The 144179-nt window shown below is 39.4% G+C and overlaps 2 protein-coding genes across 7 annotated transcripts; one reads left to right on the top strand and one right to left on the bottom strand.

Annotated features, from left to right (window-relative positions):
* Positions 1 to 51528: 51528 nt before the first annotated feature.
* On the bottom strand, positions 51529 to 99752 carry CDCA2 (cell division cycle associated 2). Of its 5 annotated transcripts, none has more exons than XM_047717381.1 (16): positions 99520 to 99752; positions 98769 to 98856; positions 98500 to 98673; positions 97224 to 97378; positions 89212 to 89362; positions 87400 to 87599; positions 85696 to 85780; positions 80556 to 80642; positions 80034 to 80242; positions 77721 to 77802; positions 77011 to 77264; positions 72914 to 72992; positions 71575 to 71663; positions 70244 to 70381; positions 59352 to 59523; positions 51529 to 56229 (listed from the first exon to the last, which is right to left on the bottom strand). In XM_047717381.1, the coding sequence occupies exons 2-16, from the start codon at positions 98854 to 98856 to the stop codon at positions 55001 to 55003; spliced, it is 3192 nt and encodes a 1063-aa protein (XP_047573337.1). In that variant the 5' UTR covers positions 99520 to 99752; the 3' UTR covers positions 51529 to 55000. The 5 variants fall into 5 exon arrangements, with proteins under 5 accessions (XP_047573337.1, XP_047573336.1, XP_047573338.1 ...); XM_047717380.1 differs by having other exon boundaries at positions 99341 to 99527; XM_047717382.1 differs by lacking the exon at positions 80556 to 80642 and having other exon boundaries at positions 99341 to 99524.
* Positions 99753 to 100337: 585 nt separating this feature from the next.
* Positions 100338 to 142958, top strand: KCTD9 (potassium channel tetramerization domain containing 9). Of its 2 annotated transcripts, none has more exons than XM_047717390.1 (12): positions 100338 to 100379; positions 109542 to 109663; positions 112109 to 112152; positions 115684 to 115780; positions 116401 to 116459; positions 116664 to 116792; positions 128583 to 128650; positions 128738 to 128833; positions 129964 to 130113; positions 139613 to 139718; positions 140456 to 140589; positions 142712 to 142958. In XM_047717390.1, exons 5-12 carry the CDS (start codon positions 116432 to 116434, stop codon positions 142826 to 142828), a joined length of 828 nt encoding a protein of 275 aa, XP_047573346.1. In that variant the 5' UTR covers positions 100338 to 100379; positions 109542 to 109663; positions 112109 to 112152; positions 115684 to 115780; positions 116401 to 116431; the 3' UTR covers positions 142829 to 142958. The 2 variants fall into 2 exon arrangements, with proteins under 2 accessions (XP_047573346.1, XP_047573345.1); XM_047717389.1 differs by lacking the exon at positions 100338 to 100379 and adding an exon at positions 100408 to 100561.
* The last annotated feature ends 1221 nt before the right edge of the window (positions 142959 to 144179 follow it).

Below are 144179 nucleotides of genomic sequence, written 5' to 3'. Positions count from 1 at the left end.
TCAAACACACCGTGGTTCTCCAGGATGCGTCCAGAGATCAGAACACGGCCGTTCCCACTTTTCACGTTTGATATCCCCGCAGGTCTGACAACGAAGAGCCACAGTGTGGACAGAGAACACCCAGGGCCTGAATCATCAAAGACAGAGTCAGCTGGTGGCTCCAGACTTTAGAGGGACATATAACAAGCACTAAAATAAGAAGGGTTTACTATGCAACATTCACTTAACTACTTGACTCGAAGAACTAAAATGCTCACCTTGAAGTCCCGGGTTAATTAGGACTTTGCCATCCGGAACGCTCTGCACCGTCTCTGAGAACCTGAAGAGGGCTAACCAGGACACAAAGATAAAGAACGCAGCCTCACACCCAGAAACAGAGGCATGATTTAGAGACTTTTCCCTTTAGTGGAGAAAAAAAAATTAGACTACACAGATTTGCAGTGGGGAACAGCAAAAGGAATTCCTTCCAATTCCTTTAAAATTTTAAATTAACATTTTAAATTTCTTTAGAAGTTTACTGTCACCATACTTGTGACCAGTGTTAACGGAGGGGTGACAGGAGAGTCAGAAGTTTTGTTGAGCGATTCACACTCTGCCCCCATTTTGCTGGGTTACGTTAAACCAAGCGCTTGCCTTATCTGTTCTTTATTTTCTCCAGGAGTTCAGTTGTTGAAATCAATTTGAGCTTCGTGGAAGACAAATGTGTCATGATTATTACCTATCTCCAAAGGGAGAGCTTAAATTTGTTAATATGAAATGGGCTGACTTTCTTTTTGGTTAAACTAAGTAATGAAGCATGGGCCATAAGTGTTTTTAAGCTCCTTAGATATAGAGGTTATATAAATATAAAGCAATATTATTGAAATGAAACTTCTTCAGGGCGTTTGCCAGGGGACCCGGCGTTAGGAATATCTTACAGGAGAAGATTAAATGAGGGTTAGTCTAATGAAGTCTTGTTTCGAGAAGTTACATTAGGGCCAGTTCTAAATCCCACTGGATATCTGGGTGATTTAGAACAAGGAGAGCAACCAAAAGTGGCTAGCTCGAAGACACGTATTGAAACCATCTTGCCTCCTGCCGATGTAGATCTATGGCTTCAGAGATTTCCCAAACTCATTACATTGAAAATTATCAAGACATACTCCAAGAATTCTTCAGGATAATAACACCTGATGTGGATTCACTTTAAAAAGTATTCCCCCTTCTAATCATTGGGTAAAAACCTCTGACTTGGAACAATCAGATTCCTTTGGCTTAAACAGAAATTCTTTTCGTTTACTGTATAGTCACTTTACGACGCACAAAAGTCGTGTCTAAGAGAAACCAGACAATGGTCACAGTGGGAGGAAAGTGGTCAGTATTGGCCAGGACCACCTATACTGGGGGCTTGCTCCAGAAAGGAAGACGATAGAATCAGTCTACGGTTTTCCCACTGCTGACCTCATGACAATCTTTCTGCTGTCACATTTTCGGCTGTTATGTTATAGTAAGTATAGAAAGTTAATAACTACAAAGCTAAAAAGCAAAATAAACAAGACGTACGTCATAGAGCATCTTATGAACATAAATATAACATCTTGTAAAATATATAAAAATGAAAATGTCAGGCTAAAAGGTAAAATACAAGATTGGGAGACCTGACTTCTGCCCTACTCTTTCGAGCATCTTCCCGGAGACCACGCATCGGCTTCTTGATTGTTTCTGGGCTGAACACCTGTATCTAGTGAATTAGGACCACCAGTAGGGCCATTTTGTTTCTCACAGCTGCTGTATGGAGCAGAGCAGGGAGCGGGTACAACCAGGCTTCAAAACACATTAAGTCTTGAACAAATATATAGTATTTTTCCTGAGGATTGAGGCGAAGAAAAACAATTCAGTGATCAAGTCAGGAATATCAAATGGTCTGAGAAACATAGTTTCTGTCATCCCCTGACCTTGGTGCTGCTCATCACGAAAGGAAGAAACTTTGGGCACCAAAGCATTCAGAAAATCTAAAATGCTTCAAACACAATAAATGGGTTTCGTTGGCCTTGAAATAGAAAAATGATTTTCTACTTAATTCCAAAGCAAGACCAAATTCTTTCATCTCTCAAGAGTTCCCTCTTTAGGGGCGCCTGGGTGGCTCAGTGGGTTAAGCCGCTGCCTTCGGCTCAGGTCATGATCTCAGGGTCCTGGGATCGAGCCCCGCATCGGGCTCTCTGCTCAGCGGGGAGCCTACTTCCTCCTCTCTCTCTGCCTGCCTCTCTGCCTGCTTGTGATCTCTCTGTCAAATAAATAAATAAAATCTTTAAAAAAAAAAAAAAAAGAGTTCCCTCTTTAGTCTTTCAATATGCTCTTAGCCAAGAACACACTTTCGTTTTGTTCTATAAGGTTATATAAATACAAAGTAGTGTTATTTGATCCCAATATGAGATTATATTCAATTTGATTCAACCAAATGTCCCCAGAGAAGTCCCTGCCTTGAAAAATCTGGGCCTCTCCACTGAGGAGTTTCCTGAATATTTGTACCCCCGCATTCCCCTTTCTCACTCTCTCTTATTCACACGTGCCTCCTAGGCCAGCCGTCCTCCTGCTGGCGGGGACCCTTCCCTCAGCGCTCCAGGCTAAAAGGACCCTAGAGTGTCAGTAGCTGACACTCTACACAGTGGTCTCAGGATCCAAGGGTATTTGCACCATCCAGCTCAGTTCCCAGCTAAGCAGACGCTGCTTTGGGGCATTTTTGTCCGCCTGCTCAGAGCTCCAAGTGCACAGCCATCAGCCGTTTGGATTCCCCCAGCCAGACTGGCCACCTTGACCTCCCAGTGGTCAGAATCTGGCTCTTGGTGTGCCCCACAAACATTCTGGGCAGAGAGGCAGGTAGCAGAAGGCTCTGGGGGTTCCAGCCAGGTTTGTCTTCAAAGAATCAGCTGGCGCGCTACATCAGGAGGACGTTCCATCATTCTTCCACTCAGACGTTCTCCTTTTTTGTCTTCATTCCCTTCTTTCCCTTTTCCCTTCTCTCCTTTCTAAATGATAGGCAAGCCAGAGGCACCTCTACTTACCCATCACACACAGAACCGAAGGGCTTTCTATTTCAGATTTGCCATGTGGCCACAACACGAAGCCCCCTTTTTTCCTCTGTCCCCATTTTGTCGCAGCTCCCAATCAGCAATTTTTCTGGTTTTAGAACAAAATCATGAATTAAATCCCAGGATAGCATCAACACCCACAGGCCTTGGTATATACACTTTTTAACTCGAGCTTTCCCTTGCGTGAGCAGGAAGACATTTGAGCCTCCCCGCTCTTCTCCCACACCTCCCACAAAACCTGTGAGGAAACCACATTCCCAAGGAGGGAGCCCCTGATCCTAGAGTCTGACAGGGGTCAAATTGTTATCTGAGGGTAGGTGGCAAACAATTTTATACCCAACAAGGCTGGCTACTTAGCTCTTCTCAATTGGAAACAAACCACCAAAAAAAAAAAAAAAAAAAAAAAAAAGAATTTTCAAAGAACAACAAAAACTCTTGTGTAAAAGAGAAAGAGGAAAATGTTGCTTGGCCCTGTCTCCCAGAGGTGAAAACATGAGTGACCGTACATACCCAGTATAGTAATGAACAGAACAAATGTGGTTAAGGGGCAGAGGGTGGGAAGGGATGGTCTAAATGGCCAAGAATCAGACATTTCTTAAGCGAAATTCTTGATATTATGCCATTCGATAAACGGAGGAGATTTTCAACTTCAGCAAGGTAAAAGGTGAAGTTATTCCAGAACACGGCTCTCTGTTGCCATCCAGTGGATAAGAACTGTGTGGTAGAGAGGTTCGTCACCGAAATGATTCAGTCCATAAAATTCAGTTTACATGAAATCATGTTGTCTCCTCCAAAGAATTACTAAAGCTTCCAGAATGTCCTTTCCCCTTCACCCAGCACCCCTCCCCCCCAGAGCCCCACCTCATTAGCTGCTTTTGTTTGTCTTTGAGATAAAGGATCTTGACTGGCCTCTCCCTGTTGACTGAAAAACTCAATACTCAAAAAGGAACAACTTCTGTGGCACTTGAACAAAATCTGCCCTTCCCTTAATTGGCTTAAAAGACTGGAGAGAGGGGTGTGGGGAGGGGGAATAAATGGGAACCAGGGAGAGTGAGAGACTCTGGCTTCATCTGAGTGCCAAATGGTAAATAAGCCCTTTTTATGGACTCATTTGGTCTCAGCGCTACAAAGACTTCTCTAATTGAGGGAGGAAGCAGACAAAAAGGCAGTTTTAAGTGACATTCGATTCTTCCTGAGGAATGCTAAGGTTTGTGGTTGATCTGGAGAGCAGATAGTAGGGATTCTTGAGTCGCTCTTTAAATCCATGGGTTTGTTAACCCAGAATGGAGTGTTTAGTTCACGTTGTCGTGGAATTTTTCCTTCCAGCACTTACTCGGTGTTTCCCCAGTGGGTCTCCCATTCTGAATCCTGCTGATCAAAGCCCAGCAGCCTGGGTCTTGTCTATCAAAACCAAAACCGGAGCCAGCCGGTTACCAGTAGCCCTAGGGTGGGGGGGTGGGAGGTGGTCATGAAGTGCTTTAGGATATATGCAGATAGTTTCAAACTGTGTACTCCTGAAGTTGTACCGGGGTCCCACAAAAGTTTCATTCAGGATCTCTACTTACTTTTTTTAAAAATTTTTATTTATTCATTTGAAAGAGAGAGCACAAGCAGGGGGCAGAGAGAGAGGGAGAGGGAGAAGCAGACTCTTCACTGAGCAGGGAGCCGTACATGGGGCCGGATCCCAGGACCCCAGGATCATGACTCCAGCCGGAGGCAGACGCTTAACCCGCTGAACCACCCAGGTGCCCCAGTTTAAGTATCTTTAACAAATTACTTTTATCTTTAAAAAAAGGAAAATGCAGTCTCAAGTGTCTTCTATGTCAAATTTGAACACATCAGGACAGCAATAAGTAAACTCATGTGTCTGGACATTTTAAAAACCTAGGCCTACGCATGTCTCCTCGTGTAATATTGCACACTTATTTATGTTCTTTTAGTGTGCATTGGCTGTGCTCGGGTTCCAACGGTGCAGGCTCACCTGAGTCCGCTCAGACGATGTGTTCTCCCAGGACATCGTGAGTTGTACAGTAACAAGTAAAGAGATAAAAAGACTCGTGATAACGTCACATTAATAATAGTTTTAGCAATTTTTATGCTTTCTGGATGCTTTTTATTTAAATTCTCTCTCTGTGATAAATGATATTAACAGATGTTAAATATTGGTAGTAATTCAATTTAATTTTTGTTTTAAATCCAACTATTCCTCTTTTGGGCTTTGCATCAATTTATTCTAAGAGTATCTAGAGATTGCAATATGAGCCAATTTAAAACCGTTACCATTTGCAAATACTTATCTGTATGAATTAGAATTTTCCCAATACTGTTTTAAGCTAACAAAACAAATACTGCACTAATAAAGCCAGAATAATGTTTATCCGCCGATCTCATTAACAAATACGATAGACTTCTATTGTCTGAAAAAGTGTATACAAAACAGCATAAGCTTTGGAGTCTGTTATGGGCTGAATTACATCCCGCTCCCTATGAATTATGATTCAGATGTTGAAGGTCTAACACCCCCTGACTTAGGGTATAACCATATTTGGAGATAAAGTTTTTAAGGAGGTCATTAAGTTAAAATGAGGCCAGAAGCGTGGGTCCTAATCCACTCTCACTTGGATCCTTGTAAGAAGAGGGGGTTTGAACAAAGATACACAGAAGAGGAGACTCAGTGTGTCCCAGGGAGAAACCAGCCATCTGCAAGCCAAGGAGAGAGGCCATAGAAGAAACCAAACATGCCAACACCTGAAACTCAGACTGCTAACCTCCAGGACTGTGGAAAAAGAAATGTTTCTTGAAGCCAGCCAATCTGAGGCATTTTCTTATGGCAGCCTCAGCTGACTAACACAGAGCTAAAAACAATTAGGTCTGAAATTCTCATTCCACCACATACTACCTGTGTGGTCTTCTTCTTCTTCTTCTTTTTTTTTTTTTAGTATCTTACTGAAATGCAATTTATATATCATAGAATGTAGCTGGTGTTAAGTGTACAGTCCAATGATTTTTAGTGTATTTACAGAGTTGGGCAACAGTACCTTTGTAATCTTGAGAAAGATACTTAATCTCTCTGGGCCTTAGTTTCCTTATCTGTAAAATGGGACTAATACCTTCTACGTGAGTTTGTGTGAGAATTTAATGATGTAACATAAAGCATAGGGCTCACGTGTCTGTTTCCTTCCTTCCTCTCTCATTCTTGGTGTCTTTCTATTCTAACCCAATCAAGTCTCAAATCCTTGATACTTGTGGCTCCAACTTTCCTATCAAAGCTCCAGTCCTTTCAAAACTTGGCATTGTGATGCCTTTTACTCCCACTTACCACCTCCTACCCCAAGGGTGTAGTAGTTAGCTACGGGTCCCCAGAAATAGTCTTCTGCTGTGAGGTAGACAGCCACCAAGATGGCCACCAGTGATCTCTGACTCCTGAGATGTTCCTGCATAATTCCCAGCCCTTAAGTTTTAGATTGACCTAATGATTCACTCCTAATGAAAAAAAGACAGCAGAAATGATGGAATGTCACCTCTGAGATTAAGTGACAGAAAGCCTGTACTTTCCTCTTGCGTATCCTCTCTGGTTCTCTCGCTTACCCACTTGCTCATAGGGGACCCAGCTACCATGTTGTGAGCTGTCCTATGGAGAGCTCACAGAGCAAGGAACTTCAGCCTCTAACCAGCTGCCAGTAGGGACCTAAGCCCTGCCAAAAGTCAGGTTGATAAGCTTCGGTGATCCTTCCCCAGGCGTGCCTTGAGATGATCAGAGCTGTGATCCATGCCTCCCTTATAGCCTTAGGAGAGAACCTGAGCCAGAAGTCCCTTGCTAAGCTGCACCAGGATTCCTGACCCACAGAAACCAAGGGAATAAATGTTGGGTTTTTTAAGCTTTTTAAAGGAGTAATTTAAGGGGTAATTTGTAACACAACAATCAAGAACCAATATATCCACCTTTCAGTTCTGTAGAAGGAAAAGGGTCAAAAGCAGGCTGACCACTTTGGAAAAGTCCCTGCTCAGTGCCCAGCACACTGTCAGTGCTCAAACAAGGAACAAGTAAGGTCACCCTACACTTGCTCTATAACAATTTGCTAAAAAACTTCAGTTGTTTTTGGCTGCTACCTCTTCATGTGTCCCCATGTCTCCCAGGAGAGGCTTATTCCAACAGTGGAATTTAGTTTGGGATGCCTATCTAACAGGCTCAAAAGAAGTTGTGATTTTATTAAACATCCAGCTTTTTCTTATTATTAGGATAGAAGCAATGTTCTCAGTGGCTATCTACATCTTAGGTATAAGTGAAACCACAGATTGGGTTTGAATGTTGATCTCTCCCTTCTTTTCCTTCTGTCCCAGAAAGTCCACATGACCAAGAAGACGAGGAGGCCTGGATTGACTCTGAGTCTAAGATCCACAGCCAGCTGGCCCTACATATTCCATTTACCTGTAGAAGCAGATGTGCCTACTGACCTAGAGGCAAGAAAAGAGGGTTGGTGCCCTAGTAATGGGACTTAAAGACCATCAAGGCTGACCTTCATCTACTCCTTGAAATTCCCACCATTGAACTCAGGAATGAGTTTGATGACTAGTCTGTTGAAGGCAGGCCAACACAGGAAGAAAAAAAAAAAAAAAAACAGTAAATCTGGATGAAGGAGCTTTGGGGTTTTTTGTCAGTTATCCACCAATTGGGTAATTTGGCTTGGGCAATTCACTTCAATTAACTGTGAATTATTTTCCTCATCTATGAAAGAAGGGCCTAAATGATAGTCCTTATGACAATATAAAAATTAAATTCCAAATTTATCAAAAAGAGACTTCTTTTCTTCTCTGATTTGCGTCTATATTATTCTGGGTTCCTTCAAGATTCCACCATTTTGTTGAGCTCTAAGCAGATGAGACTGACCAGTTAAGTCTTTTTTTTTTTTTTTAAGATTTTATTTATTTATTTATTTATTTATTTGTGAGAGAGAGAGAGAGAGAGAACGCACACAAACAGGCAGAGCAGCTGGCAGAGGCAGAGAAAGAAGCAGGCTCTCCGACAAGCAAGGAGCCTGACGTGGGACTCGATCCCAGGACTCTGGGATCATGACCCAAGCCGAAGGCAGCAGCTTAACCCACTGAGCCACCCAGGTGTCCCCAGCCAGTTAGGTTTTAGGGAAGGTTAAGAACTGCAGTAACTATTTTTCTTAGATCTACACAGTTTATTTATTTATTTATTACATAGTTTCCCTGTTTCCCCCACCCCTCAACACGATACACACAAGCTCAAGGAACGGACATATGACCTAGAATCAGTCAATCTTAGTACTTTAACCCCTCAGCAAACAATGTTTGGTCTAAGAAATGCACATAGGAGAGCCCTTCCCTTGGATTACCTTAAAGATTCTGGCTGTGTAATCCTGGAGAATGTGCCTTTGGGGATGCTGGCTACCAAACAGAGGGAATCTTTCTCAGAAAGAAGCCAAGATGAGAAGAGGAGAAAGAAAGAAAGATGAGAAGGAAGGAAGGAAGGAAGGAAGGAAGGAAGGAAGGGGAAAGAGAGAGAGAGAGAAAGGGAGAAAGAAAGAGAGAGAAAGGCCTCTGGTTAGGGTTGTATCCCAGTTCCAATTTCTAAAACTGATCTGCACAGCTCTTCTTTAAATTCTGTGAACAAACCTGATATCCTTCCCAGGTGTGTGAGTTGATAAATAAAGATGGTTTGACTTGAATTTCAGTTACTTGCAACTCAAACAAGCCTGATAAATAGAGAGATTGAGAGGGTGTGGGGTTATTAAAGTTCAGGATGAAAGGCTTCTGATGGGATACATCAAGACAGAGGATCTAGGGGGCCCAGGCAAAACATCCAACTCGACTCCTTTCCAAATGTACATGGACACAAATTGCCAATGACTTCTTGGAAGGCAGAGAAAGAATGTAGGCTTGTTTTAGGCAACATCTCAAACTCTCAGGCAGCGTGGTGACCGGGGTATGGTTTCTTTCAAGCTTCATTTGTCTATGAGAAACCAGTTGGTACAGCAACCTGGAACCATCTAAGTGACTAGCAGTCGCGCAACCTGTGATATCTCTAATTTGGGCAGCCTCTGCTTTTCAAGAGCAATGTGGCTCTGGAGACAATATCATTTGATTAGATTGTCATGTTACAAAATCCCAACCGTAAGTGTATACAGAGCGGTGGCATTGTGTTAAGAGGGGAAAGCACGGGGGTTGGAAAAGCGTTCCAAGCGGACTCAGACTTCATACTCTCTCACCCAGTGCCCACTGTGTGCAAGGGTGAAGGGTGTCACCTCAGTTTCAGGGCCACGAGACACTAACGGCTCCTATGGGGATAGAACCAATAGCCTTGGCCTTGGTCTCATTAGTACCAAGCTCTAGCCAGCTGAATTAATCATACGAATGAACACTTGTCTATGTCAGACACATTGTCCCAGGGCACTTAAGCTCTGGGCTTAAAGGGAAGTTACATTAATACGTTGCAATCCATATCTTGCTGAGTTTTTACACCCTGCTTGCTCCAACAGAATATCCAACTTCCTAACAAGTTCCCCCAAATTCTGTCTTGGGACCTCTGCCGGGATTTTACAATACAGAAAACTGAACCCTGATAGCTTCAATATGGGATTCACCTCTGTATTCTTTTTTCCATCCTCTTTATCTGCCCCTTTAGAAGAACTGCCATTGTGTCCTTTTGGATGCCAACAATGTAACAACACCATACTCCACGGATATAAAGAAAAACCTCACTCTAATTCCCAATACCCACCTACAGGAACCATTAATGTACCCTGGGAGCGTGCGTGTCCATGCGCGCACGCGCACACACACATGCATAACACCCCATAGTGACAAGGTCTGTCAAAATGATCCCACATTAGTGCTGTGTTATATGTCAAATCTTAGAAGGATCCTTTATGCAGAGCACTCTTTTCCATTCCCCCGTGTAGTCCTTTTATTTCCCATGGATCCAGATGTAAATCCATGGTGCCAACCCGGAGCAGGTTCCAGAACAACTCCAACGTTACCCTCCAGCCCTGTGCCTCCCACCGCCTGAGCACTCACTTCACCTGCCAAACACTCCTCTCCCTCCTGTCATCCAAAACCTCCCAGGGGTTCTGGAATCTATCCACAGGTCACAAGCTTTGGGCTTCTCTTTGATGTTTTGGTTGCATATACACAATTTCTATTTTTGCATAGTGTGATAGATAATACAGAAATCGCGATGGAGGCCAAGAATGCTGGTAGAGGAAGACCCATTGCTTCAGCTCACCTTAAAGAAAGGGTCACAGTCCAGCATGCCTCACAGTATAGTGGAGAAGATGAATATGACAGAAATCATCTTAAAATGACAGGCTGGAGGACTGCTTGGGTAGCTCAGTCAGTGAAGCATCTGTCTTCAGCTCAGGTCATGATCCCAGAGTCCTGGGATGGAGACCCACACTGGGCTCCCTGCTCAGCAGGAAGATTGCTTCTCCCTCTGCCTTGTGCTCTTTCTCTCATAAATAAATTAAAAAAAAAAAAAAAAAAAAGATGGGCTGGAATTTTTTTTTTTTTTTTTTTTTTTGGTCTATTCCTTCCCTGATAGCTTATGGAGATATGTTTGAACCATTAAAATAGAAAGCAAAAGAAACAGAGTAATTCAACCCACGAACTAGGGAAGTCAGTCTTTAACAGAATACTGTAAATTCTTGGACTATGTGATAACTCTTTAGATTGAAATTCAAATCTTAAGTACCCCTAATCTTTCTAATCCTATGTTAGGAACTTTCTTATACATTATCCCATTTAGTTTCTACGATGAAATTGTGCCAGCAGTATATTGCTTTATCTTTTATTCTCCAAGTAACACATGTTCACTCTAAAACAAACAAACAAACAAAAAAACTGATAAAAGGAGACATTTTTAAATTATCTATTATTCCTATGCCCAGAGAAAAGTATTTTAATAATTTAATATTTATGATATGTATTAATCTACTATCTTTTCCTATGCATATGTAACATATAACTTTCTATTACTGAAATTTTAAAGCTACCTGTTCTTTGAACAAGATAATACTGAATATTTCTGAGCAAGATAATAGTGACATGCAATATATTTTTTTTCTACAACATGATAAGGTTACATGAAGTTCCAATGTGCACGATACATCATGGTACATTTAACTGATTCTCTATTGTCGGGGACTTTAGCTGTGTCCAATTTTTAGTTATTCTAAAGAGGCTTTGATCAACATTCCAAAAGCAAAATCTTTGTACATATCCATGATTTTTCCTTTCAGACTGATTCTCACTAGTAGAATTTCTGGGTCACAGCACAGTGAAATCGTAAGGCTTTTCTTCTGTATATTGCCAAATATCCCTTGAGAAAAGTTATAGCAATTTACATGGCCACAAGTGGTATAAAAACAAGCACTAATTTCCCTGCAACACTGCCAGCATTTTTATTTTTATCTTTGCCAATTTTTTGGAAGAAAAATTAACTTTCAGTTGTTTAAAATGTGCAATTCTTGACATTTGCCAAGGAAGTTAAATATATTTTCCATGGGTTCACTGGCCATTTATTCACATTTCTTCTTATGTAAAGTGATGTTCATTTCTTTTGCCTGCTTTGTATTAACTTGTTCCTTTTTTCTTGTTGATTTCTAAATGTTTTATTATTATATCTTCCACTGATAAATATCTTGTGATTAACTCTTTCATAGGACCAAAAATATTGTCTCCCCATTTGCTTTTTAATATTATTTAGTATTTGGTATACATAAGTTTTTATGACAAATGTTTATGAAGTCAAATTATCTTCTGTATTTTTCTTTATGATTTTTGTACTTTCTGGAACCCTTAGAAAGGCCTTCCAAGGTTATAAAATATTTATTTCATTATTTCTTAGAACTCTAAAGTTTTGTGGGGTTTTTTTTTCACATTTAAATCTTTATTTTGGGTGTGGCCTCGAGCAGAAACTTACCTTTATTTAATGGCTAGTCATTCTCAGGTAATCCATTCTCTTCCCACTGACGTGAAAGGCCAGCGTTATCACAAAAAATTCTGTTATATTTGGAGTCTCTTTCTATTCCATTTCATTGATTTCACACAGAGTGTCTCTCATCATTCTTCTGTCCTGCCTTTTCCATTTATCCTGCTCCACGACTGGGAAACGGATTCCTTTTCTGTACAAAATGAAGACAAGTCACCTGTTTTTAGAGCTCCTTGAAAAAGCAAAAGAGTGAAAATAATGATTAACCATGGATATTTTTAAATAGAGGAGTGTCATTTCAAAGGAAATCATTCCTAAGGAATGGGCTTTAATCCCCTTGTTTTTGTTACTATCAGCCATTAGCAACTGAAAGGAGGGAGCCGGGAGTCCTGCTAAAACACTTGTCTCTCTCTTTGTTAACCCTTGAGTTACAAGGAGATGCAATTGAAGGAACGGAGTTGGCCGGATTAGCAGGGCTCCACAAGCCACATCTATGAAGCAGAGCGCCATGACCTATCCATATGGTCATTTCCAACTGTGGCTGCTCCTTTAAGATGGCAGAGTTAAGAACCCACTTATGATATTGGGTAGTGTAAGTAGGTCTTTGACCCTGCACCGAAGACCTCTATCACTCACTGTTTCGAATCTGTTTCTGGTCAACTCCGGTTGGCCCAAATGCAGCTCTAATGAGACTGAGGTCATGGGTTCAATACCAGTGTGGTCTAATTACCAATAAGTCAACTGTTCCAGGGTCTCCGCTTGTATTTCTAAACCAAGCCAGCCATTTTGCATATGCCCAGCTTTGGTGACTCAGGGGACGAGGTGAGAGAGCACAGATAAATCAGAACAAATTTCCCACCATACTGGGACTTGCACTCAATGCCCTGCTGTTGGCAGGTCAGTAGCAGGGTTTGGGATCCAGGCAAGGAGAGCTCATTTTTATATTGGAACGACAGCCATCAGTAATTGGCATATACTCCACCCCATTCTGCAGAAAGATTGCCAAACGCCCATCTCAAGGGACTTACTGTTCTAATTTAGAGGATGGAGATTGGAGGGGATGGGAGGTGGAGGGGATGGGAGGTTGGGGTGGGGGGAATCCAGTGCTTTAACAGGAATGTTTTAGTAACCACCGATACATACGGGGAGATCAATGAAATGGAGATGCAACCCTTCTTGTTAATTTCATTATGAAGTAAATAAAACACGTGAAAACTTGGAAAACAAAAGAAGAAAAACATCCACTCTCACCCACACAATGCATGCACAATAACATTTTACAGGAGGAAGAAACATTTTTCAAGAAAATGGAAATCACCCACCATCTCTAACAAAGCTATTATTTTACATTTTTCCCGGAGATTTCCAGTGCTCACCCACAGAAGCACTGGGTCTGGGGGTAACTCCTCCTAAATGCAGAAGTCCTCCAAGGCGCTGACCCACCAACCCTACAAAAGGCCCATCATTAAAACCACCCAGGAAATCCAAGATGCCTGGTATTCTCAAGACTGCTTACACCTCACCTACTAAAGAAGTTTCTAATCATGAGTATTCAGCGCGATGTCATTTGGAAAACATCAAGAGGGGGGGGAAAGTGCTCCTGTCTAACGCGAAGGCAGCACAATTGGAACTCCCCTTTAGAACATACTGTAATTTCTCATGGAAACACTTTGTGAAAATCCAGTCATATATCGTAGCCCCTAAGTATGAAACCATGGGTCCCTCCAACCACACAAAACAGCTGTGCCCTCAGAGGAAAGGTCATCGGCTGTAGTCGTGTTTCTTTTTACTTTTAAAGAACTGTCAGACCATGTTTTATGCGGTCCTTATGACAGGGTGCTGTTTATTGTATGACCAAAGCTGCCATAACTTCAGGACGAGGAAACTGCCTTTATTTGGAGAGTATATATCTTCCTGACTTGCAGGAAAGATGAAAATTAAGAACGGCCCCTTTTCGAAGTGGGTCTAAGTATTCTTTGACAGTCTCCTACAATATTTCAAACATCTTCGTCAGACCCATAAAAACCTGATGCTGGCCTCGCTCAGCCCGGCTGAAGCTGGATTGGAGCAAGGACGTTCATCGCCGAGTGTGGTGTGAATGCTGCCACTTGGCAGATGTTTTTGGCCAAGGATTTTTAAACCGGCTTGCTTGGTGCCCCTGAGGACAATGCAGTGTAGATAAAGAAATCACCAGGTGTTAGGAGATCCTAGTGAGAGCTGACGTTTCTGTCATGTGCCAGGTTCTGGGCTAAGCGTGCTACATGCATTATCTCAATTCGTAATCCTGTGACACAGATAAGAAAGCCGAGCTGGAAAGAAATCAACCAGCTTGCCTCCAGGTCACGCTGCTGCAACGGCAGGGTGTGCCCGAACTCTGAGCCACCCATGTAATTAACATATGTTGGTCACGTGATGCTTCCCAGGTGCTGTGGCCCCACATGCTAATGACAGTCTCCACCGTCCTCCCATGTTCCTCTAGTCCTATCAAAATTGCATCGGAGAAAGCAAGTTCCCTCCGCAGTGTAACACAACCCCATGACAGCTTGCGTTTGAAACCAGCTCTGTATGACCTCCAGCTCCCTCCTCCAACACCCAAGTTCTTGACCCGGAGAGTCCTCTTCTCAAGATGAGGAGTAAAACGAATGTGAACCATTTTCAAAAACCTGCTCCAGGGCTTGATTGTCAAAGGATCAGTTGGGGAGGGAATGGGACAAATTCACTTGAGAGCTCTCAAAATCCTGGCCAAATTCTGTGTCAGTGTGTTTTTATATTCTAGTGCAGGTGAAACCTTAGGAACACTGAGCTGCTTCAGAAATCAGTTTGGATCTGGACCAAACTTAAGAGGGACCAGTGGTTACTAAATAAATACAACCTGGTCATGTAAGTTAGTCAAGCAATGCCTTGCCTGGGGTCATGCAGTCCACTGTGGCATAGTGAAGTCCAGGGAGTCTCCGGCCAACTAGAAGTCTCTGTCGGGATGGAGAAACCATGAAGGTCAGATCGAGTAGATGAAGCAACCATGGAACCTTTTTCTGCTTCGAATAAAGTCACAAGGGAGCCTGACAGCTGACAGACACCTTTACCTTTTCTCCTTCCCTTCAGGTCGCCCCTGACCCCACCTATTCCTCCTCCCTTGCCCGCACCCTCTCTCTTCTCACCCCTCCCTTAGCCACCCTGCGATGGTGGGAAATCACTGAATAGGTGGGCTGGCTTCTAGCCCTTGCTCTCACACTCACTAGCTTTGTAACTCTAGACAAGTCACTTAACCTATGTCTTTCGACCTCACTGCTTCATTTTTTTCAGCAGATTTGTATTAAACGCCAAATGAAATGCTCATGTTTCATGGGCGATGTGAGGACTTAGGCCAACTGGACTCTGCAGTCCTTTCAAGGTTTAAAATGCTGTGACTCTCTCCCTCTGCTGTGATACTCCTTTCCTTCTCCTTCTCATCTTCTTCCTTCCTTCTCTATACTTCCTCTGTAACCTCATTCCAGTCCGCCTCTGCGGCTCCCCTGGCACAGAAGGAGAGAGACAAAGATAGAGGAGAGAAATTCAAAGATGGTGGGATCTTCCTTCCTTCCTTTCTTCCTTCCTAATCCCAAGGTGCTTTTCTTGGGCTTTTCAGGGACTAAAGGAACCTCTCTTAATTCATTTGTTCCTTCAGGCAAACTTTCTGAGTGTCTGCAGGTGCCAGCATTTTGTTAGGCATGGTAAATGACAATGACCACCAATGGGATCTGCGGAATATTTGCTCACACTGATATGCCAACTGTGGTTCCTTGGGGGAACCCAAGAAGCTGATGCTCATTATAATCACTTAACACTAAAGGAATGTCCAAACCAAGCACATGGACTACCTTAAAAGTGACAATCTCAGGAGCCCACCGCAATAAAGCCTTCCCATAAATGTGATTCCGATAGCCTGTAAGGACTCTGGCAAGTGCCAGTTCTGTGTGTATCTAATGCACCCGCCTTTCCAGCTTGAAAATTCCGAAGGGCTCAAAGAACAGCTACAGCATTGCAGTCTAACAGAACCCTAGGATCACGGGAATGTTCTATATCTGTATTGTCTGATACTACACGAAGCTAGTGGCTACCAGTTGGGACAGCACAGATACAGAATATTAGAAGCTCATATGAAAGGACATAGGACTCCTAGACTGGATAGAGCAAATACATAAAATGGACATCAGGTGACATTATCTGATGATGGAAATGTTAAGGACAGTCAAATGCTGAATTGTGGGATTTTTAAGAGGAAAAATGCCAAAACAAGAAGGGAGGGATTTTAGTGTGAGAGAGTTTCAGGGGGCCCTGGCACACGGCTCTCTGAAACTTCACTGGATGGATGAATGGTTGCTACTGGTTCCGGTTAGGCTGGTTTGGTTATGATAAAGAACAGACACCCACCTACATCAGCTTGAGCAAATGATGGCAGGAGTTGTAGTAAAGCTGTATTTCTTCTACATAGGGGGTAGGATCTTTTGGACCTCCCAAATCAGCTGACAGCTGGGTCTAACAGTGATTGGGTGGCTGTGGAAGACATTTTCACAATTTTTTCAAAAACATGAAGTCAGACACCCTTAAAAACGGTATAAGCACTTTTCTGGGTTTTAGTGCTGATAAATGTCCATGATAAAAATGATAAAAACAGCTTTTAAAGGGTATGTCAAAGGTAAGAAGAATAAGGAGGTCTTCATGTTTGAGGCAGAGGTTCTTGTTAATTGATCATGGATAGAAATAAAACTACTTGGCTTCCGTTCATATTTTTCTTCCTATTTCATCCTAGGGAGATCAATCTTCATGTGATAAAAGAGAATGCGAACATTGTAAGAGATAAGCCGAAGTTTGTCACTACAACACATCTCATTGCCCTCTGTGAGTTTAAGTCTACACAAATTATGCCACCAGCATCGTGTAGAGACAATGAAAGCTGAAATGCTACCGATAGCTTCTGAACATCCATGGAGAATGAGAGACGTGTCAGTTGACTGGAGAGGACTCAACATATCCCCAGTTTTCCAGAAAACGTAGGAAAAACGCTTCATAAGCTGAAGACCAAAAGGCTTGATGACAGTCTCTAGAATAATTTCAAAGTGGGTTTTAAGGGAGATGGTATGTGGACACACTTTGAAAGGAAAGCAGTGATCACCAAAAGTCAGAATGGGCTCAATGAGAATAAATCATGCTAGTTTACCTTCCATTCTGCTTTTGGCACAGAGAATTGCAAAAACACGTACTAAACTGTAAGGTATTTGACGGGGTCTCTCATTAGCTCCTTGGGACAAGATTTAGAAATGTGAGCTAAATGCTGGTACCATTGGATAGATTAGTAAGCACTTGGATGGCTATTCTCAAAAATTTGTGATTAATAGATGGCTGTTAACCCAAAGGGAGGCTTCTAGATCGTGCCACAGAACTATTTGTCCTTGGCGTGCGTGCTCTGTTAAACATTTGCATGACTTAGATGAGGACAGTGGTGATATGTTTATTAAATCAACAGATGACGGGAAACTAGGAGGGAGAGATAACAGATTTCAGGCCCCAAATTTTCTCAGTCTGAGAAAATAGGCCAACTTTAATAAATTTTCAGTGTGAAAATCTGCCCTAATCCATGTTGACAAACAGCCCCTTTCATCTCCTTGAAAGACCAGGTAGGATAAAGCCAGGAAAACTTTGTCTGAGTGACTATTTTAATTATTCCTATTACCATCCTTATTTCCAGCTTCCACCATTTTCCATGATCAGACCACCCAAACCAATTTGCTTTCCAGTCTCTTAACTGCTTTGTTTTGCTGTCGGAATAACGTCACGACACTTTAAAGTCATCCCCTGGCTCTTGTTAAGAACTGACCTTCGGAATGCCTCCTCCGTCCCTTGTCTTCATGCCCTACTTACCAATAAAAAGTTTCTAAGACTCAACCTCTACTTAGAGCTCCTAGTACTTTACTCCCCTTCCTGGTAAGAAACTCACCAATTTTATAATTTGCCTTGTGATGAAATTGAAGAGGCCTCTGTCCTTAGTGACCAGCCTGGGCTCTCTGTGTGGAGTTACACTATCCTCTGTCCAGCTCTGTTGGCTCTCTGATGTCATCTAAAAGCCAGCCCTTCTTGGCTCCTTAACACTTTGGGACTATGACCCCTGTAACATACAATAGGTGATTAGAGTTGGTTGCATTCTAAAAACCAGTAAGACAAGCCCAGAGGCACCAGCAGCTTGTATTCAACTGATTATTAACCCCAAAACTGATGTGATCCTAAGATGTGATCTCAGAAGTGACCAATCTGTCATAAAGGAAGAGAACCTCTTCCTCTTCTCTGTGCTGAGTAGACCACGCGGGGTACTACCTGGAGAAACACTATCCAATCAAAACCTCCTTGGAGAAGAATGGCTAGCAGAGTTAAGAGGCTTGACACCAAGTGAATAAAACAAACATTGGAAACTTGGGGTGTTCAGCTCTGAAAAGACCATAAGAGCTGCCCACAGATTTTAGGTCTGGCATATAAAGGACTGGAGTTATTCTCCCAGACAAAGCAAGCATCAAGAGGTGAAAAGTCCAGAAAATCAGACTTCTTACAACAATCTCTGACACTGTCCTAGGCCGGCCCAGGCTACCTAAGGATGTTCTAAATTCCCTGCTGCTAGAAATGCTCAAAAAGAGACAGTCTATCATCTTTACTGTTAAATTTGAAATGCATGGGTTAGCATCTAGTTAATTAGAAAACCTTCAAGGCCCTTTACACCCAAGGTCTATGATTTTATAACTACATGTCTGATTTAACTTGGGCTATTTTGTCTTAATTCTCGTGGTCTACTATTCCAAGAATATATTCTAGAGAAGGTAGAATATACAGTCTCTCTCTTTAAGTGTGTAAGGCCAGGCAGAGGAACATTGGGGAAGACCAAGATTAATCCTTCTTTAAAGATACAGCTGGTAAATATCTGCTGGGGTCTACAAATTCTGCTCATCATTCATAACAATCTTTGCCCCCACCCGAGCTCCCTTGGGCCCTTTGAAATATGACTTCAATTCTGATCTCTTATCAGAATCTGGACAACAGGTCAGTTTTCCTCCCAAGCCTTCCTCTTCACAGATAGGAAGTTCTCCAGGACACTGTGGCCAAACTTGGCGGTGGGGGCCTTGCTTACTCAGCCACTGAAACCCACACAACCACCGATTGGCTCCTTTTTATCCCAGCATGAGAAGGGGAACAGAGAAAGGAGGGGGTCACTACACAGAAGAAGCTGACTAGGCCCATTCATCTTCCTGCATCAGCCCATGGCCATTCTGCTCCTGGGCTTCTTTCCATCACTGGGCCTGTCTCTCCACTAAAGAGCCTCAAAGTGACTCCCATCTTTCTCCCATGCCTCTGCGTCAGCCTTCTCAAATAAGCCTTCTGTCTACATCACTAGAAATCTCTGTCCAAAACCACACATCCTTTGCATTTTACACAGCTTTCAGACTATTGTCTCTGGGCAAGGAAGGTATGATTATTTTCATTATTTCTATTACCATCACCATTTCCTGAAAACTTATAATGTCAACCTTTTACCTTACTTTCTTTTTTTTTTTTTTTAAGATTTTATTTATTTATTGGACAGAGAGAGATCACAAGTAGGCAGAGAGGCAGGCAGAGAGAGAGGAGGAAGCAGGCTCCCCACCAAGGAAAGAGCCCGATGTGGGGCTCGATCCCAGGACCCTGGGATCATGACCTGAGCCGAAGGCAGAGGCTTTAACACTCTGAGCCACCCAGGCGCCCCTTACCTTACTTTCTTTAACATATGAGGAAACAAGCCATGATAAAGATTATTGAATAATAGACAAAGGTCAGAGCATGTTCTAGAGAGAACCTAAAATATGGATGGAAGGTGCAATCAGATTACAATAAAAGATCTTTTCAAATCTAAGGACACAGAAAAAGGAAGAAAGAGAGAAAGAAGAAGGAAAGAAGGAGGGAGGATGGGAGAGAGGGAAAGAAGCAAAAACACCCCAGAAAGTAGAATGGCTGTTGCCAAGCACTTGGGGGAAGGAGCCCATGGGAGTCATCGTTTAAGGGGACAGAGTTTGAGATTTAGAAAATGAAAGGAGTTATACAGACAGATGGTGGCCACAATGGCACAACAATGTGAATGTGGTTCCTACCACTGAATTATACACGTACAAATGGCTAAGATAGTGAATTTTATGTTAGGTGTATTTTACTACAATTTAAAAAATGGGGGAAAAAAGATTTTTTTTTTCATACCTAGATTTTGACTCTATGATTTTCAGTTAGAACTTCTAAGAACAGCACATAGTTAACACACAGGCCACAGGAATCTGAGACATGATGTGAAAGTAAGTGAGGAAGGAAGGAAGACATGCACCCCAGCAGAAAAGTCATAATTCTTATGGGTAAGAGAATTCCTCTACCCAATAATTACCAACACTCGACAGTCACCCATCCCAGTCTTGGTTTTCTGGATTCTCAGCCAACAATAAATTCAGAACAGCAGATCTGAAGAGAGTAGGACTGAGCAGGGAAAAGATGTTAGGCTAAGACCAGAGTCTAGAAAAGATATTGGATAATGCTTAAAAGCATATACAAAACTAATAAAAATCAGCAGGCCGAGACCATTTAGTGCTGGAGCAAACAGCTCTTCACAACTCAACGGGCCCTGAGGGCTTGGCACAATGACTGATGTACATAATCAAGTCATCAAAACATCATTGAAAAAGTTAAATAACACTCAAAGTTCTTAGTTGATGAAAGAAGAAAGTATCAAATGCTTTTTAGAAATATTCTCATAAGATGCCTTGAATTTCTGTCTAGGTTGTCATTTACAATGGAATATACAGTTGTCTGGAAGACTCACTGATGCAAAACCCCTCATTTTCCCATGATGTCTGATAAATAAGCAGACCAGAGAGTTCCAGAAAGCTTAGTAAGCTCCAAGAGGATTTTTTCCTCTCCTTGTGTTGTCTCACTCTTTCATGTGTGCTCCCAGTTAAGGAAACACACATGGGCCACAAGGAACCAGATTATCAATGCAAACAACAGGCCACCCATCTGCTCGGCTTGAGGAAGGCCAGCCACCTCTGAGGACTGGCGGGTAAACCCTGCTCAGTGAAAGTACTCTCAACTGAATGGTAACAACCTGATCCAAATACACACTCTCTTTTGGTAAGAACAAATGTTATGAAATAAAGAGAAGGTGAGCTAACTGAGTTCGGTTCCCTCTTCCAAAGCTATTATAGATACCGGATATGTCAGTCAGAATGCTTAACAAGATCACCGGCCATTTATAAGGAGACTTAAGCACCCATAGTCCTCAAGTGATGGCATGCGTTTCTTGAGCAAGGGATAGCCTTAATTGTACCAGAAATGGGCACCTGATCCAAGGTCGGCCGATCTGTAGATTGATCCCAACCAGTGAGGTGGTCGGGCATAAAACAATCTACCTACAAGGTAATAAGCAACCTTTCTCTCACATCAGAATTTGAAATGGAAAATATGGAGAGACTCAGCCAGTGTGCTTGGGATATATACCGAGTAAGATACATTCTCTGTCCTCATGGAGCTCATTTGTGGACAGGTAAATGCTATTACCATAATTGCCACCAAGTTGTGAGCCAAATGTAAATTGGTGCAACCATTATAGAAAATAGTGTGGAGGTTTCTCAAAAAATTAAAAATAGAAATACCAAAATTCTACTTCTGCATATTCATCTAAAGAAAACAACAACACTGAGTCAGAAAGATCTACACCGCCATGTTCACTGCAGCATTATTCACAACGGCCAAGACAGGAAAGTAACCTAAGTATCCTCCATGGGATGTACAGATAAAGAAAATGTGGTGTATAGGTAAAAATGGAATATCACTCAGCTATAAAAAAGAAGAAAGTCCTGCCATTTCTAACAACATGGCTGGAACTTCATGCTATTATGCTGAGTGAGATAAGTCAGAGAAAGACAAAATACTGTATGATCTCACTCATATATGGAATCTAAACAAACAAACTGAATTCGTAGATACAGAGAAGAGATTGGTGGCTGCCAGAAACAGGGCGTGGGGAGGAGGAGAGGGCAAAATGGATGAAGGGTGTCAAAAGGTACAAACCTCTAGTTATAAGATAAAGAAGTCATGAGATGCAAATGTACAGCATAATGACTGTGGTTAACAACACTCTGTTGCGTATCTGAAAGTTACTAAGAAAGTGTATCATAAAAGTTCCCATCACAAGAAAAAGAAATTATAATGCTGTGTGGTGATGGATGTGAACTAGACTTACTGTGGTGATGATCATTTCACAATATTTATAAATACTGGATTATGTTGTGTATCTGAAACTAACATAATAATATTAAATATCAACTACATTGCAATAAAAAAATTATACCAAAACCTTTCTATGACTCCCTAAGGCAACTAGAAAAAACATCCACACTTCCTTCTCTGGTCTACACGTGATTGGATTTCACATTTTTTCCCCATACTTCCCCATGTCATTCAGGCCTCAGCTCCAGGGCTGTCCAGAACCATACAGGAGTCTGAGACAAGAGGGGAAATATGCTCCCCTCTTGATGTTTTCATGTATTTTTTGACTGATTAATATTTTTCCAGAACATTAAAGTAGTTGAAAAAATATCAAAAACTTTAAAAGTATATTAAAACTCACATTATTTTAAGTTTAAACATTTTATTTATACCCAAACCAGAATTTATTGGCTTCAACAGAAGCAAACTCACCAAGAATATGTTCAAAATTTCTTCCTAGATGATCTCATTTTCAATTGAGAGAATTGCCATATTTGATAACATTTCCTGACCAAGTAATAATCTTAAACAATTTTTGATTAGCTTCACCTTACTGATCCTCTTTTATTTAAAGTTTTGATATCTTGTTCCTTATGTTTTACACATTAATTTTGCTTTTAAAAAATATTTCCTTAAAATAGTATTTATTTTGATTATTGAGATTTCGGTGCCCCCCTAAATTCTGTGCCCAAGTCTGTGCTTACCTGGCCTACGGGGTCACGGGCCTCTTCCACTCAAAGGCCAGCTCCTCAAAGAGGCCTTCTCTGACATTCTATTCAAAGTAGCCTTCCCACCCTACACTTTCCTAGTTACCTTGTCTACTGTTACCCTGATTTAGTTTTAAAAGTAATTCTATTATTCTAAATCACCCTACCATTTAATTTTTTTAAAAGATTTTATTCATTTATTTGAAAGAAACAGAGATAGTGAGAGAGCATGAGCAGGGAGGAGAGGGAGAGCAGACTCCTCGTAGAGCAGGAAGCCAGACATAGGACTCAATCCCAGGACCCCACGATCACAACCTGAGCTGAATGCAAATGCTTAACTAACTGAGCCACCCAAGTGCCCTGCTTTTAAATTTTTTCTTAAGTTCTGTCTTCCAACCCCACCCAGGTAGAAAATCCATGCAATGTGTCCATCTTCTTCACTGTTTTAGCAACAGCCCCTATAACAGCAGCTGGCACACATCTGATAAAATAATGCATTTGGGAATAATTGGATTAGAGATGGTCATTGAAGCCTGTGTGTTTCAAAGAATGTATGATATGAAAAGAAAAGCTAGTCTAGAACAAATCTCTGGGAGAGAACAACTTTTAGGAGCAGGAAAAAAGAAGACTCTAAAAAGGTAACTGAAGTATGAAATGTCAGTGAGAATGTAATGGCAACAGAGCTCTCATTCACTGCTAGCAGAAGTGCAAAATGGAATAGCTACTTCGGAAGACAGTTTAGAGGTTCCTTACAAAACTAAACATACTCTTATCAGCATATTCTTACTGTGAGCCAGCAGCAATTGTGCTCTTTGGTATATATCCAAAGCAGTTGAAAATTTATGTCCACAAAAGAACTTGTACGAAGATAAGTATAGCAGCTTTATTTGTGATTATCAACACTTAGAAGCAACCGAGATGTTCTTCAGTAGGTAGATGGACACGTAAACTGTGGTACATCCAGACAATGGAATAGTACTCAATGCTAAAATAATAATAATAATAATTATTATTATTATTATTATTAGAAGAAGAAGAAGAAAAGAGCTATCAAGCCATGGAAAAACATGGAGGAAACAATATTAAGAAGAAGCCAATCTGAAAGGGCTACATACACACTGTGTGATTCTAACTACACAGCACAAAATTAAAGAGCCAGAAAAAGATCCACGGTTGCCAGGAGTTGGGGGAGGAGGAAATGACTAGGCAGACCGCAGATGTTTAGGACAATGAAACTATTCTCTATGATACTACAATGGTGGATACATGCCATTACACATTTGTCCAAACTCATAGAAGGCACAATATCAGGAGTGAACTCCAATATAAATTATCTGGACTTTGGATGATAATGTGTCAATGTAGGGTCATGGATTGTAACAAATATGCCATGCTGGTGAGGGACATGGATAATGGGGGAAGGGCTAGCCATGTGTGGGGGTCGGGGGTAAAGAGGAACTCTCTGTCCCTTCCCCTTAATTTTGTTGTGAATCTAAAACTGCTCTAAAAAAAAAAGTCTATTAATAAAGGAGGGAAAAAAACAACTGCGAAAGTACAGAGAAGCAGAGAGCAAATCCAAAGAGTAGCTCTTGAAAACAGCAAAGGATGAGATTATTTCAAGAGGGCGTGGCAGTCATTGCCTAATGCTGCCAAGAGCTCATCTAAGATAAGGACTAAAGGGGGCGGGGGTCTCTTGAATTTAGAAAGAGGTCATCCTCTACTTTCGCAGAAGCAGATTCGTTGAAGGATAGTGGGTGAAAGCCAGATGGAGGGATGAGGAATGAATGGGTAGTATGACGATAGTAGAGCTTACAATAATGACAACTCTAAATATCTTGCAGTGAAGGAGCCACAGATAGAGGAAGGGGACAAAGGTCAAGAGACTACTGATGTTTCTAGATTGGGATAGACATGAACATGTTTAAATATTGATAGGGAAAAGCCAAGAAAAAGGAGAGGTAAAGAATGATAATGTAGGAAAGGGGATAACTTATATTGCATCTTCCTAAGTAGTTGGGAGTAGGTAGGAACCAGGACACTGGTGGAGGGATTTACCTTGAAAGGGAGGGGAAATTCCTATTCCGTTGTAAAAGGTAGAGAGGAGAGAAGACCATGAATAGTCATGATCAAAGAATGGTGCTTCCTCTGAAGCTTTCTATTTTTTCCTATGAAATTGGAAGTGAGATCTACTGAGGAGAAACTATGAAGCGATTGGATAGGAGGTTTTATTTATTCACTTCACAAATATTTATGTGGTACCTACTATGCCCAGGCACTGTCTTGGGTACTTGGAATACATTAATGAAAAAAGGGAAGACTCCTGTCATTGTGGAGTTTAAATTCTGGCATATGAAGATAGGTAATAAACAATAAACATAATCAATGAATTATCTAGTGTGTTAAGTTATAAATACTGTGAGAAAGTAGAGGGAAGAGGTGGAGAATGCCTAACAGGGAGGCAGAGAGCAGTTTGCAATGTCCAACAGAGAGGTGAAGGTGGGCTTCACTAAGAATAGGAAGTATGAGAAAATATTTGAATATGATGAAGGACTTTGATGGATATCTGGAGGAAGAGTCTTTGAAGAGGAACAAAGAGTGCAGAAGTTCTAAGGTTGGACCCTGTATTTCCCATTGCTGCTGTAACAAATTACCATGAACTTTATGGTTTAAAACAACACAAAATTGGGTCACCTAGGTGGCTCAGTCAGATAAGTGTCCAACTCTTGGTTTTGGTTCAGGTCATGATCTCATGGATTGTAAGACTGAGCCCCACACAGGGCTCCATGCTCAGTGGGGAGTCTGCTTGAGATTCCCTCTGTCTCTGTCACCCTCCCCCTCTGGACCTGCTCTAAAATAAATAAATAAATCTTTGGAAAAAAAAACCCACAAAATTTATTCTCTTAAATTCTGGAAGCAGATATCTAAGATCAGTTTTATAGGGTTAAAGTCAAGGTGTCAGCAGGGCTAGCTCTTTCTGGAGGCTTCAGGGGAAATCTGAACCTCTTCTAGTTTCTGCAGGCTGCCTGAGTTTCTTCTTTCTCTCATCGCTCCAACCTGTTGCTTCGGTCCTCACATCTCCTACTTTGTCTTCTGTAATCAAATCTTCCTCCTCTTCTAAGAACAACTGTGATTACATTTAGTGCCCACCAAGATAATCCAGGATAATTTCCCTATCTCAAGATCCTCAGTCACAACTACAAAATCCCTTTGTAAGGTAATATTCACAGGTTGAGCAATTAGAACCTGCATATAGTTGGAGGTCATTCTTCAACCTACCACAGTCCACACTGTGGCTCCCAGAGATCCACATGCATTCAATATGTAAAATACATGTAATCCAGGGTGCCTGGGTGGCTCAGTCAGTTAGGCATCTGGCTCTTGATTTTGGCATAGGTCATGAACTCAGGGTCATGAGATGGAGCCCCGTCTAGCATGGAACCACCATCGCAACATACCTAAAAGTCTCAATCCTATACAGCATCAATTCTAAGTCCACAATTTCATCTAGGTATCATCAACTCAAAAATCTCAAATATTATCTAAGTCAAATACAGATGGAACTCTGGATAGGATCGATTCTGATGCAAATTTCCTCTCCACCTACGGATTTGTAAAACTAGAAAACAAGTTATCTGTTCCTAAAATTCAATGGTGGGACCATCATAGGCTGCCAGGTAGAGACGTTCCCATTCAAAAAGGAAGGAAAAGGATGGAAAAAAGCATCACTAGTCCTAGACAATCTTGTAATCCAGCAGGGCAAACACCATTAGTTTTCAAGACCTATAAATAACATCCTGTGGCCTGAGACTCTATGCTTTGGACCCAAGGTTCTGCTTCCTGAGCCATCCTTCTTATTTCATGAAGGGTAGCATGTGTTTGCAGCTGAATAGTTTTACCTGCTTCCTGTCTATAGAATTTGGGGAGTTCTACAGCCCTCTTTCATTTTGTCTTCTTAGGTCAAGCTGGTGTGCTTCCACTGGTGTGACATTCTCAGAAACCTTGCGGGCCTCCTGCGTCCTATGTATGTCATGGGGATCCATTTGACTCCATTAGACCCTTCCACAGGCTTCTCCCAGTAATCTTTTCTCTGTTCCTGGCTTCTGTGGAGAAGGCTGAGTCACACACCTAATCTCTTCAAAGAGTCATCTGTATGACTGAATACTTTAAACGTGATCCTAGACCTAACTAAAGTTTGCCTAGTCACACCCTTGGCTTTCTCTCCAAAGCACAGCTTCCCTGAGAGTAAACCTCCTAGTTTTAACATTTTTTTGCTGTCTAGATAAGCTGAGAATTTCCCAAATCAAGTCCTCTTCGTTTTTCTTAAAAGTTCTTGCTTCACAGAAGGTTGGGCCTTCAACATCTTGCTTGGGAATCACAGGTAAATATCTGCATTCATTGTTTAACAATTCTGCTTTCCACAAAACTGTAGGACACAACTCTGCTGTTCCGGCTGCTTTATGCCAAAGATTCTTCTTTCTCCAGTTTCCAAAAATGTGTTCCTCATTTACTTCGGAGTCCACATTGGTAGCACCTTTAATATCCAAATTTCTACCAACAATTTGCTTATGGTGATTTGTGTATTCTCCAAGACAATATGGACTTTTCCACAATAGGGAAGGAGTCCTCACTTCCTCCTGAGCCCTCCCAGGCAGAGTTTTAACATCTATATTTCTACTGACAGTCTGCTGAAGACAATCTATCTAGGCTTTTTCTAACATACCCTTCAAAATTTTTCTGGCTTCTGCCCACTGCCCAATTCCAAAGCCACTTCCATATTTTTAGGTATTTATTAGAGCAGCACCCACTTTCAGGGCATAAAATCCATGCCAGGATTCAAGCAGAGAAATAAAACAAGTAGAATCAGATATATAGTAAGAGATTTATTGCAAGGAATTGGCTTACGTAATGCTGAAGATGTTGAAGTCACTACTTGGAAATGATATCGTGACCCTGTCAGGGGTGAAGGTCAATGGAAAGAAAAGACCAGCAGACAGACAGGAAATTGGCTAGGCAAGTGCTAAATCTGTAGGGCAGGCCATCAGGATGGTGAGCTAGAACTTACAGGAATGAGCTAAAGTTTCGAGAACTGAAGAACTGAAGAAAGCTTCAGTTCTGCTCTTAAGACCTTTCACTCATTGATTCAGGTCCACCCACAGTACCTAAGATAATCTCCCTTACTTAAAGTAAGCTTATTATGAGCTTTAATCTACAATCTACAAAATGCCTTCAAAGCAACACCTATATTGATGTTTCAATAACTAGGAATGATAACTTAGTCAAGTGGACACATAAACCCACCATCATAGTCATGTTCAAGATTTAGCAAGTGGCTAAATTTGATTGTGGCTGGACAGGTGTAGGCAAGAAAGCAGTAGGAGGTGAGAGCCTGAAATGCAGAGTGTTGTAGGGCCCTGAGTAGAATGAAAAAGTTTTGAAATAGTTAATTCAGAGAATCAGAAGGCTGAAAAACCTAAGTGAAGAATGCACCAGCCTCCATGATAATGCTATTTTCTTCAGCAGTGAATCAGTCCCCAGTTTAGGCAAGTTGAAGTCAGACACTCGAATGATCCAAGGGTTTTTAGAGTGGACATAACAGAAAAAGAAAAGGGGGCAAGGAATTTAATTGGCAAGGAAGATGTGTTAACAGTAAAGCATGAAGCCCAAACTGGGTGGGAAATAAAGTGAACGGTAGATAGGGGAAGACCTAGGCTTCAAGAGACTCAAGGAAGACTATAATAACAAGGCCATATGATCAAGGAAAATGTAAAATAGGAGTAATTATATGAGACAGGCATGAAATTAAGAGGTCCAGTCAACAGTGGAATGTCTACCCTTATTCTTTCTGGGATGGGACAGGTATGGGTCACGATAGGATATGTGATATGTTTTTGGAAAGGACAACTGATGAGGAGTACAGTAAAGCTCTCAGAGATGAGCCAGACTTAGAATGGAAGTTAGGAAGATGAGCCCCATCCACCAGTGTCTTCAATGAATGAGAGGTATATGTCCAGAGGACAGCTAGTGATACAACCAGAGGGGCTAGCCCTATGGCACAGGCTAGAAGAAAGCAGGTCTTCTCTTTCCTCTGTGGAAGCATGTGTGGAGTCAGAAAATGAGAATTATCCATTTGAGATAGCTACCAAGAGAAGTAGTATCCTTAGGAAAGAGGTTGGTTTTAATTAAGGAATGGATATAGAGGTAATCTTTAGTGAAAAGTTTGAAGATGCAGAGAATTTGCTTCTTAGGGGACCAAGGAAGTCTTGGAAAGGAGAGCAGTGGGGAGGGGAGTGGGGAATCAAAGCAGAGAGCTATAAAGATGAGAGGAAGTTACCTGGATGGTAACCAAGAATCACAGAGAGAGGAGGCATGATGGGTTTACTGATGGGGAGAGGGACACTCAGGCCTTGAGTCGCCCAGGGCCTGAATGGATGCCACTTGCAAGGGAGGCCTAGTTTGCGGGATGTTTAGGTTCTGGCTTCTCCGGAAGAAGACAGTAGTAGTAAAGACTGATGACAATGGGTTCTCCGTAGATGCCATTATACCATCCTGCAGTGGGATTTTTTTTTTTTTTTAAGGTTTTATTTGTCAGAGAGAGAAAGTATGTACAAGCAGGGAGAGCAGCAGGCAGAGGGAGAAGCAGGCTCCTGCTGAGCAAGGAGTTCAATACATGATTTGAATCCAGGACCCTGGGATCATGATCTGAGCCAAAGGCAGATGCTTAACTGACTGAGCCACCCAGGTGTCCCCTGCAGTGGGATGTAAGGAGATGTAGAACCCTATCTATACAGGTGGCTACTTAGAAATGATATTATGAGTCTCTCAAAGGTGAAGGTCAATGGAAATAAAAGTCCAACAAATAGTAAAAACATGGGACAAAGTCATAGTTCTAGATACACACATACAATTTTATATTTATTTTGAGTGCTATCAGTATTAGATACAAATGAAAGTTGAAGTCGTGGTTGTAGAGAAGGCCAAGTGCCATCTAAAGATACCATTAGAGGGACACCTGGGTTTAGTTGGTTAAGCGTCTGACTCTTGATTTCAGCTCAGGTCATGGTCTCAGGGTAATGAGATGGAATCCTGCATGGGGCTCCAGACTGGGTGTGAAATCTGCTTGGGTTTCTCTCTCTCTTTCCCACTCCCTTTGCCCCTCCCTTCCACCTCCTCTGTCTCCCTCAAAAAAATAAATAAAGATATTAGTAGTAGTAACAATAATAATAATGATAGCAAAACATATTGAGCACTTACTCCATAGAGTAGCTGGCAAGTCACTACTCTAGCACACAACCTGTACCCATTCAATATCCAAACAACCCTATGCATAGGTATTAATATTTTTCCTATTCTACAGATGACATCACAAAACTCATAATGATGGTACTAGTATTGAATCCAGAACCCATACTCTTAATCCCAATGCTAGTCTACCAAAAAAAGAGAAGTGAAGACATAAGCCTGCAGAACATCATTATTAGGAACATACTGCAGAGAAAATATAGAAACTATATGTTGCTGAGATATGGGTAATGGATCCTAAGTATGCTCTTTAAAGTTGATTTTAAGATAAGGTACTGACAGGGGTGCCTGGGTGGCATAGTCATTTGAGCATCCGACTCTTGATTCTGGCTCAGGGTCATGAGCTCGAGCCCTGTGTTGGGCATCATGCTCAACAGGGAGTCTGGCTGAGATTCTCTTTTTCCCTCTCCCTTTGCCCCTCCCCTGCTCTCTCTCTCCCCCTAAGATAAATAAATAAATCTTTTAATAAAAAAGATAAGTTGCTGATGGTATCTTGCTTTCTTGCCTTTCACTTTTTTCTTGAAAGTAGAATATGGGATAAAAATGAGTTCAATTTAGTTGGGTTTCAATTAATGAAAGTTTTGTGGTATCTGCTTAGTGGTTTAATAAAAGCAACTTAAGCACTGGGAAAATTTCCTCTAGTCTTTCTGCATTCCCACAAGAAATTTTTATTTAAAAAATAATAATCACCTTAATAATAATCATAATTTTTCTTATCTTCTAAAGTGGACTCCTTGGACTTCACTGGCTAAAGCAGTTACTGTGGAAGGATCAGGGGTTAATTTTAGTTCTCCTGGGTTGTGAACACTGACTTGGGACTAAAGGAAAACCTTCACCCAATTTTTTTCCAAATTAAATCAAGAGCATTGATAATTAGTTTCTATCAAAGACATCTAGTGGGAAATGAAAGAACTGAGAAAGCCATAAGCTGCCTTTACTTCTTCATTAATATTTGCTCCCAAATGCAGGTCAAATAAACTACACTCACAGTTTTAAATGAGTTGCTTTAAAGTTGATGAATTATTTTTCTCCTTGGATTTATACCACCCGTTGTGGCTAATTATTCCCACTACATTCTTCTCTCTTACTTGAGGTTTTAGTCAAACAAAGAAAACAAAGCTAAGCTCCATAGACACTGAACTCTGTTTTGCTTTAAAAATTTCTTTCACCACATATGCAATCCCACTTTGAATACTGAGAGGTTTGTTCTCACAATCAAAGCTCCTCCTGGCTCTAACTGATAGTAGATGAGGTCAGCTGATTTTATGACTTTCTGAATCCCCAGAACAGAAACACAGCTTAGAAGACAAGCCTGTAGGAGCTACAAGTGGAACTCCATTATAACCACATACTAATTTCCCCTTGTTGAAGCTTTCTTTCACTCCACCAGGCCTCATCTTGCTCATCTCCAAGATAAGGGCAAGAACACTGTGGTAGAGATGGTTAGTTAGTCATCCAAATTTGTGCCTCCCCTCCTAATGCAGAGTTGTTGCTGGGAAGTAATCATTCAGCCAGAAACTAGATTGCCCCACCCCTCTTCTATCCAAGTGGAGCCACAGGACTAGTTTTCACCCGCAGAAATTCAATGGAGTTCTGTGGGCTTGGGTTTTCAGATGGTGGGAGAGCACTCCTGTTTCTGGCTAAAATAGAACAGCAGGGACTAGATTTACCCTGATGTCTGAAACAATTAAAACATCAGACAGTAGATATGAAGCAATGGTTCTCAAGACATAGGACATCAGAAAACAAAGGGCAGTAGTCCTGGAGTGAGGAGAAAGAAATGAGGTGAGCCCACTGACTTCCCAAACTAAATGGCCTGGAGAAAGTTTTCAGGGTGCAGCATAGGGAGGGGAAATCCAGGCTGAGTCCACCCATCTCCCTGAATTGAGGATATAGAGTAGGAGTCTGGGGAAGCAGAAGCAGCTAGAGGCCACAGGCCAGAGTATGGGGGATGGGAGAGGGTGCTGCATGGAGAGACAAGTCTGGGGCTCCATAGACAGTCCCCATTGAGTACTCAGTTGAGTATTACTTAGCACATGTGTATAATAAACTACCCAAGGCCAAGAAAAGAACCACTCTAAAGGATTAGAGAGAACAATGCTCAGACCACACACAGGGCCAGGATCAGTACCTGTTCCAAATACCCAGAGTGGAAAACCTCACAGTACATGAAGCATCAGAGTACTAAAAAGAGCCTTGCCTCACAACTGAAGACAGATTAATCTTAAATAAACACTGCTCTGATCTCACCTAAAAAGGCTTACCCAAAAGGATCAAACTGGGGCACCTGGGTGGCTCAGTCAGTTAAAAGTCTGATTCTTGATTTCAGTTTAGGTCTTGATCTCAAGGTTGTGAGTTCAAGCCCTGCATTTGGCTCCACACCCAGCATAGAGCCTACTTAACAACAACAAAAAAAAAGATCAAACTGTTTTTAAACAATAGCATCCCAGAACAAAGCTCAAGGCTATTTGTTAGAATGCAAAAACATCCATTACCAAATAATACAAAATTCACAATGTCTAGCATCCAACAAAAATTGCCAGGCATACAAAGAAGAAATACACAATCCATAATGAAAAGAAAAAAAATCAATTGAAACTGACCCAGAAATGATACAGATGGTAGCGTCAATAGAAAAGGACAATAAAAAAGACAATAGAAATTTTATAACTGTATTCCATATATTCAAGATGCTAGAGGAAAGATAGAACAAGCTAAATAGAGACACAGAAGGTTTTTTTTTTCAAGATTTATTTTATTTATTTTAGAGAGAGAGCGAGAGTACAGTGGGGGAGAGGGAAAGAGAAACACAAGCAGACTGCGTGCTGAATGCAGAGCCTGATGCAAGATTTGACCTCACAACCCTGAGATCAGACCTGAGTGGAAACCAAGAGTCAGAAACTCAACCAAGTGTGCCACTTAGGTACCCTGAGACATAAAAGGTATTTTATTTTATTTATTTTTTTTTTTAAGATTTTATTTACTTATTTGACAGACAGAGATCACAAGTAGGCAGAGAGGCAGGCAGAGAGAGAGAGGAAGGGAAGCAGGCTCCCCGCTGAGCAAAGAGCCCGATGCGGGGCTCGATCCCAGGACCCTGGGATCATGACCTGAGCCGAAGGCAGTGGCTTTAACCCACTGAGCCACCCAGGCGCCCCATAAAAGGTATTTTAAAAGAACCAAAGTCAGAAAGATTAGAACAAATACAAGAAAACTACTAAAACTAATAAGTGAATTTGGCAAGGTTTCAGGATGAAAAATTAATATATAAAAATCAATTATATATATATAATGATATATATATGGTGTGTGTGTGTGTGTGTGTGTAGTAGCAAGCAACAATTGGAAAATGAAGTTTAAAACAATACCATTTATAATAACAAATAATATGAAATACACATAAATTTAACAAAAGATTTGTAGGACTTGCACATTCAAAGCAACCCTCAGAACATCCCTATGATGAACTCTGTCAACAGAAAGCACCTTGCCTGGGCAAACTCAATGGGTGCTTCCATTGCCCCCTAATCTAATTAGGTGTTTGATCCCCCCCCACTCTCCTACCTCTTGTCCACCGGCCTGAAACCTGTCCCAAGGTCCAACCTCCTTTTATGTCCTCTCTATCACTGGAGCTAGAAGGGCCTCTAGTATCCCTTCTTTCCATGAAAAGTCATGTCTTCAATGCCCCATCTTCTTTGTACCCCAACACCACCTCCATTTTCCTTCTCCACCCTGGATCTCTCCCCTTGCTGGGTGATTGACCATAGAGATTTTCACTCTTAGAGAAAACTCAGTCCCCTGACCTCAAGTAGCTCACCCCAAATCTCTCCCATCTGGTGGAGCCCAGGATTCCACCATCAGCAAGCTACTTAGAGCTGGATTATTTTGTTTGGAATAACATTCCCGTGGGCCCTTCACACAGAGTCTTAAGTACTTGGTTTGGTCTCAACTCAGGGTCCCTCTATCAGCCTTGTCTGGGGTTTGCTCCTGATCTTCCGGCTGAGGAATGCCTTTATCAGGAGCCAACAATCATTTTTAGTGAGAGGGCTATCAAAATCTGAATGGGGGGAGAAATTTTTTCCTAAAAAAGAAAATAATCTGTGGAGATACAATTTACCCACAAAGACAATTGTCTACATTATTCTGCAGAACAGCTTATGCTTCTTAGAGACTCTAATTGATTTGAAAACATCCTTTCCAAGAAGGAAAAGATCTTTAAGTTTGCAACACCAAGGTCCCACTAAGCTGGTTTTACTGCAACCAAGAAATATTTGTCCTAAAATTCTTCAAGATCCCGTCTTTTAAAACTATATTTTCCCAAAGTTTCCAAGATCCCAGGACTAATTCTTTGGCAGGGCTCAAATTCACAGTATCTGTTTTTGTCTTTCCCCTACAGACACCTCAGCAGTTCAGGCAAAAAGGAAATATTTCTAAACCCACAGCCTAAAATGGAAAGCTGGCCACCCACAGCAAACCCCAGGGGTTCCATCCTGTATCTTATTATAGGAAACACGCACACATACACACATATATAAGCTATACATATTATAGCTTATATCATATATATATATATATATATATATATATATACACATCTCACAATATCCATATATTATAGATAATATATAACACACTACATATTGGGTTTGCTGACTTATAACAGCCCAAGCCTATGAAGGGCTGCCTTTGCCAGTGTCCCCTGTACCCTCAAGTCTTCCCTCCAGAGTCTCTGTTCCTAACAGTGGGACAATGGTCCCTCTACCCTACATTTTTATTAGCCGATAAAATAAGAATTTAACAGACATGGGGAAGAGTAAACCTATACCATTTGAACTAAAGCATCTATAAATCTATCTGCACATTAATACTAGAGGACTGTAGTAATTATCTGCATCCAACAATGCAAAATAGATTCTGGAGGAAAATTCATTTTGTGTTCTAAGCAAGTAATTTTGAACACAATTCTTGGTGCCTTTATACATGCTTATAATGTCCTATATCCTGCAACATTACCAAAAAACATGTTTTCTCTCTACACTTTCTTGGGAGACAAATAGCAGACCAAGTGCTAGCTCCATCCTATTAATGGAAAATGTGGAGGCTAGGGAGAGGATAAAACAAATTCACCTTAGGTCCTGAGCAGATTCTCCTTCTTCTAAGCAGGACTGCTTGCCTGCCTGCATCAGTCTCCCCGATACATAGGTGAAGCGCTAGAAAAAGAGAAGGAGAGTGGACCTTGCCCAAAAGACAGCACTTTATCACCATGGTCCCACCCAGCAGATCTAGGGGCTTCAGTTATTCAAAGTCTTCTATGTGGGCCAATCGAAAACATTCAGCTATTGCACTATGATGGGGGGAATCAACACAAGACCCCAAGGGATATTTTGACTGTGCCAGGCTTCCATCAATCAACCCAGATCTTTCTGACTAGAAATGAAGTATCCAAAACTCTAAATTCTCCTTCCTGGTTCCCCAACCCTGCCGGTTCTAGGGAAACGCCACCATGTTCTCTGGACTTGTTCCCTCATGTGTTCTCTCACTGGGCAACATTTCATTAACACTCCAAAAGAAATCGTTACTTCCACTGGTTCCATGCCATTCCTTCATCATAACGCACCACAGGCTAGCATTTCCGTGGCTGTGCGGGGTATTTCCAGGCTCGGCTATTACCAGCAAATGCGGTGACATTAATATGAGTAAATGCAGGAAAAGGGATGAAATAAAACATATCCTATTGAAGGAAATGAGAGCTCCTTAAGAAAGGAAAACACACATAGGAAAAGACGTGGGCATATCAGAATACAAATAGGGCACTTGGGAGTAGTGGATTCCACAGGCATGATGTTATTGAAGTATTTGATACTAGAGTAAGCACCTGCAGATATGAATTACATCCTCGTGCAGACCACTAACATTAGAGTACTGACATCTCAGGAAGCGCTTATGTTATATTTCAAATCCCCCTGCCCACTGCGCAAATATCCAGTAAATCAATCAGTAATAAAGGACACCAACTAAAAGGCTTAAAATGCTGAACAAGCCACCTCTCCCTCCTCAGAAAGGCTGCCGTCCTTAATTTATTGGGGGTTCCCTAGTTGCTCACACCTCAGCCTGGAGACACAAGGAGGGTGAGATGGGCTATTAACGCCTTCAGTGCTGGATCAGGGGGAAAAGCAATAGGCCGACCATCTGGGGACATTTCCAACATAGGCATCAGCTTGGAGAAAGGGGATGGAATTCCCTGGAGTCTCTCAGGAATTCCCAATACCTCCCCTGTCCCCAACCTCTGCCTCCTTAACTTGGATGTCACTTCTCTCTCCTTTGGGTGAGACACAGGGTTGTGGGTCATGCTCATTTAATTTGGTTATAATGACAGTGTCATATATTCAAGGCAGGTTTTCGAAAATAATTGTTTTAGAAGTGCAAAACTAGAGGCATGGAAATTTTAGATACTTTTCTAAGTAAATAAGAAGAGACAACATGAACCCTGTAGTCAAATAGAACAAGTGATTAAAAAACTGATCCATGGCACACTAAACAAACCAAACAGAAAAGAGTGAAAAGAAACATGTGTAACATGTCAGATCTCTAATAATGGTTATCTTTGGGTGGTGGAATCTGGGCAGTTCTTTTCCTTCTGCATTTCCCAGTAATCTATTATACTAGTATGATGATAAATTTTATGTGTCCACTTGGCTTGGCCAGATATTTTGTCAAACATTATTTTGGGTGTGTCTGTGAGGATGGTTTAGGATGAGACTAATATCTGAATTATTAGACTGAGTAAAGAGATTGCTCTCCCCACTGTGGGTGGGCCTTACCCAATCAGTTGAAGACCTGAATAGAATAACAAGGTGGGGTAAGAGGGACCCCTCTGTCTGACTGTCTTTCAGCTGGGACATTGGTCTTCTGCTTCCTGAAACAGGCTCAGAGTGAAACTACAGTACTGGCACTCCTGGGTCTCTGCCTTGCCAACTGCAGATCTTGGGACTCTGTTTCCATAATTGCATGAGCCAATTTCTTATAATGAATCTCTTTATATATATCTATATATAAAATATATCCTATTAGTTCTGTTTCTCTGGAGAACTCTAAGTAATACAACTGGTTTTGCATTTATACTTTACTATCTTCTACAATATTATTTTATAATTAGAAAATAACTTTTAAAATTTATCTATGTAAATTTAAGAGCGATGTACTATGCACAGGGAGCCTCACAAAATTAATCCCACTGAGAGCACTAGTATTTCATTTCAGGTTTAATTTTGGTATTTATTCTTATCACATAAATCTTAAGGCACCTAGAGAATATTAACATCAATATTATTTACATAACATTACTCAAAGCCTTTACTGGTTTTGAAAGCATATTTTTTGTGTTTAAAGTTTTGCATTGGAAATGAAATGTTTTAATCATATACCAACAATACTCTTCTTCAGTGAATTTAAAATCAATAATACCAAGTCTTAGCTTTGTTCTTAAAACAGATGACATTCAACAAAAACTTACATAATTTGCCTAGTGGTAGGCTCTGTGGGCAATACAATGAATGATAATGAACCTCTTTTTTAAGTTTAGCAAGTGCTATATTAATTATTACCTTATTTAGTCCTCACAATAACCTTGTGTTTTTAAAGGGTGCATCAACCCCATTTTGTAGCAGAGGAAAGCACGGATGGTGGGGGTGTGGCGACTCACCCAAGGTCACACAGGCTGGTAGGTCACAGAGCTGGGACTTGAACCCAAGGCCCCTACTTCTAAACCTTATGTTCTTTCCTGTGGAGTGTGACACTGTCCCCCTGCTTGAAGAGCTGGCTGTCAAGACAAGATGGATACACAGGAAACGACATAAGAGTATACGATTAAGCATTAAATCTGAGTGGTATTTTCATCGACTTCCATCAATTATAGTAAGTCTCGCCTGGCTTGTTCCATTTTAAAAACTGAAGTTCAAAGTTGGAAAATAATTCACCCACATAGTTAGTGGCAGCTCCAGAAAGAGAATCCTGGAATGATGGCTTATGTTCCAAATGAGGCATAAACAGAGACATAGCTACAGCCCAAGAAGCTGTGTTTTGAGGCCCCAGCGAAGGCAGCCCTCCCCTCTGCCCAGATGTTCAGGAACAACAGAATATAATGATTCAGAGGGGAAAAAGCTTTTGTTTGATTGTTGACTTTTCATTAAGCTTTTACAAAATCAATGATTCTCTTTAGGGTCCTCAAAATCACTGATTTCTTCTACATAGAATGCCAAGAACTGGATGTTCTCTAATAATTAACGTCATCCAGAATGGGGCTGGGGTAGGGGAGAGGAACGGGGAGAGTGTGGGAAGGATAGGGAGAGAACAGGAAAGGAGAAAGCAGCAGCAGAGGAAGGAAAAGAATACAGAAAAAATTGGGGTTGACCCCACTCAAGTTTATTGCTTTTCTAACTAGCCACCATTTTGAGAATCTTTTAAGAGCTACCATCTATATACAAGGTGTTTTACTTACATTAAGTCTCACAAAATCACTTGAACGAAAAACACTGCCATTGTTATAGACCATGAATCTGAGATTACCTTGCTCCGGGTCACACAGCTAGGCAGTGGAGCTGAATCCCCAACCCAGATGAGTCTGGCTATGGAGCCTGAGTTGTCGACCTCCAGAGGGGACTGTTTCCCCGTTTCCAAGCTCTGCAAGCAGGGACCCCAAATATTCCCAGACACGGTCTCTTGTCTTGGCCAAACAATGGCTAACTTGTGGTTCCCAAGCAACCTGGAATTTTCTATTAAAGTGGCTGGTCTGTGAATCAATATTCTTTTCCCACTGAATTTGAATTTTTTAACGCGACTGAAAGCCAGGGCTGATGATTAAAGCACAGGATTTTACTTGAAGTAAATTAGTCCTGGTACCAAAAGGGTCGCCCCAGAATTCCTCAGTGAAAATCTCTAAAGGATATGTCACCCCAATGGATTGTGCTTGTTATTATTCTCCGTGTTTAGGCATGAGAACATTGAGTCAGACCAATCAGCTCCAGTTAGCTGAGAAAGAGAGCAAATCGACAGCTCTTGCTTGCTGCTCGAGTCTGGCCTGAGCTAAAGGCACGCCACCAGACCACATCTCCAGTTTCTCAAGTCCTAACCACCAAAATGTTAACAATATCGTCAGCACTCCCTGAGAAAATAAACCTTCATTTCAAAAAATAAACCTGACTAGAGGTATCTGAAGATAAAGTGTTGGTTTCCAGCCAGCAACAAAACTACACAAAAGGATTACAATTACTTTGAAATAGAGTTCTGGAGAGCTCATCAGAATTAGGAAGAACTGTGAAAACAAAGCCCCAATATCTCCAGCCACAGAAGCACGTGACAGGTTAGCCAAGATTAGCGCGCGGAGGATCTCAGGGCCCCAGTAGAGCTGCTCCTGGTTTTTCTTACTTTCTCCATTTTTATAATAGAATGTGGTCAGCAATCTAGAACAAAGAACACTGTTTTTGTTGAGTGTGGTTTAAGAAAGCACACAGGGCTTCGAGGACTCAGAAATGGGTTCAAATCCCTCGTCTTCCACTAATTGAGTTCCTGCTGGAAATTTACTAACTCCTTACATCTCTTTAGTTACTATGTTCTGCAAAATGTTGTTAATAATATCTGCTTCTTGATGCTCTTGAGAGAATCCGATGGAATATTTTCCAAAGCCTCCAGGACTATGGCTGGCACATAATACATGCTCATTAAAAGACAGTTGGCTCCTGATCTGAATCAGAGACAGAGAAACACTGCGGAACTGTGGAAGTATTCCCATCACTGTAATTAGAGCCCCTTAATAATAATCATCATGACATGCTATCCCGTGTTTTCAGGAGGTTTACACTGAGGAATTCAGGCATACAGAGGCATCATATCTGCAACCTTATTAAGTGGTTCAGAAAAAAAATATATTTACAGATAGACAAACATGGATATAGAGGTAGACAGTTATTACGGTCCCCAACTTAGAACCTTTCAACTCAGTGATTTGACTTTGCGATAATGCAAAAGTGATATGCATTCAATAGAATCCAGACTCCAAATTCGGGATTTGGATCTCTTCCTGAGCTATGACAAGGGGCACAATCCTGTCTCATAATGTAGGGCAGTGACAGTAGCTCCCAGTAAGCCACGCCATCATGAGGGTGAGCAATGCATCCGCTTAGCACCATACTGTACCCACACGACTATTCTCTTGTCATGTTCAGTACGGTATTTAATAACTACATGAGAGAGTCAACACATTATCATCAAACAAGCTTTGTGTCAGACGATTTTGCCCAGCTGTAGGCTAATGTCAGTGTTTTGACCACGTTTAAGGTCGGCTAGGCTGAGCTCTGTGATGGGTAGATTAGGCACCTTAAATGCATTTCGACTTAGGAGATTTCCAATCTAGGATAAGTTTATTGGGAGGTAACCCTTATAAGTCAAAGATCGGGATCTATATAGACATAGATCTATTTATCCGTCTATACAGATATGCCTTTCTTGAGAGAAAGCAGATGCAGTAAAATACTAATCTTTGGGGAATCTTAGTGAAGGTGATTTATAGTATTTCTGTTAACTTTTCTTTAAGCCTGAAATCTCTGTAAGTCTGAAATCACATTAGAAAAAGTGAAACTTAATGTTATCTTATTCAATCACATGCCAAGCACTGAACAGGGACCTTTACCCATAATCACTACATAATTCAACCCTCCCAGTTATTGCAAGAGAAAATATTATTTTTTACCCTCATTTTACAGATGTAGCAACTGAGAGGTCCCAAGAGCTAAGTAATTCAGCCAATAATACAGTAATTGGGGCACTGAGATTCAAACTCAGGTCTCACTCCAAATCCCTTGCTCTTGACCCACAGAGGTCTCACTGGCAACTGACATCAAGGTAAAGCTTACAAAATGATTAGAAAGCAGAGAGCATAAGAAGCTCGAGATCTGTGTGTCTCAGGGTCCAGCAGCTGCTACAAGCAGCGGGTCAACAGGGACACTGATCTTCAAATGGGACAAGATTGTTGTCACCCGTCTTTTAAATAAGTTCCCTGACTTGTTTAAAGTGGGCCACGCTTTGAGAAATACTGGAATGATTGCAGGAGGCTTAGCCAGCCTCCCGCTGCCCCTACTCAACATCTGTCCCAAGGGTGTAGAATGAATTTGGATTACATGCTTTTCCAACAGAAACAATAGTCTCAGCCCCTAAGCCAGGTGTATCATTACATAGCCTGGCCCCTCAGTCCCTCAACAAGCATCTATGACATCTGTTCTGTGACCAGCAGCGAGCCTGTTGCTGTGGTCGATACACAATACACAGAAAGCCCAGTTGGTGGTCCTTTCAAGAAGGCTAGGACATGGTTAGGTGACAGAATATCATATATCCCACAAAAGCAACATGCAGAGGGAAAAGACACACGCCCTGTAATCCACAGACCTTATCCTGGCAAGGAGTGAGCAAGTGGTTCCAAGTCCATGGCCATCAGTTTCCATACATACAAAGCGAGAAGTTTGGGAAAAAAAAAAAAAAAGTCCCTATTTTGTTCTTCATCTCTATCATTCTATAATTTTCTAAAGTTGTTTTACACATTTGCATATCTCAGGGCTTCCAAACTACAAGCACAAAAATACTAGATCTTGAAAGTTTCTAACTGACGTTTTATGGCATCAGTGTTTATGGCACATGGTACATACAGGTTAAATAGGACCATCATGCAGTAGAAAAGTTTTTAAAATATCTGTTCCCAGTGCCCCTTGCAGTAGCTATTGGGGAAACCAGGGTAGCATGCCCCAAACGTGGATACTAGCTGCTTTAGAAGGGAGCTCCCATTCTCACACTGAAATATCTTAGTACCACTGCCTGAACTAGAGCAATGAGTTGAAGAGACCCCTTCACTTTAACCAGCCTCTCAGCTAAAAGCTAGCATGCCAACTAAACTTATGCTCTACTCACTGGTAATTAGCGATCATTTGCCAAACATTTTTTTTTAGCATTTGCCTCCCCAAGCCCTCAACAAAGGACTTATGGCAGTCTTACCTCCTGGGTCTCTGGACAAAAATGGTAACAGCTTCCCAAAACTCAGATATATTTCTACACAGGGCTGAAGTGCCCAGAAGGATGGAGAAGTACCTATTTAACTTGAACCATTCCCAGAACTGGATTTAGGGTGGACAAGACTCCCTCATGGATACCCCGTTCTTCAGTCAGACTAGGAAGTCTAGTCTTCCTGTCAGTTCTAGGGAGAACATCTAGCAAGTTTCCTCCATCTTGACTGTTTGTTTTTGGCCAAAAAGCACATGTGACCACTTGCTGTGAAACCATAGTTGAATATATTTTGGGTTGATGAAAATGTTTGATTTCCACAGCTAGGAAAACCCTAGGGAAAGTTTTGAGTAAGATAATATAAAATTTTAACAAAAGTCAGGGCATTCAGTACAGGATTACATAACCACCAACCTTGCTCTTATGAATGTCTGCTCTAATCCCCATTTGATACAGAGATATCAGAACTAGGGAGTAAGGAGTGCAGCAGGTGGTTCAGTGGCTGAAGTTCAGGTACTAATGGGACTGATTTCCTTTTGAAGACAAGCAGGACGAGGCTAGTGGCTAAGAACATGAAAGCAAGACAAGCAGTGGAAAGATGCCACACACTCCCCCCCGGCCAAATGGAGCAAAGGGGGCCTTTGTGTCTGTAATCCTGAGGCAGAGGGTAACAGCCTTCCATCAGGGGCATTTCTAATAACATGAGCAAGTCTAGCACAGAGAAAATTCTCACCTTCACGTCCTTGACTATTTACAGCATTTTCCTCAAAGGAGAATGGACTTGAGAACACAACAAACTCCTAATTCCAGCTCTGTCACTTACTAGCTATGTGAGCTTGAGCAAGTCACATGACTTAAAGTCTCAGCTTCCTTATCTGTAATGTGGGCATAATAATGAGACCATGTAAAATGAGGGTCCATGGGAAAACCCTATAGCAACCACACTATGGACAGACACCCGAGAAAGGAAATGGGCTTCTGTCACGGAAAAGTGTAGAAGGATAATGAAAACAAGGGGCACCACATCTGTGTTAGATGATTTTTCTGGCAGCCACATAAAGGAGGTAGGTACCACTAACTTGCCCATTTTACAGACAAGGTAACTAGTGGGCATTTTTGTTCTTCTGTTCTAAGCACTTTTTTTTTTTTTAAACTTCTCACCGTTGACCCTTGAACAACGCAGGGGTCAGGGGCACCAACACTGCCCCCCTACTTGAAAATCCACTAACTTTGTTAACTAGCTTTTGACTCTCAAGAAACTCAACTACTAATAGCCTACTGTTGACCAGAAGCTTTACAGATACCATAAACCATGGACTGACACGTACTCTGTATGTTATATAGGTGATAGCTTGTATTCTCTTTTTTTTTTTTTTTAAGATTTTATTTATTTATTTGACAGACAGAGATCACAAGCAGGCAGAGAGGCAGGCAGAGAGAGAGGAGGAAGCAGGCTCCCTGCTGAGCAGAGAGCCCGATATGGGGCTCGATCCCAGGACTCTGAGATCATGACCTGAGCCGAAGGCAGTGGCTTAACCCACTGAGCCACCCAGGTGCCCCGATAGCTTGTATTCTCATAACACAGTAAACTCTAGAGAAAAAGAAAATGAGAAAATCCTAATATATTTATGGTACTGTATTTGTCAAAAATTGATGCCTAACTAGACTTACGCAGTTCAAAACCCTGTCGTTCAAGGGTTCACTGTAATTCTAGATTCACAGGAAGTTGCACAAAGTGTAGAGGTCCTATGTGCCAGTTACCTAGTCTCCCCCCTGACTGCGTCTCACCTAAACACGGAGGCTGTTCCTATTTCCTCAGGGGCACCTCCGAGAAGTGGAGCCCAGCCCTCTGAGGCCGACAGTCGGGAGCGTGGCTGGGCCCACTAAAGGGCTTTTATCGGGATTAAGGAATGAACGAATGGATGTCAGTGCTCTGGGGAGCTTGCACTAATCCCCCGATTAGAGATTTATACGACAAGGCAGTAACTGAGGTTCACCGACTGGGTACGGCTGCTCCTGCCTCGGAGCAGGAAACTGGCCCTACCAACCTGATCGTCAGCGATCCGGCCCGTGGAGGCTGCCAGCTCGCTCCGGTGTCCTCTAATCTGCTAACCAGGCTCTGGATGCTGACTGGCTTCCAGTCACCAGCTGGGCACGGGGTGATGAAAGGCTTGCTATTTTATTGCCGGTCCCTGCGGCTCATCTGCTCTTCCATGCACTCGGCTCACTGTTCCAACTTAGCCCCATCTGAAGCCAGCAAACGTATAGGGCCAACTGTACCCCGCCCCTTGTGCGCTCCAACTTTCGAACTTGGAAGGGAAAAGAGCTCCCACATTTCTTCCTGCGCTGTTTACTGGATGGGAGCGACTTCATCAATCATAAACATCCTTCTCCGAGAACTGGTTCCCAGGAAAAGAGGAAACTCGATCCTTTCCTTCAACACAGATACCGCTTGCCGGGCGGGCTATCCGCACGACCCAGGTGATGCCTCCCGAATGCTCCGCATGTGAGGCCATCTTTCCTGTGGGCCACGACGCCCGGGGGGCCAAAAATCCTTAAGGAAAATTAAAATCCGTCTAACAGCTCCCTGCTCCCCAGCTGCAACCCCTGGCCCCCCGCTGCCCACGGGGAGACAGGGGCTGGTGAAACTGGTTCGTGAAACTGACATAGCCCGGGTGATGGCAAAAACAAAGAATACTTGTATTCCTTAAAAAAAATAAAGGAGAAATGTTCTCTCTGACCCCCGCTAAAACAAAAACCTTTGCAGAAAAAAAGCACCCTGCTCAGCCGCGATAAGGTGAAAGGTTAAATGTGGACAGAGTAGTAATATATAAGCAGTTTCTTAGTTTTCTGGTGGGAATACTTAACAACCTAAGTATGTTTCCCCAGGAGGTAATCTATTATATTTTGTCCAATTTTTTCCTCCAAGAACTGAATCAATTCATGATGTAATGCTCAGGGGAGAAGAGTCTTCTGGAAACAGAGTATCTTTCTGGGGACAAGGTTGAGGAAAACATCTTAATATTGTTACAGCTTTGGCCTGGCGGTAACAGCTCCTAGCTTGTGGAGATGGCAGAGCCGCGGCCCTGGGAAGGCAGGGAAATGTCAAAAGGACACATGCCTCGGAAGTGTTCGGCCTATGACCAGAACTGTTCTCCCCTCCTGGAGAAATAGGGGATATAAATCCCCTCGGACGTTTACACGACAGCAGCAGGGCACTGGGCACATTTCAGCGATCCGGTTGAGAGTGCTGCTTTGTTGGAAGTGTTGGCATCTAAAAGCTGAGGCAGTCCTGGTTTCTGGTTTGAACACTATTTCTTCTGGCTTCTTTCCTGTTCCCAATCTCCTCTCCCACCCCACCCCCCCACCTCCCCCTCACCAAATATATTATAGAACAAGTGGCAAATCAACACTCATCATTCACTTACTTTTAGGAAGAGAGATGCAAATTTTGATTATTTGTGAGATCCTGGATGAGATTCAAAACCCCATAGCAGCTATTGATTTCAAGGGCTCCTCCAACTAAATTTTTTACAAGAACAGCCACCAAGTACCCAAATGGCCTGACCTCCTTAAGCACGCAGGTGGAAGACGAGGGAGGCAGCCGAAGCAAGTGAAAGCAATGGGCCCAGTTTCAGAAGGCCCCTGGTCTTTCCAGGCTTTATTATTGCTTCTTCTCTCTGTAGGCAGAGAAAACTTCCCTCTTGTTCATCTCATTCATGAGATGGGAGCATCGTATGTCTTGCTATGTACTTTGAGATAGGAGAATACCTCAGAAGGGCGTTTGTATGTTTTACTATAGCGTGGGTTGGAAAAAAAACCCCACAAAGTAGAAGAGTTAAAGCCTTGATTAAGGGTTATGAATAGAAGGCAGTTGGCTCAGGGTACATACCTAAAGAAAAGGTTTCTGAGGGGAAAGGAAGCCACAGTACACATTAAGAGATTCCAATTTGACTGAGAGATGTACATTTTTTTTTAAATCTAAAAATAAGTTTACTTATTTTTAGAAAAAAAAAACAACAAAACCACAAACCCTTCGGCTCCCGTGGGATTGAGAAAAACGATAGAACTTTGATAATTCGGTGTGTCCAATTATTCTTAGACAACCTAGTGAAAGAACCTATGCATCCACACTTAGGTCTGAATAGTTAAGTTGAAGAACTTAGAGCAACATTTAAAATAGAAAAAAGTTTTTTGTTTTTTTTTTTAACCAAGAAGTTTGCATTCCACCCCTCTCTCCCCCATCTTAAATCTTACATTCACCTTTGCTTCTCGACAGCCCGAGAGCCATGGACCTCGTGGACCCACTTACCCAACACAGGAGTCTTTCCATTTCCCACCATTCAGACACACCACACAACACTAAAAACCCACTCCTTCAAATGATTTATGTTGAGAACATGCCAGTCAGGCTGCTTGATGGGAATACAGTTGGACTTTGCAGGGCTTGGTAATTAGCTATCTTCACAGCAATGTGCAACTTTGCTAACTGAAATGCAAGATGCAGGCAGCGTTCTCTGTAGTGTTTATTGTATGAAAAGTTAACGACCAATGAAATTAACCGATGGCTTAAGTCCATTCGCACAGATGTCTGATATTGTTCAAACAAACATTTGATGAACGTTTGTATTTTCTATTTCAAAGGAAAGACCTAAAAGGTGGATTGAATGAAGTCTTTGCTACCACTTTTCGAAGCAGACTGCCCGGCTCAAAAATTTATGTTTCCAGTATTTCTTGGTTAAGGCACAAACCGTGGTCATGGGTGACCATAAATTTAAAGTTATTATTCTAATAAAAAATATATGTTGCCAGGGTCATGAAGCACAATGGTGCATTACAGAATGAATTATCTTGATTGTGCAGAGTACTTTCTCCCTACAGATCCAAAGGGTGGGAATACTTAACAACCTAAGTGGGGGTAGTTGGAGTCAGTAAACAATGTTGGAGGCATCATCATAAAGGAGTCATTGATACTCACTAGAGTGAATTCTGCGGGGGCCATAGAAGGCTACCATCAAGGGAGTTTTACTGCATATTTGCTGGGTCTGATATTCCTAGAATTCTCAGATTCTTAGTGGTCTTTCTAAATGTTTAAATACTTAAATTTAAACTTTTATCACTCTTCAGGGACTTCTGTAGAATTTATTTACATTTAGCGTTACTATTATCGGAGGGAAGTTCATTTAAAAAATATCAGCAAAAAAAAAAGTAGTCTATTCAAAAGTATCACCACAAATGCAATTACTTAAGACAAACGCCACACATTTGTAAGAAAAAAAAGTAAGAAAAAAAGAATGTAAGAAAAAAAAATGCCACCTGCAAGCTGTAAATATGTGTATTAATTTTTCCCCACAATATTTGCTTTGGCTGCAAACTATCCTAATATTCAGTTGAACAAGGGCTAAAAATTGTCAAACCAAATTCTTGTTTGAGAGCTGAGCTCTAACTACTGCCAGTTTGAGAGAAACACACATCCAGGTTTAGGGAATATGTTTTGTTTGTTTTGGCTATGACACAGGGCAGAACACTTTCCATCCCATTCGAATGCATTCAAGAGAGTTTGAAATATTGCACAATAAAAGTCATTCATTATATCTGTCTCCTTTCCCTTCCAAAAACAAAAATGGCTGCCCAGTTCCAAATCTACACAGGGGGCAGGAAGAAGGGAGTCACAGGGTCACTGGAAATCACCCAAGACTAACACCAGGTTTTTCAGGTTTGAGGGAATACTTCTGAAATCTTCATTCCCAAACCATACTTAAAGCAAGAAAAGACTGGTCAGTTTTGGATTATTGTTCTGTTATAAACAATTAGAAAACAAACACATTGTATTCAAATGTTAGGTATAAAATCACACACTTTACATCCATGTGCCTGACATCTGAACTAAACTTATTTGAACCAAGAAATCCTTTAGCGCTCTATGAAGTTTCAACTGTTTGACACCAATTTTATACTAAACAAAAATTATGTCACTCTTTGGGCCATATATGTGGAAGAACTAATTTTTGTAAACACCTGATGCTATTTAGCAGTTATCTGACATGCCTAAATAGACCAAAAAAAAAAAAAAAAAAAAAAAAAAAAAAAGGACACTTTGTGCTTACCAGATATCACAACCCTGGAAATGCAGTTTGTTTTTAAATAGCAAAAACATAAGTGTCACTAACAAATCACCACATTTAACATTAAAACCAAGTGGAAGAATTGGTTTTTTTTAAAGCAAATACTAAGTGGGTAAATAAAGCCATGAGAATAAAACAATTATTAGATAGAGCAAATAGAAGAGCTATCTTTACATTTCAGAGCTTAACAATTCACGAATACACTTAAGAAGTTGGGACTTCAACAAATATATATAATTGGAATTTTCTTTAAATTATATCTAAGACCAAAGTGCCAGCTGTTTGCAATCCCACGGGCCATTTTGAGCACCGAGAACATAAAGTAAACCATTTATCGGACACTGTGTATGCTGTGGACAGATGAGGAGAAGGCCGGAAGGAAAGCTGCTCTACAACTCTGCTCTACAACTGGAAATTTTGGAAACCCCAACCTATCCCGCAGAAAATGCAAACTTGTATTTTTCTTTAATGTGCATGCTCATTTATTTTCCCTTTTCATTTAACTGATATAATGCTTTAAGTATCTACAAATAGCAGCTCCAGAAGACGCTTCTCAATATCCTAAAAATTTCCAGAGTCCTAATAAATCTTAAAATTAAGGTCACCCCCCAGGCTAAGCAGGATTTTGGTGGAAGATGTGGGACAAAACTATGTATCAGGAGAATGGCAGTAATTACTCATCTTCTCACTAAAGCTATTATGTTACTTGTAGTCTGTATCATGATTTAATAAAAAACAGAGAAGCATCAAAGAAGGTACAAAAATGAACACATCAGTACAACAGTAGACAAATTTGTAATTGTTAGGCCATAGTACATTAGTAATTAGTCAATTCTAGAGCCAAGTTAAGATTATGAAATAATCTAAAAGAAAGAAAGAAAGAAAGAGAAAGAAAGAAAAGTAAAAGGAAATAATCTCCAAATAAATTTAAGGTAAAAAAAAAAAAAAACCAACACTGTTTTAATATATAATTATTTATTTATTGTGATTTAATTCGATCCCAATTCTGTTCACTTGATCATGGATTCCAAGCCCTGAGTCAACCCTCTGACACAGTACCAAGAAATGTGGTAATACAAAAGATAGGAATGCATTAGCATTCAAGAGGGGAAATTTCTTTAAAACTCGGTTATGTGCATTCACAATTGCTAGTCTAGTTTCGAATCCATGCTTTATCCAGATTTATTCATAGGTCAGAATTTAATGGGAAGTTAAGAAAAATACTGAAAACAAAAACACGTATGAGATGAAGCCAACTTACATTGCCTCCTCACAGCAAATAATTGCAAAAGTTACAAAATAATTACAATAATTATTTGGAATAATTATTCCAAATAATTTGAATTATTTGGAATATTCTATTCTATTTGGAATAGAATGTGTCTTTTGAATCCCCAATCCCCTAAAACTCCTGTTAGTGTATTTTGTTCAAGCATCACTTTTTCCAGAAAGAAACCAATCAAACTCACCTGATCTCTAGGTGATGCCACTTCAGGGTTGAGAGGACCAGGATCACCCCGGATTATAATTCTGCCCCTTATACAAAACTGAGTATCCTGAAGGCAGTGATCACATTGGAAATTAATCCCTGGCATGCATATTGATGAGTCTACAATCTGCCTACCTCAGGTGACCTGCTGTAGGAAAGTTTTCCCATGTTTAAAAAATCATCCTCAAATGCTAAGGCTACTTTATGAGTAAGCGTAGTGGCAGTTTTTATACAAAAACCAAACTATAGTAAAAACCTTATTTATGAGAAGAAATGAATCAGACTTATAATTTAATATTTTTGGCAAAGACTTTTGAACCTTATTTTAATTCAACTCACTTTATTTCCTTGCTGATTTAATGGTAGTGTTCAAAAAAAGAATTCTTTCTCAATGACTAAATCCTATAGTGGCTCAGGGTGACAATTTAGAATCATGAACTATAGCAAACCAGTCTCCAAGAGCACTGGGCTGAATGTGTATGGACTCAAGGAAGTTGGTTTCCTTCCTATATTTCTGATAGCTTATTATAAATTCTAAGCCCTAAATGGAAATGCAGGTCTGTATATAATTGTAGGCTGCAGAAAGAATTGGTTGGTCAATCTCGTGCTTCTATTGGCCTCTCACACACAAAAAAACTTTTAAACATAAACTGTGATAAAGAATCACGATAATGGGGAAAAAAATTAAAAAGCTTTCCATGGTAATCAAGATGGTGTGATGTTGGTTTGTAAAGAATAAAGCCCAGAAATAGACCTGTACATTTAAGGTCAATCAATTTCAACAAAAGTGCCACAGAAATTCAATGAGGAATGCATAATCTTTTCAACAAATGGTGAATAATTTCCATTAAAAAAACCCTGACTTTACACAATATACAAAAATTAATTCAAAGTGCATCTAGTACCTGAGAGCTAAAACTCTACAACTTCTACAAGAAAACAGAGGAGAAAATCCCTGTGCTTTTGAACTAGGTAGGCAAAGATTTCTTAGATAAAACACAAAAGCATGAGACATTAAAGAAAAAAAATTGATAAGTTAATAGATTACACTAAAAAGACACTGCTAAGAAAATAGAGAGACAAGCCACAGACCGGGGAAAAATATTTGCAAGACACAGCCAATAAAGAATCTGTATTCAAATAAACACAGAACTCTTTCACTCAACAGGAAAACAGTAAGTAAAGAAAATGTGGGCAAAAAATCTAATAGACACTTCACTAAAGAGGATACCAGAATGGCAAATAAGCGCAGGAAAAGACGTCTCCATCATTAGTCGTTAGGGAAACCTCCATCAAGACCGCAGTGAGATGCGGCAGCACAGCGACCAGAATCCTACAATGAAGGCGGCAGACGGTGCTGGGTGCTGATGAACATGCGCGGCAAACTGCACGCGTTGTGGGTGAGCATGCGAAATGGTGCAGCCACGAAGGAAAAGCCTGGAAGTTTCTCAGAAAGTTAAACATATCCCCACCTTACACCCCAGGAATCCCCACTCCTAGGTATTTACCCAAGAGAAATGAAAACATCTCTTAAAAAAAAATGTTAATGTTCATAGCAGCTTTATTTGTAATCGTCAAAATACAAACAATACAGATAGCCATCTATTGGTGAATGAGTGAAGAAACCTGGTACATCCATAAAACAATACTACTACTTAGTGATAAACAAGAATCAACTACTTATGACACGAAACGTGGATAAATCTCTAAAGCACTCTGCTAAATTTCAAAAAAAGACAGAAGGCTATTAATTCTTACATCCATTTATAGGACATTGCGGAAAAGGCAAAACTAGAAAGACAGAAATCTGCTAAGTAGTTGTGAGGGGCTGGGGTTGGGGGGAGAGGAGGCTGTCCACAAAAAGGGCAGAGGTCTTCCGGGGTGATGGAAATGTTCTTCTGCGGTAGTCATTATACGACTGGATGAATTTGCCAAAATTCACACTGTACTCTTAAAAAGATCAACTTCACTCAGTTTAATTACACTTTAATAAACCTGACTTCTGTAAAAACGAAATTCTTTCAATCTAAACCATGAATCGGGCATTAATAATCCTTTCCTCCTTGTTACACCAAGTCTAAGCCCCGAGTTGGATTCCACAGCTCAAGGGCCAGTTGAACTGGGGCAGCGAGAGAAAATGGAAGTCAAGTGGCATTCAAGCAGAGGGAGGACAACGTGGCAAGCAGAGGGAAAGGAGATGCATCCCAAAATCTTTATGAAAGACCTGGATCAGGTATGAACTGTGGAGGATAACTTGATATCCATTTAATTTTAATTTCAGGGAATTGATCTTACGGACATTTTCACACAAGCCAGGCGCAGCTTGGGTCTCCACAAGGAAGTGGAGACAACTAGCATTTTTGTTAGTAAGGAGATGTGCAGAGTGTACAACTCTATGCAGGGATTGGAAAGAATGAAGGAGCATGAGGCCTCCCCATAACAACACGGTAGTTTATTGAATAAAAAAACTGAGTTGCAGAATGGCACATTACATTGATCCTGTTCGAAAGCATGTTGACACAGGCGAAGGTCCGGAAGACGCAGGCCAGTTGTTACGTGCTTACACAGAAAGCTTTCGGAAGAGGCAGGTGTGGATACAGGATGCTCACATGGGGTGAAGAAGACAGTTTTCAATTGTGTACCGTTCTCTACTTGTTCCAATAGACATACAGGACCTTTGATGATATAAATGAGTGAAACTAAAAGTTAAAGAGAAGCACCCAAAGCAACAGTGACTAGCTGCCCAGGGTTTAAGGTAATGTAGCCAGATGTCATGCTGCCATCTTCTGGAACAAACAAGCATCTACAGGATCAACAAAAGATACACAGATTTCCTAAGGCAGAATGTCAAGGGTTACTGCAGTAAAAAAGATAAGGCAAGTACAAACTCTTCCGAAGCCCAGTTTCTGATTCAACCATTGATGAAAAGAAACAGCTAAAAAACAAGCAAGCATGATCAAATACAGAAATAATTAACTTTTCACAAATCTTAGGATACAAATGAGACAGTGGATAAAATTATGTCCAAATTGCTTTGATTTCTCAGACCTCTTCTTTTTTTTGAAAAACTGCCCATTTGTTATTTACAAATATCAACAAAACATTTATACCCACACACCCTAAAACAACAAAATGCATCAAGGGTTTACATTTTTAACTGGAGATGCCAGAAAACAATTTTACACTTGAAAACTCAAGCCAAAAAAAATTCCACAGATCAAATGTTTCCCTCATCCTCATTAGCACATTTTAAGAAATAAAATAAGCATGTGAAATTCTTAAAATTCAAATATAACTGAGATCATACATGATACAGCAAAAAGGGGGAGAAAAAAAACGATCAGTAGTTTTGGCCTTCACATTAAATGAGGAGAACAAAAAGCTTTGTAAAAAAAAAACTCTTAAACATCGCATGCTTCTGAAAGTTTTTAATCTTTTCTTTTTAAATTTACCAAAACCAAAATGCTTCGTTTTTGCAGGGGGTGGGGGGACGGGGGGGGGGGGTGTTGTGGGGGGGTTGACTGTTTTCAGTGTTAGAGATCTGCCAACCATACCAAACTATAAACGGGGAGGAAAAAGAGTCCATAAATAATTTACGTGTAAAGATAAAAGAATTTTTTAAACAATCCACCTTTTAGCAGAAGAAATTGGGGATCACTTTGAGTGTTAATGTAAAATACATTTAGTCTTTAGCAGCAGGGCTTCCAGACCTATTGGTGCCAAGAAGGTAACAAATAGTCTCTCTCTGAGGCCGGGGGAAATGGGCGCTCAGCAGGAGCTTTCTTCCCTGTTGTGTTATTTATAGAGAGCTCTATTTGTTAACATGTTTCTGCTATCAGGGAGAGGGAGAGTTTAATGATTTAAAGGATTTCAAAGACAATTGTTTAATGATACAATGATTTATGTGCATTCACAAATTCCAGATATATAGCAATTTAGATTTTCAAACTGCTGTCATCAAAACAGTGATAGAAGAGCACACTGCTGAAATGTAACTGGAAAATCTGAAACAAGTGATAGTACTTGCTGTTGTGAAATAGAACTGCTGGAAAAGACCATGTTAAAAAAGAAATCAGCCATCTACCACCACCTTCATGTTAAGTAAACGAATTTTCCAGTGCCCTTTCTTATGAGTTTCTGGATTAAAAAAAAAATTTTGTTTTAATGGAGAACCATGAATTAAATCCCAAATTACTAACTTGAGATTTCTTGGAATAAATCCTAAATGTGACTAAATAGAATGATCTGGAGGATGATTCAACTAAACTGCTCTGTTTTCACCAAAAACCAGTCCTGCACCTCCCACCTCACAAAGCATGTAAGAATCTTGTTTGAAGGACAAAATATTTTCACCCGTTATTTATAAACTATATATTCATTTTATAATGCTAGATTTATAATATTCTGATTATTGAAAAAATTTTCCAAAATGCCATGTTTAGGTTTTTATTTTAACCTATTAATATACAATTTTCACTTGAGACAAAGTAAATCATTAAAGCTTCTCAACTTTCAACCAACAAGTCTTATGATTTCTCTATTTCCTGTTAACATTTTTTAATCCTTTTTTGGGGGCAGCATTTTAAAACACGCCGTTACTCATTTTCTAACAGTGTTTAACCTTGTATTTATTACCTTCAATTTTTACATAATTACATTAATTCCATCATTTTGTTTTTTAAACTCTTCTCATGCAGACAGAATGAGTCACTTCTAAAAGACAGTTGTTTTTTACAACGGAGACGAGACTCTAAAGCTTCAGTGAACATGTACTACTGTGAAAGCTTTAGTAAATATGTACTATTTGGGGAGGGAAGAACATTTTTAATAGAATGTTTCCCTTTGGGATGAAGAAATCACTTATTTCTACTTACAAATAGGTTCAACTCAAATGATTTTATTTGAAACTTTTAAAACACCGAAGTTGAACAAAGGACGAGAAGCAGAATGAAAGGATCTTTTTAAGCACAGATGGTTACCTTCTCTGCAGCCACAGGTTCTGTAGGAAATGCCAGTCACTGCTTTAGTTCCCGGACATGTCCCACTCTTTCGAAGTCCTTTAGGGAGGTCTCTCCCTTTTGGCTGAGAGAGGTTCTTCGTTTGAAGCACTCTGACTGAGTCGTATCTTTCGAATTTGTGAGTATAGATGTACAGAGGCTCTTCCTCCTCTTTCCAGATGAGTTGGAAGCCCTGGCAGCAAAGCCCTCCCTGTTTTCTTTACCTGACACGGGGAGCGACAGATTCTGGTTCTGTCCAGACGATGCAGTTTCTTGAGAGAGGGACAAGCTTTCAAATCCTCTGCTGTCAACCGTACATATTGTTCTCCTTTTCATTCTTTGGGAAGTGCAGGATGTGGAAGGAAATGGAAGTGAAATCCATACAAGCCCTTCATCTTCCAGATCTTTCCGTAGCCTTGTGCTACGTCTTACCTTTGTTTCGCTATTTGTTCTCTGGAAGGTTTGCTCTATGGAGGCGGATAAATCTTTATACAGTTCAGAATTTTCTAAACCAATTTCTAGAGAGTTGCTCACCACGTAGGGAGGTTTGTGATTTCCAGTTTTTTCCAAATATAAACTCTGGCCGTCGGAATAACACGTAGAGCGCCTTCTGTGCTTCTTTTCTCCACCACTCACACCCGTGCCACTTTGACCTTCTATAGAGCTTCTTCCCAAAGCTGCATTCAGACTTTTACTGTCTTTTACATGGTCACTTAAGATCTCCTCATTTTTTAAGTCAGATGTTAAGGGCATGGTCTGCCGTTTTCCTTCAGTAGCTATTAAAAAGTCATCCTGTTTTTCATACTTTATGTTTACATTTTCTGAAATTTTAAAGATCTGAAAAAGGTTCTCCACATTCTGACCGGCAGCAGCCAATTCCCGGGGTGGCGGGACGTTACTGGATTCTGCATCGTCTGATGCCAGGGGCTCTGCGGTCACAGGAGCACAAGAAACATGACCACTTCCACTCTCGGAGCCGGCTCTCAGTCCGTTTTCGCCTTCCAACTTAATTTCTGCTTTTGGAATAGTTTTCTGTTCATTAATGGCTATGGCACTTTTATTTAAATCTTGCTCTAAAGTAGCGTTGATAAGCGACAAGGACCTTTTCATGAAAGGGCTGCACAATGCGGACAGATCATATTTATTAAAGCCTTGACTCATCTGCAAATCTTCCAGGTTCTGGGGCAAAAGATTCTCTCCTTTAGAAAGCTTTGTTTCTTCAAGTTCGCCATTGGAGTTGAAATCATCTAAGGGCATGTAAATAAGTTTAAATCTCACTAAAAAGTACCAATGGAAAGAAAGGTCAACAGATCAAACAGGTGTCATATCGTATTCTGTGTTTTAGGCTTTCAAAACTCACAAGACTTACAAATGCTATGTCGTACTTGCTCCCATCTGTCATCCTGCTCTTTCTTTTTTAGCTCTTCCTCAAGCCACAGGTTAAGAAAATAGGAATTTAATACATGAGTGAATAAAGTACATAACCTCAGACCATGAAAATGAGAAATGTATCTCAAATTGCTTCTTCTATTCTACTGTAGTTTCCACACTACAAGGTCAATTAGTATGAGGCAGCCCCATTTCCCATTTCCCGAAAAATGAATTACTGAAAATGGGTGCCGCCGTGCCTCGGTAACTTCTCTAGCTATGTTTCCCCTGAAATAGAGAAAAGAAAACTTGGAATTTTGGGGGATCTGAGGATTTAGCTGAAAGGGTACTTCTCAAGACGCTTAGGTCTTATGTTTTGTGTTAAAAATTTTAATGTGATTTAGGGTGCCTGGGTGGCTCAGTGAGTTAAGCCGCTGCCTTCGGCTCAGGTCATGATCTCAGGGTCCTGGGATCGAGTCCCGCATCGGGCTCTCTGCTCGGCAGGGAGCCTGCTTCCCTCTCTCTCTCTCTGCCTGCCTCTCTGTCTACTTGTGATCTCTCTCTGTCAAATCAATAAATAAAATCTTTTAAAAAAATTTTAATGTGATTTAAACTGCACTGTATTCTCAAATAGAACTGTTTGTTTCAATATTCTAAAAATCTTCCCCTTCCACTTTAACTGGAAGATACTGCATGTGGAGGCTGTCCTGTTTTTGACACACTCTGTCACATCACACAGGTGAACAAAACATTATCAACGTTTTAAAGCTATGTAGCACAGCCTTAAATAAATACATCTTAAAATAATTTTTTTTTTTTTTAAATGGGGTGCCTGGGTGGGCTCAATTAAGTCTCCAGCTCTTGATTTCAGCCTAGGTCATGAGCTCAGGGTTGTAAGACAGAGCCCCAGGTTGGGCTCTGAGCTCAGGAGGGAGTCTGCTGGAGGTTCTCTTCCTCTCCCTCTGCCCGCCTCCCCAGCTCCCATGTACATACGTGCACACGTGCATGCTCTCTCTCAAATAAATAAATCTTTAAAAAAAAAAATTAGGCTATGTAACACAACTTAAACAAATTCAGGCTTTCAGCGTTCTAAACCTCAGTACTATTGGATGCCATCTCTCTTGCTATCTCAGAGAGTAAGGTTTTTAACTGGCCCAGTCAAATAAGTATAAAAAATGTTTTAAGCAAAATCAAAACTGTAAGATATACAAAACATCAGCTGAGCCACAAATCTAAAAACCAGTATTTCATGATTTGATTACTTCAAGTCAGGTCATGTAAGGCAGAGATTTACATAGGGTCCATCAGTGGCAACCAACTAATATGTCAGTTGGGCTCTTTATACAACTTTAAAAACTGATGTTTAATGTATTTTTCATGAAAGTGGCATGCTAAAGAAGAAAGGTAGGGGACAGGGATGGAGGGAGGAAGAGAGGCAGAAAGGGACAGGGAAAAATGGAAAAGGAGGAAGGGAAGATTTTGCTTTAAACCCTTATAAGGGATGATACCCTTTTATATATAGATATATAGATATACATATATTTTTATATATATAAAAAAATACTTCAGGTATTTTTAAAAAAGAAATTCTCTAATAAGATGCAAGATGGAAAACATATACTAACAGTCATTGCTTAAACATCTTTGGAAAAACTCCAGTCAGGAACTGGGGATATAATGAGATCACTTAGTTTTCAGTCTCAAGAGGACTGCAATTTGCAGGGAAGGGAGATAGAGGGAACATTACAAACTTCATGGTAAATAAAGGTATAATGCGAACAAAGACTTCTCCTGGAAAGGCGGCCAGCAGAGCTAAATCTTCAAGGATAAGCAGCATTAGGCCAAGATTAAAAAGAGGTGCGCTGGCCAGCTCCCTGTCCCAAGACAAGCACATAAATGGGCTGGGGCAGGAGCAAGGTGTTTGTGGTGATGGGCTAGCTGTGTTTGTTTAAACTCTGTGCTTTCCGGAAGTTGAGAAGTAGGCAGAAGCCAATAGTCTAGGGCGGCATGTGCCTATTCATCCTTGGTTCTATTATAAATTCTACAGATATGTTGCAAATGGAATGCGGGTTCTACACACGTGATGACAGACAAAGACGGCTGTTTTTAAAACTATTCTATACAAAATTAACACACCAAATGTATGGAAACATACTCTTATTAATTTCAGCATGATTTGGTTAATTTTAAAACTCAGGCATTATAAAACAGAAGCAACTCCAATTTTTATCTAACCAAGGATGTCAGCTGACTTAATCTTTGCTTCTCAACAAAACTGTTTCAAGGTAATCAAGTTCAATTTATAGATGTTATTTCTAGTAGATGCTTTAGCAGTGTGAACTCTACTGAAACATCATAGGGCAAACTTTAAAAATATTTTTGTCCTTGATTATAAAAGATCTATTACTGAGCCATCACCATATTTACTCTTCATGATGGACCATAACACGATACTGAATTCATTATAACAGAATGCTATAAAAAACATAAAATGCTTTACAAAGAAAAAGGATGGAAAGAAGTTATTTCCCCTGAAATTATACAAACTACCTTGTGTCTTAAGTTTCTCTGGGAAGAGGATCCAGAGCTCCCATCAGATTCTGAAGAGAGTTAAAGTTATGAACTACTGCTTCTTTAACTTAAAAATCTCCTGGTAATATGAGGGATGGTTATTATTTTTACAGTGTACAACTGCTTTTTTTTTTTTTTTTAAGATTTTATTTGTTTATTTGACAGAGAGAGATCACAGGTAGGCAGAGTGGCAGGCAGAGAGAGAAGGAGAAACAGGCTCCCGCTGAGCAGAGAACCCACAAATGTGGGGCCCGATCCCAGGACCCTGAGATCATGACCTGAGCCGAAGGCAGAGGCTTAACCCACTGAGCCACCCAGGCGCCCCACCTACAATCACTCTTTAACAGTGACGAGGAAAAAGGGAAAAGAAGGTGCAACAGCAATAAAGTGGAGGAGGGGATAAAACATCAATAGGAAAAGAGCAGAATACCTGAACACAGTCTTCTGGGGCCTGGAGTGGGAGGCATTATCTCAGAAAGCTCAGGCAGCTCCGGAATAGGACTGAGCAGTGGCTTCTTTGAAGCAAGGTCTCTTTCCCCGTATAAAGACTTCTGAACGCTCTTCTTTCCCTTTGCTTTCTTCTTCCTGAAACTTTTTAAAGCCTGTGAAATGTATTAAAATGCCGTAATGGGGAAAGATGTTACACCATATACAATTTTGACCTCTAATTCTTAACAACAACAACAGAAAATTCTTACTGAAAAGGACCATTTAAACTTTTAGAAATTCTGAGTTAGGCGTGGAGGGCTGGGTAGCTTACACAAAGTCAAATAGAAGATGAAGCAGAACTCAATTTACAAATGATCTGATAAGCAATGGTCTACATTTCCACAAAATATTTGCCAAAATAAGTTCTGGGTAAGTGAAAGATGCTATAGATTTGACAGACTTAAGACATGAGATATTTGGGGACGCCTGGGTGGCTCAGTTGGTTAAGCAGCTGCCTTTGGCTCAGGTCATGATCCCAGCGTCCTGGGATCGAGTCCCGCATCGGGCTCCTTGCTTGGTGGGGAGCCTGCTTCTGCCTCTGCCTGCCATTCTGTCTGCCTGTGCTCGCTCGCTCTCCTCTCTCTCTGACAAATAAATAAAATCTTTAAAAAAAAAAAAAAAAAAGACATAAGATATTTGAAAGTAGGATACAGTTAGGATCACTCATGATTAACCTTGAATGAGCTATCTACTGGAAGCTATGGGATATTGTCTTCTGCTCAGAGGTTTGGAAGAAGAAATGACAGTTGTGTACACAAATGTTAAAGATAACACAAAGCTAGGTGAGGTGCTTCCAACAACAGATGATTCCATCAAGACTAAAACGAGTAAGTCAAAATAAGATGGGTTAATGAGCACAAACAGAAGATGACAGACAATGGCCTGGTAATAACTGATGGAAAACACGTGGGCTTCTATATAAATTAAAACTGTTCTAATAATATCTGGAATGCAGTATTAAATTCAGTTCTGACTGCCATTGTTAGCAACTGAGAACTAAGGTTCACTGTTAAAAAAAGAAGTTTCACCTAGAAAGGACTTCGGGGAAACTCAAACATTGCATTGTTATGAACAAAAAGAAATACACTCAGTGTGTTAATACTGGAGAGAAATGGACTTTAGGTCAACATAAAGAATATGTTTTTAGCAGATAAAGCTGCCAAAAAATGGAATCCATTCAAACATTTATTGAGAGATCACTATGTATAGGTATTAAATGGTAAGGTGGAAAAAACTAAACCGAATGTGATTTTTAGGGGGCTCCCAGTCTTAACAGAAACATATAAATATTTATATATATAAACGATATATATACATATCTATTTATATATAAATATATAAACCGTGACAGACGATATGGACTGAGATGGGTACCTGGCCTACAGGGGCTCCATAAAGCAAGCAAGGCCCTCGTATGCAAATGGTAAGAGCCTGAAAACAATGAAGGTTCACTGCACAGGGATTCAGGGAGTGACAACATTTGATTTCACATTTAAGAAAGATGATTTGGGTGAAAGCATAGAAACTAATGATGTGAAAGAGTGGCTGATGTATTCAAGAGTACAAAAATGGCACAGAACTGTATGTTCCTTGAGATATCTATAGATATCCTGTGAAAACAAAACAAAATAAAACATTCCATGGAAAAATAATTTTAGAACTGTACAAGATAAATGTTCCTCTTGGTGATTTATAATATACATTTAACATTACGTTCTCTGAGAAGTCCTCAGTATAAATAATCTCCATACACATTAGGAATATGCTGGGTTAACTATTTTTCCATGAAATATATATATATATTTTTTTATGGAACATCTGTTGCCATTCCATGAAACAGTTGGGGAAACAACAGCTTGGTCAATGGATGTGGAAACCAAGAGAAAAATCTTAACTTGGGCTCCAACAGATGAGATTCCATCTCTGGTGCCAGATGGCCGACTCTGCCACATAAATGCCTTCCCATCTTAGGCAAGTCACCTCACCTCTCTGTACCTCCACCTCCTCCCTGCAAAATGGGAACCACATCAGCACACATCACAGATCCCTGCGGCGAGTATGAAGTTAGTTAACATAAGTGAAATGGTTAAAATTAGGCTTGGGCCGTACACAGAAGATCTGTGTCAGCTCTTCTCGTTCTCTCACATTCCTTCCTAGCACTATGAGAACAGATACAGGGAAATTTTTTAAATTTTTTTTTTTTTTAAAGATTTTATTTGTCAGAGAGGGAGAGAGAGCGAGCACAGGCAGACAGAATGGCAGGCAGAGGCAGAGGGAGAAGCAGGCTCCCTGCTGAGCAAGGAGCCCGATGCGGGACTCGATCCCAGGACACTGGGATCATGACCTGAGCCGAAGGCAGCTGCTTAACCAACTGAGACACCCAGGCGTCCCTTTAAATATTTTTTAATACCAAATTATGATCAGTCTTACTGTGTGACACAGGCACTGCACATTAATATGTTACAGTCACTGTTGTCAGGTTATAACTTCTAGAATAGCCTCTGATTCATAGGTACAGAAAATACCCTTTTAGTAGGATTTTGGACATCTTTGTTTATATGAAACATCTCTAGAACCTGCAACAGTGCTGGCACATAATGACTTCTCAACAAACAAGAACAAATGAATAAATGTGAAAGGAGAGATCTAGCTTAACTTCATAAAATTTGCTACCCACGATGAAAAGCTAATAATGCTTTCTCATTGTTATGGACCAGCAGAAGTACACCACCCAAAGACAAGAGGAAAGAGTAAAGCACTCATACTCTCACGAATATACGTCTAGTATTGCTTGTCCATCATAAGGTTTTATCTGCATGGGCTAGAACCTTATCAAAATTTAAGTCTGCTCCAATACAAAAAAGCCTTGCTGATACTGTAACAAAGCCAGCCGCACATGACTGGGATCCTAGGGAAGCCACAGATCTACAAATGTAAGGCTGGTTTATGATTTAAAGCAGATGGACAACTGAAGGTATTATCCCCAAAGTGATTCCATTTATTCCAGAATCACCAGTATTTCTTCTCAGTGAAGGAGATCATGAAACAGACATAAATCCTTATCTTTTATTTGCATAAATAATACTTAAGTTGCTTCCAGTGAGTTGCTTCAAAATTATTTAAAAATAATTCATGTACATGGCAACAAATCAAATTGTACAGGAAAACTTATGATGAAAAGCACGTACTTCCTTACTCGTCCAGTTTACTTCTTGGTTCCATTTTTAGTTCTTATAGCTAGTTACAGCTCTCTAAAGAGGCTCATAGTGTTGTATTTTTAGCTTTCTATGGAAAATTTAAGCACACAGCAGGTAGAATAGTATATTGAACCCCAGGTACCCATCCTCTAGCTTCAACAATTACTAACCTATAGAAATCAGGATTCATTTATAATCCCCTTCCCTCGGATTATTTTAAAGCAAATCCCAGGCATTACCCCATTTCGTGTGAAAATCCCTACAGCATCCCTAGGAGATAAAGCTCCTTTTTTTAATTCCATAATAAAATGAAACCTTTTATTACTTGGCATTGTATTTTATTTTTTTTTTATTTTTTTTTTAAGATTTTATTTATTTATTTGAGAGAGAATGAGTGAGAGAGAGCATGAGAGAGGAGAAGGTCAGAGGGAGAAGCAGACTCCCTAAGGAGCTGGGAGCCCGATGCGGGACTCGATCCTGGAAGTCTGGGATCATGACCTGAGCCGAAGGCAGTTGCTCAACCGAGCCACCCAGGCGCCCCGGCATTGTATTTTATTATTGATGTTTCCCTTTTACAATGTCATTTACCCCCAGCTTTATTGAGATATAATAGACAGATAAAATTTAAGGTATACAATGTAATGACTTGAGTGAGAAAAGCCAGTCCCAAGAAGTTACATAGAGTGTGATTACATTTATATAACATTTCAGAAATGACAAAATGAAAGAAATGGAGAACACATTAGTTTAAGGTGGGGACAGGCATGGGAAGTAGGCAGGGTTATAAGGGCAAGAGGAGATCCATTTATTTTGACTGTTGGTATTTTTCTATGTGATACTGTCTAAATTTTTACAGGCTATCACTGGGGGAAACTGGATAGAGGGTACTTGGGAAATCTCCGTAATTCTTGTTACAACAACCATGTATCTAAAATGATCTCAAAATAAACATCCCAGACACAGAGAACAAAAACAGCAATTCTCCCTATTATTTCCTCAGAGATCTAATTTCTCCAATTGGCCCATCAATGTTTTTTACAACTGTTCAAAATCAGGATCCCAATAAGGTCCTCACACATTCCATTTGGTTGGCAGATCTTATAATCTATAGTTCTTTCTTCCCTCACCATTTGATGAGTAAACTGAGGAACTTGTCTTGGAGAATTAGCCAAGTTCTGGATTTGGTTGACTGCAATCAAGGTGTCTTCATTTTCCTCTCCCCTACACTTCCTAAAACTGGTCATTAGATGTAGGCTTGATTAGATTCAGCTTTGATTTTTTTTTTTTTTAAAGATGATTTCATGGGTGCCTGTAGACTTCTTCATTGCATTGGAAGGACCATGTTCTCTCCCCTGTGACACTGTGATTGACCGGGGGGGCTCAGATGTCCACTGCAATCCATCCATTCTGACTCCCCCATCAGCCTACTACCTCATGACCAAAAACTTTCATGAAAGTTTTTTTTTTTATTAGTAGAAATTCTCCTATAAGTAATTCCCTCATCAACTATTTGCTTCCCAGAAATAAAACTTCTGTATTTTCCAGTTTTCACAAAAACGAGCTGGTGTCCTAGATAGCTCCAAAGGTGACCTTTAAGATTTTTTAACTATTATAAACTGAAGTATTTTTTTTCACATTTGAAGTCTGTTTCAACCCACTGCAATTGTTTTTTTTTTTTTTTCTTAAAGATTTTGTTTATTAGAGAGACAGTGAGAGAGGGAACACAAGCATGGGGAGGGGCAGAGTGAGATGGAGAAGTGGGCTCCCCACTGAGCAGGGAGCTCCATGCAGGGCGTGATCCCGGGAACCTGAGGTCATTACCTGAGCCAAAGGCAGACACTTAACCGGCCAAACCACCCAGATGCCCAGCCATTTTTATTTCTGATAGTCACACTGTCCTATCTTTGGTGAGTGGAGCCCTTCGAAATGGTTTGAGGAACTTCCCCGTGGCCCCAGTGGTTTCTTTCTTTCTTTTTTTTTTTTTAGGATTTTATTTATTTGACAGAGAGAGATCACCAGTAGGCGGAGAGGCAGGCAGAGAGGAGGAAGCAGGCTCCCTGCCGCACAAAGAGCCCAATGCGGGGCTCCATCCCAGGACCCTGAGTCCATGACCTGAGCCGAAGGCAGAGGCTTTAACCCACTGAGCCACCCAGGTGCCCCCCCAGTGGTTTCTTAAAGCTTCCCTCACTGCACACTGGTACAGACCCAGGCTCGTTTCCTACATGCGCTGTTCATAAATCCGAAAACAGCCATTTCACTCCGGAATCTTGATCACTTTTAGTTGAAAATGGTATTCAGAAATGGCAACCTAGGTACCAGGGTTGCTCACTGCTTCTAAACCTTGACAGAGCTAGGAGGTCTTTTTTAAAGGAAAAAAAACCGTGAGTCCATACTGACGTCTCTAATTCAAATTTAGCCTAACAAGATTCTGATTTTGAATTTTTATTTTTTGTCTAATGATAAAGTCTAGATTCCTGACAGTAAAAAAAAAACCCCACAAAAACCTTTATTTTCTTTATTCTAGATTGCGCTCCTCTCTCAAAGGACTCTTCATACTGTTTGTCTTTGGCTTTTTCTCCCACTTTTATGAAAAAATTTATGTGTGTGTATGAATACGTTTAATGTACCCTATTTTCTTAGGTAAAACGTAGTATATTCGTTTGTCATATTGGCTGTCATAACAAAACACCACAGACTAGGTGGCTTACACAGTCTTAATCTCTTGTCTCACAGTTTGAGGGGCTGGAAGTCCAAGACCAAGGCATTGGTGGGGTTGGTCTCCTCTGAGGCCTCCCTCTTTGGTGTTTAGATGGCTGCCTTCCTGCTGCCTCTTTATGTGGTCTTCCCCCTGGGTGTGTGCTCACTTAGGGTCTCCTTTTGTGTCCAAACTTCCTCTTAAAAGGACACAATTAAGACTGAATTAGAGACCATCCCAATGGCCTCATGTTAAATCAGTCACCTCATCAAAGGCCCTATCTCTAAATCGAGTCACATTCTGAGGTACTGGAGGTTAGGGTTTCAACAGAGAAGTATTTTGGTGACAGGGTGGGGGAGGGATCACAATTCAGTACCAAGAAGCCTACTATATATGTTATTTTACACCTACTTTTTTTTTTACTTAACAGTAAATACATCCTGGCATCATTCCACCATTGGATATTCTCTTCACTCTACTTTATAGCTGCAAAATACTTTGTCAATACGCCTAGTTTATCCAACCAGTCTCATACTGACGGACATTTTGGTTTTTTGGATTTTGCATTACAAAGGGTACTACAAAAGATAACTTTGTTCATATGCCTTTTTGCACTTTTGTCATTGGATCTGAGACAGATTCCCAGACATGAGATTGCTGGGTCAAAAGGTAAATTTGTTTCATCAACTTTTAAAATAGATCCTGAACCCCTAATCCATAAGACAGTTTTAGTACTTGCTATGGCCAGGCATCATTCTAAGCATTTCACAAGTACTAACTCATTTAATGCACACAACAAGCTTATACATTAAGTACATTACCTTTATTTTAAAACCAATAGAGAAATCAAGAATCTTGCCTGCCATTCCACTGGTAGGAGGTGGTCACGCCAGAATTTAGAACCCAGGCTGTCTGGCTTCGGAACGTGCACATTACCCCTTACACTGAATGCTAACACCCTCACTGACATCTTCTCTACTCACTTCTCACCTTCCAATTCAGCTAATACAGATCGTCTTGCACAACAATCAGGTTCTTAAAAAGCTTTGCCCTTAGTTGAAAACAGCATTTACCTTAGGACTGCCAAGGACAAATCTTGGCTTCCTTTCCTCTGGCGCCCCCTGTAGATGACTCTTGGCACTAGAAAACATACCTTTCCTTACACTCCTTTATTGCTTGAAATCTCACTAACTATTGCTTCATGTTTACTCCAGAACTTTTATACACGGACTTTTATTTGAAATGGTATAAGCATATAATTGCCTTTCTTTTTCTTCTTATATGACATGCCTTCCACTTTCTCAATCATAGGTCTTTTCGTTTTTCTCTCCAGAGACCTTCTCCCTGGAGCACCCTTTCCTTCTACTCAAATTGGGACTGGTTGCTCTTCTGGGCTGGCTGAACAACCACGTTTGGAGATTTCCCTTGCATCGCTCTCCTGTATTATTAGATCCACTGTGTCCTGAATCCTTAAGCTTACTTCCTCAGTTTGCTAGAGTATCTCCTTTAGTAATGCCCAAAGAAAAACTTGCAGAGTCCTTGAAGTGTCTAAATGTCTTTATTTTTTTCTTTTACACCTAACTGAATTTGACTGGGTACAGAGTATTGGGCTGACATCAAGTTTTGTTCAAAACTTTAAAGGTCTGTTCAATTACCTTTCACCATTCAGACCGCTGGTAAACTTGATACTCTCAGATTCTTGTTTCCCGGGAGGAAAAGTCCACTTTTCTTGTTATCCTTATTGTTCAATTTCATAATGACAGGCTGAAGTCCTGGCTTTTTTTTTTTTTTTTAATTGTACTAGGCATTCAGTAGACCCTTATAACCTGAAGACTCTTTTCTTCCACTATTGGAAACCCCTTCTTTTGACAATTTCTCTCATTCTATCTTCTTGTTCTCAGATACCTACATAGTCTCCTAGATTCAGTTTTCACATCTCTTACTACTAGTCTGTTTCTCTTTTGCTCTACCTTCTGGGATACTCCTTTATCTCTAGTCCAATGACTAAATTTTATGTATTTATGAATATTTCTCCCTCTGCTCCTTTTCTATAGCATCATCTTCTTAGTTTTATGCAGATAATATTTTCTTAAATCCGAGTATGTCAGGTCTTTTTAAAATAAAGTTTCCTTCCATCCCCAGAATAATCTTTCTTTATGGGGTCAGTTTTTCAACTTTTCTTTTTTTTTTTAAAGATTTTTTATTTATTTATTTGACACACAGAGAGAGATCACAAGTAGGCAGAGAGGCAGGCAGAGAGAGGAGGAAGCAGGCTCCCTGCTGAGCAGAGAGCCGGATGCGGGGCTCGATCCCAGGACCCCGGGATCATGACCTGAGCCGAAGGCAGAGGCTTTAACCCACTGAGCCACCCAGGTGCCCCAGTTTTTCAGCTTTTAAATATAGATCTCTCATCTCTGGTTTCTACTGAGTTGTCTGATTTTACATAAGAAAAGACTGGATAAATTGGTCTGAGAGTTCCCTCTGTTTTCCAGCAACTCTGTTTCCTGCAGGGAAATCCTAATGGCAGCTCTGTGCAGGGTCAGGCAGGGCAGAATGGGGAGTCTCAACCATAGGCATTGCTTGAGGGCAAGAGCAAGCTGTCAAGACTATGGGACCTTCCAAATGCCAGAATGAGGGCTTTCACCTACATGACATCATCTGTTCTGAGATGGGAGAACCTGACGGGACAGGGGGTGGGATGCCAACTGGTGCAAACTGTCTCATATACAAAACTTCAGTCTTTCTGTTTTCCATTACCACTTCCCATTCTCACCTTCTACTGGAACTGCCAATACTGGGCACAGAGTCTCCTGGGATCGTGCTATGTGCTGGCTGGTTCCCAATGCCTGACTCTTACGAGCACATTCTGGGCTGTAAATCTACATCTTTCACCTGTCAATGTGCCCTCATCTGCTTTGTCTTCCAGAGATTCACTGAAGGCTGTCCTCTGTTGCTTAACATCCTTCCTCCCTTCCTTCTTCTTCCCATTGCTATTCTGAGTCTAGTCTTTTTATTATATCAATTATTTTAATTCCAATGTGTCTGGGAGGGGTTGGAACAAACCTTAATGCTCAATCCTCCTTGAACTTTCTGGCTATCGAATTTTTTTTTTTTTTAAAGATTTTATTTATTTATTTAACAGAGAGAGATCACAAGTAGACAGAGAGGCAGGCAGAGAGAGAGAGAGAGAGGGAAGCAGGCTCCCTGCTGAGCAAAAAGCCCGATGCAGGACTCAATCCCAGGACCCTGAGATCATGACCTGAGCTGAAGGCAGTGGCTTAACCCACTGAGCAACCCAGGCGCCCTCTGGCTATCGATTTTAAGTCAAAAAGTACATGTACATTCTTTGTAGCAGTTTTTTTTTAGTCTGAAGAAAACCAACTTCTAATGTACTAATAAAGATGTATGCATATTTTTGAATTTATGTGGTTTTTTTTTCAACAAGGGGATGTTTCAAAGGAGTGTGATCTAAAAGAGGGATTGAACCAGGAAAACTGCCAGTTTTTTCGGCTTTGCTGACCTGCAGATGTTTGGGCCATGTTTAAGTCAGTTTTTGTTTCATGGAACACAATGGAAGTTTACTAACTGTTTTGGGGAGGTGTTGGGGTAAGATTGATGAGCTTAGTTTTGGAAAAGTTGGTATTTGAGGGGCCTGTAGGATGGTTTAAGAAGAGAAGTCTAGTAGGCCATTAATCATGTTTATAGATAAGACAGATTTGGGACGCATCAACCATGCTGCCAATGACATCACCCAGAAAATATACAATTTAGAACGGCAATGAGGAGCTCCAGGTAATACAAACTAAGGGTGGATGGAAGGAAATAAACCTGTAACAGAGACTGTAAAGGGATGTTCTGTTATGTCAAATGCTGCTGAGGTGGCAAGTAACTAAGCATGAGACCTCAAATCAAAGGCTGCTCTCAATTGTCACTAAGTTTCTCAACACCTTAGGAAAATAATTCCAGTGAAGAGGTGGAAAGTGAGAGCAGACTTCACACAGTATCTGCAGCTATGACTGCCATAGGATCACCGATGTGAGTCTCTCCAGGACTAACGTTAGATGGCAGGAGGGCGGTGGGGGACCAATCCAGACGAGAAGTGGAAGGAAAGGGATGGAGAATGGACGTTACTGACAAGAGTTGGTGAAACAGCTCAGGCAGTTTGAACAAGGAAACGTAGGAAGTAACGGGATATCTGAATGCCGGAGGGTACATGGAGGAGCCAGAAGATCGTTCATACCAGAAGAGGTATGTAAGGGAGTGAGAACACTGGCAGGAGAGGCCGCTGGGATCAGCAAATGGGACAAAGTAGTGTGTACTATTAAAAGTAGGAAGGTCTTAGGTACCAGCAAGCTGTGGGGAAAGGCAGAGGAAGGCCTGGATCACTGAAGTGGCCGAGGTCCGGTGACTAAGTTAAGGTGCTAGATCAGCCATCCATAAAGAGATCGTGAAGTCCCCGAGCCAGCACAGGCCTTGAAGTGTTGAGGAAGATGAAGAGCCAATTTCTAAATTCTCCCTTAAATACAGGAAGAGATCCAGCCCTGGCAGAAGTGAAAGCATACAAGGGCAGATGGCACACTCATCTTTGTCTAAGAAATTAGAGGATTCCTTTCATAGGGTGAGATTAGATGAGATTCAAAGGTAAGAATCAATTTAACACTTGAGTGCTGAGTTTTACTGTGTTGAATGTACATAATACAATGAAGAAAATATAAAAATGGTCCTTGGGTAATTATAGCTGATTACATATATTATAAAATACACACACACACACACACACACACACACAAATTGCCTCTGGCCCTTTCTATTCTATGATGATTTTAATACTCTTGGTCTGATGTTAACTAGAAAAATTTTGTTTCCGTGCATTCCTAATCATACAACAAAGATATGTACCAATTAATTCTTCTCTTACTGTATCTTTAAACACACACTTACCTGATTCTTTTTAGGAAGTACTCTTCCTGTGGACTTCCTTTCCTGAGATTTCCTCCTATTAATTTTCTTTTCTTTACAAGGCTGAACTTCTGTATTAAGTAAGTTACAAACATTCTCTTCTGCAAAAGTGATCAATTGCTATAAAGAAAATTTAAAGGAGGGATATCACAAAACACAAGCAAGTGCATTTTAAGATATGTTTCTCACATTTATTTTCCTTCCCACACTGTTTCTACATTTTCTATCCCACTTCCTTTTAATTCACAAGTTCCACTGCAAGTATGTTAACCATCTTAAACCCGAATGGGAGAAAAGAGTAATTACCAATTTCTGATCTTATCAAACGTATACCCAGAAGCATATGCACTCTGTCCATTATTTTATTTTATTTTATTTATTTTTTTTAAAAGATTTTATTTTATTTATCTGACAGAGAGAGATCACAAGTAGGCAGAGAGGCAGGCAGAGAGAGAGAGGGAAGCAGACTCCCTGCTGAGCAGAGAGCCCGATGCGGGGCTCGATCCCAGGACCCCGAGATCATGACCTGAGCCAAAGGCAGCGGCTTAACCCACTGAGCCACCCAGGCGCCCCTGTCCATTATTTTAAAAAAGAAAAAAAAGTGTAAAATTAGTTATTTCTTCATCAAATATTTACTAAGCATCTACAATTTAGCAGCTAAGTGCTGTGGAGTTATGGGGGATGGTGGGGTGGGAACATGTACTTAGCTCATCTAAATGTGAATTCTGGGTTTATCACCCAACAACTTTAGCTAAAAGGCCCATCATGGTATACTATATATTTATAAATTTAGACAAAATTCCAATTTTATCTAATTTAATGAAATAGGAAAAGACATGCATTCAGTGGGAGTTATGCTCCTACGGAATAGTTAAAACCCAGTGTTAAAAAAACGAAAAAAAAAAAAAAAAAAAAAAAAAAAAAAAGAAATATTTTATGAAAAGTTATAATTATGTCATTTTCTGGGTCTGTTAATTACACACTACTCTTCTCCACTATGAACCTCAATAAAATTCATAAAACCACACAAACCCCAAACAAATGTTCCAAACAGATTACCTTCCACATTAACACAAACTTTGAAAGCACTGTATTACTGTATTGTAATATTACTATATTTTTCTTCTAACAGAATTAAAATGAAATCAGAAAAAAGAACATTACCATGGGTTATATGTTATGTAGGTAAGGTATGAGCTCCCAATGATATTAATCAAATCAAGATTTTACCCATAATCACGTGATTATAAAAACAAAAAAAATGTATAGCAAGATTTACAAACAAATACATTGTGCCAAATACAAATACTTACACTACTTCTGTTAGAGGCCCGTGTTATTCTACCAACTTTATGGGAGGCTATTTCCTCGTGGTTTTTTCCAGAGCTGAAGGGATCAGTGCCTGAAGAAGAAGATAAGCAAAATAAGGGTAGCTAACAAAAAGTTGTAAGAGTCATTTTTCAGTTATACTGGACATTGTTTTGGATATGCACCTTTGCTTTTAGCATAATATAATATCTAAACATAAATAACTAATTACCAAAAATAAATTTTGAGATCTAAAACATGTTTTAAGATTTAGAGTTTACTTAATACCCAGAAACTTCTGCCACTTTCCATGGAGAATGCATACCATTTAACCCTAAGATAACACATGAAATCAGATTATAATAAATGCCACATTTTCACTCATGTCCATTTATTCCAAGCTACATTTTATCCAATGAAATTACATAAAGGGCATTAAGATGATCATGAAAATAATTTTTTTAACTTACAAAATTCAGGTAACTATTTCATTTGATCACTTTTAATGTTGTATATGAAAAGCAGTATAATGTGTAAAAGAGCATGGGCTTTGGAACAGACTATGCTTCCAGATTTAGCTCTAACTTCACACTCCAGGTCTTAGATTCTGTACCAGTGAATCTGGTTTGTGTCTTCCAGCCAATGAGAAGCCACTAAAGGATTTCTTTCAGGGGAAAGACATGAATAACTGTTCCCATGACATTTGTCACCCAAGTCCTGTCTTGCCTTGTCACGTTCATAAAGAAGCCAGGGACTTGAAAAGTGCAAGTGCCCAACAGGCCAACTTAATGTTGGTAAACAATTCTGGGCCCTGGAAAATGATCCTTGTGATCCACATCATTCAGTTGTATCAATTGTCACAAGGAGCTTACTACTGACAGGAGTTGAGAGGAGAACTCCAATGCCTGCAGGGATCTTGAAAAACAGGGCCCACCATCTACGGAAGTTAACTGTGGGTGATTACAAGGTATGAGGCCTGGGTGGGCAAGAGACTACTTTTTTTTTTTTTTTTAAAGATTTATTTATTAATTTTAGAGAGAAAGCACACAAGCAGGGAAGGGATAGGAGAGGGAAAGATTTCAAGCAGGTTCCAACTCCCTGTTGATCCTAGGGCCCTGCACAGGGTTCAATCTCAACCACCTTGAGATCATGACCTGAGCTGAAATAAAAGCTGACTGAGCCAACCAGGTGCCCCAAGAGACTTCTTGTAAGCTTTCTATACTATATGGTTTTTTAAACCAAGTATGCACTGTTACAATAAAATTTTTTAAAAAGGAAGTTAAGTTTTAGTTTCATAATGAAAATGACACTTGTCTTTATTTTAAGATAAATAAAAGTTACTACCTGAAAGAGTCTCAGAGATTGAAGACTTATTAACAGGACTCAGAACTGCCAATGATACCTGAAGAGGTTCTATGTTTTCCTAAACAAAGAAAAACAAGAGTAGAAATTTGACATCCTTAAATTCAGTGGACATGTAATGTGCCCAAAAGAAAAAAAACTTTTTTTTCTTTTGGGCATTTTTGTAGATGGAACTGGGGTAAGCATACAGATGGGAAATCAAAAAAAGATTAAGAAAAAAATAAAAGATTAAGAAAAAAAAAATCAGAGCAAAACAAACATACTGAATATAAAAATATTTTACAATATTTACCAATCTTTAATGAAACTGCTTACTAACTACAGTCCAACAAATAAAATATTAAATGGAAGCAGTCATAATGATGCACTAATAAGTTACTCTGTGGTTTACTTAAAAATCACTTGTCCTAATTCTAAAGTAAATAGGATATTCCATTAATAAACACAATCTAACATTTCAGTATTACTCAGGGGGACTTCAGGGAAAATGGCAATACAAATGCAGATGTCAAATCTTTTCTTTCCCACATAATTATCATGGTAGCAATTGATTTTTCATAAATAAAGCTTGTCAGTTTGAAGAAATTTTCTATAATCACCAGTTTGCTCAGAGTTCTTATCAGAAATGACTATATGGTTTCCTTTGTTTGTAAATATGGTGAATTATAGACTGTTTTTCAGATATTAAACCAACTTGCCATCTCTGGGTTAAATCTCAGTTGGTGTTGATATAGTATCTTTTTATGTATTATGTCCATGAGGCGATAGTTTTCTTACAATGTCTGATTATGGTAGCAGATTAATGCTGACATTATTGAACTGGGCATTACTTCCACCTCCTCAATTTGCTTGAAAGGGTGTACATAAAATTAAGAATTCCTTAAGTGTTTGGTAGAATTCATTAGCAAAATCAGCTGGACATGCAGTTTTTCCTTTGTGGGAAGGTTTTAACTACAACTTAAATTTCTTCAGTTGATATAGGGCTAATGAGGTCATTTATTTCTTCTAGTGTGAGATTTGGTTGTTTTTCAAGGAATGGGTCTAGTTTGCCTATGTTGTTGAATATATTGGCATTAAGTTTTATACTTCCATATTATCTTTTTATCTGTATCACCCTTCTAAAATCTGTTAGAAAATGTGGTCAAGTCACGTTTTATTCCTTATATTGTAATTTGAGTATTTCTCATTTTTTTCTCTGAATAGTCCGATTAGAAGTGTACTCATATCTTTCCAAAGCATAATCTTTTTACTTCAATGATATTTTTCTCTATTTTTGTTATTTACTTCATTGATTTCTGCATTTATCTTAATTCCTTCTGTGCACGTTGGCTTTAATTTGCTTTTATTAGCTTCTTAAAGTAGAAGTTGGAATCATTAATGTGAGATGTCTCTTATGCTGAAGTACAAGCTTTAATTATTTCCCTCTAAGCCACTTTGGTTAAGCGTTTACAGCATCATGTTTAACTCAAACCGCTTAAGCGTAAGAACACCTCCCAGCCTTCATGCCATATTACTTTTGTTTTATTTCTTATTGACATGTTATAAACCAAACAATATGCTATCATTATCCTTGCTTTAAAGAATCTTTTATAGAGTTTAATAATAAAAAAAAAGTCAGTTACATTTGCCCACGTAGGTTAGCAGCTTCAGTGGTCTTCATTTCTTTGTTAGATTTCCATCAGGAGCCATTTTGCTTTTGACTAAAGAATTTCCTCTAACATTTCTTCTAATGCTAACCCACTATGGCAATGAATCCTCTCAGCTTCCAGATGTCTGAAAAAGCCTGTCCTTCACCTTTGTTTTGAAAGATGGTTTCACTGGATATAGAATTCTAGGTTGATATGTTTTGTTGTTACTGTTTTGGTTTTTTCCTCCAAGTAAATGCTGCTGCATTGTCCTTTGGCTTGTAGTTTGTAATGAGAGTTCAGCTACCTTTCATGTTTGTTGTTCTTTAGGGTCACAGGTCTTTTTGTTCTAGGTCCTACCAGGCCATATATCATGGTTTCTAAGTAATGATGTGTCTTTGCATATTATTTCATATTTCTTATGCTGGGAATTTGAACTTGAAGATTTGTGAGCTTTAAATTTTATCAAATTGGAAAACTTTCAGCCATTACATTTCAAATATTTTTTCTGTTCTGATCTCTCCTCTCCTTTGGGGACTCTAAGTATATGCATATTATGTCACCTTAAGTTGTCCCAGGCTCATCAACTGCTCATTTTTGTTCAGTAGTTTTTACTCTTTCAAGGAGAATAGTTTCTATTGCTGCATCTTTAAGTTTGCAAATCTTTTCTTTTGCAGTCTCTAATGTGTTATTAATCTCATTCAACATATTTTTCTTCCCGAAGCTTATAATTTTCAGCAACTATAACGTCCAGAGTTCAAGTTAGATCTTTTCTGCATCTTTCATGTTCTTAACAAGTTCAAACTTTGCTCCACTACCTTGAACATATGAAAGATAGTTAAAGTAACTTTTTCAATGCCTTTGTCTACAAATTCTACCATATGTGTAATTTCTGAGTCTACTTTTATTGACTGATTTTTCTACCCATTGGGGGCATCTTTTCTTACACATCTATTAGTTTTTAATTGAAATGTCAGACATTTTGAATTTAATGTTATTTGACAGTGAATAGTCTTCTGTTCTTGAGTTAGGTTATACAATGCAGTAAAGTCGCTTGGAGGAAAGCTGTGTCCTTTCAAAGTTTGCTTTTGAGCTCTGCTAGACTTTTAGTCTAATTATGTTCTGCTAGTGAGGCAATACTCTCCCGAGTATCTGATGCCCTCTGAATTACAAGGTTTTTCCAACCACTCATGTTGGTGGGAATACTTCCTGCCCATCTGTAAGCTCTAGGGATTGTCTCCTCTGCTCTATGTGGATAGTCCTTTCCCTGACATCAGGCAGTTTATTCACAATCACACATTGACCAGTACTCAGCTACAGGATCAAGTGAACCCTTTGCAGATCTCCAGAGCTCTCTTTGCAGCTCTCTCCTCTCTGGTCCTTTGCCATGAGCTCTAGCCTCCTTTGCTTTCCCAGACCCCAGCTCCATTTTCTCAATTCATGGAGAATGCTAGGCACTACCAAGGTAAAACCTTCCTGTGCTGTGGCCTGGGAAGTCCAGCCCAGGCAGTAAGCTGGGGCTCCTATGCAGCTTGCCTCATTTGTTACTCTTCTCTTGGGGATTACTATCTTGTGCTTCCTGATGTTCAATGTCTGAGAACCACTGTTTTGTATGTTTTCTGGGGATTTTTTTTTTAGTTGTTTCTTACAAAAATGTCAATTAGGTCCCTCCAACTCCATCTTGGCTGAACGTGGAATATTTTTATTTCAAAATATAACAGGCAAGGGAGAGAATGAATGATGGTCCCAATATAAAAACGGGTAAAGATTAATAGACAATTCTCTAGAGAAGAAATTCAAAGGCTTATAAACCTAGGAAAAAGGTTCAAACCTCATTAGTAAACTAAAAGTTTTCAAGTCATCTTTTTCTCTTATTAAGATATTTTTAAAAAGTACTGTCAATACCCAGGTTTACAAAGTGTGGTAAAATAAAACCATTTATACTGCACTTTCTGGATGCTCAGCAATATATATCAAAAAGGTAAAAAAAAAAAAAAAATCCATTTTTCATCCAGTAATTCTACCTACAGAAAATCATCTTAGAGGAAAAAAGTTTGTATTTACAGTGTATCAGTTCTAAGGTTGTCGCTCTCTCACATCTTTCTAGCTCTGAAATCTGAGTACATCCTACAATTCACGGTGTGTGACAGCTTCAGTTCTGGCCCTTGGTGATAGATAAAATGATGGTACATCCTATAGTCAACGGTATTTAGGGTCATGAAATATGCAATGCACAAGGTGTCATGCAAGTATGAGAACACGGCTAATACCCCGTACACCTGTCATGATAGGCACAGGGTTGGGGGGGAGGGAACCTACCTAGAAAAATGCATTAATTTATACCATGACACATCATTTAGTCCATTTCATGATTTCAAAGCATAATTATTATTCACACAAAACAGGTGAGGCCTGATGGAAATAAAAAGTTTGTTTCACATTTTTCATACTTACAAGATTCTCCCCCTTGTCATCAAAATTCGGTTGTGGTAACTGTAGCTGCGCAGGAACTGGTGATTGCTCAAGTAGCAGGGGACTGACACCACTTAAATCCTTTTTGCGGACAGGCGTTCCTCCTTTACGCAACGGAGTATTTGCTGGCAAAGACTCATCAAACACCTCAGGGCTTAGATCCTCTCCAAAAGTAACTCTTTTCCTCTTCCTGATATTTAGAAAAGCTGGCACTTTGCGATATTCTTGACCTTCTGTAGATAATAAATGGGTAGATTAAAAAAAATTGGGCTATATTTCTTATCTAAAAATGCATATCCTAGAATCTTTTAACATGATTAGATTCAGCTCTTATCCATTTAATAGAAAGTACAGTTTGTAGAAAAAAGAAATTCAAAATGGAAAAGGTTAAGAAGTAGTTCTAAAATATGATAATAGGTTTTAAAGTAAATGTTGCATGAGTATCTTAGAAGTATAGAAAATTGGAATATCAATTTTCTTTACAAGTAGTACCATTAAGTACAAAGGGGCAGATGAAATGGACAGAGTAATTGTCTCTCCAAAGAGATTCCAGTCAACTGTCCTTCCTTCCCGTATAATGTGAGAAGCATCAAGGCATTTAGCAGATCATTGAAACTACCACATAGTAGGTCAGATATTTCACAAGAAAAGGATAACATGAAGCTTCAAAATAAATGTGAATTTCTTACCCACTTTTTGTTCTTTGCAATAGTTTGCAAGACTTGAGATTAAGCCTGGATGAGTCCCATCATCACAGAGATTGTCACAGTGTTCCTGAACAAAATAAACATAAATGAATAATTTTACATATATAAATGCATATGCACTTTGGTAAGAAGGGCCACTCTGAACTGTCTGCCCAGGATAGATACTATGCAGTGTTGCAGATTACATTTACTTTCATAATTGTTCTGGCTTACTGACATGGGCCACAAAGAAAAACTGGATGCCCTAAACATTACTTTAGTAAACAGTATTTTAGGTCAAGATTAAAGAACAGAAATCCATAAAAAGGGCTGAATTCACTCATTTTTAATCATTTTTAATCTGGCAAATGAAGATCAGGAAAATGTGAGTGGCTAGAGTTATACCACAGTTGGTGTCAGATAAGAGAACTATCTACAGGAATGAGAATTGCATGAAAATAAGAAAACAAAAAGGTAAATGGCATAATGGGGTGTTTTGTCTTTTAAATATGAGAACCACACCTTTTCTAAGTTCTTGAGTTTGGAACAAGGGAAGAACGTAACATCTGTCCCTGTATACTTCCCCAAAAGCTTGAGAGAGTTGGCAAGCTGGGGAGGGAGGGTCAGCCCAAGTCCTGAAGCACCAGACAGGGTCCCACTCAACACAGGGCCCCAAGTGACGCAGGTGGGAGCCAGGGCTGTGGGCTCCATGAGTCACCTCCAGGGTGACTTTCTACACCCTGGACCAACTCCTGTTCTCTAGGGCTGTTCACTGACTCCACTGCCCCCGTTCCAGGAGCAGCACCTTCTCTCAGCAGCTGTCCTGCTCCCAACAAGTTGCTCCTTAAGAAACTCTCTCTCAAGTCCATTTCATCTTCCTGATCAGGGAAATGCCTTTATTTATGATATAACTGAATGTAGAAAACAAAATTCTTGAGAACTTTTAGGCTATCGTTAATTAAAACAACCACAAAAATTAGCTCATGACTCAAACTGTATACACCTACAAACTTTAGAGAGCTCAGGGAAAAGATCATTGATCATAAAAATCTTCATAAAATTTTCGTGGTAGGACTTGTTGTTGGCTCTGTAATGCTGTTAATCAGTAAGGGTTACATGGATCACGAAGATGCTAAGTCTGTTTGAGGAGAAGATAAAACGAATACAAGATATGAATAAGCAGCTTTGCATAGAAACCTACATCAGCTCTTTGACCGGAAAAATTGTTAAAATGTTTAAGATAACCAGCGACCATAACTATTCACGTCAATAGAAGACGGCTGCCTCCTTTTGGCTTTAGAAACAGATGTGTAGACATGGTTATATATTTAAATGCCTGTGGATTGAAAACAAAATGTCTTCTCATTTGCCAGGTACTGGTGCTAATTTCATATTATTATTGCAGTTAATGCTCAAATCACCTTGTAAGGTAGTTACTAGTGTTGTCTGTTCACAACACTAGTTGTGAACTAGAAGCAAGCCAGGGTACAAAAAGGTGACATAATTGGCCCAACTCTTGAACTTCAGAGTGAGGATCTGAAACCAGGCACTTGGGACTCCAGAGCCCATCCTTTCCACCTCTCAGAGTTTATAGCCTGCCATGGATTTCTATATCAGATTTATCTGGGTTCGTTTAATAACCTCAAGCCTAGGTTTACTTCAAATGGGGCTAATATTCTCCTTAGAGTACTAGGACTACATGTACATGATCTATGCCAGAACTGTCCGTAGACATACTCAATAAGGGGCGCCTGGGTGGCTCAGTCCATTAGGCATCCGACTCAGGTTATGATCTCAGGGTCATGAAATGAAATCCTGCATCAGGCTCTGTGCTGAGCGTGGAGTCTGCTTAAGATTCTCTCCCCTTGTCTCCCTCTATCCCTACCTGCCACAACTTGTGTGCATGCACGCTCTCAAAAAAATAAATAAATAAAATTTAAAAAGACTCAATAAATGCCAGCTAGTTCCCATCAACCTACTCTTAGCTCATCCAAGCTGAGTTTAGAGAAACATACAGGCCTGTGAAAAAGCGATCTCTGAGACCAAATATTTTAGGTGGAAATAACTAACACACATTAATAATTATGAAACTCTCATACAATACAGTCTACATATATCGAATTCTACAAGTTATATTCTATGCTGAGTTTAGAAAGAGAAGAAAGAAGAAAGGAATGAACTCTGCAGAGTGCTCTAAGTAAGGAAAGGAGGGGAAAACATTTGAAACCAGTATAACATATACAACAATTCACAAGAATTGCTTTAAGCCCAAATGTATATTTATTCAATTTGCTTTAGGAAAAGGAGCTCTAAACTTACCTGCAGGCCCTCTGGAAACAGCTTAACAGAGGGTTTCTTTAGCACAGAACGAAGTACAAAGGTCTCAGAGGATGAAACGTCCCTCGTACACTGTGAAGTAACCAGGGACCTGACTTCAGGAGTGGTGTCTGTGCTCACTTCCATCAAATTGTCAAGTGGAACAGCGTCCCTTGATCTTTTGCCCTCTACGCACTCGGCAACCATGACTCCTTCAAAGGAAATATGTAAACAAGAGAGGTGGAAGACATCTGAATCAAGTGTTCTACACCAAAAATAGTGTGCATTTGCAAAGAGACTAACAAACACATTAGAAGAAGTCCGACCCCAAAATATCCAACTTAGGGCATAACATCTGGAATTTCATTTGAATATATAAAGAAGAGACGTGGCGCTGGCCATAGTTTTCAATTCAAGTCTAACTCCTGAGGGTAAAGGTAAGCAAGGAGTTTTGGCTGCCACGAATCCTAGAAGAGTGCCCAAGCCTCCACTCAAGACCCCTGCGCTTTGCACCAGAAAACTAACCTGAGCTGAACAATGAAGGAGGACCAATTTCATTGCTGGAGTCAGAGGCATTTGAGGATGCAAGGGTGGTGCGAGGGAGAAGATGGGATGTGAGGAGAGAGATGATTAAAGAAAAAATTTCATATGTTGTGTGTGCCCTCAAACAAGGCAAGGCTTCCTCCTGCGTATTTTTTCCTCACAAGAGAGCCTTTCCTTATGATCGACGCTTAACAAATATATATATTGGGTACTTATGATGTGACAGGCACTCTTTTCTAGGTGCTAGAAAGACAATGATCAATAAAACAGACAAATCTCCCATACTCTGGGGGACATACAGACAATATAAAATACCTGGGAATGGTAGAAGGAGAGAGGGAGCAACACCTATTAAAGGTGAGCATAGCATGAGGGATCCCTATGTTGGAACTGTTCTCTAGCTTGTCTGCAACATGGTCATATAAGTCTACAGGGGATAAAAGTACACAGAACTAAATATATACACAAATGAGTGCATGTAAAACTGGGGAAATCTGAGAAAGAGTCAGTGGCTTGTATCAGTGTCAATTTCCTGCTTGGGATACTGTATGACCACTACCCAAGATGCTACCACCTGGGGAATTTGGGGGGTTGGGGGGACAACACTGGATCCTTTTAGATATGATTTTGTACAATTGCTTGTGACTCTAAGTCACCTCAAAATAAAAAGTTACAGAAATGTATAGGTAACCAGGAGTAATGTATGCCTTTAAAGGAAATAATGTCAAAATTAAGGGGATATGGTAGGACAAGGTGGGAGGGGGGAGTTGCTGTTTGGAGGTGTTCAGGAATCAAGCAGGCATCTGAATGAAGTGAGGAAGTGAGTCATGCATGTATCTAAGGAAGAACCCTACATGCATGAAACCAAGTGCAGAGAACTGAGATGAGAATGTACTGGACACATAGAGGTAGAACAAGACCCGTGTGGCTGGAACAGCGTGAAACGGAGAAGAGAGCTAAGAAGCTCCAAGAGAAGGCTAAGGGACTAGGTCAGGTATGGACTGAGTCCCATTCTAAGTAGGGTGGGAGGTCAATGAAAAATTTTGAGAAGGGGAATGACATAGTATAGCTAGCATTTTAAAAGGAGCACTCTGGATGCCATGTAGAAGACTCCAAAGAGGGGGGCTGGCAAGGATGGAAGCAGAGAAATCACATAAGAGGACACACGAAACAATCCAGGCATGAGAAGGTGGGAGCCCGGACCACAATGGTAACAGTTAGGGGGTGGGAAGTGGTTAGACATCTGCTATATCATCAAGATAGAACCAACTGCATTTGTTAATGGGACTGAAATTGAACTTTTTTTTTTTTTAAAGATTTATTTGAGGGAGAGAGGTGGGAAGAGGGGTAGCAGGAGAGGGAGAAAGAGAATCTCAAGCAGACTCCCTGCTGAGTGTGGAGCCCAACATGGGCTCAATCCCAGGACCCTGAGATCATGATCTGAGCCAAAGTCAAGAGCCAGATACTTAACCAACTGAGCCACCTAGGTATGCCCGAAAGTTTAACTTTTAAAAGGGAGGTGGCCAGTGTTATTCCAATGCTTTTGACTCAAGCAATTGGGTGAATGGTAGGATGGTTTACTGAGATGAAATAAAACAAAACAACAAAAAACCACCCAGAGATGAGCAGACTGGGGAAGGAAAAATCGTCAAGATCTTCTTGAGTATTAAGTCTTAAGTCTGAGATGTTTATTAGACATCCCTGTGGAGACCAGAAAAGGCAGTTGGGCACTTAAGAGTTCAGGGAAGAGGCCAAGGACAGGTATTTAAATTCTGAAGTCAACAGCATGCAGGTAGCATTTAGTGTTGTGGCAATGTCCACAATCACCTAGCAAGTGAATGCAGAGAGAAAAAGCCCGAGCACTAAAGCCAGGGCACTCAAATGCTTGAAGGTTAAAGGATGTAAGAGAAGAAAATAAACAGACAAATAAGAAATGGTCAGTAAAACAGGGAAGACAAGAGAGAACGGTGTCCCGATGCCCAGTAAAGAAATGGTTCCTCTAGGGAGGGCAACGGCAGCTCTGCCTGCCATGCTGGGGCCCTGAGGAGAGGGTCTGTTGAGAATGTCTAATGGGATAGCAATGAAGAGGTGACCAAGGCCTGTTAGGAGCTGGTGCAAGTGAGACTGGGAGGCAAGGAGACAGAGCACCACCTGCTCTTAAAGGGAGCTTTGCCATAGAGGAAGAAAGGAAATGGGGTTTTGGCTGAAGGAAATCCTGGGACAGGGTCAGTTTAAGAAGGGAGATAATACAGCACACTGTATGTTAATGAGAGAAGTGAACAACTCAGAACAGAGGGAACACCTCAGGCAGGAGGTCCTCCAAGCAGCAAGGGATCACCCTCAAGGGACTGGCCTTGGGTCAGAGCACAGAGGATCTAATGGAACAGGAAGGGAGGGAGAGGGAACAGATGCTTGTTCAGAGGAACATGAACATGTGGTGGTGAGTGGCCCAGGCCATTTGCTTTGGACATATTTCGTTCTCTCCATGACAGAAGCATCCAGAGACAACGAAGGGGCACCAGGGAACTTTATCTCAGTCATTCTTGAGTAGGGCTGTCAGATTGACCAAATACAAATACATGAGGCCCAGTTCAATTTTGAATTATATCTAATTATTTATGTGTATGTATGTTGATATAAAAGAAAAAATACTGCACGAAACACACACTGTGTAAAGCAAAAACAGTGCAGGATTTAAAATAAATATAAAAGTAATATAGAGGTTATCAATAGTGTAAAGGACCATAAAAGACATGGGTGGGCAGACAAGAAATAGAAACTTTACAAACTGTCTGGATCTATTTCCCCTAACACCAACTCTTTTTGGGTTCCAGGACCCAATTCCAACTTGGGGGAAGGGGATTCTCCCACACACAATGCCACCAAGCAATTCTCAGACACCAGCAGGAGGTCCAAGAACTCAACCCAAGTCTGACCCTACCCAGAGATTGCATCAGGTTCCATAGCTCAAGGGCTCGGTCCAACAAGAGCATCCCTCACTCATTTAAGATGCCAGTCTGGGGCACCTGGGTGGCTCAGTCAGCTGGGTGCCTGCCTTTGGCTCAGGTCATGATCCCTGGGTCTTAGGATTGAGCCCCACATCGGGCTCCCTGCTCAGCAGGGAGTCTGCTTCTCTCTTTCTCTGCCTTTCACCCTGTTTGTGTGCTCTTTTTCACTCTCTCTCAAATAAACAAATAATTAAAAAAAAAAAAAAAAAAGCCAGTCCCAAGTCCTGGGCTGTCACTGGTGCCTCTGACACGCTACAGACTGGAGGTTCCAACAACCTCCTCCTTGGATTTCAGACACCAGTCACAAGTCCAGATTGCTACCTAAACTTCTGACTGAGTGGCTATCAATCAAGAGGTTCTCTTAATGTTTTTTTAATTTGCCAGAGCAGCTCACAGAACTCAGGGAACCACTGTGTTTGCCAGTTCATTAGAGGAAATGAGAAAGGATACCAATCAACAGCCAGATGATGAGAACAAAGGAGAGGTCTGGGGAAGAGGTACAGAGCTTTCATGACCTCTCTTAGAAGTTAACACTCTCCCCACATTTCCATGTGTTTGTTCACCAATCAGGATGTTCTCTGAACCCTGTGTTTCTGAGTTTTTATGGAGGCTTCATTCTGTGGCCATGAATGGTAACGCCATTGGCTGATTCAACCTCCAGCCCCAATCTCCTCATCAGAAGTCAGGAGTGGGGCTTAAAGTTCCACCCTCCAATCACATAGTTGGTCCTCCCGGCAACCAGCTCCCCACCACTGGGTGGGGTCCCAAAGGCACTTTCATTAATAGTAGTAAGATATCATGTCACCTTTATAGCTATATTTTCAGGAACTGTGGAGAAATACCAAATCTATCTGAAAACTGTGTATTTGGTCATCTATTTATGATTATTTATTCATTCAGTAAATATTCATTTAGATAATGAATATAAATATATATTTTATAAATTATTATACTACACTGTCTTTTACATGAAGTTGTACAACATTAAGTAGACTGAAAGGTTAAGAATGTATTTTGCAATCCCTAAGGTAACCTTAAAATGATACAATGAGGTATAGTTTGAAAGGTAAATGGGTAGGGGGTTCTAGCTGGCTCAGTCAGTAGAACATAAAACTCTTGATTTTGGGGACATGAGTTTGAGCCCCACGTGAGGATGAGCGCTTACTTTAAATTTTTTTAAACAAATATTAAAAAAAAAAAAAAAGGTAATGGATAACTGGCTTTCCAAAAAGAATATTTCAAATAAACCCCAAAAAGAGAAAATGGAAACAGAGGAACAAAAATTGGAACAGAAAATGCATGAAAAAAAATGTTAGATTTATAAATCAAACCATATCAATAATGACTTGAAAGGTTAATGGGCCAAGTGCCCCATGGAAAGGCACAGGCTCTCGGAATGGATAAAAATGCAAGACCTAACTCTATGTCTTTAAGTTTTACTTTAAAGATAAAGACACAGGTAGGTTGATAGTAAGCCTAATACCTTACTGGTGACTTTCACACAATACCAGCATACTGATTTGGGGAAAGTTTTGAATGTTGGTCCCTTTCCGCACTTAAAAACCAAAAACACAAAAAACAAAAAACAAAAAACCAAACCAAACAAAAAACAACACACATGGCAGTGTTTTCTTTTATAAAATATGTGTTATATGTTCAGACATCCTGTTGTTTTTTTAAGATTTTATTTATTTGACAAAGAGATCACAAGCAGGCAGAGAGAGAGGGAAGCAAGCTCCCTGCTGAGCAGAGAGCCCAATGTGGGGCTCAATCCCAGGAGCCTGGGATCATGACCTGAGCCGAAGGTGGAGGCTTTAACCCACTGAGCCACCCAGGCGCCTCAAGACATGCTTTTTTTTTTTTAATAACAGATTCTGTCAACTTGGAAATATTTCACTCTTACCAGCAGCAGTTTAAGGAAAAAAAAGTCCTCTCTCATACAAAAGTCTGCTCTCTCCTGAAACATTTCTATTAGACAGAGAACTCCTAAAATGTAGGGCACTGCATCATTTTCCCCAAAGATTAGTAAACCAATCACAAATGTCTACTGAACACATATTTCAATAGGTGAACTGGCACAGGTACTTGGTACTACAGAAAGATTAAATACTTACCACTTGAAGCCTCTGTGAGCTTGGAAAGTGAAACAGACTCTCCAACTAAATATCCAGACCGTGTTAAACCAGATTCAAAAGATTTCTTGGCAGGGGGATAAAATTAAAGAAATATTAAGTCTTATTACTTACAGGAGTACTGAGATCTTTATAAAGATTAAAGTATTACAGATTATCTAGAAATCTGATCTTAAACCAATCACTACCTAGCTGTTAGGAAAGCATACAGGGATTGAGCTAAAAACACTGTAACTGCAGCCTAAACATCCTACTGAACAAATTTCAGCTCCCTAGGACGTCTGGAGGCACGTTTCGTTGCCTTACTGTTAGAAGTCTAGAAAACTATACTGATTAATTTTAAAGAGGAAATTCTCAAAAGTAATGAAGAATGGGGGTGTCTGGGTGGCACAGTCGGTTAACCATCCAACTCTTGGTTTCGGCTCAGGTGATGATCTCAGGGTCGTGAGATGGAGCCTCACGCTGGGCTCCATGCTAAGCGTGGAGTCTGCTTGAGATTTCTTTCCCTGTCTCTACCCCTCCCACTGGTGCTCTCTCCCATCCCCTCTCTAAAATAAATAAAGAAATCTTAAAAAAAAGTAACAAAAAATGTTATGTGTTATGTAATTATTTAAAAAGGTATCAATAGCTAGGAAAAACATTAACGGCTAGGATAGAAAATACATTCCTATTAATGTGGACACCATTTCTAAATCATGGTGTATGCCCAAAGTGATGATGAAAAACTATTGGTTTTGCCAGATGATAATTTCATATCAACTAGAAAAAAACAGAGGGAGCAGAAATTGTAAGTGACTGTAAGCTACAAATGAAACCTACTGGGCCCTGAAGAATCTTACTAGCAAACATTTATTATGCCAGTCCAAATCAGATCAACAGAATACGCTCTGAGTCTTTGTGACAGAGAAGTTACAGATAAAAAGTTTCAGATCTAATGGTGTCAGGTGTCTGCTCTAACTAAAGATATGGGAACCAGCTATGTCACACCAGAACTAAAGCATGGAAAGCCAATGATGAGAGAACCAGCTTCCTGTTTACATGTGAGTGAAGGTCAAGAATCCTCAATAGTAGTATTTAATTCATGGAGCTTACGATCTTTTGATAATCTTGACAGGCTTTAGGTAGTCATAAACAACAAAAATCCCTACACCTACTTGAAAGAAGTGAGCAGAGCAAAGGAGAAATTGCTAAACAGCACCCTGCTTCCTAGCCAGTAATAAAGCAGGTAGAGGCAGAAAAGCCAAGTGCAAGACCTCTCAGACCTGAGCAGCACAGCCCATAGAGAATCTTCAGCTCATTTGCCAGTTGCGTAAATAATATGCTCCTGTTTCTGCTTCCTCCAGCAGACTAAAAGCTGCTCGAGGGCAGGACCATGATTTTCTCACAGCTGTACCATCAGTATCTAGAACAATAACTGGCAAGCAGAAGACCACAGGGCTTAATATTTTCATTAAATGTTTTTTTTGTAACCAAAAGCAACATATTCATCAAAACTGTCTAACCAATAAGCTAACAATAAAAAAATTTAACAAGTAGGAGATTCATACACACACAGCATAATTGAAAACTCAGCTACAATATAAGAAAACAAGGTACCCTAGCTGGAAAAGGGTTCTGACAGTCTTAAAACTGTCCAGCCAGAAAAACCAAAGCTTCATTTTCCTAGGACTCTGGTCAGTGAATTACCTCGGAAAAATCTGCAGGTGCAGCTTCAACAGCACACATTTTGCCTGTATTAGGAGAAGGGGCACTATGGAATATCTGGAGATGAACCGCATCTGTGAGATTTTCATCAACGCCACTCTGAGAGGATATCCTTCGACGCTTGGATGATAAGTTTGCGGGGAACTCAGACTCTTGACATCCACCAAGATGTTCCTTTTTGGCTATATACAGGCAAAAATATTTTCTTTTACTATACCACTTTTAAATTTTGCACATAATAATTTCAGTAAAATGTAATACTTGAATCTAAATATTTTATCAATTAAAAGTACATTTTTCGGGGCACCTGGGTGGCTCAGTGGGTTAACCCGCTGCCTTCGGCTCAGGTCATGATCTCAGGGTCCTGGGATCGAGTCCCGCATCGGGCTCTCTGCTCGGAGGGGAGCCTGCTTCTCTCTCTCTCTCTCTGCCTGCCTCTCCATCTACTTGTGATCGCTCTCTGTCAAATAAATAAATAAAATCTTTAAAAAAAAAAAAAAAGTACATTTTTCTATTCAGAAGAAATCTAGCTGAAAGCTAAGAGAACATCACTACTAAAAGGATAATAAATATTATTAAAATTTTTTTCTAGACTTTAAAAATGTACAAAGATATGCTAATATGTATTTCCATTTCTGATATAGTATCTCACTATTTTAAAATATACAAGGAAACCTTCTTTTTAACTTTTTTTTTTTTTTTTAAGATTTAAGATTTAAGAGCACATGTGAGCAGGTGGAGGGGCAGGAGAGGGAGAAGCAGGATCCCTACTCAGCAGGGAGCCTGAAACAGGACTCCATCTCAGGAGCCCAAGATCACGACCTGAGCCTAAGACGGATGCTTAACTAAGTCAGCCAGGGACCCCTCTTCTGAACATTTTAAAGGATGTGGTTATGTTCTAATACTGGTTCTACTTTGACTGTGTATGATTTTATGAAACATACAGCCAAAATGTGCCTCAGTTCTTCCCAGCCACAAAAAGTGAATTTGGTCATCTGCAGAACTAGAGCAATCATGCCAGTAAAATATTTTAAAATGCAGGTCAGGAGTGAAAAATAGGTAAGTTACAAACTACAATTACAAACGAGTACGTCAGAGTGGGTCACATACTGGGGAGGTAGATGAATGGGACTTGAGTAACAGTGATCTACGTGTGAAGAGGTGTTGAAATGTACCTGAAGATGGTTCAAGAAACCAAAACAAAATCACGTGGAACCTCAGTGTGCAAAGCACCGAGGAATGGTTATGATGATTATGGTAATGTCAAGACTTTGTTCAATTCTGGCGTTTCAAATGCCTTATGATTCCAAAATCAGAAGTGATAGGAAAAAGTAACCAATCTAAAAGTTATTGTAAAGAAGAGGACAGGCTATTAAGATGTCAGATTAGATATATCTGTTTATAACAGGGTTGGGTGTTTGTTTGGTATTCATAGAAATGCTTGCCAAGCTTAATAATCAACTTCCAAAAATCAAGGTTTAAATGTTCAAATTTCCCTCATTCTAAAGATAAAACAAGCCAATCAGCTCTGACATGTTAACACACAAAACTCAACTGTGGCCATGTGGAATTATAGGCTCGGGAATGAGTGAAAAATCAGGTTTTTTCAAGACAAACCAGAAATCCAAATTTTTGTGTGAAATTTCCCAAATTTTAAATGTTAGGCTCCATTTAAAAATACAGCTCTGCTCAGAAAAGACTGCCTTCACACTGTGGAACTACATCTTTTTTATACCTCACAGGCGTCTCTGATTAAACACAGAAGTCCAAACTGACTGAATTCTTTTTACTTACACGAGCCTGTTGTCTTGAACTCTCCTTCAGCCTCTGAGAATTCAGGATGGTCGATCATGATTTCATTCTCCTTTATGCAGTGAAAAGCTGACTGGAAGGCAGACATTCGCTCCCTTAAAGAATTAACATTTCGATACAGTACAGGACTGCCCTGTTAAAATACAGACATGGAGGGTATTATAAAGAAATCAAACAGCTTCTCTATTCTAGGCCTATAACCATTGTATCCAGGACTAAATACATAAAGGCTTTTTGAAGATCAGAGGTAATGAGTGTGGCAGAGCCTCTTCTCCCTTGAATCACGTATTTTCAGTTTGAGTATTTCGGGTGCTGCCATCACCCTGGTTTCTCCTCTGCTCCTCCCTCGGTTTTCAACCCAAGCCCAGAGAACAGCTGTGTGGTTATGTCTAGACGTACAACCTGGCTCAATACTGTTATTAGTCAAGCCACACACATGACAGAAATCTGGAGTAGGTGGGGAACAGCTTTAAAAAAAGCACCCGTGCAAAATACATCCCCAGTTATCTGGGGGCTAAAAACTCTTTAAAAGGATTCTTCCTACAGAGCTTAAGGTCTCTCTTTCAGAGTTCCTAACTTTGAGTTCATAACCTGAGACAGTCCTGACGAATCAGATTAGGAAAGGGAAAGAAGTTGAGCACAAAAATGTTTGAGAGGCCAGTCTAAGTAAGCAATTACATGGAGAACACAGGAAAGCACTGAATCCAGAGACAGGGTAAGAAAGAAGAACCTGCCACTTTGGAAAGTTCACCAGAGTCGCTTTAAAAAAAAAAAAAAAAAAAAAATATATATATATATATATATATATATATATATATATATATAAAATATATAAAAGATAATCCACTGAAAACCATCTGCATGACACATGAGGGTCTCAACATACCTAGGTCATTCCAAGCTAATCTGACTGCCTATTTCTGTCCATACACACACCCTCCCCAGGAGGCCAGGACAAGACGCAGATGTTCCTGGAGCAGTTCAGAGACCCACCTTCACACTTACCCTCTCCCCAGCTAAATTTTCCTGATTTCATAGGAACTTACTTCCTCAGCACCAAAAGCTGTCGTATGCTAAAACTACAAAGCCAAATAGATGGTTTAAGCACAAGAGCGCTCTGGAAACTCTAACAGGGTTTTAGCCAAGGAGTCATCAATTTCATTGACACTGGCAGGGAGAGAAGTGCCAGATACATGCAAGTAACATACAATTGAAGAGTTCTGTTACCCATAAATTATTAAGTTCTTTATCCAGTTCCTCCCCCATTACTATTTAGTCTAATATTTCCACTAATTTGGAGCTAATAACAATTTAAAAATTACACCAATAGATAAAAGTAAAAAATTACCTCCCTTTATGATATCATCTGGAGGAAAATCAGTTAAAAGTTTGAAGCCATGTTTGATGGTGGATCTGTTCACACACTTGATTCTATTCCCAGTTAAATACATTCACAAAGCGAACTGTTACATAATAACAGAATATTTTAAATCCAAATATGGTTGATGATGTAAACCTTTATGACATAACACACAACATTCATAAAAAGCTGGTGGCCAACTCTTCTCTATGAGATATGGAGAAAAGAAACAGGTTATCCCAAAGTCATACAATTTACCTCCAATGGGCTTCTTTTGGGTACTCCCATTTGAACACGGTAGGGATAGGTTTAATGTCCTAGGAATTTAAAGCACTGAAATGCTGCCTAACACAAATGCAAGGTCCCTAGTTAGAACTGTTTTTCTCTATTTCCTGATGGAGAATGGGAATATATAAGGGAAACAAAACATTCAAAATGCATTGCTTTATTCTTTTGTCTTAGGATCTTTGTTAGTCAACAACATTCCTTCCACGTACCAGATATTGTTCCAAGGGCTCAGGACATAGAGTGGGGGGGAAATCACACTTTGGACAGAAATTCTGAAAACATGTTAATGTAGTTTCAGGTACAGGAAGTGCTAGTGAGAAGATGAAAAAGGAACGTGATGAACAAAAAGTGCTGCTCTGGCTTGAGTCAGAAGAGCATCCTATTGAAAGCAATAGCTAAGCTGGAACCAAAACAGTGAGGAAACCACGAATTATGGATCACTGCAAAAAAAATTAAGTTAAATTAAATTATAAAAAATTAAAAAAATAAATAACAGTGAGAAAGTGGCAGTGGAGGAGAAAGGCATTCTGTAGTAACAAAAGCTTGGATGAAAAAAACAGGATGCAGCAGGGAAAAAAAACCCGCATCATGCCCAGGAAACGGAAGGAGATGGGGATATGAGGCTAATGGTGGGCAAGGCTCAGATCAGGAAAGGCAATGCAAGCTTCAAAGAAGGGGTCTGGGTTTAATTCAAGGCATAACAGAAAGCCAGTGGTCGGTTTTAAGCAGCAGAAGGAATGATCTGATTTAGTCTCTCTCTGACTGCTCTGTGGGATCTGGGTGGATTAAGGAAGGAGGGAATTTTGAGGAGAGCAGTTAGGAAGTGCATTTGGTAATCTAGGCAGGAAACATAGGAGAGTTGTCGCAGTGGAGCTGTGGGACATGAGGACTTACAGAAAGGGTTCTGATAGGTAGTGATGTGCTGGATGTGGAAGAAAGAAACCAAGGAACATTAATAGGTAGTTGGCCTGAACAACTGGATGATGGTGCCATGTCCTATGACTGGGAAGCGGGCTGGAGAAGCTGGTGGGGAGAAGAAATGTACAGTTTGGGTGTGGCCAAATGCTTATAAAAACACCCAAGTGAAGATGTTGAATAGGCAACTGGATATCTAACACAGTCTACTGTTCTAGGAAGCTCTGGGCCAAAGTCAGACATTTTGCAGTCGGTCTACAGCTGATGATGGAAGCCATGGGAAGGGATTAGGTTGCCTAAGGAAAACAAACAAAAGGGGACAGAGGGGAGCCCTAGGGCACTCAAGCATTTCTAAGGAAAAACTGGAAGCAGGGGTGGAATTAGCACATGAAACACAGAGGGAATGACCTATGACACAGAAGGAAAATTAGGTCAGTATGGAATCCTATAAACCAAGTGCAGAAGGTGTGTAAAGGAGGGAGTGGTCGAACACTTCAAAAGCCGAGGAAAGGCTAAGATGCATGCTTAGATTTAATCTTTGTCTTGGCCAGGGATCAATCGTGACAAGAGTCTTGTTGACAGAGTGGTAGAAACAAAAGCCTAGTTGGCATGGCTAGCAGCCGCAGAGAGGATGGGAAAAGGGAAGTGGGGCAAGACAGACAGACAATACGCTCACCAAGTTTTGCTGTGATGAAGAGGCATGGAAATGGGATGCCTAGAGGTCTAGGAGGAGTTAAAGAGATACTAAGATTTGTTTGTACTAATGGAAAATGAACCAAAAGAAAAGGAGTATAACATAATTGTAGAAGAAAAACGAGCTCAATATGACCTGTGTGGTCATAGTAATATAAACACCTGAATACTTATGTAACCCAACTATTAGGAAGTTGTGGAGAATGGGAAGTACACATGTGTATGTATGATAGAAAGCGTAAGGAAGAGAGAAGGGTTAATTCTCTACCATCCACAGTGGGAAGTTAATAGTTAATGTCTTTATACTGAAAGATTAAGTAGTAGCAATCAGACAAGAAATAAAAGGCATCCAAATTGGAAACAAACAGGAAAAACTGTCACAATTTGCAGATGGCATATTAAATATAGAAAACTAAAGACTCCACTAAAAAACCGTTAGAATAGAGGCGCCTGGGTGGCTCAGTGGGTTAAGCCTCTGCCTTCAGCTCAGGTCATGATCTCAGGGTCCTGGGATCCAGCCCCACATTGGGCTCTCTGCTCAGCGGGGAGCCTGTTTCCCTCTCTCTCTCTCTCTGCCTGCTGCTCTGCCTACTTGTGATCTCTCTCTGTTAAATAAATAAATAAAATCTTAAAAAAAAAAACATTAGAATAAATGATTTCAGTAAAGTTGCAGGATACAAAACCATCATAGAAAAGTCTGTTGTGTTTCCATACACTACTAATGAACTAGTGGAAACCAAAATAAAAAAAAAAAATTACATCAAAAAGAATTAAACAGCTAGAAATAAATTTAACCGAGGAAGTAAAAGACCTATGCAAGGAAAACCATAAGAAACTGATGAAAGAAACTGAAGATGTAAATATATGGACAGATACTCTGTGCCCACGGATTGGAAGAGTATCATTAAAATGTCGTAATGTTCAAAGCAATCTACAGATTCAGTGCAATTACCAACAAAATTCCAGTGGCATTTACCAAGAGCCAAGAACATCCAATGGGGAACGGACAGTCTCTTCAAAAATGTCATGCAGAAAACTGGACAGCCACATTCAAAGCCATGAAACTAAACCACAGTTTTACACCTACACAACAACTAACTCAAACTGATGAAAGATTTGAAAGACATGTAATCATAAAAATAGGTGGTCAACTCCTTGACACCAGTCTTGGCAAGGGTTTTAGGTTTTAACACCAAAAGCAAAGGCAACAAAAGTGAAAATAAATGTTATTTACTATATCAAACTAAAAAGCTTCTGCACAGCAAAGGAAACCATCAACAAAACAAAAAGGCAACCTACTGGATGGAAGAAAGTATGTGCAAATAACATATCTGATAAAAGGGTTGATATAATATACAAAGAACTCCTGTAATTTGGGGCACTTGGGTGGCTCAGTTGATTGGGCATCTGCCTTTGGGCTCAGGTCATGACCCCAGGTCCCTAGATCCAGCCCCCCATCGGATTCCTTGCTCAGCAGGGAGACTGCTTCTCCCTCTCCCTCTGCCTGCTGCTCCCCCTGCTTGTGCTGTCAAGCGAATAAACAAAATCTTACAAAAAAAAAAAACCTCATGTAACTCAATAGCAAAAAAAGCAAGCAATCCAATTTAAAAATTGGCAGATCAGAACAGACATTTTTCCAAAGACACAGATGGTTAACAGACATGTGAAAAGATGCTCAACATCACTCATCATCAGGGAAATGCAAACCAAAACTCAATGAGATATCACCTCCCATCTATCAGAATGGCTATTAAAAAAATAAGCCATAAGTGTTGGCAAGGATATGAATGAAACCCCTGTGCACTGTTGCTAGGAATGTGAATTGGTGCAACCACTATGGAAAACAGTATGGAGGTCTCTCAAAAAAAAGTAAAAGTAGGGGCGCCTGGGTGGCTCAGTGGGTTAAAGCCTCTGCTTTCAGCTCATGATCCCAGGGTCCTGGGATCGAGCTCAGCAGGGAGCCTGTTTCCTCCTCTCCCTCTCTCTCTGCCTGCCTCTCTCCTACTTGGGATCTCTGTCTGTCAAATAAATAAATAAAAATCTTTAAAATAAATAAATAAATAAATAAATAAATAAATGTGAAATGACCTTAAGATTGAGTAATTCTACTTGAGTATTTACCCAATGAAAATGAAAACACTAACTTGAAAGGAAGTATCTACCCCCATGTTCACTCCACTATTATTTGCAATAGCCGAGATACGAAAACAACCTAAGTGCCCATCACTGAATAAGTGCCCATCAGTGAATGGATGGGTAAAGAAGATATGGTGTATACACAATAGCATATTTTTCAGTCAGAAAAAAAGAAGGAAATCTTGCCATCTGTGACAACATGGATGGACAAACCCTGAGGGTATTAAACTAACAAAAATAAGTCAAAGAAAGACAAATACTGCAATGTCACACTTACATGTGGAAGCTCAAAGTTTAAAAAGAAAGAAAAAAAGGAGTTCATAGTTACAGAGGAGAGAGTGGTGTTGCCAAAGGCAGGAGTCGGTAAAATGGGTAAAAGGAGTTAAAATGTACAAACTTCCAGTTATAAAATGAGTCATAGGGAAGTAAGGTGGAACATGGTGACTCTAATATAGAATATAGCATCTGCCTTTGGCTCACATCAAAAGACTTGCAGGCATTTTCGACACTTCATTTCCAGAGTCGGGGGGTTCAGGTTCATACCCCAGGAATTCCTTTCAGAGAAAAAAGATCTGCCAAAAGAAAAGTACCACAGGATTCTGATACTTGGGAGTTCCTCCAGTGAAAAAGTGGCCATGTCTACACAGAAATCCATTGGCTAACAAAACTGTACCATGCACCCTGACCTCTCAGTCAAGTTTTTAAAGTGTCTCACTTTTAAAAATGAACAGAGTGTCAAGGATCACTAGATATCTGAAGAAAGATCGGAGCATGAGTCAGAGTCTGAACTAATCAGGTAGCAAAATGGAACCTGAAGGCAAAAAGATCCTGCAAGGGGAGGACGAAAACATACAGGAAAATATAATTTCCCTAACAGGCCACAATGTTCTTTATTTAATACAAGAACAGAGCTTAAAATGAAAAAACAGGCCATACAAAAGATAGGGAATCAAAATAGGTTATTAGTTCATATGCACTATAGCTATTAAGAGTGTTTTAACAGGCTTTCCAGAATTGTGGCTACTCTTCCTTTCATGGAACATAAAACCCAAAGATTTCCTAAAAGTCAGTTGCAATGTCAAATATGAAATTCTATCAATGAACCTTCATATTCTGTGGGCTAAAACCTATGAGTCTCTTGCAATTTGAGGGCATATTTTGCATGCACTGGTCAATAGGGAAATATTGGTTCACTTACTTCTGCAGATCTTCCAAATGTTGACACCTTTTATTATGTAGTATTAAAGAAAATCACATTCATTAATATCTCCACTGATCTTATCAGGAAAGTTTAGCTAGTGGGAAGTTCTCAAACTCATGGTGCTGAGCAGAAGTTTTCCAAATTCTAATTTTCTCCTGAAAACTCAAGTTTTTTAAGCAGTAAGAAACATTTCCATTTTTCCTTGAAGGGGCAGGTTCACTGTCCATTTCTGAGAAAATGTTATTCACATTTCCAAGTCTGACTAAGCATGATGACTGTCAGTCTTTCAAGCATAAATGATGCTCCATGAAAAAAAGTGGCCAGAGTTCAGATTACAGCTCAAAACAATTACACACATGATTTTTTTTTCAGAACATCCATCATTCTTCTGTATGTACTTTAGAAGTGCCTGAAGCATACTTCCCATTTCAATCACACATAACACAAGGGTGGAGAATAAAATTTACAATGTTCACTGCATCATCATCAGGGATAGTAAATGAAACTGGCATTATCATTCCCTGTGAAGGCTTAGGAGTGTGGAATAAAACGATAGCTTGGTGCCTTCAGTCCTACCTACCATTGCTTCTGTGCTGTGAATGCAAACAACATAGTGGAAAAAGGCAAACACCTTGGTGCTATTACAAAAACCTGTTTTAACCTCACAGACCTCTTGAATGGGACGCAGAGCTCCCCGGGATGGGCAGATAATCTCTGAGAACCACTGCACTATGTAGCCTTGTGCATAGTGTCTAAAACTGAAAAATAAAGAAGTGGCAATAAAGTACATTTTAAAATAGGAAGGCCAGTACCAAAAGAGACAATATAAGTAGCTGTCCTTCAAGAAGGGGAAGCATTAACTGTGTCTTTCATAGACACTGTTGCACACTATTGACTTTTTAGGAACATGGATTATTCTTATAAAAATCCGCAAAAATAGCTATATCCTTCCTCATCAGCAGACAGGTAATTTTTTCCTTTTTGTCAGGTTATCCCAAATATATTTTGTCCTGGGGGAACTCTTACTCCTACATGCCAACATGGAGGAGTCAAAAAAAATTAAGATGCTTCAAGAATAAATATTAAAAGAAAAAGGTTGAAAAACACTACCTCACTTCATTGTAGAGAAAAACATCAACTGGCAAAAACAAAACAAAACAAAACAAAAAACCCTGCAAAATAAAATAGCTCCTCTAGAAAACCCATTTCTATCCAGGATTTCCTGATTCTTAACATAGCCATACTCAACATCACTATCAGTGAAAACTGAACACTCGCCGTAAAGACAGAGAAAACATTACCTCCCCAGCTCCAAAAACAGATGAGATGCACAAGAAGGTAGAAACACGGTATGAGAGCTTTGTAAGAGAATTCATGACAGAAGTTAGAAGAATATCATACCAGAAAAGGGGAATTCTGTGTCAAAGGAGACTTCTCTGCCTTCTTTAAACTCCGCTGCTGAGCAATGAAACGAATAAGATGGTTTGTTTCAGGGGAGCCCCGAGCACCAATTGTAGAACGTCGTCTGGATTTTTTAAGGTAGGATGAGGACTTTCCTATAACGAAAACTGTCTTTTAAATTGGAACAAAACAAGGCAATCATGAGTAATTATGTACTGAATTCCCTGTAATATACCAGCCTAAGAGAGAACATGAGAAGCACCTATTACGGAAATCTAAACAGAATTATAGAGGAAGTTATTCACACATCATCAGATGGATAGGGATCTTGGTTTATTGATTTATTCCATGCTTCTGGAAGTGCCTGGCACATAGAAAACATTGATCAGAGAGTTGTGGAATGAGCACATGAACACATATTTTAATAGTTCTCATTTTTGTTTTATATTTCCTGCACACAGGAATGGGTAATGTCTAGCTTTGGACTAATAACTTCTCTTTTTTCGGAATTAGTCTGTCTTATCCCCAAGAACTGAAAAGAAAGCTCTCTCCACTTTGGCACGTGTACTCCCATGTTCTCAATTCTTCAAAATCCTGTTTCTCTGAGAAACCAATCCACCTTCCACACATTACGCTGCATTCCGGCCACATGCTGAAGAGCACAAAATGAATCCAGTTTTTTCTTTAAAGGCTTATGGATAATGTTCTTGAGAATGGAACACAGAATGGCACATCACTGTGGTCTTGTCTACAACATGCATTATTCAGTCTCGTGCCCTCTGACTTTTCAGCCTTCCTTCACCTTCTATTTCTAAATACTCTTCTCCAATCTAATCCCAATTTCACATTTATTAACTCTCTTAGCTAAATCAGACTTCACAGATGAATTTCATTTCTACTCCTTACAGATTCGTCCGAGTCAACTTTGCTTGTGATTTTGAAAGAGGCATACCCAATCTTTCCTAATAGCTCAACTTTCTCTTATTTTTGCCATATTGTAAGCATAAAATTTATTACTAATTAGAGGAGTCAGGTCAAAAAGTGATTCACATGTGTATTCTTTCCCAGTTTGGGCATAGGGCACACTGTTGAACGTTATGCTGCTTGCCCTGGGAACCGAATATTCTGCTATGCTAGCTGCACTGTGCATATTCACAGAAATCTCCCTAACAGAACATTTGTAGAGTCAAAGTAATGGGAGAGGGTAGATTAGATGCACAAAACTGCATTACAGTTATTTTTAAATTTCAAAAGCACTGCAATAAACTTCTTTTACCTGAAGAGTTCTTTACAAAGCTTTCAGGTGTAATTCCCAATTGCTCTACTGTTACTGTGGAAAAGTCCAAAGGTGACTTGAAAGTATCCAGTGTGCAACCATTAGGAGTCACTTCAGGTTCATGCTTCTGAGGAGTTACAAGATTCCCATTTCCCAAAATGAAAGAGGAATTTTCTGAAACAGACAACATGTTGTGAGGGCTAAACATCATTATGAAAACAAACACCTAAACCTCACATTTTACAAGGAGGCAAAAGATCACTACATACCATCATCACGAAGAGCAGGCTCCTTGGTTTCAAGAAGAGCAGGCTCCTTGGTTTCAAGAGGCTCGCTGTCTTTGGGGTCGCTATCCATCTTAAAAAAAAAAAAAAGAAAAGAAAAAAAAGAAAGAAAGAAAGAAAAGAAACCCCATTTTCAATATTAAAGATTTGATCAAGATTCTCATTCAAGACTGAATTCTAATCTATACACAATCTATACAGGCACGAAAATAGAGGCCAAGAGGGTATTTTGAGGGCTTTTAAAAAAGAGAAATGCAGGAAACTGCTGTTGGGGAATGCAACAAAGCAGACCTCACACTAGAAGTCATGGCTTTTCAACCTTGGAGAACACCTGAATCATCTGGGTACCCTGTTACAGACACAGCTTTGCGGATTCCCAGAAATTCTATTAAGTAGGTCTGGCTGGGCTCCAGGAAACCTGCATTTTAGAAAGCACGCGGGGGGTCCGGCTCAGGTCTCAGGAGGACCACCATCTCCGTGGAGCAGGATAAGTGAGACCACGCTTTTGAGAAGCACGGCCCAGAAGCAGCTCTGCAGGACCAGGGCCCCGGCCCTACCTCTCACTCCCGCAGCTGGGCTCTCCTCCCACTGGGTTTATTTGGAACGTTCCACCGCCTGAGTGTCGTGCAGGTGCTGACGGTTCGCTCGAGAAGGCAACTGTCGGTCGCCAAGCCGGCCGCCAGGAGCTGCCTCGTCCGGCCCGAGGAACTCCAACCCAGCCGTCCGCGATCCCCACCTTTTCCTCCTCGGGCCGCTGCCCGCCGCCCGCCGCCAGATTCAAATCGCCGGCCCCGCCTCCTTGGCGTCGGCGTTACTCCAGGAATCTCTACGCCGCCGCTGTCCACACGTGTCCACGCGCATCCCGAACTCTCCCGGGCTTGTACCTAGTCCTCCCAGGACCAGGAGTGGCTTGGTGAGCTCGAGAGAAGCCACCACTAGCTGCGGGTGACGCGCCAACCAGAGAGACGGGCTGCTAATCGGTATCCAGGGGGGACTACTTTTCGTGAGAGTCTCGCGGAGGAATCCTTCGGTTAGCGTATTAGCTCCGCCCCCCCTTTGCAATTGGGTGCTGCAAACTTCGAAAAGAATCATTGGACCAATCCTTGCAGAACGATGGGCGGGCTCTTGCCCAATCATCCAGTCCGGACCGCGGCCGTTTAGTCCGTGGTTTGAGCGAGTGGGCGGAGGCGCTGACTTGTATGGGTCCCTGCTAGCGCTCCGCCTCTTTCCTTCCAACCCCGCCTCCCTATGCAGATGAGCTCTACCTGGTATGGGGGTTTGCGCCTGCTCAGTAACGCCTAGAGCCGCCGTTCGGCTCCAGGTTGTGCTGATTGGCTGATAACCCTTCCCGTCTGCAAGACTGCAACCTCTCTTCCCTCCCTCCACCTGGGCTGGGTTAGTATGAGCCCACCCAGTACAGGGCGATAATTGGCTGAGTTCTGGCCGGCGCTGCCGGTTGATTGGTGGAGCTTAGAGTCAGTCTGGGAAAGGTGGGGGAAGGGTCCCAGGCTGACTGAGGAGCCCAGGGGCGGGGTGGGAAGGGAGGACCGGCCAACCCTGGGGTGTGGGACCGAGAGTGCGTGCGAGTGTGTCTCTGTAAGAAAAGGAAGGTGGCGAAGGGAGGAGAGTCCGAGTGGGTGGAGGGAGGGGTAGGGCGGGAGAAGAAAAAGGTGGGAGGAGAGCCAGGTGGGAGGGTGGCGACTCACTCAGGACCCAGTGGGGGCAGCGCGATGAGGCGGGTGACCCTGTTCCTTAACGGCAGCCCCAAGAATGGAAAGGTAAGGAGGTCGGTAGGAGGCTGGCCGCCTGTGGGGGGAGAGGGCAGCGGAGCGCGGAACGGGCTGGCAGGGCAGAGGGCTGAAGTTGGGGAGAGGGGCTGGGAGGTGGGCGTGCGCCGGGGTCGAGGACGTCTGGGAGGTGAACGTCGGGTTCCCGCGGCCTCCTCCCAACCCGCGGGATTCCTGGCCGGAGCCTGCCCTTCGACTCCCTCGCCGCCCTGGGGGCCAGCGCGGGTCAGCTTGTGCTTTATCGTTCCCTCGTCCAGGTGTGGGTCCTGGAAAGCGAAGAACTCGGAGGGCGAGGGGAGGGCTGCTATCACCTGAGCGCTTGGTGCTGGTGTTCCTCTTTCCACCTCCTCCCCGAAGACCCTGCTGCCCCCCGCCCCTGGCTGTACAAGGGCGCTCGTTGCCACCTTGGTGCTGAGTAATGGTCTGCTCCAGAAAGTGGTGGTTAACAACTAAGGCAGACTCGGAAGGTTGATCAGGTAGAAAGAATAAAACTGCCTGTCGGTGGATAAGCCAAATATTCTTCTATCCTAGGGCGAATAGAAGATTGAAAATTAAGGACATTTGCTTGATGGTTCCTACCTCTTTATCTTGTAGGCGCCCCAAGCCCCGCCGCCGCCAAACTTACGTACTCACTTTTTTATTTCGCCTTGTTTTATTTAGTTCCTTAGAAGACTCACCATGGACCGAAGTGGGTTGATTGGATTACTAGTTGCTGTGTTAGGCCTTTGTTGAGGGTGTGGTACCAAATGTTTTTTCCAAGGCTGGAGCAAGCCAAAATGAATCCTGTTCCTTCTCAAGCCTCTTGCCCCACCCATGAAACTTGTTCGGCTTCTTTGGAAAATTTGACTGTTCAAGGCAGACATTTATGATGTGGCTAAATGACATCTAGAAGTAACTATGCCTTAGAGTCTAAGGTAAAGGTAAATTGACCTCACTATATTATTTGCCAGAATACAATACTTCGTTTCTTGTATGTTTTGGAAACAGTACATTTTTAAATAGTGTAATTGTGCCCCGGCATAAAAAATGGCTTTCGAACTACTCTGAAATTTTAAATAAATCTCCAAAAATTTGAACCACGTATAGTTTGTTGACTATAATTTTGTGTAATTCTGATTTTAGAGATTTAATGTATAAAAACAACTGGCATATATTCAAGTTCTTGAGTTTTCATAAATATTACTTCAAAATATACTTCACAGGGCTCATACTATTTCTGACCATTAACTTTCTAAACCTGTTTTGTCTGTTAGCTACTAATAATCTAAAACTTACATTGTTACTGGAAGAAAAAATTAGTATAGCCAAACAATTCTAATATGTTCTCAAAAACAGACCTTTGGTTGACCTTTTTATCTAGCATCTTCTTGTTTCTCTCTGAAAGACAAGATGTTTAGACTCAGTCATAAATATTTAACTAGCTCTAATTCTCCTTTGAAACCACTGGATTTTGTTCTTTCAAAGATCGGCTATGTTAATCTTAACCATACATATTTTAAAGCTATCTAGTTTTGACCAGATCAGGTTTTGGGGTTTAAATTTTTAAATTTTTAAAAAATATTTTGAAGGGAGTCTCAAAAGATTGAAAAAAAAAACACATCTCAAGTAAATAAAGATAAATATATTTATGTTGTGAAGATCATAAAGACCCAGACTGGAGAAAGAATACTAGTATGATTCAATATTAAAAACAGATCATACTATAATCCTTACTACTCAATTAGATAACATATTCTTTGCCAAAGTTCTCAGTGTTTCCTCTCTCTCCAGCTGATTAAAAAAAAAACAAAACTGTAGTTACTCTTATTTGACAAAAGAGCACAGAATACGTTAACAGCTTGCATGTTTATGTAAATAACGTGACTAGAGTTAGCCAGGATTGGCATGATCGTGACACGATGTTCAAGAAAGACATGCTGAAACAGAGCACTACTATTAGAGTTTGAGTTCCCATCCAGCAATTGGAATATCTGTCACTTTCAGTCTCTCCTTATTAACCTAGCTTCTATTTTTGCTTCCTGTTCTAAACTAAAAGATTAGTGTCTGTTTTTTCAAATAAGTTTCCCTCCTATAAAGCTGCTTCAGTGGTTGCCAGACTGGGCCCTAAAGCCTGGGCTTGGAGAGGCAGAGAGTTACTGCAGGGAACTACATCATATGCTTATCGTGACTTTTCTATATACTGAATGAACATTAAGTGTCACTAGTACATGCTTTGATGTTGTAGTTGTGGAGAGGGCTGTGCGTGCTCTAACACAGGTGCTTGCCAGAGTGAGATAGTACACCACAGAGGGTGTGCAAGAGGAGCCAGGGGAGTTTAAGAAGAAATATTACACTTTTTTAAAATATTTTTACCTGGAAATATATAATCATATGAAAACTTGATTTTTTAATCCGTAAAGACACACATGTTTTCCATTACTGAATGTGTCAAGTGGTCTCAAGTCTACTGAGAGAAGGGAGTGCATTCATACATGAAAACTTCTTCCCCGGTTGGTTCATGTTGGTGTATTGTGATGTACTGAAGCATACGAGTGCGGGTTAGGATTGCATTATCCAGTTTTAACTAAATTAACCTTCACCAAAATGCCAAGTGGCTGTAAAAGATTCCTTCAAAGCTGCAGACTCAAGACTGTTACCTGAACACAAGCAATGAGAAGATGGCAAAGCTACCACTTCTCCAAATATAAGCCATGAGATTTGGAAAAGAAAAAAAAAATCTCTGGACCTAAGAAGTCCAAAAGTGTCAGGTTTTTTTTTTGGGTTTTTTTTTTTTTTTTTTTTTTAAGATTTACCTATTTATGTGAGGGCGCTCTTGCACGTGTACAAGTGGGGGGAGAGGCAGAGGGAGAGAATCTTTCAAGCAGACTCCCCACTGAGTGCCAGAGCATGAATTAGGGCTCAGTCCCATGATCCTGAGATCATGACCTGATCCAAAACCAAGAGTTGAATGCTCAACTGACTAGACCACCCAGGCACCCCCAAAAGTGCTGAATTTTAAGAAGACTAAAGTCCTATTTAATAGCTGTTATTAACTGTAAGCCACTCCCTAAGTGTATATTGTTCTTTGAAACATAAGCTGATGATGAGATGAGGTCACCCTAATTAGCAAGATGTTTAAAAATATTTTCCAGTATATGAAGACAGATGTTTTTGTTTTCCTTTCTTGTTTGTTTTCAGTGTTTAAAATCAATTTTACATTTGGCATGATTTTCCTAAATTTAAAGATATTTAGGGGATTTTTACCGGTCAGTAGCATATTGAAAGTCGATAAAGGTCCTCATTTGGGAAATCATATGTTTTTTCTGACCGTGGCATAAACTTTATATATAAGTAAATAAATATACAATACAAATGTTTGAGCACATGCCCAAAAATGTTTTACTGATGGGGTACATAATCAAAATTGTTTGAAGGCCATAATTCTAAAAAATTGGGATCTTCAAATGTGTTTTTTTTAGTTGCTCCGAAAGGATCAGTGTATCCTCTCATCCTTTCTCCGTATGCCTCAGAATTCCCATTTTTTTCTTTTTAATATTCTCTGTAAATAGCATTAAGGAATTTGAATTGAGGACTCAGACATCTGAATGTTGTAAGTGTCTTCTGAGTAATGTCAGCTCAAAATTTCTGTATATTTTGAACAGGAGTTGCTTTAACTTCAGAATATTTAGTAATAGGCTGTGCAAGTCACAGACCTTTTTATATCTTATTTTTTCAGCCAGAACTTACTGAGTACCCTCTTGTACAAGGAACCATGCCAGCTCACTGCAGACATAAAGGGATGTGAGATAGATCTCCTATACTGATGTTTGCACTCTTTATCCAGGACATAATTGTTTTCTTCTGGCTTTGATATTAGGTCAGAAATGTTGATGTAAAGTATCCAGATTTGAATCCATTATATTAAGTTGAAGAAAGATGAAATCTATGTGACCTTTGCCTATTGAGATCTAAACATTAATAAGAATTTGGCTCTTCAACTTTAAAACATTTAAAAAATACATTTGATACATATAAAGAATATTAATATGCATAATACTTAAGAGGAAAATAATATACCAAATATCATTTAACCTGCTACACAACATAAGAAAAAATATTACCAAAACTTAATGTACTTATTCACTTTCCTATTCCCCTACTTATCTGTGAAGTCAGCTAATTTCATGAATGCTGTATTTCTCTTTGCTGTGTGTCTTTAATAGTTCAGTTATTAGATAGTTATATATATATTTTTAAATTTGTTATTTATATCTTTAATAGATATAACTGATCTGTATAACTATATATAACTGAACTGTATATTTGTCATCTTTGGGACATATCCTAAATGGATGTCATATGTAATATCTTTGAACTTATATTTTTCATTCAATATAGTATTTCTAAGATTACATCCATAATGTTACACATAGTTTAGTTATTTTTGCTGCTTTATAATAGTCCATTGATTACAAGCACTATCCCATTTTATCCATCCTCCTGTCAGTGGACATTTGGGTTGTTCATTTCTTTATATTTTGCTATTAAATTAACAGTGTTGCCATGAATATTCCTGTGTAGGTATCCTGGTGCACAAATGCAAGCATTTTTCTAGGGCAGTGCATTGCAAACTTTAGCATGCATTGGGATCTGTTGGAGGAATGGAGAAAACACATTGCTGGGCTCCATCCTCAGTGCTTCAGATTCAGTAGATCTAGGGTGGGGCTAGGAATTTGAATTTCTAACATATTTCCAAGGTGAGCCTAATGCTGCCAATATAGGGACCACACTTTTTTTTTTTTTTTTTAAGATTTTATTTATTTGAGAGAAAGAGAGAAAACATGAGCCAGGGGGAAGGGCAGAGGAAGAATCTGGCTCCACTCTCCTACCCCTGCTCGATTTGGGGCTCCATCCTAGATCCCAGTACTCCAGGACCATGACAGGTGATGACAGCTGCTTAGCCTACTGAGCCTCCCAGGCACCCCTAGGGACCACATTTTTGAGAACCAATGCTCCATGAATATAAGTTGTACTAACAGTTGACCCTTGAACAATATGGATTTGAACTGCACAGGTCCACGTATGTTTAGATTTTTTTTTTTTTTTATAAATACCCTATAGTACTATGAATATATTTTCTCTAGCACACTTTGTTATAAAAATAGAGGAACATAAACAGTATGTATTAATTGACTGTTTATGTTACTGGTATGACTTCTGGTCAGTAGTCGGCTATTAGTAAACTGTTCGAAGAGTCAGAAGTTATATGTGGATTTTTAACTACACAGGAGAGGGGGAGTTGGTGCCCCAAAACCCTGCATTGTTCAAGAGTGAACTGTATTGGGTGTTAGGTATATGAATGTTTAATTTTTTAAAATGCCAAATTGTTTTTCAGAGTTAATTGCAGTAATTTTATATCCCACCAGCATTGCATAAACCTTCTCACTGATCCACATCCTCCTCAATGCTTGATACTCTCAAGACTTTTTAATATTTTAATATTTGCCTTCTTGACCTAAGGTTATGTTCTCTTTTTTAGGAACAAAATAATTTTAAAATATGTGGAATTTAAGAAACAAGACAAAGAGGAAAGGGGAAAAGAGAGCAAACCAAGAAACAAACTTAACTATAGAGAACAAACTGATGGTTACCAGAGGGGAGGCAGGATTGGGGGGATGTGTGAAATAGGGGATGGGGATGAAGGAGTACACTTATGATGAGCACCAGGTGTTGTATGCAAGTATTGAATCACTATATCAAACACCTGAAACTAATGTTAAACTGTTAACTAACTGAAATTTAAATAAAAACCAGCCCCCCCCCCCAATTTTAGTATTGAACTAAAAGTGTAGGTAGAGTAAATTGAGTTCTGTGTCTAGTAATTGTGACTGATGGTTTGGTTGAATAAGTCAGCCTGCATAAATTGAATAAGTATTTTTTGATAGTATATTAGTTAATAGATAATATGGGCATAAAGAAAAAATGCTTTATGTACATTTTATGTAATTTTTAAATTTGAATAACATAGGTTACAATTTGAAAATGGTGTTTAAAGGCAAATTAAAACTCACTAAACTGATATGCCCTCCTAGACATAGTATAATATTGGCTTTCCCAGTTGGTAGATGGCTTTCACTTGTCTTGGGGTCTGAAATTTAGAAAGGATTAAGTTAAATAGTAGCATAATATGGTGATCATTAACTTAACTAGAAGCACTTCTCAATTTACTCCATAGAATGTTTCCATTCTAAGTATAGTGCCTTATTTATTAAAGTGGATAATCCCAGTAACTTGGGAACTCCAGGTCCACCCTGGGGAGCATACCACACAGAAAGCAAATAACCATTCTTAGCGTGATCATTTTATAAATGCTCAGCCTCTCTGAGGACTAAAATAAGCTTAGTATATAACAAAGCTCTTATCTATGATATAAAGGATTTTCATTGCTGCTTTCACCCCAACAAAGCTGTTATATAAAGAAAGGTACATGAGCCAGTCTATTAGAGACTTTCTTATCAACTTAAAATGTTTTCCAAGCCTATCACATTTTTATGTTGGTATATATCTATTTTTAAATTAGATATTCGGATTGGTTCATAAGACAGATTTTGAATATTATGTTTACAATATAATTCCATCTTATTTGTTAGTATGCTCAATAAAGTAAAGCTAAAGTGATCTAATTAAAAAACAAATGCCAAAAATGCCCTCCAAATGAAAAATAAGAGTGGTAGCCCAACTTGAGGGCAGTTCTCAAATCTACAGAACTGTGAGATTTCTTGCAATAATTTCACTACTACTTTCTCTAATTGCTGGCCTCTAATTGTGTCAGTTGCATAACATCGATACATTAAATTTTCCTCCATTTTGTGATAAGGCTGGTTGAGGGAGAGGAGTGAAAAGAAATGTTGGGGGAGAAAGTTGATGTTCTAGCAAGGAGAGGATAATGTCAAATCAACCAAAGCCATGTAAAGATATACAAGAAGCAAAGGTCAATTAAAAACTTCTTACATAATGGCAACTATGACAAGAATGCTGAAATTGGAAAGGATTTTCTTACTCTCCCCTGGCAGTTTCCAGGCTGTAGAAGTCGATCTACATTTGCTTTGGTCAGTCTCTTGTGTTTCTATGCTTTTGATTCTTTTCTGTTTTCTCTCCACACCCTTTCTCTGCCCAGATGGGTTTGCTGCATGTAATGCCTTGTGTTTTTTCTCTTCCTTTTCTCCCAGGAGCATGTATCTGCAGTAACAAAATTCCAGGCTCTATTACAGAGGCAAAAAAATGATAGGAAATAAAGGAGACACAATTTTATTCAGGTTTCAGTTATGTATGGCATGTCTGCTGTGTTGAGACACTGCCAAGTGCTTTCCATTATTATTTTTTTTAAAACCATGGCAAGATATACATAACATAAAAGTTACCATTTTAGCCATTTTTAAGCATACAATTCATTGGCATTAAGTACATTCACAGTGTAACCTCACCCCTACTTCCAAAACTTTTTTATCATACCTAGTAGAAACTACATATAAACAATGACTTTCCAATTCACCCTCCCCCCTGGTAATCTTTATTCTACTTTCTGCCTCTATGAATTTGCCTATGTCATATCAATGGGATTACATAATATTTGCCCTTTTATGTGTCTGGCTTAGTTAGCATATGGCTTCAGGATTCATCTATGTTGTAGCGTGTATCAGAATTTCATTCCTTTTAATAGCTGGATAATATTCCATTGTGTGTATTTACCACATTTTGTTTATCCGTTCATCTGTTAAGGACACTTGGATTGTGTATGACTTTTAATCCACCTACATCCCATTAAAATTGTGCTTGCCTACAACTCTTCCCTAGAATTCCCCAGCTTGCTATAGTTATCTGTCCTTTCATCTTTATTATCCAAGAGAAGACTGTTGGGAATCTGAGTACTCTGCCATGAAGATTGCACACTTCCTTATTGGCAAACAATTCCCTCTCTACCCTGTTATTCATTTCATTTATTTAACTGAAAATTCAAGGTCTACTAAACTCCAGTCACTGGTAAACAAAGGATCAGCCTTGTTTCTTATTTCATATGGCGCTTTGATCCAGTATCCCGTGGGAAGTTGATTGGCTGTTCATTCTTCATGGTCAGCCCCTCATCTATGTTTTATTCTTAATTTTCAGTGATCCTAACTGATAATGGTAACGCTATACAAATCAGCCACTGGGAGCCCATAGTTAAAATTATACTGAAGCAAAAAACAACTTAACTACATGTAGAGATTCTCAGCCTCCCCACCTATGCATTTGCATTGCTCCTACATCTATCAGACTGTGCCTGATGTAAAGCAGAGAGAACAATTCACTGTATCCCAGCTGTTGGCTGTATTTAGAATGTTAGCTTTTAACATTAACATTTAACATTTTTATAAAATCTGGCTTTTATAATATCAGTAGTTACTGAAGAACTAAATGAAGTGGGAAGTTGTTACCTTTCACATGGTGGTTGATGTAGTAAATGTTATCATAAACAGTAAATATTCCTATTTTTAAAATAAACCATTCCTATAACAAAGGAATAACATAAAAGCAACATTACAGAGGTCTCAGGCACTTTGCTAAGCTCATACCATGCAGTAACTCATTTCATCCTCATGATCTGATGTTGGTGTGACTTTTATTCATTTTTGGTTAAAGCAACAGAAGCATGAAGAAGTTAATTTGTTTCATGTCGACAGCTAAAGGATGTCAGAATCTACATGCAGGTGTGGGTCTGTCTTCAGAACTAGAGCGTTATTTAACATACATAAGATAGTAGATTATTTTCATGTGGAGATGATTTCTTACACTCTGATTTTGGATTTCAGCAATATTAGTTATAAGAACCTCTCAAAATCTCCTTTTATTTGGTAGTCTGATTTTTAGTCCTGTTTATAGTATGGTGGTTTATGATTTGTAAATAATGAAATTCATTATATAAGTTGTCCAAATTAATCTGGTGTGTTCACAGGTGGTCGCTGTGTATGGAACTTTATCTGATTTGCTTTCTGTGGCCAGCAGTAAACTCGGCATAAAAGCCACCAGTGTGTATAATGGGAAAGGTGGACTGATCGATGATATTGCTTTGATCAGGTAACCTTCACCTTCTTATAAGCTGTCTACAGTGTTCCCTCAGCATCTTGGTGTTCTGCTGTTTCCCTTAGGCAGTAGTTTAATTACTGGTAAGAATACAGAATTTTGGCAAATGATTGCCTAAAATTTGCTCTTTAGAATTTAAGTAATTTAGACTTCTACTATATGCTAGAAGATCCTCAGTAGATTCCAATATTCTGATAGTCTTTCTGCAATTTTTCATACATGGAATTTTTTTCTTTCTGTTAGAGGTGGATCTAATAGGATGTGCAATTCAGGAGGGGTGTCAAAATTTATTTTGGTATTATAGAATTGATGTACATACATTAACTCATGACTTGATTGCCTCTGAACATGTGTTTTTGTAAGATAAATTTAAAATGTTGATCCTTCTCCACTTGTTATACAAATAGTACTCACAGCGAAACAGGCCAGTTTGCTAAATGACTAATTTACACAGTTCATCAAAAATCAGTTTGTCAACTGACCAATTTGCCCAGTGTTTTCCAGTTGTTAATTTCACCACATTAAAAAAAAAATTTTATTTATTCATTTGAGAGAGAGAGAGCACACAAGCAGCAGGAGAGGCAGAGAGAGAGAAGAGAAGCCGTTCCCCGCTGAAGCAGCCTAGAACCTGATGTGGGGCTCAATCCCAGGACCTGGAGATCATGACCTGAGCCAAAGGGACACCTAACCATCTTAGCCACCCAAGCACCCCTCACCACATCTTTTCTACTTCTTTTCCCACCGGCTTATAATTTGGGTTTGGCTAATACCCATTTAGCATGTTTCAAAATTCAGATGCCTAGAACTTTTGACTCTGAAGACATGCCTTTTTTTAATATTGGAAATCTGATTGATCTCTTTGATTTCATATGTTCCTGCTTATTGTTCAGTTCATTTCCTAAGAATGCTTTGAATTTCATAAACCTTACAAGGACCTACTTTGGTAAAAACTTGCTAAATAAAGTAGAGCTTTAAGTAGGGTTAACTCACCAGTGATCACCACCATAGTGATTTTTTTTTTTGTTAGGTTTTGGTTTTGTTTTTAAATATCCCAGGCAGATCTATCTCCTTAAAACAAATTAGTTTACCTCATTCCATCCTCATAGGATCATAGAATTTTGAAGCAAGAAGAGACTTGAGCAAGAAAATAGGAAGGGAATGCTAAGTACTGACTCTGCCCAAGTCACTTCCATTTAATTGGCAAGACATGGGATTCTTTAAAACGATGGTATGAAGATAATGATGCGCTAAATTGCAGTAGCTAATACAAAAATACAAAGCTAATTCAAAGTTTAGTTTTCATTTAAACTCAGGTCAGAATGACCTTTCAACATAATATACTGCTTTTGAAGGTAATCGCTTCTAATCTCTTCATTTTATAAATGAGGAAACTAAACATCTGAGAAGTTCAATGTCTTACCTGAGTCACACAGTTTAGTAGTTGATTTTTGTTAATGAGAAGAAAACAGATGTTCATACTAGTCTTAAAAAGTTAATTCGCATAGTGATTAAGTAGAAGAGATTGTAGACTTAAAAGATATAGCTTTAAAATCCAAATCAATTAGAATTTCTTAGTTTTTTCAACATCTGTCTCCCAGCTTCTTTCTGTTTTGATAGATAATTGAGTCTCATTGTTGGATGATTTGCATCAAGCTAAATTTCTCCTTAACCCAGATGCTGCCTCTAAGAAACATTCAGTGTATTCCTATGATGCCTTATAGGAAATAAAAATTTCTACAACATAGAAGGTCAGAACTGAAGCCTTCTGAACTAGAAAATATCTACTTGATTAAGAACTGGTGGCTCACAGTATAATCTCTAATCATTTATTTGCGCTAATAGTGAGATATATTGAGATAGGGGAGTAGAATATGCACTGATAATCTAGAATTTTGGATTATATGCAATCATTTTACCTTTGGGTGTGTGGTGGGTGTTATGTGGTGGTGTTAATGAGTTTTTATAGCGGAGTTCTGATTGCAATTTTATTCTTCCTAGGTGTAACATAAAAATGTATTTTCATTTCCAGAGTACAGAACAGCTGATGATTGAGAAGAAAAACCCAATAATTTATTTAGGGTTATGGAATTAAAGTAAAAAAAGAAGAGTTGGCAGTGCCTTTAATCATTATCCCTTGAGCATGAGAGTATGTTCTCCAGTTGATAAGAAAGCTGTGAATTCACATGATTTGCATAGTGGGTTTTGTTTGTTTTTACCATTTTAAAAGTTCTTCCATGTGCAGGACCTTATTTGAATTCAAATCCAAAGACGGTTAAGTCAAGAAGTTAAGCAAAGCACTGGAAACTTAGTTTCTTTGCAATATAGATTGATAGCAAAACCTGTCTTCTGCATAATTCTAAGGTATAGGTCCTCTAGTCAACTGATAATTAATGTGATTTCTGGATTTTGATGGTGGCTTTTAAATTTTGATTTTCCCAGGGATGATGATGTTTTGTTTGTGTGTGAAGGAGAACCATTTATTGGTAAGTGACTTCCTTACAAGCCAATTTTATCTGCCAAAATGAAAAAGATGGCAAATATTTTACATGCACTTATTAAGCTTAATTGAAAAGGATCTCATGACAGCATTCAGATCTTCATACCTTTTTGTATTCTAAATTGGGTGTGTGTTGAAGTAAGGTTTTAATTTGAATTATATTTTAGTATGGATACCTCATCTTTTACATGCCTTTAAAATGCACTGAAATTGCACAGGTTCATCAAAAATGACATGATAAGGTTATTTTGATTGTGGAAATACAACTTTTTTCTGATATGTTCTCCTTGAGAGTAATTGTTCCAATTCCTGTAAGTGTTAGGTTATAGAATTTTGAGTGTGCACTGCTTGCATAAGTTAGCATTTGACAATCATTCACAGTGGTCATATCAGATCAGTCAAAATAACTTGATATCAACCACATACACAGACACATAGGCTACTTTTTGATTTGGAAGAAAGCTTATACAATTGTGCATCTCAAGAAAAAGAGCCTAAGGCTTAAATAACATCACTGTTCTTTAATGAGTATTTGATATATTTAGGTCCATACAGTCTGACCCTGAATATTTAAGAATTTGTGTAAGCCATGACAGTAATTGTATTTGGTGAGCGGAGGGAATTCTTAGGATCATCACACAGGCAGTTGCCAAATTAGAAGTAAGTATATTCTCTTCTCTGTCTTTATCTTAAGACGATGAGCACAGATTTTTCCACATCTTTTATCCATTAGCTTAACAAAGTATTTAGCAGGCAGTGGTCACTTAATTGGTTCATTGTACACATACAAACAAAAAGTAATCAAGTAATGTTTTTATCTTACCGTTATGAACTTCTGGATTTAAAAATATTTGGTATGTTTTCCTGCTTTGCGTTTATGGATGCTTACATTGTTTTACATTTGACTGGTGGAAACCTCTTCAACTCCTTTTATTACAACCCCGTTGGTCTTTTATAGCTTCCTTACTATCTGGAATAACAAGGTATTCATCTTATACTTCTGTTGCAGACCCAGATCAATATGTTTTCCAAGAAGCCTTAATGTCTTTTAGTAGGAAATGTCATTTCAAAACACAGTCTAGGTGTCAGACAGGCTCATTGCCACTGGGTTCATTATTTTACTAGGCTTTTTGGTAGACAGAGTTGAAAATACATAGCTAGCTAGAAATGAAATTTATGTGTAATATATAATAAGAAGGTTTATATAATATATGGCATTATAAGAGAGAGGTAAAATTTCTCCTGGGTTCATATTCACTCATACTTTGGTTTATAATCGGGATTGTTAAGATTTTTATTTAACCTTTTCTGTCTTACACCTATGTCTCCTTTCATCCATATCAATAATTCTGGCTTGGGGGAATATAGGAAATGATAGAATTATGTCACATAAGTACTCATTTCATCCCACACAAAACACACATAAAAGTGTCAGTATCAATTCCAATAGTTTCAATACCAATATGAATCCTAAAGACAGTTAAACATTTTTTTTGCAAATGCTCATTCCTTTCTTTCCTTACTTAAAAAATAATTGTATTGTTTCTACATTATCAGCTTACATAGCCATTATATACTATACTCTCTCTTAAAACTGTCACTTAGCTTTACTCTTTCAAATGTATTTAATGCTCACCCCCAATCCTTACGTTTATGCCTCCAGTGGTTGTCTGAAACTTATTCTCTAGTAGACTCTTTACAAAGAACTTCCAAGAAGAACAATGTTCTCTGACATCTCACATGTTAATAACAGTTTGTGGCTTCTATTTTTGACAGTTAATTTGACTGGATGTAAAATCATATGTCAAAACTGAACAAATTGGAAACTTTAATGATGTATGTTTTATTGTATATCAGTTATCTCTCAACTAAGCTGTTTAAAAAAAATCCTTGGTTCATATTTTCTTTCTTCAGATATCTTAAATATGTTGTACTCTGTCTTATTCTGGCATAAAATGTTTGTGTCCAAAAAATACCATTCATAATGATTATTTTTCCTAGGTCACTCAAAGGATTATTCTCTTTCTTTAAAGAACAGTAATTTTGGTAGACTTTTTCTGAGTATTCTGAGCTGATTCTCTCTCTCTGATAAGTGGTGGACCCTGTCAATATGTACTTTCGAATCTTCTTTTAATTTCAGAAAAGTTTTCTTGAATTCTAAATTATGCATTTATTTTGTCCCCCTGCTTTAATTTTCTTTCAGTACTCCTATTGTTTGTATGTTGGATATTCTACACCTGTCTTCTATATCGGAAATCTTCTCTGCACTCCTTTTCATCTCTTCCTTCATTTCTTATTATTTTAAAAGTTTTCCTCTTTTTCATCTTTTCTTTCCCTTAAGCTATTACCTGTTTGTTCTCTGCTGTGTTTCTTCTAGTGTAGTTTCATTTCTGAATTAGGCTTTTTCTTTTTTTTTTAAGATTTTATTTACTTATTTGACAGAGAGAGATCACAAGTAGGCAGAGAGGCAGGCAGAGAGAGAGGAAGGGAAGCAGGCTCCCTGCTGAGCAGAGAGCCTGATGTGGGGCTCGATCCCAGGACCCTGGGATCATGACCTGAGCCGTAGGCAGAGGCTTTAACCCACTGAGCCACCCAGGCCCCCTGAATTAGGTTTTCATCATAGTTCTCATTCTCTCCTCTGAGTTCTCTCACCTCATTTGTGAATTTTGTAATTCTGGGTTATGTTCTTTTCATATTTGATATTATTTACTACTTTTAGCATGTTTGGAATATTTGGTAATAGTTTTTATCTATTTTGGGGGCATTTCTTTCTGGCACATTTTCATTGTCTATAGGGATGTAATTCTTATTCTTTGAAAATTTTTGTATGAGATTTTCTGTTGCCCATTTAACGTGAAATTATTTTCTTTAACTTGAGAAGGGAAAGCTAACTTAGGGAAGGTTTTCTAATTTCATGGTTCTGAAGTTCACTTTTCTGTTATTTGTGTGACATATTAAAAAATATATAAGTCACCTTCTGATGTGTTCTGGCTGTTTTAGACCTTTTTAACTTTTATTTGGACTCCCTTCTCTTTTGTCTCTGTCTTTGTTCTGTTCAGCTTGGGTTCTTTTTCCAGCCTCTTATCCTTGGTGTATTGGGCTTTGTCCTAGAAGGGAGTTTTGGCTGGTGGGTTTTGAGGTTCATTTCTAGCCTCCTCAGATCTTACTGCAAACTACTTGCTTCACCCACCCATGGATTGAACATACCCCTTCCACTTTTAGTCCGCTATTCTCAAATTTGCCAAGCTTTGAAGTGAGTATGGATTACTTTGAAATTCTTAGGTTCATCACCTAACCTGTTGTTTCTGTCAGCTTCTTCCTTCAAAGATGCTAATACCGTGGTGCTCTTCTATCTGTGGGATTACCTTATCGGTTTTGTCTTAAATACTGTCGATGCATCTCTAGTAGCTCTGTTAAGCTTTTATGTATGTTTTTAATGTCAAAGTTGAAGCTTATTGCCATCTTCCCCATTAACTCAATCTTACCTTTTTTACTGTTTTCTACATGTCATTTCTAGATCCTCAGACAGATTCTAAACTACCTGAAGGGTTGTCAGGATCTCACACAGACTGGCTAACCTTAAATGTTGGAGGGCGGTACTTTACAACTACACGGTAGGTGCATGTGAATGTGTGCACAGGTGTGTGTTTGAGGACACTATGTAGTATTTGTTCTTTCCTTCAGTTTTGATGATTTCCTTAGAAAAGACTGTAGCACCTTGTGATCTTAAACCATTTTTTGGAAAGTTTTCTTGAAGCGTAGAAGAATGATTCACAGGTCTTTCCAAAAAAAGCACGAATGGCATGAACATGCTTTTTAGGTATCAAGTATTTTAGGGTTTTAGAACAGGTTTTTTAGATGTCAGGTAGTAAACATGTAACACAAGTAAAAATGAACAGTATTGAAATTTGTAGCAACTACAACTGCTTATGTTAAAGGGGTAAGAACAAGGCAAGTTTAGGTCAAGAATATTGTGCTCTAATAGCTTGCTAGAAGGATAAATTAGTGTTTAAGTTAAAGGAACCTAAAACAATATTTGAATCAAAGGAAATGCCAGATTAGAAAGGACTTTACAAGTGGCAACTTATTGCACATTTTTGTTTCCCAGCATCACTCCTCCCAGGTCATAGCATGCATCTTTTTGAGAGAGCAGCTGGGATCAAGTATACTCTTGACTTATATGTTTGTTTATAAAGACAAATGGAGAAATCAATTTTTTTCCCTGAATCCTTAGGAGCACTTTAGTGAATAAAGAACCCGACAGTATGCTGGCCCACATGTTTAAGGACAAAGGTGAGTGCAACTCATTGTTTTCACATTTTGTGAGATCTCTGTATAGCTGTATTGGCTTAAATCTTGTCCTTCTGTACTTTTTAATGATACCAGTAATTTTTACACGAGTGAAAACTTACTAGTATGTTACCCAATTTTTCTTCCTAAATTTCTCACTTTGCTTATTGTTCATGGGGGGTTCTCTTCATTCTGATGGTGACACAGGTGTCTGGGGAAATAAGCAAGATCATAGAGGAGCTTTCTTAATTGACCGAAGTCCTGAGTACTTTGAACCCATTTTGAACTACTTGCGTCACGGACAGCTCATTGTAAATGATGGCATTAATTTATTGGGTGAGTTTTTATGATTCCTCACATTTTTGTAAAGTTGGGATTTTTAAATTTTGTTTCCACTTGCAGAGTAATATTAGTAACATAATATATTTTCATAAAGCGAAACTATATCTTTTCCACTTTTAAAACTAAATTTTTTTTATATATATGAGCATATATAGGTGTGGAAATAGATGTAGGCACAGATACAGTCTTTGCGTATATGGGTATATGTCGAACCCATAAATTCTGATTTTAAATTCTAAAGAGATTCGATTTTATCACAGGGGTCTTTAAGCAATTTTGTTGTTTTTAATCAAATTGTGACTGTGACTTCACTCCCAAGTTATGCACCTTCCCATCATGTTGAGACGTAGGGTCATCAAAAGGGGAAATGATCTTCAGAATCATAAGACTGGATTAGAATCTCAATTCTACAACTTACTAGAAGTTTAACTTGGGGGAGTTCTCTCTTGAGTCTACTTTGAAAATAGAGTATTAAAAATATGCTCATCCCTGACTACATCATAGGATTTTCACATCATAGAGATGATGTCAGCCAGACCCCTTATAAAGCAGTAGATGCATCTTCAAAGCTCATGGGCCTCTACCTGACTAAATTTGGTGTGACTTGATGAGTGGTGGGGGTGTGGTGATCTTGAGTGCACATTCCTAGTTAGCTTCCACAGATTGTTGCCATGTAGGTGTGTGGATATAGGGTGTCAGAGCCTTGATTTTTAAAAGAAAAGATAGAAATCTAAAATTTTATGTGAAATCTTCTTGTTTTGAAAATACTGTATGCCAAAAACATCAGTATCAGCCTGGGCTGGTGGTGAGGCAAAGGAGCTAACTTAACAATCTCTGGAGTATGATAGATAACATTCAGTAACTTTCATTGTTTCTGTATTAAAGTCTGCATTGCCTTTAAAGCTTACCCGTTGCAAAAAAATGACCTTATTTGACCTTTCATCTAGCTTCATACCTATTCATTACAAATTCTTTGTTGCTTTCTTATTTTTTACCTACCAACTGTTGCTTAAAACCATATAAAACCTATTTTTATTTTAGTCATTCTGCAGAAATTATCATTAGAAAAATAAGCAATGGTCCTCTGTTGTACAGTCTATTGCTTTTCAGCAGCTAGACCACTCCTGCTTACACACTGGTGGCCACTTTTTTTCTGAGGACACTTAAACTTCACTGTGTATCCTATGGGCTCTTCGATGCTTCCTAGTTTAATTTTTCTCTGTATCACTGATAGCCTTTCATATCCTCCCTGCCTGGGAGAGAACATCAGAAACACATATCCATGCTATCCCAGACTTCAGCTATTGCCAAGCTATGCTTGTTCCTTTTTCAGGTTTCTCAGCCATTGTTTTATTTATTCAGTTGTTCAGCAAGCAGAGCTCTATACTGGATTCATTTTATAAAGCGTTACTACTTCTAATTAGTACAAAATCTATCCAGACTCTTCATAACATTTACAGGTTGCCCAACTGATTATATGCTTTACAGTAATCCACACTGACTTATTTACCTTCTACCTCTATTTACTTAAATGACTTTATTTCTTACTCTTCCTAATTTCTGCTTTCATCAGTGAATATATTTTTTCCTTACTTTCATTATTTGTTTTCTGCCTTTAATGACCTTCACTTTTTCCAGTGAATCATGTTGTCCTATTCTGCTACCATTTATCTTCAAAACCTTCTTTTTCTGATTTTTTAAAAATATTTTACTTATTTAAGAGAGAGAGAGCATGAATGGGGAGGAGGGATAAAGGGAGAGAGAAAAGCAGACTGTCCACTGAGCAAGGAGCCCAGCACACAGGGCTCCATCCCAGGACCTAGAGATCATGACCTGAGCTGAAAGTAGACACTTAACTGACTGAGCCACCCAGGCACCCCTCATTTTCTGCTTTAAATTCTGCTTTCCTTACCTTGTAGGTAAATTTGACTTCGATTATTCTCTAACTTGAAAGCTTTTCTTGCATTGCAATATTTTATTTCCTTGAAGTCACATAAATTTCTGAACACATAAATTTGGTCTGAAGTCACATAAATTTTCTGAACCCCAGTTTGATAGTAAAAAGAGAAAGGTCGTAAATGTCAGGAAACATACAATTTAATAATGATCAAGATGATCATTTGCCTACCAAGTGCCAAGCATTATACCTAATCATATATTGCATGTCACTTTTTTTTTTTTTAATTAACATAGAATGTATTATTTGCCCCACGGGTACAGGTCTGTGAATCATCAGATCAGACTGACACATTTCACAACACTCACCATAGCACATACCACCCCCATGTCCATAACCCAGCCATCCTATCCCTACCACCCCACCACCCCAGCAACCTCAGTTTGTTTCATGAGATTAAGAGTCTCTTATGGTTTTATCTCCCTCCCCATCCCATCTTGTTTTATTCCTTCCCTCCCTACCCCCGACGATCCCCCACCCTGCCTCAAATTCCTCATATCAGAGAGAGCGTATGATAACTGTGTTTCTCCTGTTGACTTATTTTGCTTACCTAATACCCTCTATTTCCATCCACATTGTTGCAAATGGCAATTTCATTTTTTTAATGGCTGCATAGTATTCCATTATATATCTACCTATACCACATCTTCTTTATCCATTCTAGGTTCTTTTCCATAGTTTGGCTATTGTGGACATTGCTGCTATAAACATTGGGGTGCACGTGCCCCTTTGGATCACTGTGTTTATATATTTAAGGTAAACACCCAGTAGTATAATTGCTGGGTCATAGGGTGGCTTATTTTCAACTTTTTGAGGAACCTCCATGCTGTTTTCCAGAGTGGCTGCACGAGATTGCATTCCCACCAACAGTGTATGAGGGTTCCCCTTTCCCCGCCTCCTCACCACATCTTTCTTTTCCTGACTTGTTAATTTTAGCCATTCTGACTGGTGTGAGGTGGTATCTCACTGTGGTTTTAATTTGTATATCCCTGATGTCAAGTGATGTTGAGTACTTTCTCATGTGTCTTTTGGCCATTTGTAGGTCTTCTTTGCAGAAATGTCTTTTCATGTCTTCTGCCCATTTCTTGATTGGATTATTTGTTCTTTGGGTGTTGAGTTTGAGAAGTTCTTTATAGATTTTGAATACTAGACCTTTTTCTGATACATCATTTGAGAATATCTTCTGCCATTCTGTTGGTTGTCTTATGATTTTGTTGACTGTTTCCTTTGCTGTGCAAAAGTTTTTGATCTTGATGAAGTCCCAGTAGTTCAAAAATGAACTACTTGCTTCCCTTGCTTCCCTTACTTCCTTGCCTTTGGCAATGCTTCCCTTGCCTTTGGCGGTGTTTCTAGGAAAAGTAGCTGTGGCTGAGGTCAAAGAGGTTGCTGCCTGTGTTCTCCTCAAGGATTTTGATGGATTCCTGTCTCACACTGAGGTCTTTCATCCATTTTGAGTCTAATTTTGTGTGTGGTGTAAGGAATTGGTCCAGTTTCATTCTTCTACGTGTGGCTGTCCAGTTTTCCCAACACCATTTGTTGAAGAGACTCTTTTTTCCATTGGACATTCTTTCCTCCATTGTCGAAGATTAGTTGACCTAGAGTTGACGGTCCATTTCTGGGCTCTCTGTTCTGTTCCCTTGATCTATTTGTCTGTTTTTATGCCACTACCATACTTTCTTAATGATTACAGCTTTGTAATAGAGCATGAAGTCTAGAATTACGATTCCAGGGGCGCCTGGGTGGCTCAGTGGGTTGGGCCGCTGCCTTCGGCTCAGGTCATGATCTCGGAGTCCTGGGATCGAGCCCCGCATCGGGCTCTCTGCTCTCTCGGGGAGCCTGCTTCCTCCTCTCTCTCTGCCTGCCTCTCTGCCTGCTTGTGATCTCTCTGTCAAAAAAAAAAAAAAAAAAAAAAAATCTTAGAATTACGATTCCACCAACTTTGGTTTTCTTTTTCAACATTCCTCTGGCTATATGGGGTCTTTTCTGGTTCCATATAAATTTTAGGATTATTTGTTCCATTTCTTTGAAGAAATTGATGGTATTTTGATAGGGATTGCATTAAATCTGTAGATTGCTTTAGGTAAATGAACATTTTCACAGTATTTGTTCTTTCAATACATGAGCATGGAACATTTTTCTGTTTCTTGTGTCTTCCTGAATTTCTTTCATGAGTACTTTATAGTTTTCTGAGTACAGATTCTTTGCCTCTTTGGTTAGGTTTATTCCTAGGAATCTTATGGTTTTGGATGTCTTCTGTCTTGCTCTTGGTATATAGAAATGCAGCTGATTCCTGTGCATTGATTTTATATCTTGACACTGTACTGAATTCCTGAAAGAGTTCTAGCAGTTTTGAAGTGGAGTCTTTTGGGTTTTCCACATAAAGTATCATATCATCTGCAGAGAGTGAGAGGTTGACTTCTTCTTTGCCGATTTAGATACCTTTTATTTCTTTTTGTTGTCAGATTGCCAAGGCTAGGACTTCTAGTACTATGGTGAATAGCAGTGGTGTAGTACTATGGTGAATAGCAGTGGTGATAGTGGACATCCCTGCCGTGTTTCTGATCTTAGCTGCAAAGCTGTCAGTTTTTCCCCATTGAGAATGATGTTCACTGTGGGTTTTTCCTAGATTGATTTGATGATATTGAGGGATGTACCCTCTATCCCTACACTTTGTAGAGTTTTGATCAAGGAAGGATATTGTACTTTGTCTAATGCTTTTTCAGCATCTATTGAGAGAATCATATGGTTCTTGCTCTTTCTTTTATTAATCCATTGCTTCACATCAATTGACTTACAGATGTTGAACCAAACTTGCAGCCCAGGAATTAATCCCACTTGGTCGTGGTGAATAATCCTTTTAATGTACTGTTAGATCCTAATGGCTAATATTTTGGTGAGAATTTTTACATCTGTGTGCATCAAGGATATTGGTCTGTAATTCTCCTTTTTGATGGGGTCTTTGTGTAGTTTTGGGATGAAGGTAATGCTGGCCTCATAAAATGAGTTTGGAAGTTTTCCTTCCCTTTCTATTTCTTGGAACAGTTTCAGGAGAATAGGTATTAATTCTTCTTTAAATGTTTGGTAGAATTCCCCTGGGAAGCCATCTGGTCCTGGGCTCTTGTTGGGAGACTTTTGATGACTGCTTCAATCTCCTTACTGGTTATGGGTCTGTTCAGGTTTTCTATTTCTTCCTGGTTCAGTTGTGATAGTTCATACATCTCTAGGAATGCATCCAGTTTTTCCAGATTGTCAAATTTGCTGGCATCAGTTGCTCATAATATGTTCTTATAATTGTTTGTATTTCTTTGGTAGTGGTTGTGCTCTCTAGTCTTTCATTCATGATTTTATTAATTGGGTCCTTTCCCTTTCCTTTTTGATAAGTCTGGCCAGGGGGTTATCTATCTTATTAATTCTTTCAGAGAACCAGTTCCTAGTTTCATTGATTTGTTCTACTATTCTTTTGGTTTCTATTTCATTGATTTCTGCTCTGACCTTTATTATTTCCCTTCTCCTGCTTGGTTTAGGGTTTCTTTGTTGTTCTTTCTCTACTTTAGGTGTAGGGTGAGGTTGTGTATTTGAGAACTTTCTTGTTTCTTGAGAAAGGCTTGTACTGCTATATACTTCCCTCTCAGGACCACCTTTGCTGTGTACCAAAGATTTTGAACAGTTGTGTTTTAATTTTCATTTGTTTCCATGAATGTTTTCAATTCTTCTTTAATTTCCTGGTTGACCCATTCATTCTTTAGTAGGATGCTCTTTAGCCTCCATGTATTTGAGTTCTTTCCAACTTTCCTCTTGTGGTTGAGTTCTAGTTTCAAAGCATTGTGATCTGAAAATATGCAGGGAATGATCCCATTCTTCTGGTACCTGTTGAGACCTTATTTGTAACCCAGGATGTGATCTATTCTGGAGAATGCTCCATATGCACTAGAGAAGAATGTGTATTCTGTTGATTGGGGATGGAATGTTCTGAATTTATCTGTGATGTTTATCTGGTCCATTGTGTCATTTAAGGCCTTTATTTCCTTGTTGATCTTTGGCTTAGATGATCTGTCCATTTCAGTGAAGGGAGTGTTAAAGTCCCCTACTATTATTGTATTATTGTTGATGTGTTTCTTTGATTTTGTTGTTAATTGGTTTATATAATTGGCTGCTCTCATGTTAGGGGCATAGATATTTAAAATTGTTAGATCTCCTTGTTGAACAGACCCTTTAAGTATGATATAGTGCCCTTCCTCATGTCTTATTATAGTCTTTGGCTTAAAATCTAATTGATCTGATAGAAGGATTGCCACCCCAGCCTTCTTTTGATGTCTGTTAGCATGGTAAATTGTTTTCCACCCCCTCACTTTAAATCTGGAGGTGTCTTTGGGTCTAAAATGAGATTCTTATAGACAGCATATTGATGGGTCTTGTTCTTTTTATCCATTCTGATACCTGTGTCTTTTGATTGGGGCATGTAGCCCATTTACATTCATGGTGACTATTGAAAGATATGAATTTAGTGCCATTGTATTGCCTGTAAGGTGACTATTACTGTATATTGTCTCTGTTCCTTTCTGGTCTATCTTACTTTTTTTTTTTTAAGTTTTCATTTATTTGACAGAGATCACAAGTAGGCAGAGAGGCAGGCAGAGAGAGGAGGAAGCAGGCTCCCAGCTGATCAGAGATCCCGATATGGGGCTCGATTCCAGGACCCTGGGATCATGACCTGAGCCAGAGGCAGAGGCTTTAACCCACTGAGCCACCTAGGCGCCCCAGGTCTATCTTACTTTTGAGCTCTCTCTTTGCTTAGAGGACCCCTTTCAATATTTCCTTTAGGGCTGGTTTTGATGTTTGCAAATTCTTTTAATTTTTGCTTGTCCTCAAAGCTTTTTATCTTTCCTTCTATTTTCTGTTTTTTTAAATAAAGATTTTTACTTATTCATTTGACAGAGACACAGCAAGAGAGGGAACACAACAGGGGGAGTGGAAGAGGGAGAAGCAAGCCTCCTTGAGCCCAGGACCCTGTGTTCATGACCTGAGCCGAATGCAGATGCTTATGACTTAGCCACCCAGGCACCCCTCTCCTTCTATTTTCAAGGACAGTCTAGCTGGATATAGTATCCTCTGCTGCATAATTTTCTCATTTAGTGCTCTGAATATATCATGCCAGTCCTTTCTAGCCTGCCAGGTCTCTGTGGAGAGGTCTGTTGCCAATCTAATATTTCTACCATTAGATCTTACAGACCTCTTGTCCCGAGCTGCTTTCAGGGTTTTCTCTTTGTCACTGAGACTTGTAAGTTTTACTATTAGATGACAGAGTGTTGACCTATTTTTATTGATTTTTGAGGGTGGTTCTCTGTGCCTCCTGGATTTTTTTTTTTTTTAAGATTTTATTTATTTATTTGACAGACAGAGATCACAAGTAGGCAAAGAGGCAGACAGAGAGAGAGGAAGTGAAGCAGGCTCCCTGCTGAGCAGAGAGCCCGATGTTGGGCTCGATCCCAGGACCCTGGGATCATGACCTGGCCCGAAGGCAGAGGCTTAACCCACTGAGCCACCCAGGTGCCCCTGCCTCCTGGATTTTGATGCTTGTTCCCTTCGACAAATTAGGGAAATTCTCTGCTAGAATTTGCTCCAGTATACCTTCTGCCTCTCTCTCTCTCTTTCTGCTTCTTCTGGGATCCCAGTTATTCTAATATTGTTTTGTTTCATCTTATGGTATCACTTATCTCTCAAATTTTCCCCTTTTGGTCCAATAGTTGTTTATCACTCTTTTTCTCAGCTTCTTTATTCTCCATCATTTGGTCTTCTATATTACTAATTCTCTCTTCTGCCTCATTTATCCTAGCAGTAAGAGCCTCCATTTTTTATTTCACCTCATTAATAGTTTTTTTAATTTCAACTTGGTTAGATTTTAGTTCTTTTATTTCTCCAGAAAGGGATTTTATTTCTCCGGGAAGGGATTCTCTAGTATCTTCCATGCTTTTTTCAATCCCAGCTAGCACCTTGATAATAGTCATTCTGAACTCTAGTTCTAACATATTATTATTATTTTTTTAAGATTTATTTATTTATTTGACAGAGATCACAAGTAGGCAGAGGGGCGGGGGAAGCAGGCTCCCCGCTGAACAGAGAGCCCAATGCGGGGCTTGATCCCAGGACCCTGGGATCATGGCCTGAGCTGAAGGCAAATGCTTTAACCCACTGAGCCACCCAGCCACCCCAGCTCTAACATATTATTAATTTCCATATTGTTAGGTCCCTAGCCTTCGGTACTGCCTCTTGTTCTTTTTTTTTGTGGTGAGTTTTTCAGCCTTGTCATTTTATCCAGATAAGAGTAGATGAATGAGAGAACAAAATACTAAGAGGTTAACAATGACCCTAGAAAAATATATACTAGGAGGGAGGGAAAAAATATATATATATTTTTTTTCATTTTTATTTTTATTTTTTACATATATATGTATGTATATGTATGTATGTATACACACATACACATATGTGTGTGCATATATATATGTATATATATGTATGTATACACACATACACATATGTGTGTGCATATATATATATAATATAATATTATTTATATATATATATATTAGACTAGTGAATAGAATAGAGCCTTACGCTTGATTTTGGGTGTATTTTGGTCCGTTAAGAGAAACTACCTCCCAAAACTTTAAAGAAAGAAAAACTTACATATATTTAAAAATAAAGGTAGACACATCAAAGGGATGGAATATTACTGTAAGGATTAAAATTACATATACTTAAAAATAAAGGTAAACACGTTGAAGGGATGGAATATTACTGTAAAGATGAAAATTTAAAAAGATTCTAAAAAAGCATTGATAAGAGGTTGGTCGAAAAAAAGGAAAAAAAAGAGGAAAGAATGTTATCAGGCTGGAGACTAGAACAAAGCCATGCAATAGATTTAGGGTATATTTTCATCTATTAGAAGAAATTGAATTCCAATTTCTATTAGAAGAAATTGTATTCCAAAATTTTAAAGAAAAAACCCGTCTGTATACAAAAAATAAGGTTAACTACAATGAAGGGATAAAATATAACCATAACAATGAAAATTTTAAAAGATTTTTAAAAGGGTATTGTTAAGGTAAAATAGTTTAAAAAATTAAAATAGGGAAGAGGAAAAGTTAAAAAAGAATTCAACTTTGGAAGAGTAAAGGATCATGGGGAAAAAGCCATGTATTCTATGTGTTGCTTTCCCCTAGCTCTAGAGCTCCGCAGTTCTCATTGATAAGTGAACTTGGTCCTGGCTGGATGTTCTTGCTGATCTTCTGAGGGAGGGGCCTGTTGCAGTGATTCTCAAATGTCTTTGCCCGAGGTGGAATTGCAATGCCCTTGTCAGGGTCCAGGCTAAGTAACCTGCTTGGTTTTGGTCTCTGGAGCTTTTATTCCCTGAACACTTTCCATATAGCTTTGGCGGACGGTAATGAGGATGGCGGCCTCCCAATCTCTGGCACCGCAGGAGCCGAGAGTTCAGGGCCCCACCCCTCAGTGCACCCTCAGAGAAAAGCAGTCAATCCCTCCCATTTCCCTGGTCTCCAACTGCATTCTGTGCTCACCTGGCCTGTGACTGAGCGTTTCTGTCTCTGGTGCATGGTCCTGTTTGGAGTCTAGAAACCTAGCAGATTTCTGCAGTGTACTTCCGTGCTGCTCCTCCCAGAGGAGGGAGGAGGGGGTTCTCCCTGGATCTGCCACTTGGGGGGTCCCTGCTCAGAAAGCAGTGGCCCGACTGTGCTGGAGAATATGGTTTAAGGTAACCCCAAGCTTGAGCCCACTGCTTGGCTCTTTCTGCAGCCTGCTTCCCTGCTCCGATACCTGGGGCTCTCTCATAGTCAGGTACCCTGGTCTTTTTGTGACCCCACCGGTCCTGAGACCATACTGTCCCTGTGAGGGCTCCACTCCCACTAAGCTTCTGGAACAATGTTCCTCAGTGGACGAGACTACTAAAAGTTCCAGTTTTGTGCTCTGCTGCTCTACCTCTTGCTGTGAGCTGGCTCCACGCCCCACATTCTCTCTTCCCGTCTGTTGCCTCGGAATCACTTCTCCACATGTCCTACCTTCCAGAAAGTGGTATTTTCTGTTCCTAGAATTGTTGCTCTTTCTCTCTTCTATTTCCTATTGAGTTTGTAGGTGTTCAGAATGGTTCAATAACTATCTAAGCTTAACTCCTGGGACTTGATATTTATGTGTCCTACTCTTCTGCCAAGTTGCTCCTCCTATTCTATTGCATATCTCTCTTAACACTTATGTCAGCTTTGTGGAGAAAGTGATAATACTCCCATTTCACAATGTAAACATGAACTTTAATTAAGAGAAAGAATACATAGCTTCTCTAAGGCAAAAAAGGAAGTAAGGGACAGAACTGGGATTCAAATCTGATTCCTAATGGTGCTGACAGAAAATTTGCTAAATATTACTTACTTTTCTCAACTATGCCCCATAGGTGCCTTTTGTGTTTATAAGGCTTTTCTGGAATTTTTAAAGTTTTGATTCTAAACCTAAAAGTAGGGGGGAAAATATCCTTACTCTATTCCTTGGGGGGTTCTGATCGACTCAGAAGATTGAGGCACACTGAGAGTGAAACTCATTAGAAACCCCTTTTTATGGTGGGTGTCTACCGGGGATAGATAGGAAATATGGCTGCCCCTTCATGAGGAATCCAAAGATGAGGCCACTCTGGCGTGGACTAGAAATTGTTGTGCCAGAACAGCTGCCTAAGTAGTGTGCTGTTTATCAGATGACCTTTGTTTTGCAACTGGAATATTAGTGGAAATGGGCTTTCCCTGAGAAGATCATTATCTTCCAGATAACTGCTGAGCTTCCTATATCTACCTATAGTTACCCTTATTGGCTTGGAACTATTCAAAGGAAGAGATTATGTCACTTAACTTTCTTTGTAATTTCTAATCCTTAGGAATTTTTTTTAACAAGTTAAAAAACTCAGCTAAATCACTGAGGTCTTCATTTGAAGGAAAGTGGATTCCAAATTTCTTCCCAAATATCCTGATGAAGATGTTTAATAGATGTAAGAACATACAGTATATATACTAAGTCACCTAGAGAATGTACAGATATTTTTTAACCAAGTTAAGACAAGCAAATGATACATAAAAATCCCTTTTATCATTTAGAAATAGTTTTTTTAATTGATTCTCCTTCAGAGAGGGTTCTGAGTCATTCTGTTGACTTTTATTTTGAAACTAATTTACTTTTATTCATTTCTATAATTTCCTGATTCAGTAAGTAAAAGAGAGTTGTCACAAACCCATTCATATCTGCTCCACTGAAGAAATCAATGAAATGGGGCTCTCTGCTCGGCAGGGAGCCTGCTTCCTCCTCTCTCTCTGCCTGCCTCTCTGCCTGCTTGTGATCTCTCTCTGTCAAATAAATGAGTAAAATCTTTAAAAAAAAAAAAAAGAAGAAGAAGAAGTCAATGAAATGTTAAGATGAGGTGAATTAATCATTTAGTAGACTCACAATCAGACTTATTTCAATTATTTTAGGGACTCATAAAATTAGGAGTTTTTGCATGTGGCCTATTACCAGAAAATTTAGAAATAAAGAAGGTTTTCATTCTGATTCATTAGTTTCCTCTTTTTCTTTTGCTGAATGTAAACTATGTAGAAAAACTTTGTATTACAAATATTTAAAAGTATTCTGTATACATGTTCTACACTTGAGTATTTTCTTCTATATTGATTGCCTGCTAGTTGAATTTCACTTGTATTGTGAGGATTTAACAAAGAATTTTTTATAAATATTAAAATGAATAGTTTTCTGTAAAAGTCACATTGTTTTTATTATGATAGGTGTGTTAGAAGAAGCCAGATTTTTTGGTATTGACTCATTGATTGAACACCTGGAAGTGGCAATAAAGGTAAGGCTCTTTTTACATTAGCCAGTTTTATAGTTATTGTAGCTGTCTCCCAAAATGCGCCATTGATTTCTTAATATCTGTTTCAAGAATTCTCAACCACCAGAGGATCATTCGCCAATATCTCGAAAGGAATTCGTCCGATTTCTGCTAGCCACTCCAACCAAATCAGAATTGCGTTGTCAGGTAATTAAAGCAGACTTTTATGTGAATTATTTGTGTCAGCAAAGCTGTGAGTAAAGTTTAACATTTTTCTTGGATTTTTTTTTTTTTTTTTTTTGCCCTATGTTCCTTTTTCAGGCAAGATACAGTTTAATTATGGGTGATAGCATTGATTTAATCCCAAAATGGTTGGCAAAAAAAAAGATGTAATGTCCTTTTTTATTATCTAATATGCCCCATGTGGCAATTTGAATAGTTCATCAAAATTGCAGCAATTAAAATAAAAAGTCCATTCATCGTACATTTGTTATATATGGCCAGTCAGTGGTAGATACTTTTATGTATTAAAGATTTTATAAATCTCGGGGCGCCTGGGTGGCTCAGTGGGTTAAGCCGCTGCCTTCGGCTCAGGTCATGATCCCAGGTCCTGGGTTCGAGCCCCACATTGGGCTTTCTGCTCAGCAGGGAGCCTGCTTCCTCCTCTCTCTCTGCCTGCCTCTCTGCCTACTTGTGATTTCTCTCTGTTAAATAAATAAATAAAATCTTTAAAAAAAAAAAAAAAAAAGATTTTATAAATCTCAATACTTACTTTTTAAGAATAAAACTACCTTGAATTATTGAATACTTATAAAATAGATAAAAATATATAAACAATACTTATTAATATGTACATGGCCAACAGAGATGGTTCTTTAGAAATTTTTGCACATGGGGTACCTAGGTGGCTCAGTGGGTTAAGCCTCTGCCTTTGGCCTGGGTCGGGATCTTAGGGTCCTGGGATTGAGCCCCATGTCAGACTCTCTGCAAAGTGGGGAGCCTGCTTCTCCGTCTCTCTCTCTTTGCCTTCCTCTCTGCCTATTTATGGTCTCTCTCTGTCAAATAAATGAATAAAATCTTTAAGAAAACAAAGGAAATTTTTGCACATAAAGTATAGCCAGACTGGATTTTAATGTTATATTTAAAGTTTCTTTTACTAAGAACCCATTAAGGATGCTGGTTTTATGTCTAAGTTTTATCTGATCATGTCTTCTAGTAAACTCCAAATGACTGACCTGCCAGTTGCTTCTAAGAAACTTGGGGGTTAGCTACAGTCATAAAATGTAAAATAACAGGTGGTTTAAATTTTGTGACAGTTTGTCTTTTCTTAATTTTAGGGTTTAAACTTCAGTGGTGCTGATCTTTCTCGTTTGGACCTTCGATACATTAACTTCAAAATGGCCAATTTAAGCCGCTGCAATCTTGCACACGCTAATCTCTGCTGTGCAAATCTTGAACGAGCTGACCTCTCCGGATCAGTACTTGACGTAAGAATCATTTTTTTGTTATAAGAGAGAATTAAATGTTTAGTCTCTTGAACAGTGTCAACAAGCAGAAATGATCTGTTTGGGGTTTTACTTGAAAACATAGTTTAAGGGCGCCTGGGTGGCTCAGTGGGTTAAGCCGCTGCCTTCGGCTCAGGTCATGATCTCAGGGTCCTGGGATCGAGTCCCGCATCGGGCTCTCTGCTCGGCAGGGAGCCTGCTTCCCTCTCTCTCTCTCTCTCTGCCTGCCTCTCCATCTACTTGTGATCTCTCTGTCAAATAAATAAATAAAATCTTAAAAAAAAAAAAAAAGAAAAAAGAAAACATAGTTTAAGTTGATAAAACCCAAGGTCCTGAAAGTGAAATGTGTTAGTTTTGCAACTTTAATATCCTTCAGTAAATGAAGACCTGAAATATTTAGCAACTAATAAGAAATGAAATCTTGAAATTAGATCCTCATCCCTTCAATAATAGTGTACTTTAAAAGGACTTCTATTTTAAGTGAATTAGGAGGGTAAAGCTGAATAGGACCTTTGAGATCTTTTATTCAGCCCCATTCCTGGAGTGGGGAAATATTGCTCTACAGGTATTTGGCAGAGATATTGTGAAATAAACATGATATGTGTCAGGTTGTATAAGTTAGCATCTCTGTGTCTCTCCTTCTCTCTATATATATATATTTATGCGTGTGTGTGTTTACATGTCTGTGTGTATGTATATACATTTGACCCTTGTATAACACTGGGGCTGGGGCACTGGCCTCTGTGCAGTCAAAAATCCGTCCGCATAGAACATTTGACTCCCCCAAAACGTAACTACTAACAGTCCACTGTTGACCAGAAGCCTTACCAATAACATGAACAGTCAATTATCATATATATTTTTTAAGATTTTATGTATTTATTTGACAGATCACAAGTAGGCAGAGAAGCAGGCAGAGAGAGAGAGAGAAGCAGGCTCCCCGCTGAGCGGAGAGCCCGATGCAGGGCTCAGTCCCAGGACTCTGAGATCATGACCTGCAATGAAGGCAGAGGCTTAACCCTCTGAGCCACCCAGGTGCCCCAAACATAATTAGCATGTATTTTATATGTTGTCTGTATTATATACCATACTCTTACAATAAGGTAAGATAGAGGAAAGAAAATATTATTAAGAGAATCATAAGAATGAGAAAATACATTTACAGTACTATATTATATTGATTTTTAAAAATCTACATATAGGGGACCTGGGTGGCTGTCGGTTGATCTTGATCTCAGGGTCACAAATTTGAGCCCCACTTTAGGCTCCACACTCAATCCCAGGACCTGGGATCAAGACCTGAGCCAAAGTCAGATGCTTAACTGACTGAGCCACCTAGGCACCCCTCTATGTTTAGTTTTTTGAGGAACCTCCATACTGTTTTACACTGTGGCTGTACCAGTTTGCATTCCCACCAACAGTACATGAGGGTTCCTTTTTCTTCGCATCCTTGTCAACACTTGTTATTTCTTGTGTTTTTTATTTTAGCCATTCTGAGAGGTCTGAGATGATAGCTCATTGTGGTTTTGATTTTTCTTTTGCACTTCCCTGATGATGAATGATGTTGAGCAATGTTTCATGTGTCTGTTGGCTATCTGGTTGTCTTCTTTGGAAAAATGTCTGTTCATATCTTTTGTCCATTTCTTAACTGGATTATTTATTGTTTTGTGTTGAGTTGTATAAGTTTTTTGTATATTTTGTGTGTTAACCCCCTATTGGATATGTTATTTGCAAATATCTTCTCCCATTCACTAGGTTGTCTTTTTGTTTCATTGATGATTTCATTTGCTGTGCAGAAGTATTTTCTTTTGGTGTAGACCCAATAATTTAATTTTGTTTTTGTTTTCTTTGCCAAAGGTGACTTACCTAGAAAAATGTTTCTTTGGCTGATGTCAAAGAAATTACTGCCTGTGTCCTCGTCTAGCATTTTTACAGTTTCAAGTCTCACATTTAGGTCTTTAATCCATTTTAAGTTTATTTTTGTGTATGGTTTAGGAAAGTGGTCCAGTTTCATTCTTTTGCGTGAAGCTGTCCAGTTTCCTTACACCATTTCTTGAAGAAACTGTCTTTCCCATTGTGTATTCTTGCCTCCTTTGCCACATATATTTTTTTTTCTTTTGAGGGGGAAAGGGCAGTGGAAGAGGGAGAGAGAATCTTGAGCAGGCTCAATTTCACAACGTAAGGTCATGACCTGAGCTGAAATCAAAAGTCAGATGCTTAACTGAGTTGCCTAGGCACTCCTCCTTTGTCATAGATTAATTGACAATAAAAGCGTGGCCTCTTCTACACTCTGTGCTGTTCTGTTAAGCTGTCTTCTGTTTTTGTGTCAGTATCATACTATTTTGATTATTATAGCTCTGTTTTATACCTTGAAATCTTGGATTGTGATACCTTGAGTTTTGTTCTCCTTTTTCAAGATTGCTATTTAGAGTCTTTTATGTTTCCATATAAATTTTACGGTTATTTGTTCTAGTTCTGTGGAAAATGCTGTTGGTATTTTGATTGGAATTGCATTAAACCTCTAGATTGCTTTGGGTAGTATGGACATTTTAACAGTATTAGTTCTTCCAATCCATGAGCACAGAACATCTTTCTATTTGTGTCATCTTCAGTTTGTTTCATCAGTGTTTTATAATTTTCAGAATATAGGTCTGTCATCTCCTTGGTTAAGCTTATTCCTAGATATTTTATTCTTTTTGGTGCAATTATAAGTAGAATTGTTTTCTTAATTTTTCTTTCTTCTACTTCATTATTAGTGTATAGAAATACAAACAGATATCTGTATATTCATTTTTGTATCCTGAGACTTTACTGAATCCAATTATCAGTTTTGGGATTTTTTAGTGAACTCTTTTGGGTTTTCTTTATAGAGTATCATATTATCTGCAGATAGTGAAAGTTTACTTCTTCCTTACCAATTTGAATTCCCTTTATTTCTGTTTTCTTGTTTGATTGCTATGGCTAGAACTTCCAGTACTATTTTAAATGAAAGTGGTTCAAGTGGATATCCTTGTCTTATTCCTGATCTTAGAGGAAAAGCTTTCAGTTTTTCCCAGTTAAAGATGATGTTAGCTGTGGGTTTTTTAAGTATGGTCTTATTATGTTGAGGTGTGTTCCTCTAAACCTACCTTGTTGAGGGTTTTTATCATAAATGGATATTGTACTTGCTAAATGCTTTTTCTCCGTCTATTGAAATGGTCATATGGTTGTTACCTTTTTGTTGTTGTTGTTAATGTGATATGTCATGTTGATTGATTTGCAAATATTTGTATCTTTGTGTGCTGGAAATAAACCACTTGATCATGGTGAATTCAGTTTTTTTTAAATGTGTTGTTGAATTTGGTTTGCTACTGTTGAAGATTTTTGCATCTGTGTTCATCAGAGATCCTGGCTTGTGGTTTGGTTTTGTTTTTTTGTAGTCTGTCTAGTTTTGGTATCAGTAATAACACTGGCCTCACAGAAGGAATTTGGAGGCTTTCCTTCCTCTTTTAGTTTTTGGAATAGTTTGAAAAAGGGTATTAACTCTTCTTTAAATGTTTGGTAGAATTCACTTGTGAAGCCATTGGTCCTGGGTTTTTGTTGATTGGAGTTTTTCAGTTACTTATTCAGTTTCATTGCTACTAAACAGTCTGTTTAAGTTTTTTATTTTTATTTCTTCCTGATCCAGTTTTGGGAGATAATCTATATTTCTAGGAATTTATCTATTTCTTCTAGGTTGGCCCATTTATTGGCACATAATTTTTCATAATACTCTCTTAAAATCCTTAGTATTTCTGTGGTGTATCTTTAATGAGTCTAGCTAAAGGTTTATCAATTTTGTTGAACCTTTCAAAGAATCAGCTCTTAGTTTCATTGATCTATTGTTCTTTTAGTCTCTTTTGAATTTATTTCTGTTTTAATCTTTACTCTTCCTTCCTTCTACTGGCTTTGGACTTGGTTTATTCTTCTTTTTGTAGTTCTTTTAAGTGTATAGTTAGGTTTGAGATTTTTCTTGCTTCTTGAGGTAGGCCTATAGTGCTATAATCTTCCCCTGAGAACAGCTTTTGCTGCATTCAAAGGTTTTGGACCATTGTATTTTCATTTTTCTCCATGTAAAATGAAAATGTTATTAGATTGCTAATGCTAATTAGCAATTAACATGTTGAACATGTTAATAAACATTAACATGTTTAGTATCATGTTATTTAATCTCCCATGTATTTGTGTTCTTTCCACTGTTTTCTAGTTTCATGCCATTATGGTCAGGAAATTTACATGATATGATTTCAGTCTTTTTGAATTTGTTAGGACTTCTTTGTGGCCTAACATATGATCTATTCTGGAGAATGTTCCCTTTGCAACTGAAAAGAATGTGTATTCCACTGTTTTGGGGTGGAATGTTCCGAAATAACTTTTAGATCCATCTGGTCCAATGTGTTACTCAAAGCCACTGTTTCCTTGTTCATTTTCTGTCTGGTTGATCTATCCATTGATATAAGTGAGCTGTTAAAGTCCTGTACTTATTGCTGCATTACAATATTTTTTTCCTTCTATGTCTGTTAATAGTTCCTATAGGTACTCCAAATAAATATTTGCCATTGTTATATCCTCTTGTTGCATTGTTCCCTTTATCATTATGCAGTGTCCTTTGTTGCTTGTTACAGTCTTTGTTTTAAATTCTGTTTTGTCTAAGCTATAAGTTTTGCTACCCCAACTTTCTTTTCACTTCCATTTGCATGGTAAATGATTTTCGATTTCTTCACTTTCTTTTTTTCTTTTTTAAGATTTATTTATTTGAGAGGGTGAGTGAGCAGGGGGAGGAGAGAGGAAGAGAGAGAATCCTCAAGCAGAGGCTCCCCGCTGAGTGTAGAGTCTGACATGGGCCTCAAACCCAAGATCTTGAGATCATGACCTAATTTTAAGAGTTGGATGCTTAACTGACTGCACCACCCAGACACCCTTCCACTTTCAAACTGCATGTGTCTTTAGGTTTTAAATGAGTCTCTTGTAGGCAGCATATAGATGGTTCTTGCTTTTTTAACCAGTCCGCCAGCCTACATTACATCAGCCTACTTTTTTTTTTTTTTAAGATTTATTTATTTATTTATTTACGAGAGAGAAAATGAGCAGTGGAGGGAGGGCAGAGGGAGTGGGAGAGAAAATCCTCAAGCAGACACCATGCTGAATGTGTACTGTGAAACTGGGCTCAATCCCAGGACCCTGAGATTATGACCTGAACCAAAACCAAGAATTGGACGCTCAACTGCCTGAGCCACCCAGGCACCCCAGCCTATATCTTTTGATTGTAGCATTTAGTGTATTTACATTCAAAGTAATTAATGATATGTATGTACTTACTGCCATTTTGTTACTTGTTTTACAGTTGTTTTGGAGTTACTCATTTCCTTTTTTCTATTGCTCTCTCCCTTGTGGTTTGATGGCTTTCTTTAATGATTTACTTAGATTCCTTTCCCTTTATTTTTTGCATATCCATTACAGGTTCTTGATTTGTGGTTACCAGTAGGTTCATATATTGTGCTCGCTTCGGCAGCACATATACCAGTAGGTTCATATATAACATCTTATGTGTATAGGTATCTGCATAAGGTTGGTGTGCTTAAGTTTGAACCAATATTAAATGCACTAAATTTTTTACTCACCTCCCCACCCCCAACACACACACACATTTTATTTAGATGGTGTCATATTTTATCCTTTTATTTTGTGAATCCCTTGATTTATTTTTATGGGTATAACTGATTTTAATGCTTTGGTGTTTTAACTTCCATACTGGTTTTATAAGTGATTCATCTACTACTTTTATTATATTTGCATTTACCTGTGAAATTTTTTCCTTTCCTAATTCTCTTACTCCTGATGATGTCCTTTTTTTTTTTTTTTCCATTCGAAGAATTGCCTTTAACATTTCTTATAAAGCTGGTTTCGTGGAGATGAACTGCCTTCTACTTTTGTTTGTCTGGAAAACTCTCTCTCTCCTTCTATTCTTAATGATAGCCTTGCTGGGAAGAGCATAACTGGTTTCAGGTTTTTTCCTTTTAGCACTTTAAATATGTCATGCCACTCCTTTCTGGCCTCTAGTGTCTGCTGAAAAATTAGCAGATTGCCTTATGGGGTTTCCCTTATATATAACTTTTTTTTTTCTTGGTGCTTTTAAGTTCTCCCTTTATCACTACTTTTTGCCATTTTCATTATCATGTCCCTTGATGTGAACCCTCACAGGTTGATTCTTTTGAGGTCTCTGTGCCTCCTAGATATGGATTTCTCTTTTATTCCCCAGATTCAAGTTGTTTGCAGCTATTATTTCTGGAAACAAATTTTCTGCCCCCTTTCTGTCTCTTCTCTTTCTGAGATCTGTGTAATGCATATGTTACTACACTTAATGTCACTGAGTTCCCTTAATGTAGTTTAATTTTTTTATTCTTTTTGCTGTTCATCTTGGTTGATTTCCATTACTCTGTCCTCCATCTCACTGATCCATTCTTCTGCTTTCTCTGGTCTACTGTTTATTCCCTCTAGTGTATTTTTAATTTCAGTTCTTTATCCTGTGATTGGTTCTTATATTTTCTCTCTCTTTGTTAAGGGTCTCACTGAGATCCTTCACTCTCCTCAGATCCAGTAACTCTCTTTCTGATCATTTCTTTGTCTCTATCAGGCACATAGCTTATTTCCATTGCATTTAGCTCTTTTGCTGTGATTTTGTCCTATCCTTTCATTTGGAACATATTCCTCTGTTTCCTCATTTTGTCTAACTCTCTGTATCTGTTTCCATGTATTACGAGAATCAGCTCTGTCTCCTGCTCTTAAAAGTAGTGGCCTTAGGAAGAAGAGGTCCTGTAGTGGCCTGTAGTTCAATGGTCCTTGTTCACCAGAACCAGGCACTTTGAGCAGAGGTGTCTCCCCTATGTGTTGCATGTGCCCTACTGTTGTGGCTGAGCTGCTTTTGCCTTCAGTCTGATCGGCTGCTTCAGTGCATTTTCCTTGTGGGGCAGGGTTTGGTCCCTGTGCTGTTAAGTGCCAGTCTGGGGCCACTTTGGGCTTATAGTTGGGTCAGACCAGATGCCAGCCCCCAGCCTGTTGCTTGTGCTACAGTCACACCTAACTGCAGGGTGCTCTCCCTCTGCTGTCACCTTGGGAACTTTTGATAATAGTTACAGTCTGTTTTACCTGGGTGCACAACACAGAGAACCAGAGACATTTATCTTCATATTATCAGCTTTCCATCTGGTTAATATTGTAATATTTAAAATACAGTCATTGGGGCACCTAGGTGGTTCTGTTGGTTGGGCGTCTCCCTTCAGCTCAGGTCATGGGATCCAATGATCCCATGATGAAGTCCTGCATCAGGCTCCCTGCAGGGAGCCTGCTTTTCCCTCTCCCTCTGCTATTCCCTCTCCTTGTGCTCTCTCACTCTGTCAAATGGATAAATAAAATCTTTTTTTTTTTAAGTTAAAAAATAAAATAGAGTCATCTCTTAGTTATTTTGTCCTTCCAGGTCCTCATTTATCTTACCACTCAGTCTGAGCTTCTGTACTACCTTGTGTAAATGCAAAGGCAGAGATGGGAAAGTATGTGTGCATTTCTCAATTTTCTGTGATTTGAAATGATCTGTAGTATATTTCCCTTTCCATAGAATTGACTGTGGGGTAAATGGAATTGCACTTATAAAATATAATTTTTTTGTTAGGTATGGCAATAACATAACTTGATCAACCTTAGGATTTTAGAAATCTTCACTATTGTAGTTTGTTTTATTTTATTTTATTTTTTAAAGATTTTATTTATTTATTTGACAGAGAGAAATCACAAGTAGGCAGAGAGGCAGGCAGAGAGAGAGGAGGAAGCAGGCTCCCTGCTGAGCAGAAAGCCCGATGTGGGGCTCGAACCCAGGACCTGGGATCATGACCTGAGCCGAAGGCAGCGGCTTAACCCACTGAGCCACCCAGGCGCCCCAGTTTGTTTGTTTTAAAGATTTTTATTTATTCAACAGACAGAGATCACAGGTAGGCAGAGAGAGGGGGAAAGCAGGCTCCTCACTTGTGGAGAGCCTGATGTGAGGCTCGATCCCAGGATGCTGAGATCATGACCTGAGCCAAAGGCAGAGGCTTAACCCACTGAGCCACCCAGGTGCCCCGATTCACTGTTGTAGTTTTAATGACAACTATAATTGTCATTTATATAGTGCCTTACATTTTTGTGTGTATGTGCCTTACAGTTCTTAAGACAGCTTTACATTCATCATCTACTTCGGTCACAATTTGTGAAGTTCTAATGTTAATGTCACCTTTATAGCTTCCTGCCTTATCCAGTTGCTATTGGGAGTTCTCATCTGATGACACTGAATCCTCAGAGATAAATTAACATAATTTAAAATTCTAACATATATTTTCTAGTTTTTTACTAGTTTTTTTTTTTACTGTTTTTTTTTTTTTTTTTTTTTTTTACTAGTTTACTATTTACTAGTTTTGTATTTTGCACTATAATTTGGGTGTTCAGGGTTGTCAATGTTGTGTAGTAGTGGTTGATACAGAAAGACCCAACAATAGTTTGTAGTGTTTTGTAGCCAGATGATGCCTGGAACTGCTGGCCTTAGTATTCTTACCTTTGAAATGAAGGTAGTAATAGCAGGATTGAACATCAAGAATTTTGTTGATTCTTACAGAAATAAGGAAGAGAAATCCCTACCCCTGACAAGTTTATGTCTTCTTTACCCATACATTTCAGCTCTCATGTCACAACCAGGGCTGTTCCTGAAAGTAGAAGTAGGATGTCACAGTTGACTCTCCCAACTCTTATCTAAACTCTTAACGTTTTGTGTAAAATAGACGTATTAATTGGGCTGTTCTTTCTTTTAAAATGGTTCTTTTTTTTTTGTATTAGACAGAGATCACAAGGAGGTAGAGAGGCAGGCAGAGAGAGAGAGAGGAGGAAGCAGGCTCCCCACCAAGCAGAGAGCCCGATGTGGAGCTCGATCCCAGGACCCTGGGATCATGACCTGAGCCGAAAGCAGAGGCTTTAACCCACTGAGCCACCCAGGTGCCCCTAAAATGGTTCTTTTAAAAGAACTATTTCTGGGGCACCTGGGTGGCTCAGTGGATTAAGCCTCTGCCTTCAGCACAGGTCATAATCTCAGGGTCCTGGGATTGAGGCCCTCATCAGGCTCTCTACTCAGCAGGGAGCCTGCTTCCCCTTCTCTCTCTCTGCCTCCCTCTCTGCCTACTTGTGACCTCTCTTTATCTCTGTCAAATAAATAACTAAAATCTTAAAAACAAAAACAAAAACACTATTTCTTAAAATAGTTCTCAATTCTTTTTGGGTCTAGTGAGAAAAGTCTTCATTGTAAACAGAAAATAATTGATGGTGAATGTATGGAATTGAGTTTCCACCCCTTGTCTATCTTTTCTTTTACTGTTTGAGCCCATTTTTTCTTGCCCAAACAAAATTCTGAATGTTAAAACATGGACTTCTCTCTTTTCCTTGCCAGTGTGCAAATCTCCAAGGAGTCAAGATGCTCTGTTCTAATGCAGAAGGAGCATCCTTGAAACTGTGTAATTTTGAAGATCCTTCTGGTCTTAAAGCCAATCTAGAAGGTGAGTTTCTATCTATAATTACACTGTCTAAGGTAAAAACAAACCATGAAGTAAAAAGCCCAACAAAATAATTGTTACAGGGAATTCATGACCACTATAGGAAGATACAGATTTCTTCTGTCCTCATACTTGGAGAATGAGCAAAAGAGTAAATTCTGTCTTGGTCTCAGTCATATGTTAAGCAAGAAGTTAGGGAAAATCCAGCCTTTGATCATGAATAAGGCTTTAGTTGGAGCATTAAGTACCAGCATCTCAAACTTGGAAACTAAACAGCATACTCTTACACTGACTAAAATGAATTTCAGTTTGCACAAAGCCAGGCAGTTTTTGTCATTGTGATTTAATGTTTTTTCATGAATGCCTGATGACTGTTGTTTCAGTGAACTGGTCACTTGGTTTAGTTGCAGGTTAGGGACTCAGGGTACTTCCCTTCCTTATAACCTTCCAGAGGCTGCTGTAAAAACGGTACTTGTCTAAGACTGAATTGAATCCTTCCCTCAAAAATATCGACTAAAACATTCTTCATTCATAGTATAAGCAAACAGTTTTTTAACAGTGAACTCTTTCTGTGTGGAAGTTGATTGAGAGACTGAGACTTATGGTTCACAGAGTTCTTTCAAAAAGTTAAAGGAGCCTGTCATCATTCACCTCCATTAAGTCATCCTGTGGTTTTTTTTGAAGGTAGAGGACTATAAATATTTTTAAGTTCAACTACTCCCTAAATATGTTCACTTTAGGTGCTAATCTGAAAGGTGTGGATATGGAAGGAAGTCAGATGACAGGAATTAACCTGAGAGTTGCTACTTTAAAAAATGCAAAGTTGAAGAACTGTAACCTTAGAGGAGCAACTCTGGCAGGAACGGATTTAGAGGTGAGTCACCAATTTCTTAAGAGTTTTTTGAATCCACAGTTACTGGGTATCTCATGAAAATTTATTGAAATCATAAAGTACTTGGCTGGTAAAAACCGGCAGGTAGCATGCCAGCACTGCTGGAGGGATGTTTTCTTATCGATTGCTTGTTTCAACAAATTTGAACCCCAAAGGAGGGTTCAGTTACACAAGTCCTAGATGCCAGTCTCAGATTTGGAGAGTCATCTGACATTTGCTCTAAGTTGATTTCCTTTCTCCTCTTTTCCTTGGGTCTCCTTTAGGTAGAGCAGTTTTGATGGGTGTCTTTATTAATCTAATTTATTGTGGATTTTTTTTTAAGATTTTTATTTATTTGACACAGAGATAGCACAAGCAGGGGGAGCAGCAGGCAGAGGGAAAAGCAGGCTCCCCGCTGAGCAAGGAGCCCAATGTGGGGCATGATCCCAGGATCTTGAGGTCGTGATCTGAGCTGAAGGTAGACACTTAACCGACTGAGCCACCCAGGAGCCCCTCATTGTGTTTTTCTTAAGTTTTAATTCCAAGCAGAATTGAATGGGGTCAAATTATTTTTTAACTACTTGAGAAATTTAAAAGATATCCAGGTTTGAAATCAGGTTCAAAGAAAGCCTGTTCTAAACTGGAATCATGTTCTTTTTGAATCTCAACTTGAGATTTTAATTTTGTCTATGTATCTCTTTCATCAGAATTCTGTATGTTGTCTTAAATTGCAAATGCAGCTAGCAGACTTAAGGGCTATTGATCAGACTCCAGTGTTGTCCAGTAGCACTTTTTGCAATGCTAGACAGGTTCTAAATCTGTTTAGTACAGTAGCAACCAGCACCTGTGGCTGTTGAGCACTTGAAATGTGGCCACTGCAACTGAGAAATGGACTTTTAAATTTTATTTCATTTTAATCCATTTAAATATAAGTAGCCATGGGGCTGGCTCAGTGGGTTAAAACCTCTGCCTTTGGCTCAGGTCATGATCCCAGGGTCCTGGCATCGAGCCCCACATCGGCCTCTCTGCCTGCTTGTGATCTCTGTCAAATAAATAAATAAAATCCTTAAAAATAAATAAATGAATGAATGAATGAATGTAGCCATATGTGGCTGTTGCCATCATATTGAACAGTACAGCCCTATCCCAGAAAATCTGGCCTGTATTGGACTGGAGAGAATAGTAGGTCAAAATTTGGCTTGTTTTTTTTTCTTCTAATGTTTTTGCCTGTTCTCTTGATAGATCTTAGCAACAGAGTAGCAGGCCCCATTAAACTTAAAGGCAAAAATAATCAGCCTAAAGCCAAAAGTATAAACCTATTATAAGCACAGTTATTTAATTTTTTATTATTTGGTACTGTCAGACCAAAGATGATGATCCCCCCTACCCTTGGTTTTAGTTAACCATGTAGTCAAAGTCTTCCTGATTGCAACTGATTGCAAAGACTAATCAGGTTGACTGTTGAAGGGCAGCTGGTGACATTCTGTCCTAAATGGTTATGTGCCTTCACCCAGCACCTCCAGGGACTTATCCAAAATCTGTCTCATCTGTCACTGTGATCGCAAGAGAAATTTAAAAACAACTTCCAATTGTGGTGGTAGTTAACTGTTGTATACATTTATTAAAACTCATTGAACTGTGCATATAATTTGGGACTTTAAAAAAAAGGCAGTTCCCTGCTATAAAAAAGTTCACGTTGAGGAAAGGCAAAATCTCTTACATAATTTAATTTTGTAAGTAAAATCTCTTGCTCAGATATTTTTTAATGATGTTTCCCAGCCTTGCTCAGGCCTTTTGTTATTGTTGTTGTTGGATTGTAGTAAATTTGCCCAGATAAAATTTATTACATTGGAGTCCATTCTGAGTTTTAAATGACTGATTCTTAAATATATGAACAGAAGAGACATGCTTCCTCTTTAACCTTTGTTTATCTCTATTTGTGATGGTCAGCCTTAGCATCACCTAGAGAAAAGAAATCCAATGGAAGAAAATCTGACTTTCTTCCTAAAACAGAAGTTTTCCAGAAATAACTGATTTTCATGGGCCTGGGGAATCATTTTGAGAGGGAGCAGAGAAGGCCCTCACCCTGCACCCGAATTTCATGAATATTGGTTTTGTCTTGCAGAATTGTGATCTGTCTGGCTGTGATCTTCAAGAAGCCAACCTGAGAGGTTCCAACGTGAAGGGAGCTATATTTGAAGAGATGCTGACACCACTGCACATGTCACAAAGTGTCAGATGAGAATTTCAGTGCTGAAGGAAGAAGTCCAAGATGCAAAATATTTTCCTTATCAGTTTTTTTTTCTCCACCCACTCAGTTGTCTAGAAGAAATAACACTGTAAGAGAATTAAAAAAAAAAAAAAAAAAAAAACATTTAAAGGATTATGCTTGTTCTCAGCGGTGCATAAAGGAAAAAAGTGACTTTTTTCCACATTCTGGTTTTAATGGAGAAGCGCTCATGTAATAGATGTAGGGAAGCTAGATTAGGTTGCTGCCTTTTGAGTGGAGGTAGGGGGATTTTCCTGGCTTTATGACCAGAAATAGGATCCATTATATTTGCTTTTAAATAGGCATGATGTGGAAATACCATCTTGGTTTGAAATGTACTTGAGGATTTTAATTTATGAAAAGCACAACATATGCAATTATATTTATTGAATCTTTAGATGCAGTATGGATATTTAAATTGTTAAACTTTATGAAAACTTTGCAGAGTTCAGGTTTATTAATAGCTTTAGTGATGCACTCCCCTACTTTAAATACCTGTCACGCTGTGTGAATATGGTGAGATCAGATTCCCCAAGGCTCTCTTTTCAGGTTCATTTTTATCATGTTTATTTTTTAGAACAAAGCAGTAGCTAAATTAAATCCTCATTTCTTATTGATTAAGACAGAGTGAAAGAAAAGACATCATTATCAGCTCAAGTTAAGGTGGAATTCTCCAGATGGACAGTCTCCAGATGGACAAAGAATTTACCTATTGCTACAGCTTTTAAAGAGCATCATTAGAATTTCATTCAAAGCAGGTTCCACTCACGCCAGACCAGGCAATGTTACCAATTTACACTACTCGCCTTGTTTCCTCCTGTATAGTCAAAATAAGCATAGGAAGATATGTCAGAACCAAAAAACCAAGGTGCATTATTAATATTAATTTAATTCAAATGCCAAATAGTTTAAACAGGGCCAGCTTAGAAATAGGCATAAATCCCAGTCCACTGCAATCCAAGCTATAAATAAAATATGAATGAGTATGGCAGTCATCTTTTGGACATCACCATAACTGCAGCTAAAACCCTACAGTGGGGAATGAGGGGATTTTAAACTGACAGTTTGATTATAGCCACCAAAAAACTGAAATAAGAGTAAAGGCATTTGGCTGGTCCAAGATATAATACCAATCAGCACCTGTCTTTGACTTCTATTTTCTGGTTTCATTTAAATCAATTCTAGACTGATTTTCTTGAGTCCTCATCTCTGCAGTTGCAGAGACAGGGCCTCTACTCCTTACCAGTAACCCGTGTCCTTTTGTCTGCCCCAAGAACAGGGATATAAGCTGTGTCCAAATAGGTTCTGAATTCTGCAGACTCAT

Source organism: Lutra lutra, chromosome 2 (genome assembly GCF_902655055.1).
Source record: "Lutra lutra chromosome 2, mLutLut1.2, whole genome shotgun sequence".
In the NCBI taxonomy this organism is placed as follows: domain Eukaryota; kingdom Metazoa; phylum Chordata; class Mammalia; order Carnivora; family Mustelidae; genus Lutra; species Lutra lutra.
This window is presented reverse-complemented; position numbering and strand designations above follow the sequence as displayed.

What these genes read in the sequence shown, in the direction of transcription:
- CDCA2 (XM_047717381.1), bottom strand. Translation starts at nt 98,856, where the DNA reads ATGGATAGCGACCCCAAAGACAGCGAGCCTCTTGAAACCAAGGAGCCT. An exon ending in TGTTTCCAGAGGGCCTGCAG is followed by an intron (nt 77,803 to 80,033) that starts GTAAGTTTAGAG and finishes TATTTTGTTCAG; the next exon opens with GAACACTGTGACAATCTCTG. An exon ending in CTATTGCAAAGAACAAAAAG is followed by an intron (nt 77,265 to 77,720) that starts TGGGTAAGAAAT and finishes ATTTATTATCTA; the next exon opens with CAGAAGGTCAAGAATATCGC.
- KCTD9 (XM_047717389.1), top strand. Translation starts at nt 100,514, where the DNA reads ATGAGGCGGGTGACCCTGTTCCTTAACGGCAGCCCCAAGAATGGAAAG. An exon ending in TGATGGCATTAATTTATTGG is followed by an intron (nt 116,793 to 128,582) that starts GTGAGTTTTTAT and finishes TTATTATGATAG; the next exon opens with GTGTGTTAGAAGAAGCCAGA. An exon ending in AATCAGAATTGCGTTGTCAG is followed by an intron (nt 128,834 to 129,963) that starts GTAATTAAAGCA and finishes TCTTAATTTTAG; the next exon opens with GGTTTAAACTTCAGTGGTGC.